Source organism: Malaclemys terrapin, chromosome 3 (assembly GCF_027887155.1).
Source record: "Malaclemys terrapin pileata isolate rMalTer1 chromosome 3, rMalTer1.hap1, whole genome shotgun sequence".
Classification (NCBI taxonomy): Eukaryota; Metazoa; Chordata; order Testudines; family Emydidae; genus Malaclemys; species Malaclemys terrapin.
In genome coordinates, this window is record NC_071507.1 from 62,682,360 (window position 1) to 62,824,755 (window position 142,396).

Below are 142,396 nucleotides of genomic sequence, written 5' to 3' on the forward strand. Positions count from 1 at the left end.
GGCCCCGAAGAGGCAGCCAGACTGGCTCCTTGTTCTTTCCATCTGCTGTGACAGGGTTTCCTTTGCAATGAAGAGTCTGGAGATCGGTAGAACCAGCTGGAGGCAAGGAGGCGCTAGCCCCAAGTGACCTGACAGCGCTCTGCAGAGCAGAGACTGGGACCTGCTGCTATAGAAGAGCGATAGTCTGTCCCGGGCACAGAGAGGGAATTGCAGCTCACCCAGACAGTGGGATCCCCACACCAGCTGATTTCTCCACTGAACACTCCATTGCTTTGCTGCAGCACGTCAGGCTCCCAACTGCTTTAGCCATGAGAGGCTGCTCCCCTGGGCACTGGCAGTGCTTGGAACTAGTGACGTGGTCTGGAAGTGCCAAGCGTTGCTGCTGGGAGCATGCAGTGGTGGGTCTGGGGGTCCTTTGGGCAGAGCAGGGAGGGGACGTGTCAGGGGATACAGCGAGAAGGTGAAACTGAAGAGCAGAGGGGATGGGTCGGGGGTGGTGTCTGATTCAAATATTCTTAGAGGTAAGGAAGCTTCAGCTGGGCCCTGCCTGCCAGGTGGAACTGTGTGTGGTGGGTTGGAAGTAGACCCACACCCCCTTGCCCTACACCTGGCATGTGCGTGCAGAAGCTGGGCTGGGTGCTGCCAAGCCTAAGGGGCAGCACAGGCACTGGGCAGGGGGCTAAGGGAGCACGGAAAAGCAACAATAGCCACCCTCCCTCTATAGCCAGAGAGGACACATTGGGCTGATGAGAGCACTCACAAAGAGTGGGTAACACAGACACCAGCCATGCACACCGCATTCCCCAGAGACCTCTGTTCCCTTCTGTCTCCCTACAGGAAAGGCCAAGATATTGGAGCCAGGCCGTAGGTAGCAGGGGAGGCCTAGGAGCTGAAGCTGGGAGGTGCCCCTGCACCACTGGTTATTGGACTGTTACCCCACCAGAAAGCCCTCCTAACTCAGGCAGAAAGAAAGGACCTCTCATCACGCTGCCACCAAGGGGCCCTCAGTACAGGCCCCACCTTGGGGCTGCTGAACCTTACAGGGGCTGCTTCCAGCCTCTGCCACCAGTGTGTGTGTGTGTGTGGGGGGGGCAAATGCCACCCCACACCTGTGCTCTCTCGGGCAAAAAGCCCTATGGGAGCTAACAGGCAGAGCGGGCTTAAGTGAAGCAGCAGGCAGCACCTCGGGCGAGGCGAGGCAGGGCAGGACTCAGTGTCTGGCAACCAGGAGCCCAGGCTGGGTTCTGGGCAGGTGAGTCCGAGTCTATCCTGGATGTAGAGAGGAAGATTGTTAGGGGGCCTGGAACATGATTGTTAGGGGACCAGGCCTCTCAGCACACTAACCAGGGGGAAAGGGTCATGTTCAAGGCTGGGCAGAGCCCCCCACCCCATAATGGTGCCCGAGGTCCGGCTCCCAGCTCTAGGCAGAGCTCCCCGCACATGGTACCCATGGCTTTGGGTGCCAGCCCCAGGCAGAGCCTGCCCCCCTTCCCCTGCCTGAGGCACTGGGTTCCGACTCCAGGCAGAAGTCCCCTCCCCACAGTACCTGAGGCTCTGCGGTTAGGCTCCAGGCAGGGCCCACCTCACACACAGTGCCCAAAGATCTGGGCAGTGCCCCCCACATGTGGTACCTGAAGTTCTGGGGTTAGGCTCCAGGCAGAACCCGCCACCACCGTGGCTCTGCATCCACCAGCTCGAACCCATTCAACACACAGAGGCTGGCAATCTGATAAGTTCCATTTTTTCTTTTTTACACAAATATATACAGGGTATTATACACAGCTCGACACAGACACGGTGCCAGTTAGAACACAGCTCCCCCCAGGCAGTGCCCAGGGACTGCGCCCAACAGCCACACATATAGAGCAACCGCAGCCTGTCCGCCACACCGGGGTGAAGGGGGTGCTGCAGATGGGAATAGGCAGCCAAGGGACCAGCATCCCCCCTGCTCCCTAGGCTGGACACAAGCACTTAGAGCCCTGTGCTTCATTTCTAGCCTGTCCTGGGGGAAATCAATCAAAATTAAACAATGTGCATTTCAACAGGGAGCTCTAGAGGGGAGGGGAAGTCTGCCTGAGGAACCCACCGGGCCCACCCTCTCCCAGCCACTACTACAGAAGAACATGCTCCAGCCATCAGCTAGCTGCTAAGAATGAGCCAGCGTCTGAGCCCTTCATCCCTTTGTTTTCCCACATCAAGGAGCAAGTCCTGCTATTGCCTCTGGCTCTGGCATTCCTATTAGAGGGGCAGGGTAAAGGAAGGACATCCAGTCTCTGTTCCAAACTGCCTTGGGCTTGCTGTGTGACCTTGGGCAAGTCTCTTCCCTGCTGTGCCTCAGTTTCCCCATCAGTACCATGGGGATGACAATGTTGACTGCCCTCCTGGGAGCAGAGATGGGGAAGGCTGAGGCTTAACTCTTTAGTGTCTATAAAGTGCTTTGAGCTCCTGGCTGGAAGTTGCTAGCAAAGGACCAAGGCAGATTATTACTGCCCTCCCCAGAGCCAGCTCCAACTGGCTCTGATACACGCACTGGGCTCCAAGCGCTGCTCCGGCTGCAGTTAATTGGAGCAGTGTCCACGTAGGGTGTGCAGTCAGGGCTGTGGCCGGCAGTGGCCAATGAACAGAGCAGCAGGGTGAGGGAGGCAAGGGAAAATAAATACAACTCACCAGCAGGGAGGTTTATTTTGTGTTCCTGCTGCTCACTCTGCCTGGCACGCAGCCCCCTGTGCAAATCCAGCCTAGCGTGGGTGTGGTGCTAAGGGTCGGAGGGAGGTTTTAGAAATACTCCCAGCAGGCAGTGATGTCCCGTGAAAGTCCCACAGCAGCATGTTACACTCACCCATGGGACCAAGTTCACAAGGGGGAGCCAACTCTCCCAGGGGCTGGGGGAGGCGGGATGGCAGAGGCTGCTTCTCACACTGCCTGAGCAATGGGGACAGGGAGCCGCAGCCCTACGCTGGCAGGAACCACATACACAGGAGGGGTCAGCCAGGGCTCTGTACCCGGGCCAGGGAATCAGGGTCAGCCCCAGCGCCTGTTGGTAGCTGGGTTCAGTGCCCAGCTCCACTCCACAGCAGTCAGGGAAAGCTGACCCCAGTCCTCCCCCTTGCTGGCCCCGCTGCGCAGACACAGGACAGCATGGGGGGCAGCGGCAGCTGGGTGTCAGTATTTTATTTTAAAGGGGGGGGGGGTAAAATGTACAAAATAACGCCAGTTAAAACAATGCCACATGCCCCAGGGCGAGCTCCCACCATGGCCCGACTGGGTTCCAGCTACCACAGACGTGAAAAGGCCATGCCAGGGGAGGGGCTCCCTCTTCTTGTATGGGACGGATAGGATACGCGCCCGTGCTAGCCCCTACGCTCCCCTCGCCCTGCGAGGGGTCCTCCCACTGTCCTCGCCACCCGGATGTGCTCTCCAGCCATCGCTGAGCCAGCGCGGTTTTCACTGGGCGACACCCGCTCCCCGCACTCGGCTGGGTGCTGCCCCTGGCACTGGGCTGCGTGGGGGGAAGAGCAGGAGGAGGTCCAGGTTGTTACACTTCCCCCAAACCGGACCGTGGCCCTCACGTGCCCACAGAGCCAAGGGCTGGGGAGGGGCACCCACACTCCGATGCACATGCGTGTGCGAGCCATAGCCCTGGGGCAAAGGGCAGCACAGCACAAGGGCACTGCTCCTCCTATGGCTAGGACCAGTGCTAGCTGCCGGGCTCCCAGCCACCCGTTACTAGCTGGGGTTACAATACCTTGAGTAAAGCTTTTTTTTTCTTTTAAATCTAATAAATTATTAGTGTTCAAGATTCCAGATGTGGGGGGCAGAGAGGCCACTGGAGACCGGAGATTCCCCCCAACATTTGCCACCTCAAAGCATCCAGGCTTCTGCTGTCCCTGGGTCCTCTTCCCCCCAGAATGGGAGCAGCAAGGGTCAAAGTCATCTTCCTCCTCCTCTTCCTTTCCCCTTCCTGGGGTCTCGTCGTCTCGGTAGGTGTTAGAGAAGGTAACTAGTAAGAGCAGGTCCCTTCTCACCCACCCAGACGGGAGTGAGAGGGAGCGGGCCGGGGGCGGAAGCAGGGAATGGAGAATTTGATGCACGGCCCCTTCCCACCCTTGGAATGAGCATTAGGGCAGCGGCCCAGGCAGGTGGGAGGGGGCAGGGGCTGGTGTCCTCCTTGCCACGCTCCCGGTTCCATTCGGTTCTCTCTCTGTTCACAGCGGCCGCCCCTGTTCCCAGGACTGCCCTGCCCCTCCTGCCCTCTGGGGTCACTACTGGTGGATCTCGTTCTCTATCAGGCTGTCCTCACACGACTGGAAATCCGTGTCGTTCATGCCGTCCGGGTTGATGAGCTCTTCGTCCTGGGACCCCTGCTCCTCGGACTCAGCCGCGTCACCCTCCGGAGAGGAATCCTGCAGCACTTGGGCGATGTACTTTTGCTGCGGAGGGGAGACAAGAGACCTGTTAGCGCTGTGCAGGCTGCTGGAAAGCCACAGCAGTGCAATAGGGCGGATAAGTGCCATGCAGACAGGAGGCTGAGTGCAGGGCATGCTGGGGCTGAAAGGAACTCCTACTGCATGGAATGCACAGGTTTCAGCACGAGACGGGGGCAGGGAGAGGAGCTGGATGATTTCAGGGACGCCGCTTGGATGGGAAATGCTAGCAACACGGCCTGGGGTGCAGCTCTTGACGTCCCATTACAGGTAACCCCCCATTTTCTAAAGACCTCGGGAAACCTCTGAACCCTCCAGAGAGCCAGGGGTGGGAGAATTGGGAGTAGTGGGGGTCAGGGCTTCTACAAGACTGGATGGCCTGATATTAAAGCGGTCCGATTTCTTCCCCCTGCCGGAAGACAGGTGCCCAGCACTTCCTGGCAATCAACCCCTCTAAGATGGCTCAAGGTGGGCACTCACATATTGAGGCCCTTTGGAAAGAAGCTTCCCCGCTGTGGGGATGGGGAGCAGCAGGGGATCTAACCTGGAGGGACAAAACCACCCCATCAGGTAGCTGGAGTTCAGTACAGGGCCTTGTTTACCTGTACGGACACCTATCTGGCTGCAGGGCCAATGGGAGGAGTCAGAACAGTTTGGGGAATTCTGCCCTTCCCCCCCCTTCCCCAATCTGCAGATCAGCCATGTCACCACAGAATTTTACCAAACAGGGCCCTTGGTAACTGGAGAGCGCATGGCAGCAGGACTGCGTGGGCTTGGGCAATGGTGACAAGGCCATGTTAGCCGCAGCGGCCTCTACACATGCATGCAGTCATTCCGATGAGGCCTCATCAGGCCTCCCCTGCCAGCCTCTCCCATACACTGGGATGAATCAGGAGTCAGTGGAGTCACACTGCTGGAGGGGAATCCAGCCCTTCCTTTACTAGTCACACACTGTTTGCTCTCAGGACAAATCTCGACATTGCAAAGGATTCACAGCCCCACTTCCTTGTCCCCTTTGTGCCACTCAGAGCACCCTGGCATGGGGAAGTCCCCAATGGGTACAGGACTGGTGTAGCCAGCTCCTGTAGGAGGCCCAGAGAGCCCTGGTATAGGAGATGAGGGAATGAAGGACATGGCTGGGATGTGTTGCAGTCCAGCTATCCCCAGCTGGCAAATGCCCTCTTGGAGATCACTGCCAGCTGTCACAGGTCAGAGCAGCCCCCAGGTGGCGCTAACTTACAGTGGAGATGAGGGCAGAGTCAGGCAGATGTAACCAGCTCCTTGAGGCTCCTCCCCCCACCCCTGGCAGATCTTAGCTGCAGCAGAGTATCTGGGCTTGGAAATAACTTGATTATACCAGAGCCGGTTTGCTCAGGAGAGATTTGAAGGGGCAGCTTCAGGGACTCCAGACCCCAGAGAGCTGGGCAGGAGGGGGAGGGGTTACCCCAAAGTGTTTTCATTCCATCATGTCAGATTGCAATGAAAACAGCTGGTGCTGGGATGTGGCGTTCCAGCCCTGCAACGTTTGCAGCGTGCACTGATGGGCGAGTGCCAGAAAGTGAAACAAAACGGGGAACTGACCAGTCTGGTTTCATTGTCCCAGCTGAGAGAGAGGCAAAAAGTGAACAAACAGCATCAGGGGCGCGAGGGGGGAGGGAGGAGACGGACAGTACAATTCCTCATCTCAGCTGGGCGAGGGACATGTGGAAGGGCATTCTCTTCTGAGCCCTGCCTGCACCCCACAGATGCCGGCTGGGCCAGGCCCAGAGTGAGGCCCTCAGACAGGAAGAGACGTGTGCAGCCCCCTTCCCCTGTCCCAAACCGAGAGACGCAGGGCAGCGGGAGAGCTGGCGACTCACAGCGGATTTGGGAGCTGGCGGCACGGCGGCAGGTTGCCCGTTCACTCTCCCGTCCACGGCGTCCACCTCCGTGTGGTCAATCTAGAGGTCAACAGAGTGAAATGGAGACACGGCGCGGAGGTGGCGGGGCAGCTGGTCCATTGACCCCATCGAGCCTTCCCTGGGAGCCTTATCTGACCAGGGACCCTGGGTGCACAAGCGATGGCTGGGCTGCGGGGGGCTGAGCGCCACGTTAGATTGAACTTGCTTAGGGGAGGGATAGCTCAGTGGTTTGAGCATTGGCTTGCTAAACCCAGGGTTGCAAGTTCAATCCTTGAGGGGGCCATTTAGGGAACTGGGATAAAAAAATCTGTCTGGGGATTGGTCCTGCTTTGAGCAGGGGGTTGGACTAGATGACCTCCTGAGGTCCCTTCCAACCCTGATATTCTGTGATTCTGGAGGCTGGAGAGGGAACAGGCTCATGCGCCAATGATGGGGCCTGGCAAGGGGGTGTGCGTCCCTCTAAGCTTTCCTGCCCCCCATGAGACCAGTGGTGGTGGCCCTGAGATGGGGGGAGAGCCCTGTCCCAACGACACCCAACTGCATGTGAGTGGGAAGGCAGGAGAGGTATTAGACCAGGGAGCCCATAATGAAGGGGAAAGGCCCTGTGAGGAGCTTCCCTATCAGCCCAACTTGAGGTAACCCCTCATCACCTCAGCCACGGTTCCCTCCAACCGGACACTCCCCACCCCCAGTGCCTCCTGGGGCCTCACCTTGTAGTTGTGAGCACTGAGGTATTTGAAATGTCCAAAGCAGACGTGACACAGGCAGATCACAATGGTGATCACGAGAACCACGAAGGTGAACATGGAGGTGGGGGCCAGGAACCCTGGGCAAGGCAAAGGGTCACAGTCAGGGCAGTCGCACACCCAGCATGCAGCTCCGCTGGCTTCACCACCCCCAGGGGCCTCTGCACTGGCCCTTTGCCCCGTACTGAGGGGGACAACCAGCACATGGTGCTGGGGGGACGTGGAGCCCAGCACTCCTCAGCCAGACTGAGTACGTGTTTATAGTTCGGCGCCCGCCACTCGCCCCGTTAGCTCCCTCCCCTTGCCCCATGCTTACCTGTGCGCATGGTGGAAAAGAAGAGGAGCCAGAAGAGGCAGAGAATGGGGGCTGCCACCACCTGGTTCACGGCCCCCGAATGGATCTTCTTGTCCAGCTTGGCTGGCAGGTAAGCGTAGTACAGGTTGTACCTGTCAACCAGGTGCTTGAGTAGCATGTACATCAGTCCTGAGAGAGACAGTGAGCGAGAGCAGTGAGGTGGCCGCTGGGCTCCAGGGTCAGCAGCAGGGGATAGTGGGAGATCTGGGAACGGCTCACAGGTGCCAGCATGCTCTCTCCGCAAGGCTGCTCAGGGCTGGACCTTAGGGAGACTACTCCGAACTCAAGGTGCTGGGACGCTGGAGTAAGTTAGCCAATACTCAGGTGAAGCCTCATAATTCTCCCTACCAGGGGCAGCTCTCTGTTTTTTGCCGCCCCAAGCACAGCAGTCAGGCAGCCTTCGGCGGCATGCCTGCGGGCGGTCCGCGGTGATGCGGATTTGGCGGCATTTCTGCGGGTGATCTGCCGGCCCTGCGCCTTCGGCGTACCTGCCGCCGAATTGCCGCCGAAACCGCGGGACCGGCGGACCTCCCGCAGGCACGCCGCCTGACTGCCGCCCTCACAGCGACCGGTAGGTGGCCCCCCGTGGCTTGCCACACCCGGCATATGCTTGCTGCGCAGGTGCCTGGAACCACCCATGCTCCCTACCACGCCTACTGGGAAGGCCCTTCTTCAGTGTCCACCTCACCGCTGAACAGAGGAGTCAGAGTGATGGGGGGAGTTTCACTCCATGCAGAGCCACACTTTCCAGAAAGGAAAGGATTCATTCAACGGGGCTAAGGGAGGACTTCCCAGCGTGATCTATTTCCAGCCTATTCCAAACCCCCAGTCCCCTCTCTGCCAGGCTGAGCAGCTGTGCCAGGCAGCTGAGCACCCGCAGTGACACATGTACTTGCTGTAACACCCCCCACCCTGGGGAACCCCTGCTCTGGGACGCAAGCAGATAGCTCTGCACCTGCTGGAGAGGGGGATCCTCAGGCCAGGTACGATACTCAGGGGGCTCATTTCCATATAATTATTTGTGCCCCTTAGTGCCAGCAGAAGCCGGTGCCATCTATGTATGGCAAAGCATTGAGTGCCACACCAAAAATTCAACCTCCTGGAACACCGGCATCAGGCATGGCATTAGCACTGACCACTGCAGCAAGTGTCGAGAGGGACGCACTTGCTTGGCTGAGAATCTCTGACCTGGCACACCCTTCTAGGCATGAGCTCTGCAAACATGGCCTCTCCAAGAAGAGGTTTCAGGGACCAGAAGACAAGGCCCACGATAATATTGGACAGAGAAGCTTCTCAACCAGCCAAGCATGGAGCAATATGTAGCTAGATCACTGCTCTCCACCCTCCTCTGGAGACTATGATCCGCCAGCAAACAGAGTGGTTCAGGGACTCCAGCATCAGCTGGACTGGGCAATAGGTCTGTTCGCTGCCATTCCCCCCCCCGCCCATGCACTTGTCACCCCGCAGGGACTGGGGACACACTGCCAATCAGGAAAGCGTTCTTTTGGGGCAAAAGGGATCTTTGGGCAAGAGGCAGAGCAGAAACAGCGGTTATGCAAAGACGACTGAGGCCCTTTCTCTTCCAGCTGGGAAATCTACAGCTCACTGCCCAGCCTGGCAGATGTTCTCACTGCAGTTACCAGGGGCAGCCATCCCCTGAAATGGGGGGGGAGCAGAGAGCCTCCTAGTAGGGAGCAGGGGGATCATCTCTCTTACCTGGTCTGTGCAATACATGGCCAGGTGAGAAACAGCAGCTGGCATGTGGGTGGAGCTTCCAGCTGGTAACTCACTTGTCCCTTCACTGGGAATGCTGGGCACCAAGGCGATGCAAGAGCCATTGTGCGTCTATGTACAAACTGGCTCTCTGAAGGGTCTCATTCACACATACACTCAAATACCGGACCCAGGTGACAGAAGCCATGCCACACTAGGGCTGTGGGGGTCACATCAACAACTAAATATCGAGGCCCTAAATCTAAGACACCCCTCAAAATGTATTCAGAGGGACATTTCTAATGACGTTTCTTTGTAATGGTTCACAAACAAAACTGGGCTTGGAATGTAAACCCCGGTTAAAGAAGATAAGAAATTGTGCCATGAAAGAATCATAGCCCTGCTTTCCAAACTCCCCTCCCCAAAACAGATTAAGGGATAACATCTACTGACTTAGAGCACTGAAATATAAGTATGAGGATGGCTAACTGGTCAAATTAAAAGCGTTGCTAGTTCTAGGTTAAGGATTTGTAACCCTGGACAGCCAATGAGCACAGATGAGGTAACACTTAGGCCAAGACCTTGGTGGCATAAGTGTGGTTTTGCCAATTCTTTTTTTACATAGAATTGCTGAGCTGCTTAAAACGATGTTACTGCTGACAGAACAAAGGTACGTATTGTGCTGGAAGTTTTGAGATAAAAAGAGACAAACCCGTGACAACAAAAAAATGTCTTCATGGGAAGACTCAGGACAGGATGACATAAAATGACATGACCCAGAAACTGCAAAACCGAACAGGAAAAATGCTGAAGTTGGGTAATTAAAGCTTGTGCAGAAGTAACGAACGGGTTATCCCAAACCCAAAGGGCTAATGTGTTAAAAGCCGACTGAATAAAGATTGAAGTGATCTGTAACATAGAAACGTACGAAAGACCTAAGAGAACATGGGCCCACACTGGAGAAACACTGTGGCAGAAACTAAAGGGGGGGAACTGAAGGACCCCACCAAGGGATCAGAGAAGGCAATGACTACCATGGAAGGTGGCAGGATTTCCCAGTGCCCCACAATGTAGTAACTTGGGCCCATTTACCAATTCTGTCTTGTCTGTTATTAGTTGTCTGGCATAAATGTATGTTGACACTATAAGTGACAATAACTGTCTGAAATTGTACAAAAAAGGTGAAAATTGATTAAGTCTAAATTGGGTGGACTCGTGACTCAGTTTCCCAACTTTTTACCCCCACCAGGGTAATGCCTCCAATCCCACCCTGCAGATGGGGCTCCCCCACTGGAGGCAATGAAAGACTTCACCTCCCTCTTGCCTTTGGCTGCAAGCCCTTCCATGTGCAGCAAGGCAGAGGGGCGCCGGGCCACCTACCAAAGGGGACGATGATGGGGCAGGTGATGCTGTAGGTCATGACCACGGTGAAGACGCACATCATCCAGGCATAGGCGGCTCCGAACTGGAACTCGTACGCTTGGTGCTGCGGGAGGAAGCGGAGAGCGCATCGGTATGGCGCACAGAGCTGCCCAGCACCCCGGGTAGCGGGAAGCGTGTGTGTATGCACAGGAGCGTGTGCACTGCTCTCTCCGTGTGCAACAATCTGTTCAGGCTCTCTGCGGATCGGCCTGTCTGTGAGTGCACACACGGCAGCACCGCATGGACTTGCCTTAGGGAGAGCTGTGGGAATGCCCCGCTCTCCCCAGGCTCTCTGGCTGCAGCTCTGATCTTCCTGACGCGATACCTGTTAGCAGGCTGTTTCCTTAAACACTAGTCAACGTACACCTACGCGTGAGCATGCGTCTGGATGTGCAGCTTGCACAGGTACAGACTCACAGGTGCACACTTGCACAAATCTATAACTACAGGAACACGCCCAGTTTGTTCACCAGGGGCCTGACGTGCATCGGGTGCTCGGGGCAGGTCTCCGAGTGCGGCAGCGAACGTGCCCAGGATCTGCTAGGGGAGATGGGGTCGGCTCCACCACGTACCCGCTTGACATTCCTCCGCTCAGCGGCTGAGCGGGCCAGGCAGAGGCGGATCATGTACATGAGCAGGCCGGGGATGCGCAGTAGGTCCATGGCATTCCCGATGAAGGCGGAGGCGATGACGTAGTTCACGAAGAAGGCCCCGTTATCAGGCAGGAAGACGCACCTGGGAAGGGGGGAGGGGAGTGAGACAGGCAAGTAATGCTTCTTAACCTGACCACAGACATGGAAGGGCATATGGGCAGAGAGGAAGCTGGCCAGGGTTGGCACTGCCATGCAACGGTCACTGTTCCGCCTCTTCCTCCTAACATTCTGCTTTCTAGGAAGCTGGTATGTTTGACCACAAACAGGCCAGTCGCACCACATTTCCCACCAGTAATAAATCTGGCTAGGAAGAACCAGCTCAACATCTCTAGAAGCAGCTTTGGCTTCGGAAGACCCCACAGGTGCTTAGGCCCCCTCTTCCAGCAGGAGGCACTGAACGGAACAGGGCAGGAGTACTGGCTGTGCGGGGAACTCCCCAGCTACGCCAGTCCCAGGCTTTCCCAGCAGGAGGCACTGGATGGAACGGGGCAGGAGCACAGGCTGTGGGGTGAGTTCCCCCCAAACTCCAGTCCCAGCAGGAGTCACAATTACAAAGACAGGTTTTCCCCGCCCCCTGGTTTCAGATACCACTTACTCAAATCGCACTGCGGCCTCAGCCAGGAATTTTTTGTCAAACAGCCAGCGGAAAAACACATCCAGACTAGGGAGAACAATTAAAAACAAAGAGTCTAGTGTGAGTATATAAATGTTTGGAGATCAAGGAGCACAAGCTGTACGCACACGTGGTCACGCCCCATCTCAGGAGCTGGAACAACAGCTGCTGCGAATACACAGTAATCTTGGAACACGGATGCACTCAGACACGTGTATATGTGAGAGAGTGCTGCCGTCCTCCCCTTTCTAGTCTTCAGGACAGTATGTATAGAGGAGGAAATCTTTAGTATATGGTGAGACTACTGGGAAAGAGGGCTCAGGCTGTGCTGGGCTGTCTGTCTCTGCCATCCATCCCATGCGCATCACTGTACCTGTACTTCCTCACTCAATTCTGCAGGGGAGTTAGCCGCAACATCTGCTGCAATTCTCTGCTGACCCTGGGGGGGAATTATGCTGGGGCCTTAAATGGTTGCTTTAAAGGAAAATTGCACTAAAAGAGGAAGTAGTTTCCACTCCCTTGAACCAATATAAAAAAATGACTAAAACATTTGACATTATATTATATATATATATATATATATAAAAATGAAAGATGAAATAAGGACGCAGTGATATTGTCAGTCTGAGGATTCATATCAAGACTGGAAGAGCAGAACGGTAGGGAACGGCAGACAATTTCTACAGCTCTTTTTAGTGCAAATATATACACACGCACACCCAGAAAAGAAAACATATAGAACTTGCCCTAACAAGAGCTGTGGGAATGTTTTGCTGTCTCTGGCTGCAGCTCTGATCTTCCTGCCTCCTGACACGTCAGTGGCTTGTGTGTCCTATGACCTTGAAATCTAATTAATTTAAAAAAATGGATTTAAAGTAGTTTCAGGCCCCCCGCCCCACTCCCTGCATCACAATTTACCTTCTTTTTTAAAACATTTTTCTCTCTGCTGGACGAAAGAGCCACACAACCAACCAACAGGTGAACCCCCCGATGCAAGGGAAACAGTGAAATTGACTAGCTCCAAAGGCCCAGATCCTAAAATCAGTGGAAGTTAGGTGCCTTAATCCCTCTGAGGATCTGAACCAACGTGCCCTCAAACACACACAGAATAAACAAGCAGAAAAAAATCCTTGTTCTCTCTTCTAATTCTATTAGGTTTAGGCCCAAATTTTGCAGCCTGCAGCCTTTTATGCACTTATTTGCGGAGCCAGTAAAAGATTCTCAGTCAGAAGCGTGAGTATTTTAACCGATGGGCTCCTTTTCAGGTGGGAGCCCCCTGGGGTCACACAGCTACTCAGCTCGTATCAGTGGAGGCTCAGATACAGCATCAGGTATTTTCAGATACTCCCAGAGAATTTCCTTTACTCTTGCAGCACTTGACACTCTCCCTCATTCCCTCTTCACATCAGTGCAGCCTGGGCTCTGAGGCCTCCAGCGCGGAGGACCTGTCCTAGCAGCAGACAGGTGGTAGGACACCATTAGGGGTGGCTTTGTGAGTGTTTCCCTGGAACATTGGCATGAGGATTTGAGAAGTGGGTTCAGGAGAAAGGCTGACCTTCATTGCAACATGTGGGGAGGCTGGCTGCATCCTGCCCCCACCTGGCTAAAATGGGGAATTGGCTGGTTTTGTACAAATGTGCTTATTTAATAGGGTTGTTGTAAGGGGCCAACTGAGCAGGATCTAAGCCCTGGGCAACCAGAGAGAAATTACCCATCTTGCACGGAGCCATAGCTCTCAGGCAACTGCCATCATCCCACGCTCCAGGGGAACAATTCCCAACGTGCAGAGGGAAGGAAATAGTTAGAGAAGAGCCAGATGGGTGTGAGGGCTGTCTCCCCAGTGAAACAGGACAATGCACTTGGCCAAGGGCATCCTCAGCCCAGTGCTTCATGTGGCGCTGGGTCTCCAGACCTGCCTTCGTTTCCTCCTCACCCACCTGCTCAGGCCCAGCGAAGGCAGCAGCAAGACCATGAAGATGAGGAAGGTGTAGCACTTGTGCATGGTAGTCCTGTTCTCTCCAGACCTGTGGGCACAGGGGAGGCTATTAGCAAGTGGACTGGGAGCCCCCCGGGGGGTGATTACACCCGTCTAGCGATTCATCTTAAGTACTTATAACGCACCCTCTAGGCCCCTTTGGTACTGATCTGTCCACTGTACTAGACTATTATTGTTGTTAATTATTTGTATTCTGGTAGCACCTAGGAGCCCATCAAGGACCAGCCCCTCGCTGTGCTAGGCATTGTACAAACACAAAAGAAAAAGACGGTCCCAGGACATGTGAAGGGCAAATGAGTACAACAGACAGATAAATGGGGGATTGCTGGAATATCTGAGGCCTCATAATATATGGAGATATACCTATACCTATCTCACAGAACTGGAAGGGACCCTGAAAGGTCATCAAGTCTAGCCCCCTGCCTTCACTAGCAGGACCAAGTACTGATTTTGCCCCAGATCCCTAAGTGGCCCCCTCAAGGACTGAGCTCACAACTCTGGGTTTAGCAGGCCAATGCTCAAACCACTGAGCTATCACTCCCCCTGTAATATCTTTATCCTCGGCAGTGCTGTTATCCCCATGCTACAGAGGGGGACAGACTTGCCCAAGGTCACACAGGAAATCTGTAACAGCGCAGGCAATTGACCACGGTCCCCTAAACCCCAGGCAGGCACTCTAACCACTGAATCATCCTTCCCCTCCCCTAGTATATCCCCTTCAGCCCCAGCATCCCCAACCCTCCAGGGGCTCCTCCTGACTCAGCCACAGGAGTGAATGCAGACAGCAACATGCCTGGTGCTTTACAGTCACTGAGGCCTAGTCTACACCAGAAAAAATTTGCTGGTGTAGTTGTAATGGTAAACCTCTCCCCTGTGGTAGACACATCTTATACTGGCTAAAAAGTGCTTTTGTTTGTATAGCTTATACCCGTTCACCTTATTTCACACTTTTGTCGGTATAGAACCATCACCCCTAGCCAACGCTGCACTACTGGCACACACTTTTAGTGTAGACCCGGGCCTAACTCACCATCACAGATCTCCAGCAGGGGACTGGGATCATTCTCCGATTTGGACCATTGAGGAAAGGGAGGCCCAGGGAAGGTCACACCGGGCTGGGATTAGAACTCTGAATTTCCAGGCTGCCAGCCCTATGCTCAGACCACTAGACACTGATTGCAGGACTGCAGCAATCTCAGCTCAGACAGGCTGAGCCATGTGACCTAACAACATGTGATCAGGGCAGCAGGGTCCGACACAGCAAATATCTTGGCTCATGAATACACAATGATAACAATCATACGCATACACACGCAACGCCTGCCAGCCATCTGGAGCCCATAGAGCTTAACAGACTGTGCATATTGCAATCAGTTCATCTGCTCACTGAAGTGCAGCCACCTCTGAGGTGGGGTCCAGCATTTGATTAACAGCTGCAAAGCACAGCACCCCCACAGTTTACGCCAGGAAAGGAAATTACAGGTGGATCTTAGGTGGAAGGAATGGGACAAGCAGGCCAAAGATGCCTGCTCTTGTGCAAGGTGTTGAGTGCACACAGCTGGCAGTAGTGCTCAGGCTGAGAGCAGGCGCTGGCTGTCCTTACCTGGTCCAGTGAGCTTCGAAGAAGGCGGAGTAATACACGATGGTTGGCAGCAGAGCAGAGAAGCACCACAGCAGCAGGGTGGGGAAGAACTGGGTGATGATGGGGTTCTGGGAAGGCAAAGAACACACCGTTCACTGCAGTCAGTGCAAATCTGGAGGCTGGGCAGCGGGCTAACCTGCTGCATCGCCAGTGGCAGAGGACAAGAGCGGCCAGCAGAGCTGAGTGTGACTCTGCTCCTTTGGGGGCTGTATCAATAGGGGCACTTTCCTCAACTTGGGAATCCTGGATGGGAACCTGCAGCACCTCTGCCTTATCCCCTGGTGAGAAGTGAGAGTCTGGGAGTTGTATAGGGCGGGGAAACGATGCACCAGCCCAGGCCCTGCCCTGGGACTCATTTGTCTCCCTGTAGGGATCAGCCAGGGTGCAGCTACTCCGATTGTCGGGCTGGGAGTTTTCCCCAGTGTAGAGGCAGCCTAATGCAGTCACTGTATCCCCTGTAGTTTTCCTTTGCTCTCGTAACGCTTTGGTCCCTTGGCATGTCAGCCGAGTGTTTTCTTGCTCTCCGTTATGGTAGGGAGAGCCAGGATTTCCTCCCACTTGCCATGCATGCAAAACTGAGCGCTGGCTGCCGGCCAAAGAGCCCGGCAGTCCCTAGGCAGAGTGGGGATTGCCTGTTTGCCCAGGTTCTGACAAGAGAGGGATTCCGAGGCCTCTCATAGTGTCCCAGGCAGAATCCTTGGCCGCTCACGTCTCCCCTGCAAATGCAGCCACCTCCAACGCTCTGGCTCCAACAACACGTGCTCCCCGTTCTACTCCAACAGGCTCTGCGGTGCTGCAGCTCAGGAGGTGGGACAGGGAGTCTGGCTGCTTTCTGCCCTCACGTAACAGAGCAGTGCCCACACTGCAGTGATGTATACAAGGCCCTCCCCTCCCCACACAGGAGCACTTGAGACCCGTAGGGACCTTGCTCAGCCTGATGGGGCCAGGCCTAGCCCATCTGGATATCTGAGGTGGAGGGACCAGTGCACATTCATGACCCACCCCCACCTCCCCAAGGCTGTTCCATTCTGTGCCACAGGATGGGACGGCTCCTCATTCCTGCGCCCGTCCCCCTGGCAGGCCTTACGTTCAGATATTCCACGGGCTTGGTGACGTTGAACTTATCCATGGTGGTGATGATGATGGCGGGAGTGGTGAGGAAGAAGAGGAGGAGGAAGAGGATGACGTTGATAACCAGGCAGCGGATCCACCAGATGAAACCCCGGATGGAGAGGTGTTCCCTGGAGGGAGACAGGGTGAAAAAGCCAGTCAGGAGAGGATCACGGGGGAGGCAGAGGGGAGCCAGACATTGGTCTGTGCTGGGCAGAGCCCAGGACGTTAACTCTTCAAGGGCCTGAACCCCCTTTAGAGGCACCCAGATCCCACTGTTCCCCATTCTGAGTCAGACCCATGGCCCAGCCAAGCTGTGACCCTACACCCAGGTGTTTCAGAGGAAGCTGACCCCTCCAGCCAGCTGTGTGGGCCTGTCAATGGGGATGCTCCCTCTTCTGAGCCCCCCAGCTGCCAAGGGCACTCCTGGGCTAGGCCCATGGCCCAGACGGTACCTTCCCTTTACCAGGCTGTCGGTGCCTCCCTAGCCCTGCTGCTCCCCAGACCTGCCTGGCAGGAGGTGTGGCCTGCTCACCAGTAAATGTTCTGTGGGTCGGGGGCATAGGTGACGGTCCAGTTGGAGATATGGAGGGACTCGCTGCAGGAGGAGGCCCGGGGCTCCCCGCGGCACGCGCAGCCCTGACACTTGCACACGTTGAAGTCTTTGAGGATTCTAGAGGCAACAGGAAGAGGGAGAGAGAGTGAGGCATCCCCAGAGGGGGAGATGAGGGAGGCTGAGCCCCAGGCTATCGGGAGGGGCACTGAGCATTGTTGCTAACCGCTCACACGCCTGCCTGGTAAGGACAGTGACTCTCCCTCCCATCCCCTCCCATGGCCCATGGCGGGCCCCTTGTGCTCACATGGCCGTAATGGTCTCGTTGTGGAAGGTGACGAAGGCCATCCCCAGAGGCTTCTCGTTCACCTTCTCCTTCTCCCGCTTGTAGTCATCCTTCAGCTTCTCCTCCAGCTTGGTGTAATACTCGATGGCCTCCACCTGGACACACGGACATGGATCAGAGCCGAGAGCCACGCAACCCCACCAGGCTGCTACCCTCTCGGGCCCCAGGCCGGGCACGCCCCCCAGAGGGCACGGTGACACTGCTCCTCCCCGGGCGCTACAGCCAGCGGCGGGGGGCACAACCGGGCTAATCCGGACCAACCGCTGGGTGCATCAACTCCACTTGGTATTAGGATTGCAAGAATCAGAGTTAACGAGGCAAATGGGTGGGAGCTGGGACAGGGGGCTGTTTAGCAAGGGGCAGCAGGGACAGTAACAACAACAACGGAGGAAAATGAGCTTCCTCTCCTTGGAGGGCCTCGGAGATGCTAAGGGCAGACAAGGGGACAGCAACACGCTGGTAAGCCAGGATTTGGGGGCCGAGCCCTCCTCTACCTGGGGGCTGGGAGCAGCATGGGGGCAGTCTCCCAGCACCCCCAAGCCACTCATGCTACTGCCTAGTGCCCTTCCAACCCCTGCCCCCGCACCTCCTCACAGCCCTTGATGATACAGCAGCACAGGTGGCCACAGGGCTTGGGGTTGATCATCGACGAGGCGTTCTCCTTGGTCTTCAGGTTGGTGAAATAGATTTTCCCACGTTCTGCTTTTTTCCTGCATGAGGAGGCGGCGGGAGAGGAAGCAGAGACTCAGACAGGCCCTTCCCCCTGCTGTGACCACCAGAGGGGCAGCCAGCAGGGACAGCGTGTGAGAATGCAGGGAGGGTGGTGGCAGAGAGCACAGGGGCTGTGGGGGAGGGATCAGACATGAGCGTGGGGGGCAGGGGTTCTCTCTGCGTATGTGAATCTCATATGTGTATTTTTTTAAGAAGGTTCCCACTCAGCTGAAACAGGGTCTGCTGGGATTTCATTACACCAGGGTGAGTAACCAGGGCCCCTAGGAGTGTGTAACTAACTCTCCCCCCTCGCCGGGTGGAAGCACAGCTGCACAGTCCAAAGGTGGGGTTACATCACTAATGACGTTATGGACACTTAAGGCACCAAACTGGGGCATGGGACAATCCCAGGCTCACTGTGTGACTGCAGCAAGTCAGTGCCCCTGGGCCTCAGTTCTGATCCTTCCCGGCCTCACAGGGGGACTGAGAGTCAAATCCGTTATGAGCAGTGGGGTTCAGACACGGTGGTTGTGGTGGGGGCCATAAAAGCAGATTGATAACCCCAGAGCAGCCCAGTAATTCAGCTCTGCCCTACCCCACTCTGCCATGCACCCAGTACCAATACTTAAGGTCTCCTCAAAGTCCTGGGCTCCCCACACACAGCTCTGCCCATACCCCCCTCGCCCTGACCTGCAGCGCCCCCCCACTCTCCACTATCCCAGCCCTGGGCTACCCACACACAGCTCTGCCCATGCCCCTCGCCCCTGACCTGCAGCCCCCCTGCTATCCCAGCCCTGGGCTACCCACACACAGCTCTGCCAGTGCCCCTCACCCCTGACCTGCAGCCCCCCAGCTATCCCAGCCCTGGGCTCCTCAAGCAGAGCCTATCACTTGAGTCAAATAGTCCCCAATTCCTTTGCTGTTTAGTGGTGCAGACAGGGCCTAGGTAAGGACTAGCCCAAGACCACCCCATGCATTTTTTTGGTGACCTGTTCTCTGTAACCCTCCTGTTGCTGAGTCTCAGCCTCTCACCCCAGATGCATCCCGTGTGCTCTCTGCAACACTCCTGGTCTAGGCCTGTTGGGGGGCCCTCATCCATACCCGCCCCAGACTTTACCTCTCTGTATCAAGGAACATCAGCCTGGCCACATTGTAGCAGGGCCGCGCCTCCAGCACAGTGCAATTGGAATACGCCTCTCTGTGGACAGGAAACAACCCCAGGCTCATTAGCGATGAGGTGGAAAGCAGCACCTCGAACAAATCCTCCAGCAGCCAGTGGGATTGCTGGGGGTGGGTGGGAACCCAGACTCCACTCTCAGGCCTAGTCCCAACCATCAGGGAATTCTGCTAAAGCTGTGCCGGGAGCGGGGGAGGAAACCGCCCATGCACTCTGCTCTTATAGGGGGAACAAGGTGGGGAGGAGAGTGCCTGCTTGTAAAGCAGTGCTCTTGGGCTCCTCTTCAGTCCTTTGCCCTAGAAGAACCAGGGTCTCATTGTGGGGCTTCTAAAAACAGGTGAGTCCTCTACTGTTGGAGAGGGTCTGGGTGTACCACGGCCACTGCCCCCCTTCTCCATCGTCTCCCCTGACATCCCTTGGCTTGGTTGTGCCCAGAGGGATCTCTGCAGGGACAGAGTTGGCACTGAAGGGTTCAGCATTCCCTCTCCCCTGAGGGCTGGGACTAGGGCTGCTTTCTATATTGATTTTTTGACAAAAACCCAAACATCTGAAAACCAAAACCACTCAATTCAGAAATGCCGCCATAGTGCCTCATGGGAGTTGTAGTTTTGGTGCCTTATGCCCACATTCTCCTCTATGAACCAGGCTCCCCTGTTGGGACTACATCACTCATGATGCACTGTGGCACTTGGTGCATCATGGAAGATGTAGTCCAGCCCACCTAATAGACTGTAGGCATGAGGCACTTGAATTACAACTCCCATGAAACAGAGTGGTGACAATACTTCTATAAACATTTATTACATTTTTTTCATTTTTTGCCCAAAAGTTGAAATTTTCTGCAGAGGAAAAATAGTAGCTCAAGCTGGGACCCAGCATCCACGCCCAGACTCACTCAAAATGCTTCTTGATCTTCTCCGACTCAGCATATTTTGAGATCCCGTTAATGAACAGAGTTCGCTTCACCTGGAAGAGACAAAGGGGCCAGGGGAGGGGAGGGCAGTATGGGAACCCAAACTAGGGCAGCACAGGACACCAGGCTGTGGCCAAGGGGTGAAGCCACGTCAGGGTTAATGTCAGGGCAGTGCCCAGGATTCCACATTTACCAGGTTGTCTCCCATCCCCCACTGGCTGGCATGGGGGCAACCCGACACGTAGCCAACATTTGCTCCAGTCCAGGTTCTGTCCTGGCGAGATGGTTATACAACAGCTGCTTGAGCAGAGATGGGGTGGGGGCATTAACCATGGGCGGCGAGGTGGCTTTCAGTGGGGGAACCTAGAACGTACCTAGCAGAGGCAGTGCCTAGTGGGAAGGGACAGGAGATTGCATACTCGCTGCTGCAGCTCAACTCACCCAGTGGGGGCCCTGGAGACCCTGGGACTGTTACAGTTGTATCAGGGGTGAGGTGCGGGCAAGAACCCTGCACGGGGAGTCACTCCCAGCATGAATGGGAGGCATGGCTGGGGCGGCAGAGAGAGGGAGGCTGGAAGTGCAGAGAACCCTAAGGGGAGGCCACACCTGCCTTACCAGGTCATCCTCTTTGTAGCGCATCTTGGAGGTGTGCCGACGCATGCTGTACACCGTCAGCAACAGGTACAGGAAGGCAAAGGACGTGTGCAACCACAGCAGGTTATTTCTGTCACCAGAGAGACACCACTCAGCTGAGGCCACCCGGTTGGTGCAGTGAACCCACCTCCATCTTGTGCCTGGCCAGTCAGCCAACGTGGGCTACCCTGCTCCCTCCGGGCCAGGCTGCCAGCCAAGGGCACTGCACCTGGGGACAGTCCAACTGGCTGGCATGGGGCATGCATGCTGAAAGGCTGCTACCCAGCGCAGGGCTCAGTGGTGGCATCCCAGAGGCTGCTCCCGGGTTTTTGGTCTGGAGACAGCGGCTGGGAGCTGGCTCTGCAGAGTGAATGAGCTGGGACAGCCTCCCGGGCCTTCCTGGGGCAGCCCCCCCCATGGCTCCACCTGACACACTCCAAGGGCCCCGCTCCGCCCCCTCCTCGACATACCCAGAACTCAGATTAGCGATCGTCGTTCTCCCAAAGCTGTAGGGGTTGTTCTCTGCGGAGAGAGCGACAGACAGACACCTTTAATGCAATCCAGAGGGCTGTGGTTGGGTGCCTGGGCTGGGGAGACATGTGGCAGGGCAGGGCTGCTCTGGGAATCATCCCTGCAATGCCTCTGAAAATAGAGTCACCCTGCAATCCCCGGGAAACGCTGAAGGGTCAAAGGTTAAGTTTCTGAGCTCCAGTTTTCCTGGCTGAGTTGCAAGGGGGTGAGGGCTCAGCAGAACCCCCGTCCCCACCAAGAGTGAAGCCATGCCCCTCCCCCCACAACAGCCTTCCTGACAGGAGGCGCTCCCAGCTGCCACTGCAGGGCCAGGGCAGGAAGCGATGCTCCCTCACCTTGAGAGCCCATGTCCTGACCGCCCCTGTGAGGACTCTTGCTAGGCTGCTGTGAGCAGGGCTGGCTAATTCCCTTCCAAAGGTGGGAACACAACAGGGTCAGCAAGAGCCGCCCCTCCCCTCACTCACCTAGCAGGTCCCCTGAGAAGTTCACGGGCAGCACAATGCCCACGGAGAGCACGCCCACGGCCACCAGCAGCCCTATGATGTGCCGCTGGAAGGAGAGATAATGGACTGCGTCGGCCCCGCACTTATCCCGGATCTCATCGTCTCTGGCAAGGACACAAAGGCAGTGAGGCATTGCCTAATAAGGGCACGGGCCAAATCCCAATAGCCCTCCAGTGCCCAGCACCAGGGGCATCCGCATGGGTTGCGCTCGGCACCTTAAGCACCTGGAGCACTAGCCCCTAACACCAGAGCTAAAGGAGTTCTAATGACACCATCGTTTAGAGGAGCTGCAGAGCCCTCAGTCCTAGCCAGGGCTGGTGCTACCATTAAGGCGAACTAGGCGGTTGCCCTAGGGCGCCATGATTTGGGGGCACCAAAAAGCGGTGCCCCCAATTTTTTTTACAGCGTTCCTACGCCCCCCTCCCCGAGCGCGCGGTCGCAGCTCCACTTCTCCCGCCTCCCAGGCTTGCGGCACCAATCAGCTGTTTGGCGCCGCAAACCTGGGAGGGGAGGAGAATTAGAGCGGGGGCGGCGTGCTCGGGGCGGAGGCGAAGCAGAAGTGAGCTGGGGTGGGGAGCTGCCGCAAGGCTTCCCGAGGGGGGGGAGCTGCAGCGGAGGGGGGGCACCTCAGGGCGGGGGGGGGCGCAAGGTGGAAGTTTCGCCTACGGCGCAAAACTTCCTTGCACCGGCCCTGGTCCTAGCCCAGGGAATGGCCAGTTAGGGACCTCAGAACATTGCAGTCTGGCCTTGCACACGAATCCACTAGCCAACATCCACCTGCTGCAACTGCACCCCGGTGCTCCCAACCCCTGCAGGATGGGGATGGGGGTGCGAGGCTCACTTGTGGCAACCTGCCAGGCAGCTGTGCCCATGCAATCCACTGTCACCTTAACCCCCGCGGGTTCCCTATCTGCCAGAGGCGGTAATGGTGCCGACTCCCCGGACTTTAAGAGCTAAGGGTGGAAAACACTAGAGAAGAGCTCAAGGGCCCCCTCTCCTTGAGGCCCTGGTAGGGTCTCCTGACCTTCACTGGCACTGGACCCCGCTTTGAGAGCAACGGGCACCGCAGTGACCAGAACGAAGCAAGAAAGGAATATCGCCTCCGAGCAGGAGCTTGGGGGACGGAGGGGAAGGGTTTGTGATCAGGCACCGGAATGGGACGGGGAGATTTGGGCTGAATTCCCTGCTGTGCCACAGGCTCACTGGGCAAGTCACTTAGGCCCATCGAGACAGCCGTTGGGTGGCGTAACCCCCCAGCGCTAGCTCGGCGCCAGCCAGAGTGTTAAAAAACAGCTGTGTGGCCGCAGTGGGCTAGCGGCATGTGTACGTTCCCAGGGGCCAGGTGGGCTTGCACTTGGGCGGCTGGCCCAAGCTGCTGCCTGGGCTGTTGCAGCCACACTGCTATTTTTAGGCACTAGCTCAAGCAGATCTCGTGCATCCATCTAGCCGCACTGGGAACCATGCCTGCATAGATGTCCTCTTAGTCTCTTTGTGTCCCAATTCCTCAGCTGTAAAACAGAACAGTCCTTCCTTTGTCTGCCTTTTCTAGCTGGCCTGTAAGCTCTGTGGGGTGGGGGCTGTCTCCTACTGCACGCTTGTACAGCACCTAGCGCAAGGGGGCTTTGAGCCCGGGTGAGGCTTCCAGATGTATGACAAGGAACAAACAACCACCCTAGAGCCCCACAGCACCAGGTCTCCACTGCCCCCACTGGTCTCTGGGCTCTGGCAGTGGCTAAGCTCTAGAACCAACACTTGGATTCAAGGGCCACTTACTTTATCCTGAAGATGGCTGTCAGCCAGGAGCAGAAGCCCTGTGTGGAGAGACAATGGGAGCCCCAGGTTACTGAGGGTTCTCTCAGCCCTACTCCCCCTTGGTAGGCCCCAAGGAGACCAGCCCTACTGCTCTCTTCTCCCCAGGCAATATAAGGCTCCTCTTCCCTGTTTTCCCCAGGCCCAGTGGTTCCCCCTGCCACGAAAGGGAAGCTGAAAGGGCACACAGACCACAAATGCCTAGGTATGTAGGACCCCATCACAGGTTCTCCCGACATATCAGTCGCTCGCCTGTGTATGACATGGGCCAGGCTCAACACCAGCACCAACTGGCTGGTCACCCTCCCAGTTGAGTCATGAGGTCAAAGCAGCAATTTTGCTAAATTACAGTGGGCGGTGGGGACCGTGCGGACCCCAAGGGCTGCCCATTAGCACAGGGTCTCTGTCAGGAAGTCAGCTGTCCCAGTGCAGGGTCACATCCCCAGGGGCCACCTCAGCCATCAAACAGGAGAGGAGGAACACACGATGGACTAAAGAGGCAGCAGGAACTAGGCCAGGGCTCCTCATGGTATGGCACACATCTGGACAGAGAGCATGTCTCCTGGGAACCACCCTCCTATTTCTTGGCCTACCCAGACCCATCCCATTTCACCAGAGCTGCTTCTGACAGGAAAAGGGGGCAGTAGGGAAACATTCAGTAGATGTCTAGCTTGTAATGGGGCTTAGTAGCTGAATGTGAAGAGAAGCCAGCACCATGTGACCAGCCACCTCTCCGTGGAACTACAGTTTGCTAGCTAGACATCTAATCACTGGTTGGAGGGATGTGGCTGGGAGCCTGGACTCCTGGGTTCCCTTCCCAGCTCTAGGAAGGGAGTATTGTCTAGGGGGTTAGAGAATGGGACTAGAAGCCAGGACTCCTGGGTTCTATTCCCTCACTCATTTACATGTGGCTTTGGGCAAATGGCTTCCCTTCTCCGTGCCTCAGTTTCCCTTCTGCAAAACAGGGATGATGACACCGCCCCATTTCTCCAGGGGCTGGGAGACTTGGCTAACGTGTGATGGGCTATGAGCTGCTCAGCTGGCAGGCACTGGATTAGTTTTTGCTGCTACTCACGTTGTCCCTCTGGTCGAAGTCCACGGAGCTGGAGACGGAGGTGAGGCGCTCATAGCGGTCGTGGCTGTCGGAGTGCAGAGCGGATGCCACGCTGAAATTACAGAGAGGGGACAATCAAAGGGTTAACGAAGGAGACGAGAGAAGCTCAGCCAGGAAGCAGCACCCAGGAGGTCAGAGGTTAATTCAGGTCAGTTTGCCCCAGGCGAGATGGAGAGAGAAGAGCCTCAGAAAGCAGAGAGGACAGCAGTTAGTAGAAAGCCCCTCCTCAGACAGCACAGTTCAGACTGGAGTACAGGGGGTGTGCTGCAGTGCACAGGGCCAGCCTCCCGGACACCCAGCTCTGCCGGCCTTCGCAGAGACAGACAGAAGGGGAGTAGGTGTGAGCAGCTTCCCTGTCCTTCCACTCTCCCTGCTAACCCCTCGCTCCCAGGCCTGGCTAGAGACACCCGCAGCAGCTCAGACACTTTCTCAGAGAACATGAGGAGTCTGTGCGCATGCGCAGGAGAGAGTAAGGACACAGTAGATTACAGCCATACCCACAAGTGAAGAGGGGCCTGCAGAGGCTGCCACAGGAGGAGAGGTTAGGACTGTTTAGTTTAGAGAGGTGATGAAGAAGAGGCGACCCAATAAAGGGTCACACAATAACCAATGGTAGGTCAGTAGCACGTAGGTCAGGTGGGAGCTCCCATTTTCCCCTTTATAACCCAACAGCAAGGAGCTGCCCCATGAAATTAAGAGGCAAACTTTAAAAATTATGAAAGGAAGAGATACCCCACACAATGTGAACAGTACCCTGTGGAACTCTCTGCCACAGGATATTATTGAGAACAAGAGCCAAGCAAGGTTAAAAGACAGTAAGAAAGAGACATTTATAGGAATAAATATAAATCACAGTTACTAGCTAGGATAGAAATGTTTGAGGGCTAGAAACACTTCAGCTGATCGTCAATTGCCAGGGCTTCCTATACAGGGAGGTTATTCTAAAATTATCCCCTAGAGGGGTTCTTGGACCTTCTTCTGAAGCCCTTGGCGTTAGTGAACAATGTCAGAGATAGGATCCTGGAAAAGATGGACCACTGGGATGGTTCAATTCCTATGTCCTTCTGGATGAATAAGTGGGTTGGTGGGAGAGTGAATTAACATACAGACTTTTTTTTTTTTTAAACACACACACAGTGTAGCAAATATATTAATGCAAAATATTATAAAATATTTCACTTTCCATTCCAAATGGCAGATGAAATTCAATGTTGATAAGGGCAAAGTAACATTCATTAGGAAAAAAATCCCAACTATGCATATACCGTGATGGGGTCTAAGTTACCTGTTACTCCCCCAGAAAAAGATCTTGGAGTAACCGTGGAGAGTTCTCTGAAAACCACGGCTCAGTGCGCAGCAGCACTCAAGAAGGCTAACAGTATGTTAGGAACTATTAGGAAAGGGACAGATGAGAAGACAGAAAATACCATAGTGCCACGGGACGCCCACACCTTGAATACTGTGTTCAGTTCTGGTTGCCCCATCTCAAAAAGCTCATAGCGGAACTGGAAAAGGTTCGGAGAAAGGCACTGAGGTCCCTAACTGGCCACTCTCGGGGCTACCCTACACCTCTACGAGAAGCTGGGAATGGAAGACTGCATGCATCACTCCATGATTTCCCCAACTCCTCAGCCTGAGCGTCTCTTCCCTTGTTCTCGGATCCTGCCTGCACGCCTCCATCATAACTCCCTCTCATGCTCTGCAAGCTGGTTCAAGATCAGGGGGGCTTGTGCACAGTGGGAGGAGCAGCTTGCCCCCCATTCAAACTGGAAACCCTAGAGCTGAGAAACACAGGGCAGGTGAAAGGAGAGGTCTGGCTGCGGTTCCTTCCCTGCTCCTCAAAGCCAGGCCCGGCAGGGCTTGCTTTAGCCTCAGCTGGGTCCGTACTGCTGAGTCTGGCTGGAAGTCCCTTCTCAAAGGGATAGGTTAATAAGAACATAAGAGTGGCAATACCAGGTCAGACCAATGGTCCATCTAGTCCAGTATCCTATCTCTGACAATGGTCCTTGCCAGATACTTCTTGCAGTTGGAGGTTTAGGGACACCCAGGGCGTGGAGGAGTGTCCCTAACCATCTTTGGCTAATAGCCATTGATGGACCTACACTCCATGAACTTATCTAATTCTTTTTTGAACCAGTTATAGGTTTGGCCTTCACAACATCCCCTGGCAAGGAGTTCCACAGGTTGACTGCATGCTGTGTGAAGAAATACTTCCTTTTGTTTGTTTTAAACCTGCTATTAATTTCATTGGGTGATTCCTTGTTCTCATGTTATGCGAAGGGGTAAAAAGAACACTTCTTTAGTCACTTTCCCCACACCAGTCATGATTTTATAGACCTCTATCATATCCCCCCATAGTCGTCTCTTTTCTAAGCTGAAGCGTGCAAGTCTTTTTAATCTCTCCTCATGTGGAAGCTGTTCTATACCCCTAATTGTTTTTGTTGCCCTTCTCAGTACCATTTTGAATTCTAATGTATCTTTTTTGAGATGGGGTGACCAGACCTGCATGCAGTATTCAAGATGTGGGTGTACCATGGATTTATATAGTGGCATTATGATATTTTCTGTCTTATTATCCATCTCTTTCCTAATGGTTCCTAACATTGTTAACTTTTTTTGACTCAGCTGCACATTGAATAGATGTTTTCAGAGAACTATCCACAAGGACTCCAAGGTCTCTTTCTTGAGTGGTAACAGCTAATTTAGACCCCATCATTTTATATGTATATTGGGATTATGTTTTCCAATGTGCATCACTTTGCATTTAGCAACACTGAATTTCATTTGCTATTTCCCACCCCCCCTTTACCTCCCAGTTTAGTGAGATTGCTTTGGCATTTTGCAGTCAGCTTTGGACTAAACTATCTTGAGTAATTTTGTACAGTCGGCAAATGTTGCCACCTCTCTGTTCACCCCTTTTCCACACCAATTATCTGGATTAAGCAAATTGTTCAGGGAGCAATAGAAGGGGAGGAGGTAATTTCTGCCCAGAGGAGGTGGTGATGAAGAAGGTCAGGATCCTGGAACGCTTTGCATTAGTAGCATCACAGCTGAGAAGGAAACGAGGCCAGAGAACATAGTGGGGGACCTGAACATGCACTTGGAGCTTGAGAAAGTGAGAGTTAGGCTGCTGAGGAAGCAAAGGTGGAGCGTGTGATTACCTGAGGTGGGAGTTATAAACAGCAGGACACTCAGAGAATTCTAGCAGTGAAGAGGGGAGGCCTGGAGATGGCTAAGCCCTGAAAGCCTCCAGCACGGGCCCTGAACCACATAGCAGTTGGCTATGGCAGATTCTGGGGCAGCTTGCTGCTGAAGCGTTCAAGGCTGGCTGATGTGGGACATGCAGAAGGCCTCTCTTTATGAGCAAAGACCAAGATGGCTGTCCACAGATAGGCCACAAGCTGGTTGCTGTTCTGGACAACGTTGGAGCTGTGGGGCAAAGGAGCAGCTGAAGTCACCGAGACGAGAAACAGTGGGAGAGTCCCAGCAGGCTAAAACCCTGGAAGGGGAAAGGAGGGATGAATTGAAGGAAGTGGGAAAACCTGTCAGCAATAGGAACAGAGGGAAACATGGAGCCATTCAAACTGGACCCTCCGAACAGGCACTACCAGTCAGAGGATCAGATGGAGAAGAGCCCAAGGGAGGTCAGGGGCCCAGCAAGTGAGCAAGAGGCAAATGGTCCTCATTAGTGATTTCCTGGTAAGGCCTATGGCCAGAGACACCTATGACCCAGCTAAAGGAATCAGGAGGATACGTGTTGCCTGCCAAGTGTCCTGAGAGGAGACTGGAGAAGAGCAGAGCAGCTCTGGAAGAACTTGGCTCTCCCTCCATCCCAGCTGCCACCTACATAGGAATTAATGCCATGAGCGAAGGTTGATTAGAAAGGCTTCAAGGGGTGTGGGAAGAAATGAGAGTGAAGAGCTTATGAGACAGATGCTTGCAGGTCTGAGGCTGCATATGCAGACACAGCCCTCCACAGGGGAGAGCCATTCTCTGCACTGCCCTGGGAGACTTAAATTGGGATCCCCTACTCAGCTCTGGGCCCCTCAGTTCCACATGCCTTATGGCTCAGAGCAGGGAGGGGCTAGCTCCTCTCTCTGGCTCCATAGCTGGGTGACTGTGTTCTGTTCTGGGCTCCTCGGTACCAGAAAGACAACAAACTGAGGGTGTGCAGAGAAGGGCAGCGAGGGACTAATTTAGAGAAAAGAATGAGGAGGGTTAAATCTGACAAGCTTGGCTCGGCAATGAGAGCGTGAATTGAATGGGAGGAGGAGGAGAGGGTCTGTTTGGGGAGATGCAGGGGGGCATAACTAGGAGTAATGCCGCAACATTAACAAAAGGATTATTCTGAATGACACTCGGGAGACACTTCCTGACAGTGAGATACCCTGGGCTCCCACGGGGTGCTGGCAGCCCCGGCAACTAGGACGTTTAACGCCAGGCTGGGCAAAGCTCTAGCAAAACTTGCTGTAGGGCCTGATCCTGCCTGGTCCCCAAGAGCCGGTTGAGATGGGACCGGGCAGGCCTTCCCCCCATCTGCATCGTCTAGGATTTGATTTCTACGCAGCTATGACTCACTGGAGGAGTTAATAATCCTGCGCACAGGGAAATGAACACATACAGCACCCACCAGGGGGAGCCAGTGAGCAACGTGTTGCCAGGCAGATGACGGGGAAGGTTTGCAGTGGTGTGATGCCGATGTGATGCAGGCAGCCGCGTGGGTGGGGAGCCCTGCAGGGCTGAGCGCTCCCCACTCCTACCTGAGAGATGTGGGCTGGTCTCCTCCTTAGGGCATGCAGCCGGCCTTCTCCTTCGCTTCAGCTGACACCGGCTGGCTGACTCACTGATTGCGGGGGGACTCCCCGGGGGCCAGATAATTGAGGCCCAGGGCCGAAGCAGACAGACAGGTGTGCGCAGGGACAGACTGACACAAAAACACACCGCATGAAGCTGCCAGATATTTGCTAGCAAGGAGCAACGTTACAGCGGGAACCTACCAGGCTCACTGTGGCTGGCGTTGCTTCTCCCTGGGTGCGGTATCCCAGCCCATCACGGAGATCCAGATTATAACTGGGGGAGGGGAGCTGCTGTCAGCCATGGAGGAGGAGGGGTCTGGCCAGGGTTTCCTCCCTCAGCTCCATGACTTGGAGGTGAGCCTCACATCAAGGTTCAAACGGCAGGTTGGGGAGACCCCCGCCGTAGATCACCCGCAAGGCCTGTGCCTGTTGCTGGCTGAGAAAGAGGGAGGAAGAACTGGAAGAGGTGGGAGAAGCCACGGAGTCTCTCTGGACATGTTTGCTCTAGGCCCCGGTGGTAGCGGGTGGTGTGAAAGGCAGGGCCGGCTCCAGGGTTTTGGCCGTCCCAAGCAGCCAAAACAAAACAAAAAAAAAAGCCGCGATCGCGATCTGCAGAGGCAATTTGGCGGGAGGTCCTTCACTCCCAGGCGGAGTGAGGGACTGTCCGCCGAATTGCCGATGAATACCTGGACGTGCCGCCCCTCTCCGGAGCGGCCGCCCCAAGCACCTGCTTGAGAAGCTGGTGTCTGGAGCCGGCCCTGGTGAAAGGTCTGTCCCATCTCTGCTGCCTTGCTCACACTGAGTGGACCTGCTTGCATCTCCCGGGGCAACACCCACAGCTGGATTTGTGCCTCCCCCAGCAGCACCATGGCCAGGAGAGATGGGGCCTCTCTCTAGGTGGGGCCCAGCACCCACATTGTTAGCAAAAAGGCAGATAAGTTAGTCTGGGAACAGTTCACCCCACAGCCTCACCAAGTGCAAGATTCAAACACAAGAAAATCTGCAGGATTTGGGACAAGCACAAGTTGCCCTCTCCCTGCATAGGCGCACACGGCTACAGGCAGCAGCCCTCCTCCTGTGGTCCCCACACTGGCAGCATGGCATTAGCCTGAGTCCCACCAGCCAGCCCGGGCACACGTGGAGGAGGATGAGTGACTGGGCACTGGTGCTTCCTGCATCATCCCAAGTGAGCCAGACACACAGAATGAGGGCCAGACGCTTTCTCAAACCAAAGGCTGCAGACCGTGGCTCTGCACAAAGTACCAAGAGTGCCAGAGTGGGGGAAAATGGCAGGATGGCCCTCTGCTACCTCCCGTGCTCTGCCCACAGCCCCTACCACCTGGCTTCAGTGCCAAGCAGGGCAGCAATGGGAACTTGACAAGCACAGAGCACTCCTGAGATGTTGTCAGTTTCTGTTGCTGCCCTGCTCACCCCTGGCGCTGAGCAGAACTTAGAAGACAGGCACCAGTTTGCGGTGTACTGCCTCCCACCCTGGTCCTGCGTGAGGGTGAGAGCCAATCACCCCCCATCCAGGCTAGACAGTGTAGCCAGTTAAAGCAGCACAAGAAAGACTTGGGGATCAGACCTAAGCCTCTGACTGCCAGGTGCTGGGACTGGACGACAGGGGATGGATCACTTGATGATTGTCTGTTCTATTCATTCCCTCTGAAGCAACTGCTACCAGCTGCTGTCAGAAGACAGGATACTGGGCTAGATGGACCTTGGGTCTGACCCAGTGTAGCCGTTCTTATGTTCTAGACTGTGGGAGATGGAGCATTTTTAAGAAGAAGTCAAAATGCAAAGGGACATCCCCAGTGGGGAAACAAGAAGAATGTGTGGCTGCACAAGGGGCTATTCAGAGTCTGTCTGACCAGCCCACATACTGACTGCTGGGGTTTACAATGGGCAGGGCCAAGCCAAGGTACCAGATGGTGCTGGTAATGGTTCTGTAATAGGAAGCCCATGTCTGGATTACTGGCTGAGCTGGAGGGAGGGATTGGGACAGTGCACCAGTGCATTATTCACACCTGCTTATTCTTCGGGTGTGGTAGCTGAATTCTGGCTCCCCTAGGGCTTATATGATCAAAGCCTAGCTCTGAACAGGGGGTGAGAGAAACCCCTTTCCCTATTCACCCCAATAAAACAGCAGTAATGACAGGTAGTCTGTATCCAGGGTTCCCAAGTATCCCTGTTGCCTCACTATCCGTACACACACAGGGGAAGGGTGGAGGAAAAGATCTAGGGGTAAGTAGTGTGGGGACCCAGCCAGCCTTTGGAAACGGGCATGATTTGGTCCCTGTCCCAGTTCCAGCACACACATGAATTTGTGGTGAAGCAGGGTGAGTGCTGTGGTACCCTCCCAGGATCACAGTGGCATTGCTGTTGTTTGACAGGGACCAGAAAGAGCCCCGTCCCTTCCCAGCTGTGATGTATGGCTGAAAAATCTGCATTGATCAGGAGACATTAATCCCAGCCCTGAACCCCTAGCCATTTCCAAAGGAAAAAAACAGGAGAGAGAGGGAAGGAAAAATACCCTGAAAAAACAACAACATACTATTCCCGCTCCGTTCGCTCTGTCTGCCAGTGCCGCCGCCTGGGGGCAGAGAAACAAAAAGGGAGGGTTACAACAATGGGAACTTTGCAGCACCCACAGGGAGCCTCCTCGGCCCCAGTAGACACAGCCTCGGGCTGCCTCTCACCATCTGGGGGAGAAACCTGTCAACATTTAGATCAGAGAGAGAAAATAAAGGAAAAACTTCCTTGCAGCACTCAGTTTCCCAGCACACTGCAGGCTCCTCAGGGCAGGGCCCTATCATGTTTGTCTGGAAATCTCATGCACACCTCTTATCATAAATATAGAGGGAAGGGTAACAATCTTTATGTATGCAGTAGCATAAAATCCCTCCTTGGCAGCTGTACTGAATCGCCTTACCTGTAAAGGGTTAAGCAGTTCAAATAACCTAGTTGGCACCTGACCAGAAGGACCAAGGAGGAAAGAAGATGCTTTCAAATCTGAGGGAGGAAGGATTTGTTTGTTGTTCTCTTTGTTTGTTCCCTCTCTGGACGGAGAGAGAAGCCAAGCAGGTACAACATCTCCTGAAAATAAACCTGGAATAATCCATCTAAAACCACAGAAATTGTAAGTAGGATAAGGAAATGCGTTAGGTTATCTTTTGTTTTAGCTTGTGAATTTCTCCTATGATACAGAGGTAGTTTTATTCCTGTTTTTGTAACTGTAAAGCTGAGCCCAGAGGGGAGTCCTTTGTGTTTTAAATTTTTTTACTACCCTGTAAAGTTACCTTCCATCCTGATTTTGCAGGTGTGATTCTTTTTTCTTTATAATAAAATTCTTCTTTTAAAAACTTGATTGATTTCTGTGTCCTGAAGACAAAGGGTCTGGTCTGTGCTCACATTGCTAACCAATTAGTTGGTATATTATTCTCAAGCCTCCCCAGGAAAGGGGGTGAAGGGACTTGGGGGGATATTTTGGGGGAAATAGGGATTCCAAGTGACCCTTCCCTGAATTTTTGTGTAAATCACTTGGTGGTGGCAGCAATACCATCCAAGGACGAGGAAAGGAATTTGTGCCTTGGGGAAGTTTTAACCTAAGCTGGTAGACTATAAGCTTAGGGGGTCTTTCATGCGGGTCCCCACATCTGTACCCCAGAGTTCAGAGTGGGGGGGAATCCTGACACCTCTGGTGCTGGCTCCGTCTGTAACACACATCGACGAGATCTGCACTGCACTACCACCAGTAGCGACAGTCACAAGAAGGGTCTTTAGTTTGGAGTGGGAGACTCTAGGATGCGCTGGGCTCTGGGAACTTCTCAGATTCTACTTGGGTTTGCATCTACATCTGGGATTTTGCAGAACATTTGCACCATCACTTAAACTATTGCTTCCCCAAACGGAATGAAACAAACGTTGTTTTTCCATCCTGAGCCACTGCAAATAGTGTCTTCAAGGATAGATTAGCTTGCCCGGCCTCAGGGAATTAAATAAGGAAATACACAGCAGCCCAGAACTCAGGGAACCCCCAAAACTCCAGGTTTTGTCCCAAATCTAGAACCAACAATATACAAGTGGCTCCTAAATCTGGTGAAATGAGCTCTCCACTCTAGGGCAAAACAAGTGTAAGGCCCAGGGAACTCATGCGTACCAATAATGCACAGCTCTTTACAAACATGCGGAGTAATCTGTCCTGCCATTCCAGCAGAGGGGGCCACTCCAACCAGGTGGGACCCTCCTATGACAGCTACAAAAGAAAGGGAAAACACCAGCTGATCTTCAGGAACTGCCCTCCCTGGGAATGTCAGCCCAACTCCAGACCAGACAGGGCCAGCTGCTGAAGAATTGAACCTGGTGAGCTTAGAGAACTGCACTGACTGGGGCCACTGATCTGGTGCAGCTGTTCCAGGCTAGGCCAAGATCCCTGCAGGGCTAAGTCAGAGGAACCCGCTGGTTCAGCTTCCCTTCCCATCTCTCTTTTGTTCCTTCTCTTGAGCGGTTCTTGCGCATGGAGGCCTCTCCCTACAGCGCTGTCCAGCCAGCCCAGACTGACAGAGAGGGAAGGAGGCCCTGTGTGAGGAGAGGGGACAGTTTAGGACAAGCAGCTCCACCTTTCCTAGAGGCAAAGCCCCACTGACTCCCAGGGAAGCAGGATTTGACCCGTGTTCCACTGTCTGGTGCATCCCGAATGGGCTGCATGAAAGTGTCATACCACAGAACTCCCTCCCCCCTGGCAGGGACCAAAGAGTCAGCAGTGACATGAGGGAAGACCAGGAGCGCTGGCGCCAGGGAAGCGCCTATCAGATCGAGGGTGCTGCCCTCTGGCCCTGGTCCTCAATGCAGCCTTCCCTCCCACACACTTATGCAGCTGACCCAGCAGTAGTGGAGACAAATCAGGGCCACCCACGCACAGTGTGCAAGGCGCAGCCTATAGGATGGTTTAGATCAGGGGTAGGCAACCTATGGCACGCGTGCCAAAGTCGGCACACGAGCTGATTTTCAGTGGCACTCACACTGCCCGGGTCCTGGCCATCAGTCCGGGGGGGCTCTGCATTTTAATTTAATTTTAAATGAAGCTTCTTAAACATTTTAAAAACCTTATTTACTTACATAGAACAACAGTTTAGTTATATATTATAGAGTTATAGAATGAGACCTTCTAAAAACGTTAAAATGTATTACTGGCATGCAAAACCTTAAATTAGAGCGAATAAATGAAGACTCGGCACACCACTTCTGAAAGGTTGCCGACCCCTGGTTTAGATTAAGAAATTAGTGGTAGTTACATTTAGGGCCTAAGTGTAGAGGAGTCAGGGGAATGGAGGTTGCGAGTTAGAGAGAAGCTGGAGACCGTAAGATGGGAAAATTGCATTTAGCAAGGATGTGAGCCAGGGTTATGGTGCAGTTATGTTTTGGTTATAACTGCTTCAAGCAGGGTTTCTAATGAGTGTTTTTGAGAATTGTGAATGTTTTTTTATAATTCTGTCTGTATTGATAGTATGGGAAGGACATTGGGTCAGATGTTCATTTACATAATCATAGAATATCAGGGTTGGAAGGGACCTCAGGAGATCATCTAGTCCAACCTGCTCAAAGCAGGACCAATCCCCAGACAGATTTTTGCCCCAGATCCCTAAATGGCCCCCTCAAGGATTGAACTCACAATCCTGGGTTTAGCAGACCAATGCTCAAACCACTGAGCTATGTAAAGAGCCAATAAGGAATTGGAGGAAATATAATTACGGTAAGGGGCAGTGTAATGTTAAGTAGTACAATAATAGATTATAAAAGGAGTTGATTTGTAAATTTGGAAGGAGCTCCAATAAACGTCCAAAGGGTCCCGTTAGGTTCCAGGATCATCAGACTGTTGTCAGTGGACTGATCGCTCATTGATTAAGTAGTAATTGCATCCCTGTTTGCTTAGCGATGCATTTTGCTTCTGAATAAAGTTTGGTTTTATCATTTTAAGTGATGCCTAATGGTCCTCTACTAAATGCATTTTCTGTATTCCACCTAGAGGCTCACATTTGAAGACTATGTTGGGCTTTGTTGCACCCTTATCTTTAACCGCTCCATGTTAACTGGAAACATTTCAACCTACGGCTCCCAAGGATCCAGTTGCAGAGATCTCCCATCCCCACTCCTGCCGCTAGACAGATTGGCCCTATGGGTCCATTTACTGATGGGGCAGAGCAATTCGTTGTGGTGCAACAAGACTCTGGCTGCCTCCTCTCAGCCCCAGATTCCTTCTTTGACCTGGGGGATATAATCTCATCCCATCCGTGTCAGCAGCAAACACAGGACCTGAAAGAATGGCCTCGGCCTCTGAACCAGCTCCCCACTATTATCTGCACAGGACTGGAAGAGGCATTCTCACCATCTCCCTGCCCGAGTCAGGAACGGGAGGTGGCTAGAAAAACCTTCACACAGACATTTTTAAAAAGCAACAGAGGGTCCTGTGGCACCTTTAAGACTAACAGAAGTGTTGGCGCATAAGCTTTCGTGGGTGAATGCCCACTTCATCAGACGCAAGCGTCAGCTCCAATACTTCTGTTAGTCTTAAAGGTGCTACAGGACCCTCTGTTGCTTTTTACAGATTCACACTAACACGACAACCCCTCTGATACAGATATTTTTGTTGTTCCAGCTCCTATCTGTTCTGCATGGAGTGTGTCCCTGCCGCAGGTTACCCGAGGGGCAAAAGGTTTGTCTGTCTAATTGAGACTGCAGGCCCCCTGGGGCAAGTGCTGTGTCTCCGTACATGGGTTGTACATCAGTGCACAGACACAGAGTGCGTTTGGGCTCTGGCCAGCTGTCACCTTTAGGATCCCATGGGGGCTGTGTTTCTTGTTCCAACCCAAAACTAGCAGCACTTGGGCACCACATTTCATGGGAAAATCCAAAGTGTTCCCTAGGGAAGCAGCATTCCAGTCGCCTTTGCCCTGCTGCCCGCCCGGGGATGGATAGGAGAACCTGCTTGTCTGCTAGAAGCCTAGCGTGAAGCAGCTGGAACCTGGCACAGTTCTCAAACTAGTGCCTCTCTCAACTACCCCACGGGGATCATGGCTTCCTGCAAACTCTCCCACGTAGCCCTTCCCTGCCAGGTCACACCAGCCCCCACAAGTGGCCATGCTATTGAGGCTAAAAGCACACCGATGGGGATGCTCTGCTGCCAATACCTGCTCCTGTCTCAGCGACTCTCCTCTGGGCCTCCTAGGGCCCCAGCTTGCCAGCTGGGCATTATTTGTTCCATGTTAGCTGCAGCTCTCCTTCCAGTTGGCAGCACCCAGACATAATGCGATTACTCACAGATAGGTGCTAGCAAGGGCAGCAGGCCGTCTAAGCACAGGGCGAGGATCCACCTGCTAGCCAAGCTGTGCCAGTGTAACCCCAACAGATCCCGGTCATCGGCGGGCGGGATCGAACCTGGGACCTCTGAAGCTTAATGCAGGAGCTAAAAGCCACATGCCTCTTAGCTGAGGCTGCAGCAGACTCATTAATTTCTAAGAGTTCTAGGTGTCACTAGAGGGGGACAGAGCACCACGCCCAGCAGGCATGGGTTGCACCAGGATTTAATAGAACCTCACCTAGCATGCGAGGTGGGGCCCATCCCACATAGGAGGCAGCTCTGAGGGTTCCGGAGGGCACCGATATCCCCAGGTCTGAGGGAGCCATGTTTGGAGGAAAAGTGTGTTGGTGGGAGGAGAGGACCAGGCAGGGAGATTTGAGGTTTGCACAGTTCTCAAAGGGACTGAGCAAGTCAACAGAGAAAAAATGTCCCCCTGGGGAAGGGGATGTGGCCTAAAGCTGAAGAACAAATGCGGAACCCGGGCAGAGCCACCCCTCAAAGGGGAAGAGCAGTCCGGGCCAGTTACAAGGGCAGGCAGTTGGCACTGGGTGTACGAAACAGGCAGCATGGCCCAGGCTAGTCTCTCTCACCCTTTTCAGGCTGGTGACCCCTTCTTCCTTGTTAAAAAATGTCATGACCCCCCCCCTGTATAAAAAGGAAGAGTAGGAGATGTATCAATGCAAACAGCGCAAAGCCTGGATAGTTCATTTGTGGGAGTGGCCGGCCAGGGTGGTAGAGAACACTGGACCTTGAAGTGTAAGGGCATGTGAGATGTCATTTGCTTTACAGTGTAATAACTCTTCCAACTCCTTGCCATGACCCCGACTGCCTTTGGTGCCCCCCCAGGGGTTGTGAGCCACTGGTTGAGAAACGCTGGTCTAGAGGCCTGAGCTTGGCACTGGGAGCCAGAAGCCCTGAGGCATGGAGGCAGCTTGAAGTGAAGCTACTTGCCAAAAGCGCAGCGCCCGTCACGTTCTCCCCGGGGACGGTATCCCCTCCCTGCTCCAAAACAATGCCTCTTACCCTGCCACCCATGCTGCCCTGGCCTCACTGCAGCCACATCACATGGCAGGCTCGGTAATTAGTTGCGTATTCTCACCCTGGGACTCACACACCATTGCTGCTGACCAGGTTCCTCCGTCCCATTGAGATCTAGTCGTGGATTACTTTCCCCACAAGGGATCAGCTACGTTTCCTCAAATGGCTACCTCCTGCCTGCTTTTCCCCATCTCTCTGGGTCCCCTGGTGCTGTTTTCTCTAGCCTCAGCAGCGTTCACAGCTCCGCCTAAGTAAGGAGGAGACAGAGTAGCTCTGGAGATATAGCGGATTAATTTATTCAAATAAAGGTCCTTGTTCAGTGTTAGAAGAAAGCGACTCTGCCATTCTTTCCCTTGTCATGTAACAAGAGGTGCAAACCAGACTAATTTGAATGCTTAACACACAGAACAATGACGCAAAGGTCAGCCTGGTAGCTTTTGCAATGGAAAGTGAAACTGAAAATATGTAGAACTCCTTTGCCTCCACTATGGCAGGCGGTGCGAATACCTGGGATTCGGTTCTTCCGAGATTCTCTGAGTGCTTCGTTCCACAATGGAATTAATGTTCCTGGGTACAATGACCCAGAGAGCATGGAACCCTTTCTAAAGGCCCTCTCTGCCGGAGCTGAGCAGCGTCTGAACATGAGATCATCTAGCAGTTGGGATTTGAAAGAAGGAACGTCATGGAATAAGGAGAACAGTGCAGCCCCTGAACCTACTCTACCTCTTGTTGCTTCACTGTTGAGCTGGCGTCCTGCGACAGACTCATTAATATTCACATACTCTTCTTCCATTTCAGTAAAGAGGTCATACCCAGCAGGGATCTTTAGACACTTCTTCCAGCTGGTACACTGCATTTCTTCATCAGAACCCTTGGCTCAGTCCTTCAGCCAGTTTTCAGTCCACGTGGCAGTGTCTTAGCCTAGCCACGTCCAATTATATTTTAAGACTAAGATTCCATTAGCAGTTAGGGGAAAAGCTTTCCCTTCGGCCACTAACACAGCCATCAAGAACTTCACTTGGATCCCTTCTCCAGACTCACTTCGTTCCCGCTTCCAGCTCAGAGCCCTGCTTCTGAGCCACCCATGCTCGGCTACTTTTGCTTCCTCAGATTTAGTGCCATGACCTGTACAGTTAAGAGCTACAGTACCTGAAAACCCAGCCCGTGACTCCCAATCTACTTAAAAAGAAATCAGTACAGAAAAGAAAAAGTACAATCCCCTCCAGCTGTGTTGCTAACAAAGCAGTTATTGTGTCAGACCTTGCCCTCCCATAACCTCTTCCCCATCCCACCCTCTTCCTTGCCGGGCCATTGCTGTTCCCACAAGGCAGGGAGCTGTCTGTGCTGTAGAGCAAATCGTGCACACTGTTGCTGTAGGAATCATAAGTCATACATTACAATCCCATCTCCAGAGCCACCCGAGGTTTGCTCCTGCACAGGGATGAAGTTGGAATGACAAAGGGCATGTTGGGCTGCAGGGACTTTCCCCGTTCCTGGGATTTATGGGGTTAGACCAACCTGAGCACTACTCCTTCCCCACCACCCTGCCATCTGGGCACACAGCAGAGCGTTTAACCCTGTACCCAGTTTTCTTCGAGCCCACTCCCATCCTGACCTTACCTGTCAGCATCAGTCACCAGGGCCAGACGTCCATAGTCCCAGGCTACTTTACGCAAGATCGAAAAGACAAACAACAGTGCCTGCAAAAGTGCCAAGAGAAGCTATGAGACAAGGCCCCCCTGGCTGGGGAAGCAGCCCGCCCTGACACCCCCTCCCCCCGCCCGGCCATCTGTCTGGCATGGAGAGAACAATGACAGGGGACAGAGGAAGCAGCTGGATCTCTGCTTGGCTTGCTCGTGTGGCATAAGGAATTGGACCCTTGTCACTCAGGTGTGGCAGCATGGCCTGGGAAGAGAGGAGCTCATGGGGAAGTGGGATCCAACAGCACAAGCACAAGATCTCCCCAGTGACCACGTTCGCGCTATCACAGCTTGACCTGCTGTCAGAGGTGGCAGCACTACAGAGCGGGCGTCAGGCTCTGCTTGGGTGGCTCAGCTACTGCAGCTGAATGAATGAATGGCAGCATACGATAGGAGAGCAAAAGCTTCCCTGAGGCCTGCTCTTGGTGGGGGTGGGGAAAAGATACAGCATGAAGTGGGGGTGGCCACAGCTCGACCTGCAGAGCGGATCTCCCATCTGGTGGGCAGAGGGGTGGCCCACAGGAAGTACAGTCCCCGCATGCAATGTGCTATGACCTGAGTGAGTGGGTCGCACTGGGTACTGGGCCTGGAGTCTGTGTGTGGCACCATCCCTGAATCAGAGAGGAGAGGGGTGCACTGCAGAACTCCTGGACTCCAAGGGGGCTGCAACCTGCTCTGTTCTGTCTGTGCTGGGTGCAGCCCTGCAGTTCCTGGCAAGGCACCAACATGGCCCTTGTTTGGGCACCCAGGCCCAGAAAACGGGACTCTGGGATGCAGAATAGCTCACATCTGTTCCCTGGAGTGAGTCTGTAGCATTCTCCCACCAGAGCCCAGAGCTCCAGTACCTGCCCCAGCTGCCATCCTACTGCAAGAGTGGCTGGGAACTTCACTGCTTGCATATTACAGCTCCTTCCTCTGAAAGCACCCCACAATAGGGCTTGGCAGCATTCGCCCGCAGCTGATCCTGTCCCAGCCCAGAAACACATCCGAACAGGACAGGGGCTGTGAGGAGACAAGTGAGCCATGAGCAGCGTGTGCCCACAGCTTACAACAGACGCCGGCCACACCAGAGAGGTGGATCCAACACAGAGACCCCAGGTGAAGGAGCTCTGTGAATTTGGGGGGGGGGGCGGGCGGGGCATTGTTAGCTTCGAGGCCTAGCCCTGGCTGGAGGCCCCACAGGAGGGGCTGCTGGCTAATGCACAGGCAGAGCGGAAGCTTGCTGGGTCATCCATCCTGCCAGCCATGCACACAGATCAAGGCTGTGTTTGTCCAACACCTAGCACATGACTCGGGCTCCTAGGCACTATGGTAATACAAACCAATAATAATAAATAATAATAATAGGTGGCAACCTGGCCTGTTCTCCAGAGCACAAACAGATGACACCTTGCCGCCTCCCAAGCCCTCATATCACTAGCGGAGATCGAGCCATCTGTTCTCAGACTATGCAGGAAGCAGCAGAAGAATCAGAGTGGAGCTTGGGGCTGGCAAGGCAGGAAAGCCCAGTGCCTTGGCATTAGGTTGGCCTGAGTCACATACATAGCCCTAGTGGCCACCCCAAACCTCCACGTTCCCAGCCCCAACCCTCTCCCCATCCCTGTCTTCCTGCCTGTCAAGTTCAGGCTGCTCCTTAGCGACGTGAGCTAGGGCTGGAGGGAACGCGGCACGAAGCTGGGCACGTCCCAGCTGGCCCTAACTGGCCCTCTCATCGGCAGCCCAGCCAGAGAAGCCAAAGGACTGAATGGACCACAGAGAGTGAGCTCCCTGGCGCTGTTCCTTCCAGCAGGGCTGCAGGACAAGCTCGCCCTGCCCGCACTGCGCCGTGCCGCGCCATTTCAGCGGGGACACAGTCACGGCATTTTTTTCTTAAAGCCATTGAAAAAAAACCATTGTGCTTTGATGACCGAGAGCCGGGGTTCCCCAGCTGGCCAGCCTACCGCTGCCAGGGGAGGGGGCTGTGTTAGAGCAGCACACGGGTGGGTAAGGAGATGCAGGAAGAACAATATTGTGCTTTTCTAGAGACTGGGTTGTCAAAGTGCTTGGCAGGGGCTAATTCCTTGAGCTTCAGAACCACACTGCCTCTGGGAGGTCAGTGTCAGAATCCTTATCTCACTGAGGGGAAACCGAGGTACAGAGCGGTCAAGTGACCTGCCCAAGATCACAGAGGAGCCAATAGCAAAAGCTGAGAGGAGAATTCAGGAGTCCTAGCTCTAACCACTCTCTATCCTGAGCTGGCAACCAGGGCTAGGAGTCCTGACTCCCATGCGTCCCAGCGCCAAATCAGTAGATTACACTCCTCCTCCCACATCTGGGGATAGAACCCAGGAGTCCTGACTAGTTACGTCCATCCTTCATCCTCACAGCCATGCACCACCCCAGGCAAACGGCAGCAGCACAATGGTGCGGGAGACTTACCAGAAAGCACATGAAGTCGAGGGCTAGGACGGTGGGCACGCCCCCAAAGGGCAAGCCCTGCAGCACAGTGCTGCGGATGCGGGCACTGTAGCAGTAATCCTTGGTGCTGCTGTTACAGCCGGGGAGCCTGCAGTTGGCTCCTGCCGAGCCCAGGGTGGCAAACAGGAAGGGAAGCATCTCTACTGCCTCATCGTCTTACCTGGAGGAGGGGGGAAAAGGTACAGTTAGAAACACACCCGACCAACTAGTCAGCAGCCCGTTTAACAGGAGGTAGCAGCGGGTGAGGAGATCCCAGGGCCAGCTCACCCATTGCCATCTTCCACAACCTCTATCCAGCCTCCTCTGCGCAGCAGCCTCTTGCATTACAGTCTCAAAGGGAGCTGGCTAATGAAGATACTAACTGGCCAGCGATCACGTGTGGGAAGTCCTGGAGAACCAGGGAGGTACCAAAGGACTGGGGAAGAGGAGACCTACTTTGCTTCAGTCTTCTCTCAAAAAATAACATAACATGTGACCAGACGACTAGCGAAGTTACCACAGATAATAGAGGGGAAGGGATTCAGCTCGGGATAAGTAAAGAACACATCAGAGATCTTCTGACCAATTTGAATGAATTCAAATCAGCAGGGCCTGATGCTATTCACCCCAGGGTGCTGAAGGAATTAGCTGAAGAAACTCGGAGCCATTGGCAACAATATTTGCAAACTCATGGATGAGAGGAGAGGTCCTGGAAGACTGGAGAAGGGCTAATGTAGTGCCCATCTTTTAAAAGGGGGAAAAAGAGGAGCTGGGGAGCTATAGACCAGTCAGCCGGACATTGATACCTGTGAAACCACTAGAGCAATGTAAAAAACATTCAATTTGTGAATACCTGAAGGATGAAGGGGTAATCACAAGCAACCAGCATGGATCACCAAGAACAAATCATGTCAAACCTGCTTGATTTCCTTCTTTGACAGGGTAACTGGTTTGGTGGACAGCGGGAATGCAGTGGACATATTATACCTGGGCTTCAGCAAGGCTTTTGACACGGTCCCACATGACATTTTGATAAGTGTGCTGGAGAAATGCGGGCTTGGCAGATCTACCATTAAGTGGATACACAATTGGTTAAACAACCGCAACAAAGAATAGCTATAAATGGAATGATGTCAGATTGGAGAGAGGTCTCAAGTGGGGTTCCACAGGGATCTGTTCTGGGTCCCGTGTTGTTTAACATCTTTATTAATAACCTGGATGTAGGAATAGAGAGCATACTGATCAAATTAGCAGGTGACACAAAAACTGATGGGGGGTTGCCAATACTTTGGGGGACAGAGCTAAAATTTAGAGAGATCTTGATAAATTGGAGAACTGGACTATAGACAACAAAATGAAATTCAACAAAGACACATATAAGGTGCTATACATAGGGAAGAAAAAACAAATGCACGAATACAAAATGGGGGATAACTGGCTTGGCAGCAGCACTGCAGAGAAGGATCTGGGAGTTGTGGTGGATCACAACCTCAACATGAGTCAGCAATGCAATGCTGCTGCAAAAAAAGCAAACGCAATGTGGGCTGCATTAACAGAGGCATAGCATGCCAGTCACGGGAGGGGATAGCACTGCTCTACTCGGCGCTGGTTATGCCTCAGCTGGAGAACTGTGTCCAGTTTTAGTCACCAATGTATTAAAAGGATGTAGAGAGACTGAAAAGGATCCAGAGGTGAGCAACAAAGATGATCAAAGGGATTGAACACAAGCCATATGTGCAAAGGCTGAAGGAACTGGGTATGTTTAGTTTGGAGAAGAGATTGAGGGGGGACATGATACTTGAAAGGCTGCCATAAAAAAGATGGAGAAAAGTTGTTCTCTCTTGCCACACGGGGCGGAACAAGAGGCAATGGGATCAAACTACAGCGTAGCAGATTTAGATTAAATCTCAGAAAAAACTTCCTAGCTACGAGAACAGATGGAGAATGGAAGAAACTGCCTAGGGAGGCTGTGGACGCTCACTGGAGGTTTTCAAAAGGAGGCTGGATAGCCATCTGTGTAGAATGGTTTAGATACAGCCAGGAGTGCTGCCAGCTTTTTTGCCGCCCTAGGCGGCGGAAGGTCCAGCCCCCAAAATGCCGACTATGACTGGGGTGGCTGAAGATCTGGCCGCCGCAGTCCCCGCCCCCCAAATGTTAGCGCCCTAGGCGACCACCTAGGTTGCCTAATGGGTTGCGCCGGCCCTGGACACAGCAAATCCTGCATCTTGGCAGGGGGTAGCCTAGATGACCTTTGTGGTCCCTTCTAACCCTGTGATTCTATGATGTGACACTGGGAGCAGAGCAATCCTGGCAATTGCTGCCCTGTGAGCCCAAGCTTGTAACCCTACAGAAACAACAGAACTGCAGCAGGGGCCCTTGAATGCAACAATGCAGCACTTCAGAGCCTCTCCCTCGCGCTTGGACTCCTCCCTCTCCCAGTGTAATCACCAGCAATCTGGTAACTTCAGTGCCCTTCCCTATGGCAGCTAGAGCACCCAGTTAGGGGATAAACTCCTACTAAGCGTGGTTAGAAGATGAAAATGAACTCACTTTAATGCCACAGGGGCAGCTGCCGCGTTATGGTTCCCTATTCTGTATCTGGGCTCTATTTCCTCTCCCTGGTGGCAGGTGTTCACATTTATTAGACTGAATCCCCCTCCCTCCTGTTACATGCCTTTCCTCTCCTCAGCTTCGATCTCGCCAGGCCCTTTTCTGGGTTGGCTCCATTTTCCTGGGAGTTTTCTTCCTGCCTCCAATTCTGTGGTTATCTGTAACACTGATCACAGTCATATTTATACCAAAGAAACAGCCAACCAAGGAACACCTGACACACCCATACAGGAGACCAAGGAGCAGAAAGGGGCTTGGGATTTTTAGTTCAGTTGGTCAGAAACGGAAACCCCCAAGAGTGTCCTGGACTGTGCGACAGTCAGCAGGAGACAGACAGACACTTCTCCACTGGCATGGAAGCAGCTCTGTGGACCATGTGGAAATGTGGAGTGGATCACAGTTTCAGAAGAACAGATGAGAACAGAAGCAGCATTAGGGTGGTTTATAAAGGACCTAGCACCACCCTGGGATGTTGGCTCATTACTGACCAAGAGGAAAAAGAGTACCCCTTGCTGAATGGCCAACACTACTTCCTCGAACACTCGGGTTTTTTTCGTGAACATCTCCCATCCAAGTCCTGAGCCAGCCCCATCCTGTTTAGCTTGAGAGTTCAAACATCATCACACAGCACAAGGCTGTCTGGATGCTGGTCCATGGGAAGAGAGATTTGCTGCTGTGTCCCAGGAGATCTTTCTTGAAAAATTAATCCCCCATTGGCTCAGCTGAGGAATAGTCACATGGATTGGAGCTGGCGGAAGAACTGTAAACAAAAGGCCATGACAAACAGCAGCGTATTGATTGGCTAGTGGTGTCCAGTGGGAATTGGGAGGAGGCTGGGATTTTATTTAAGAGTATCACTAATGATCTGAAAAAGAAGCCAAACATCACCTTAAATTAAATTCACAGGTGAGAATAAGAGAGAGGGGTGCTGACATCATCAGAGAGGAGAGGGAGAAGGAGGACAGCAGGGGCAAGCTGCGACGAAGTGATCAGGGACTAATAACATGAGAGCCAGCCAGCTTTATTCATCCTGGCAAAATGAATGAGAAACAAATACTCTGTGGGAGGGAGTAAAGCAGGCAGCAAATGACACAGGAGCCTGCAATGGAGCCGAGCAGCAAAATTAAATAAGGACCCCTGCAATTTTGGGCTGTGTGCAGATCAGAGAGCGGAGGCCCTGTCTGATATAGCACTGGAGAAACCCCACTTCAAATACTGCAGCCGGCTCTGAGTAAGACCTTCACAACAGGGTATCAACAAACCTGGAAGGCCTAGAGGACCCGATCAACAGCTATTGGAGTCAATGGGAATCTTTCCACCAACTTCAATGGGCTCTAAAGAGCACCCTTACGGATCATCTAAAAATGGTAAGAGACTGGAGGGAAATATGAAAATGACAATTAAAGGGGAAAATGGTAACAACCTGCTAGAAATCAGAGCTATGAACATCAGGAGGGGGAAAGTGACCGGAGGGGGAGTCAAGGAGAAGCGATAAAGTGAAATGGCAGAAGAGGAGTATCAAAAACCTTCTTGGCTGAGGAGGCTGTGGGGCAGTGTCCCAAGGGAGGGGCTAAAACTCCATCGGTTGGGATGTTCACAACTAGACTGTATAAAGGACTGGAGGGAGCAGTGCACAAGTGAGTGTCAGCCACTCCAGGGGATCGGGAATGGGCAGAGATTAGTAATTTATAGACCCAAGTCAAAAGAGAGAAAGAATAGCCCCATCACCCTCACACAAAACACCACCACTGGCAGCAGGAACTAGCGCAATTAGCATCAATTAGCCCTCTTGTAGGTAGTTTCAGTCTAACGCAGAGGTGGGCAAACTATGGACTGCGGGACCCTCCTGCCTGGCCCCTGAGCTCCTGGCCCGGGAGACTAGCCCCTGGCCCCTCCCCCACTGTTCCCCCTTCCCTGCAGCCTCAGCTCACTGCGTCGCTGGTGCAATGCTCTGGGCAGTGGGGCTGCGAACTCCTGGGGCAGCACAGCCTGACCACCAGTGCTCTGTGCTGCGCGGTGGCGTGGCTGGCTCCAGTCACCGGTGCTCCAGGGAGCGCGGTAAGGGGGTAGGGGGGGTTGGGAACAGGTTGAATGGGGGTAGGAGTCCCAGTGGGGCAGTCAGGAAGGAGAGGGGGGAGTTGGATGGGGGAGGAGGGGGGTGGGGTGGATGAGGCAGGGGTCCCGGGGGGGCCCGTCAGGGAACAAGAGGGGTTGGATGGGGAAGGAGTCCGGGGAGGGTTGTCAGGGGGCAAAAAGCAGGGGGGGGGGGTCAGACGGGGGCAGGGCTGGGCCATGCCTGACTGTTTGGGGAGGCACAGGCTCCCCTAACTGGCCCTCCATATAATTTCTGAAACCCGATGTGGCCCTCAGGCCAAAAAGTTTGCCCGCCCGTGGTCTAAGGACTGCATGGGCAATGGAGATCCATCTCCTCTCTAGAGGTAGGTCCCTCCAGGGAAGGGCCTGGGGGAAGCTTGCTTTGTCCAATGGCTGCCCAGGCTCTGTGTATCAGATTCTCCAGCTGTGTCCATCAGATCCATGCATGGGCAGAGGTAAGGATGGGAGCAGTGCCTGGTCAGAAGGGGGCAGGGAGGGGTAGAGGGAGGGACCCTGAGGAGCTGTAAGGGCTAAATCCTTAAAAAGCAAACCCAGGTCAGGCTCCAGAGCTGGCTAGCTTGAAAGAGCCTTGCTCTGAGGATCTAGGTGGGTAAACCAGACTGCTCAGGGATCAGCCATTATCCTGCAGAGACAGGGCCTAAGCTCAGAGCATGGTTTCCCCCGAGACTCACTCCCCACCTCTCATGCAATATCCGCAGCTGCACAGTAATTAGCCTTGCTTAGCTCAGCCACAGTAACAGGGCTGAACGGCTGTCATTACAGCCCATTAGATACAGCTCAGACAAGAAAGGACCATGACAGCAAGAAGGAAGAGGAGCTTGGGGCACCTGGCAGCCAGGTGTATGTGAATGTCTGGGCCAGGGGAGCCCTGGATGCGCCACCTGTGCATCCTTGCCTCCCAAGGGTCAGCTCCACGTGGCCCAGCAGCCCTTCACTCAGTTTGGTTCTGCCTGCAGCTCCCAAGGACAGACAGGGGCAATCACAAAGGCACCTGGGTGCTCATGCTAGAGACCAATTAGAGTGGCACTGGCAAAGCCATGGGCCAGCAGACTCGCTCAGCTGCACCATGCTGCTCTCAGGAACTGGAGCGTGCAGACCATCTGAATCCCCAGGAAACCATTCACAGGATTTCCAAGGAGAAATGTACTGAGGTGGGAAGGGGACTTCAGGCAAAGCTGCCTCAACCCAGGAGCCAAACACAGGCTTAGAAGGTGGAGGAGAGGTCAGAAGCTGGCTCTGGGGATCTTGCAGTGAGAGTGGGAGCCTTAACCTCCGAGACTCCAGTTTCCTCCTTGCCCCAGGTTGCAAATGATCGACAACAGCAGGATGGCTGTTCAACGGCCCCTGCGTGAGACGAGTTGGGAACATTGGAACAGACCCACAAGAGGTATTTAGGCTCCTAACTTCCATGGAATTCAATTGTCATTTGCAGTGAAGAAGAGCTCTCTTAAGCTTGTCTCTTCCACCAACAGAGGTTGGTCCAATAAAAGATATTACCTCCCCCACCACGTGTCTCTCATTGAATTCAATGGAAGTTAGGAGCCAAAATACCTTTGTGGATCTGGACCACAGCAATTGCCATTCTGGATCAGCCCAGAGGTCCATCTAGCCCTGTATCCTCTCTGTGACCGGACCAGATGCTTCAGAGGAAAGTGTAATGATCCCTGTAGTGGGCAATTGTGGAAAAATCCATCTATAGAGAAGTGTCTTCCTAGCCTTGTCGGGTGAAGGCTGGCACATGCCCTGAAACAGGAGGGTTTCGGTCCTCTCCAATGTAACTCTGGATAGCCTCATTAACAACAGAAAGGCCCAAACTTTGTTTGAATCCTGCTACGTTCTTGGCCTCAATGACTTCTTGTGACAGTGAGTTCCGCAGATTAATTATGCCAAATCAGACCATATTATTTTATCCATATTAAAATCTATTCCCTTTCAATTTTCCTTTCACTTGTGTTATAAGAAAGAGTAAATGAGGCTATGTCTACACTAGAGACCTTACAGCAGCACCGCTTTACTGATGCAGACGTATGCTTACGGGAGAGAGCTCTCCCATCGTCATAATTAAACCACCCCAATGAGCAGCAGTAGCTATGTCGGTGGGAGAGCATCTGCTGATGACATAGGGCTGTCCACACCGGTGCTTCCGTCACTGTAACTTATGTCAATGGGGGGGGAGGGGGGGTTTCATACCCCGACCGACAAAAGTGCTAGTGTAGACATAGCCTAAGAGCATCCATTCTCCCTTCCCTAGACCATTCTTTGTTATATACACACCATTATGTCCACATATATGTGCCTCCTCTCTGAACTAAAAACAGTCCCAGTTATTTTGATCTCCCTTCATGCAAAGTTTTTCCCAGCCTCTTCTCATTCTTCTTGCCCATCTCTGAATACTTCCTCGGCCTGCAAGGACTTTTCTGACCTACCAGATGAGGCTGTGCCATTGATTTACATAATGGAATCATAATATTTTCAGTACTTTTCTCTATCCTATTCCTCATGCATCTGAGGATCATGAGCAGAAGTTGTTAATGAACCATCCCAGTCTTTCCCCTGAGTATTACAGTTAATTTAGAACCTGAGATGACGGAACAATATACAAATTATTCCTTTCAATGTGCATTCCCTTGCCTTTCTCAATATTGAGTTTCATCTACCATTATTTTGCCCATTCACTTAGCTGTATGTCATGCACCCTGCTTTCAACCTTTTGCCATGTTGAAAATTTGACCATTTATTCCAATTTGTTGTTACTGGTCACTTAGCCAGTTTCTGATCCATGACAGTACACCTCCTCCCATCACTAGTTTCCTTAATAGCCTTTTGTGAGAGACTTTATTGGAGGCTTTTTGACCGTTTCAGTAAATTAGGATGACCAGATCTCCATTCCCACTATTTTACTGACATGTTCAAAGAATCCCAATTGATTAATGAGACATGATTTTCCTTTGTGGAAGCTACACTGGTTAGTCCATAGCTAAGTGTTTTAGAATACCATTTTTAAATTATTCCAACCAGCTAGGCTCACTGGTCTGTGGTTCCCAGGGTCACCCCAGCGCCTTTAAAAAAAACCAACAACCTACCATGCACAGCTCTTGCTTGCTTGGACTCCTCTGATATAGAAGCTGATTGAATTAGTGCAGAGCATTAGTATTAATTGGCAGCACATTTTGAAAGCATTTATTGCTTAAAGACACAGCCCTAGTTCTGGTGCGTGGCTGGAAGCAGAAGCCTCCAGCTCTCACAAGGGATAAATTTAGGCGTTCTTTGGTGCCAGCACTGCAAGTTCGGACAGGCTTTGCTTGGACGCGCTGAGTTTTTCTTGCATAATCGCTAGATACCAGCGTGGAAAGGTACTGGCCAAGGAAAGAAGTAAAACTGCCACGTCAGGTATGCCCTGTTGTGGTTCATGTCAGCTACAAAGACAGACAAGCGTGCAGAAGGGAAGCGCTGGTTCAGACACCAGAGGGCTTTCAGCTGCCTAAGTGGTCTGGAGAGTCTGCAATGACTCCAAAAAGGACTTCTCCCCTCCTTTCCACCTCCAAGCTCTCTGCCTCCTAATGGGGACGTCTCAGGTGGTACACAGACCAGAAATGATGGACCCCAACACAGTGGCAACACTCAGTACCCACCTAGTGCTTTGCAGCTTCAGAACCTTTCACCACTACCTGATTAGCTCAGCCGGTCACCACCTGGTCTTGTGGCTTGAAACGAGGTCTGGGAACCAGGAGGGGCCGGGTTGTAGCCTCGTGACTCACGGGGCATTAACAACTGGGAAATCAGGTAACCTCAGGGAGCTCAGTGACTAAGTAATGCTGAGTCTGCTCTGAGTTTCCTGAGGGGCAGAGGAGAGGAGAGCCCAAGAAGCCGCAAACTCCCAGTGCCTTGTCAGCAGTGGGACACATCAGGCACGTATGGCCTGGGTGTTAAATAGCTAGTTCAAGGGAGGAAGCTCTGGCTGGGTTCTCGGAGAGATGGGAGAGGTTTATCGCTGGTCCTTTCTCATCCATCCCTGGGCTGCAGCGTAGAATTATTCACTATTATTTCGTTGTACTGGTACACCTGTCTCTAGTGACAATTCCCGTCTCCTTCACTGACACCAGCGGATGCTACCATGTCCATTGTCAGCGTTCTCCCAGGCTGGCAGAGGTGGGGGATTTCCTCGCCCCCTCTCTCTGATGCAACTCTTGAAAAGTGTGGTGTGTGGTCAAGGAGGACAGAAGGGGAGCTGCCCTCAAGCCTAAGCCACTGGGAAGGATGGAAGATAGACAGGGCAACTGTTCAGTTAAAAGCTGTCCCCAGCCCCAGCCCAGCTGTGGCACTGGAGTGCCAGGCGCAGCATAGTCAGTGCTGACGCAGCAGGAGGGCCCAGCCCTGGCACAGCAATGGGCAGTGACATTTACTCCCGGCCAATGAACAGGGATGAGAGAAGAATCCCAAGAATGGCCTTTATGGCTGGGCGGGAGCGAGGTCCCTCAGTCTGTGAATGCCCGTGGAACCAGGAGGGGAAGCACTGTGCCCATTCTGGGCATTGCTCATGGGGGAGGATTCCCTGTGCCTCCTGGAATAGACTCTGGGTACAGGCCTGGGGATCGGCTGGAGAAATGCCACTCACCATTTCTCTCCCAGCGCCACCCACATCAGCCTTTTGCTTGGAAGGTGAAAGCCAGGTCTTAGGCTGGATCGACAGTTTCACGCAACCTGCCCGAGCAGACAGCTTAACATACACTCACTGTCCAGTCTGCTGCTGGATACAGCCTCAACTGCTGGCTAGCCAGAGCATTAGCCGTGGGCATGGCTCTCCCAGACAGCTGAACCGACAGGAATTGCACCAGCTGGCTACGCTCCCTCTGGGCACCAGACATCTCACGCTGTTCCTTCTGGAGACGGGACCACAGGAAAACACACCTCTGCTCCAGTAGGGTGTGCGGGCAAAGACATCTGTCTTCCTCACAGCTCTGGTGGGGGTGCTCAGTAACCAGTGTCATTTCCCAGAAAGTGCCCAAACCCATAAATGTCCAGTCAGCAGGACCAGAGAACCATAATTAATCCACCAGCACCAACCACCAGGGCCGGCTCCAGGCACCAGCTTCTCAAGCAGGTGCTTGGGGTGGCCGCTCCAGAGAGGGGCGGCATGTCCAGGTATTTGGCGGCAATTCGGCAGACGGTCCCTCACTCCGCCTGGGATTGCCGCCGCAATTTTGGGGTGGCCAAAACTCTGGAGCCGGCCCTGCCAACCACATGCCGGCAGCTACAGATCGGCCTCCCTGAGGGGTTCTCCTCCATATAAGGGAGACTTGGGAGTCTCAGGTCAGGAGGCTAATGGGCAAATTAGATCCTACTTCTCTACCCAGCTCCGTGACTGTAGATTATTCAGCTTCTCCCAAGGTACACTGGGTATAACACTGCTCTCTCACAAACACACCCACCACCGGACTTGCACCGCCTGGGTCGGAACTGGACTATGTGGCTGGGATTGTGCCTCATGCGTCTGTTGAGCAGGTGCTCGGGAGTTTTAAATGCCCATCCCGCCAGAGGAAGGGTCTCCTCACCTCTCCCAGGCTTGCCCAGAGTTTCATGATTCAGCGTGTAAAAGGATAAAGGAATGAGGAAGAAAGGCAAAGAGAAAGGGAGGGAGTGCAGGCTTTCTGGATGGGAATCAGGGTCAAACATAGCATGACATTCCTGGCAATCAGCTGCCATGACAGAGAGACGTTCCACAGACATGATGAGCTGCCCCACTAACCGGGATACAGACCCTACCCCAAACAGACCAGTTCTACCAGTTTTGGGCAGCTCTCCTAACACTGCTGCTACCTGTCTCCTCCCTACTGTGCTTGGCTATTGCAGAGCACATGCTACTGGCCTGGGACTGTGCAGCTGACAGATCATCATACACAGCAGCTCCAGGGACACCAGGAACAACAATGTGGCCTGTGATGCTTCACAGCTGCTTCTGGGTGCCCTCCCTACTCATCAGCATGCTGAGGACAGTGTCAGTCACAAGGGCATTGGTTAGGGCTTAATGCACACCACATGCCTCCAGAGGGGGACCCATAGATCAGATGGACTCTTTCAGGCTAGGCAAAGGTGCCAGTATGAGTAAACATGGGGGGCTTGTCGGGGGTGCCACCCTGGGGCTTGGGGGCATGGCTCCTACTATGAAAAATAAAACACCCCATGTTGCAATAAGAGAGGCCCATCCCTGCTCCCAGACTCCCCACCCCCAATGTCTGACTCTTCCCCAAGGTGCAGCTCTGCCCTGGAACACAGAACCATTGGACAAGGAACTCCCCTCTCAGCCCCACCTCCCGCCCCAGGCTGCCAGCCACAGCCCAGGAAGTACATATGGCCATAGCAACACAGCGCAGGGGAAAGCGCCCAGCATCACACGCTGCAGCCTGGCATCGAGCCCACTGAGGCCTGTGCATGTCTGGAGGGGCAGGGCCCAGCACGTGGAGGGAAAAGGGCCAGGACGGGGCAGTGAAGTGGCAACAGTAAGGATGAGACTGCTCAGTGCTGCACAGGCATTAATGGCACAATTCAGCCATCTGTGTCACAATTCGCAGTTTGTGCCGTTACCCAGAGTATATTTCACCCTCCCACCTAGTGGGGGATGATGATCCAGCCTCTAGAAATTCCCTGTAGAAACCTCACTGGAAACTCCAGGGGCGGGGAGAGACTCACTCCCCTATCTAGATTTTATAACCTGGAATAGCTGCCTGGCCAGGGGCTCTTCTAGCCACAGTTCAGCCACTTCCAGGGAAAACCTCCTGGGTTCTTATTGCTTGTAGGTAAGCATGGAGCTCAGACAAGGGGGGGGAGGAAGGTGTTACTATGGGCATCAGGCTCCGCCAGGAAAGGAGAGGGAAGGTGGGAGGAGAAGGTAATGTGCACGTTAGCATACCCTCGTTGTTGGAGTGGGGGCCCAACTCCACCCACCCTGGGTCACTGCAACCGGTTAAATTTCTGTAGTCACAGAACACTCAGGAGCCAGCTGAAGGGCAGAGGGAGGGGCTGCTGGTGCCAGCACCTTACAATCACTCCTCCTCCAGCCCCAGACACCAAAGCACTGCCTAGACAATGAATTTAGCTTTCCAGCAGGGCGTGTAGGGCAGCATCATTCCCCCCATTTCACAGAACAGAAAACTGAGGAATTTGTGACTGAGCCAGGAATCGAACCAAGTTCTCCCAAATCTCCATCCTGCGCTCCGGCCTCAGGACCATCCTGCTCCTTCTGCACTCACTATATGACTCTCTCATATAGACTTGTATACAGCTTTAATAGCCCCTTACACGCCAAGTGGATTGTCAAATACATATAATCCAGTCATCAAAACACATCCTTTCATAATGAAGAACACTGCCCCCACGCCAGGCACAAAAGGGCCCTGAGGTAGCATTGCAGAGAGGGCATCTAACTGTCTCATATTCCACAGTAGTTCATGGCTTGAGTTCCCCCAGACCAGCACCCTCGGTTAGAAGTCTCTCTGTATTGGGAATGCATCCTCACTGGAGACTTTAACACAGGGGTCGGCAACCTTTCAGAAGTGGTGTGCCGAGTCTTCATTTATTCACTCTAATTTAAGGTTTCGCGTGCCAGTCATACATTTTAACATTTTTAGAAGGTCTCTTTCTATAAGTCTATAACATATAATGAAACGATTGTTGTATGTAAAGTAAATAAAGTTTTTAAAATGTTTAAGAAGCTTCATTTAAAATTAAATTAAATTCAGAGCCCCCTGGACCGGTGGCCAGGACCCAGGCAGTATGAGTGCCACTGAAAATCAGTTCGCGTGCCGCCTTCGGCACCCGTACCATAGGTTGCCTATCCCTGCTTTAACACTTTCACACCTCCCCAGGCATCCATCTGCAGGCATCAAGAACAGAGAGTGAATCCCAGAGCCAGATCCATTCCCAGATCTCAGGCCAAGCCACTAAGCTACAGTGCTCCAGAACATACCCAGATCTAACAGTGCAGCTCTAACGCCAACCCTAAGCTGCAGAAATTAACCACCACAGGTCTCCTCCACCCAGAGCATCAAATAGTTTCTAGCATCACTGGCTATGCTCTATAGACTCCATCTGAGCACTGAGCAGCTCTACAAAGCCAAGATGAATGGGGGTGGGGAGGGAGAAGGAGAGGTTGGAGAGGATTGGGTGAAATTCCTCAGCCCAGTACCTCCCGGACTGAGACACAGTGGCAAAAGAGGCTGAATCCCATTCAGTCATCAAGTCATTGGCATTCCGGGCAGCAGGGGCTGACACCAGACAGGCCCTGGCAGGGCAGCTGACAATGAGCTACTTGTTGAGGAGACAGTCTACCCTGGGACTGAACTCCACTGGGGCGGAGAGCAACCCTGACGCACAATAAAAATAGCAGCCCCGGCCCTCCAGACTCGAGCGCCTTGCAGATCTGCTTTGCTCCTCAGCTGACCTTAGAATCCTGGTCCTTGCTCCTGCTGGGATTCTGTGAGCGAGACAGACAGACACGCGCTTTGGAAAGTGTGGGGCTCAGGCACTTTGGAGCAGCAGCCACGACAGCCTTCATCCTAACATCTCTGCGAGGCAGGCCCTGCTGAGGTGCCCGAGCGCTGGACTAGCAAGTCCAGAAGATACGGCACGGTCAGCCAGCCAGCTGGGGAGCTGCAGGAGCAGGTGGGGAACTCTCTCTCCCGCTACCCAGCGGTCCTACGGTCGCACTGGCTCATCTACTGAGCTGAGCAGCGCACGTCCTGACCACAGCGCTTCTCGACACTGAAACCATCTGTGAGTTTGGAGAGGCCACAGCCTCAGCCAAGGCACTGGAGGCAAAAAGGAAATGAAACCCCAACCCTGTCCTCCCCCACGGGCCTGGGCCTGACTTCGCTAGGGAGCCAGTGACTGAGGGACACCCACACTGGGATCACAGGACCCGGCCCCAGGTGAGAGCAGCAAAGAGAGGTTTATTCTATATGTGAGAAGATGCTGCTGCTGACAGGGCAAGGCCTATGGCACCAAGGTCTCCTCTGCCTCTCTGCGGGCTTCCCGGTGGGCCCCACAGCCCAGGCTCCCTCTCAATAACACTGCTGTTCTGTCGGCACGGAACAATTAAGCATGGAAGGTCTTGCACGCATGATCAGCAGCAGCCTCCCATCCTAGCTACTCCTGCACCATTATGCAACACCCGCCAGGAGCTTCACCGTGCTGTTCCCAGTCCGAGACCAGGCGCTCAGCAAGCAACGACAACCCAGCCCATCCTGCTGGTGGTAGCCACTAGAGTACGCAACTTCCCATGGCACACTAGGTACACTAATGCTCAGGCCATGTCGACACTGCAATTAACAACCCGTGGCTGGCCCGTGCCAGCTGACTCAGGCCTGCAGGGCTCAGGCTAGGGGGTTGTTTAACTGCAGTGTAGACATTTGAGCTTGGGCTGAAGCCTGGGGTCTAGGATGCTGGGAGGGTCCCAGAGCTCGGGCTGCAACCTGAGCCCAAACATCTACACCCCAATTAAACGGCCCTGCAGCCCGAGCCCCATGGGCCAGCTGCAGGGGTCTAATTGCAGTGCAGAGGTACCTAGAGAGCACTGAACTGCTGCACAGCTGCGGCAATGGAGCTGATGATGATCGGTACATTTTGGGAGCCTTTTCACTCTGTTAGCAGGGAGCCTGGGGAACTCGCTCAATGGAACTTTGTACAGAACGTGTAATCTGCAAGTCACACAGAGCAGAAAGATACTGCCATTAAGAACAATCCTTGGGGAGAACAGTATGGCTCTGTGAGCAGCTGGTTCGGAGGCTTGCAAATGGCTGAGCTTGCTAATTAGCCAGGAGCCTCTAATGCAAGACAGCAGCAAGAAGAAAGAGCAAGTATCATTTTGGCTGCACGCAAGGAGGCAGGAGCTGCCCATACAATATGACTTAGCTGTGACCAGACCCCAAGCCCAGCATTCACTGCTGGGCAATTCAGTGCTAGAGAAGTATCGACAAGCTGGCGGGAGCAGGGAGAAATGCAGTCTGCTAGGCTGAGGAGTCATCTGCTAAGGGGAGCAGCAGAAACCCCATCATCACTTGGGATATTTAAAACTAGATTGGACAAAGCACTGGACAGTATACAGAGGGAACAACCCTATGGTGGCTGGAAAGGGGGTAGGGCTAGGCAGAACCTAGTAAAGCACCATCTAAGAGCTAAGCATTACTTCCATTGGAATATCTCCATGGACTTAGTGGGCTCCGGATCAGGCCCCAGATGTCTCACTCCCAGCACAGCTACAAGTCCTGGGCGGGCTTGTACAGCCCAGTGGTGCTGTGGCTTTGCTGCTATAGACAGACAGCTAGATCCAAGCTAGCTCAGGAATGTTTACACAGGCTGCAGCCACACCTCGCATTGCAGTCTGTAGACATAGTCACAGACACGGAGAAGAGCTTTTAGAAATCTAACCTGTCACTGGTGCCCAGTACAGGACTCTGCCCTAGAGTACAAGGTCTAGAGCTCCGGCCAGAGCAGTCTGAAGGATGCCAAGCAATGGGCTTCTCTCCCCTGCCTTTGGGAGATTATTTCCCAGCCTGAGAGATTTCACGGTCAGGAAAGGTTTTTTTTTTTGAGATTCAGCCTAAAATAACAATTTCCTTTTCTTAATTTCATCCCAGTTCCTCCAAGTTAAATCCCCTTGTGCCAGACTAATTCCTCTCCCTCCTTCGTGTCTGCACAGTTCAGCCAAGATTTTCACAAGCGACTCGTGATTTGGGGTGCTCAGCTTGAGACCCCTAAAGGGGCCAGGTTGCTAGAGGCAGGTGTTCAACTCATTGTGAAATCAAGTTGGGCACCCAAAATCACGAGTCGCTTGTGAAAATCGTGAGCTTCATATAATTAGTACAACATTTCATTCCTTCGTCTCTCTCTTATAATTGTTGCCTAGCTGAGCTACATATTTTTAGCTCTTTTCAGGTCCTCCAGAACACTAGTCATTCTAATTCCTCTTTGCAGAGCTCCTGCCAATCTCTCAATAGCTTTCTACTAAAGGTTCCCAGAATGCAATGTAGGATTCCAGGTGTGGGTGAATCCAAGCCATACTGTGCATACATGCATACATACATGCATGCAGAGGTCTTCTTCTCGGCCATCTCTCATTGTAGACGCCTATCGATCTGCTGTCAGCCTGAAGTCTTTCAGCCATTACTGTTCTGGATTGTTCTCAGATGTATTAGGGCCATTTCCTCTACATGATCAATCTCAGTTATTTCCTGCCTATTTTTCAGTTTTCTCCAAGTCCTTTGGATTTCCTGTCCTCGCTGGCATTCTCAGCTCCTCCCAGTTTAACAGCCCTTATGAATGTCATTCATGTGTTGTTTACTCCTCCCTCTAGATCATGAGTGAAGATATTAACCATGACCAGAAATAACACTGCTCCCTTCAGTCTTCAGCGATATCTCCCGCTTCAGCTATGTCTTCACAGCCAGAAAGATGGGGTTCTTTACAGCGAGATAACTAATGTGAGATTCTCTTGCTGTTAAATCTTAGTGGACACAAAGGCACTTGTAGCTTTTACCACATTGTAGCTTGGCAAGATCAACACTATTCTCTGGGCCATGGTTGACCTCATCTAGTTTACCGTACAGTAAAAGCTACAGGTGCCTTGTCTCTACTAGGATTTTACTGCAGGATAGCTAATGTGGATTAGTTATCCCTCAGTAAAAATACCTCTTTTTTTTTTAAAGCAGTGAAGGCAAGGCCTTGCCATCCAACTGCTTCCTTTGGTTTGTGATCTTCAGCTACTTTTCAGTCCACACCACAGCGTCATAGCTGGGCTGATTTGCATTAAATCTGGAGCGTTTGGTTTCATGAGTCACTGAATCAAACACTTTACTCAATTCCAAATACATCCACCTGTCGCTTTCCCATCAGCCATGCCGTCTGCCATTCTGCCAGAAAGCCACCAAGTTCATCTGACTCGCTGCGCTTTATCACATCCCCCCTTGCAAATACTGTGAATTGCCCAGGTTCCCATTACCCTGTAAGGTGCTCAATGATTTTTTCTTCTAAAGCCAGTAGGGTTCTAGAACAAAGAAGTCAGACTTAAGGGGCAGTAATTGTACTTCAATTGTAAACTCTTTGGGGCAGGGTTTGTCTTTCCTCCCCTGTGTTTATACAGCACCTAGCACAAAGGAGTCGTGGTCCATGACTGGGGCTCCCAGGTGCTATGGAAATGCAATCAATAAAGTAAATAAATAAATAAATACATAGTTGTTTGTGTAACTTTTTTCCTGCTTTACAAAGATTGCTACTAGGCACATTTTACTTCAGCTTTCCAGGAATCCATTTACAGTCCAGATCTGTGAGCTTCTCCTCTCTCCCCCCCACCCCGTTCCATCTCTAAATCAGATTTTTTTATCTTGTCCATCAAGGTCACGTTGGCTGCTTGTTCTTCCTTGCATCTTCGGAAGAACCCTGGCCTATTGCACCTTAGGCCTTGTCCATACTGGGATTTCAGCTGCCAGCATAGTTGCCTCACTGCTAACTCCTCCAGTAGACCCAATTTGTGCTGCTGCAGTGCGATTTGCATTGCACACCAAGGTAAGCTGTATGAATGCAAATCCTGAGGCACTGGCTGATGAAATCCCAGTGTGGGCAACGTCTTCATTCGGGTGCTTTTTAGGATCACAGAGCCCTCTGCGATATGCACGGGGCTTAAAACTTCATCTCATCGGGCCTTATTCACCAGATGCCTTCGTTTCTCAGAGTTTGCTTTTCTGAAATCTCACCTCCCTGGGTGCTGGTGAATTATGAGGGTCCCCAGTTCCTCACTGGGCTGGGTTCAAGTAGATTGGAGTTCATTAGTACTGAGTTCCTCTATGATCATCACATCTTCAGCAGGAAGAAAGATCCCAGATGGCTTCTCTCTGCCTTTTCACATCATACTCATTGGTGCGGGATCTCAGCTGGAGTTTCCACTCTCAGAATCATACGGGCATCTTCTGCATAACACAGTAGAATTTCTTTGATGATGCCCTTTTGGCTGTCGCTGTCACCCCACAGATATCCAGGGAGCAGGAAACCCCACATGAGCCTGGTGTCTTGTGGTTTGAGGAGTAGCTCTCTTAACAAAGCACTCCATTAATATTATGATTTGTATTTCCAGAGCGCCTATGGGCTCCAGTCTTGGCCAGGACCCCGTTAGGTGCTGTGCAAACACAGAACAAAAAGGCAATCCCTTCCCCAGGGGATTACAGTCTTTCTTCATTTAACTGAAAAGCTGCACTTGGCAATTCCGAACACAAGAAGCTGGGGCTTGGTTTCCAGGATTGTAGCCAGAAAATATTTAACATCGTCCACAAATCGGTGTGCAGTGCTTTACTGTTCCCAGTTATCCCCTCATGCCCCTGAACTGTTCAGTCCTCCAGCTGGAAAATTGAAGAGGTAAAGGAAAAAGGAAGGGGAAATAAAATATTTCCTGAACAGGCTGGAGGCAGATGGTTTCTAGCAGCTAATGCAGGCAGCAGTTTGGAGCAGAGTCCAGGATACTGCATTGCCTCCAGCTCTAGCTATTTCTCAGGTCTGCTGGCAGGGACCTGGTACCCGATTCCGTACGGATGCTTTTTAGTTTCTGCGGTTAAAGAGGCCGTTTGCAGACTGCAGACCTTTTTATCCACTTCATTAGAAACCAAAAGAAATACCAGACACAGCACGCTGTAGTTCAAAGTGTTTGCAGGCGGGAGATGGCCATGCCCCTTTCCCCCATCCCTGCTACTCCTGGGAGGCGCTTCCTCAGGGACTTTCACCTGCAGGGAACTGTCTGGTAGGTCGCAGTGGCTCAAGAGAGGAATGCAGAGGAGTGAGGTCAGGCAAGGTCGCAGAGTCAGGACTAACTATGTAGCCAGTGTCAGAGACTAGCTTGCGAAGCCAAACAACGGGAACCAGTCAGTAGATGAAGCCATTGCACGGGGCGGTGCAGAGGAAAGGCGAACACAGCCACTGCCCAACAGCGGGTAGAATCCGGCTCCCCCAGCAACCCCTCCATGAAAAGAGATCTGGCAGCTAAAGCACAGGAAGGAATGAGATCAAGAGCTCCTGACTGACAGCCGACATCAGCAAAGGGCCCTTGGTGCCAGAGACCACCCAGCAGGCCAGGATGATTACAGGGCAACAGGAGAGCAGCTCGGGACAATCGTGCCACGTCAGCTGAGGAAGATTAACAGGAGCCAGAGTATCCAATATGCCCCTCAGCTACCTCCACGACTCAGACAGACAGACAGTCCAAGAGAGACTGACAGCAATGACAGCCCGACCCAGCCTGGGGCAGAGTGTAAAGAAAAGCATGCAGGCAAGGCATAGGTCCCCAGGTACGTCCGGGACCAGGAGTGGAATCTAAACCCTGCCACTGGACAAGGATCTCTGAGGTAACAAAGATCACAGTGAAGGGATGTATCAGCGCGGCATGCAGGCTCCGTCCCTACCCCTTCAGTTCAGGTACAGCCAGCCCAGCTGCTGCCACAGATCTAACCACCATGACGTTATCCAGTGGCTGGAGAGGCTCACCTGCCATCTGGAGTGAGTTAGGGGGTCTCAGGCCAGATAATACTCACCCCAATCAGCACTAACCCCAGGGCCCCCTGGGCTGCCAGTGTCAGCAGTGACAGGAACACAGAGCGTGAATGCCCTGAGGGAAGATGCTGCCAGGGCAGGGGTGAGGGTGGTAGGAGGAAGCTTGCCCTGATGCTGTACCTGCTCCAGGGGTAGCCAGAGAACTGTAGCCCAACCCCTTTTGCTGGCTGTGAGGAAAGTGGGAGAGAGCTGTACCTGCCAGCTGGTGTCATGGTGGGACTCTGCCATGTGGTGTGAAGGAGTCAGTCGCATGTCCCAGGAAAGCAGTTCAATGGCTTCAGAAAGCCACCAACACTTAGAAGACAATGACTGGTCCATGCTGGTCTCCCTCCACACCGGTGTGCTCACCAGAGCCGTTTGGCAAGGGGAAGGGCCCCCAGCTTGGGGACAACAGAGAACAAAGGGGCCTGCCTGGTTGTAAAAAGACACCCCCTGAAGCTCAGTGGGAGACCGGGGAGTGGGGACTCAGAGGCGGCATGTTCAGGGAAGCAGCCTGAACCCCGTTCCCCAGCAGGCCTAAGCTTTGAGGGAATGCTAAGCTTTAGGCAAGACCCAAGGGTGCTGGCGGATGGTTGTGTTAACCCTTTGTTCCCTGAGTGCTATGGTCATATGGATCACTGAATGACACTTTGTTTTGAAGAGGCTGTTCCGTGTCTCTCATTGAATGACAGGTTACGGCTCCCAAAGGGAAGTCTCTTGCAGGTGCCACACCCAGCTGGTGCTGCTGAGGACTCCGGGTTGGTACACAGAGGTGTGTAGCCTGGAGATCCAATCGAAAAGTAGGGTGAATGGCAGGATTCCACCCCGAGAGACGTGCAGGCCCCGGGCCTGTCACTCGAAAGGGTGCCCATGGAAAGACAGAAAGAGGTCAAAGGTGCAGTTGGACTTGACCCAAACTTCGAACTATGCTCATTGGAAGGAGAAGCTTTGCCCCCCTGCCAACGAGCGACACTAACATGGAGAGAACACCAGGGACCAGGCTCCAAGGCCTCGACAGGTGAGGTTAGGGGGCCACTTGCTCCTCAACCCCAAAGGGGGCATAACAGTGCAGTGCATCATGAAACTTTGGCGCCTTTCTCTGATGCACCCAGCACTGGTCCGTCAGAGCCAGGATACCAGACAGGCGGAAGAACTCCTGCCTCCAAACACAGGCCCTTTCCATTGGCCTGCAGGGAGGGGTCTCGCCCTCAGAGATCACCAACCCACTACAAGGCAGGCTGGGCACCAAGAGGCTGCTGCCCATGGATGGCTCTGCTCCCAGCAGTATATACCTCAAGCCTGAGCTGGGGATCATGTACAAAGGAACCTCAGAGCTCCCTCCTCTTGCTCTGCCAGGCTTGTTCCTTAAGCATGGAATATGAAGTACCTGCTCAATGGGCCCATGGGTGCCCAGCCCTCAGGGAGAGCAGGTAATGAGCACAGGGTGACCTCTCCCTTGTAGCCAGGTCACGCTGGATTTCTGTGCCAGCGCCATGTGTCACTCAAAGGGTTCCTTTCCCTCAGAGCTCCCTGCAACTCTTCCCTGCACCCACTACACCTCACACAAGTACAGTGATGGCCTGCATGCAAACACCCTGCCTTGGGGCAGAGCTCAGACCCCGCTTTGCCTCTCTTCCCTCGTGCCCAGCGCTGGGCTTGCTCACCACATTAGAGAAAGCAGTACAGTTTGACAGTCTGGTGAGAAAGTCACTCTCTCCTCGTAATCCTACTCACCTCTGCCAGGCTTCCTAACACAGCCCTACTGGGTCTTACGTTACCCGTGGTGGGGAAAAGGGATCTCCTGGCAACCTGGGCATTTTATGGCACCATAAAACACCAAGGGCTGCATATCCTATCCATTCCTCCCTAAAGCGCTGAATGGAGCAATGCAGCCTGGCCTCTAGAGCAGGGAGGCAAGAGATGCCAAATGTCGCTCAGGAACTGGCAGAAGGATCAGTACAACTGGTCAAAACAAGAGCCAACAGCCCCCCAAAAGACAGCAGCCAGGCCTAGTGACAGGCAGCGAATCTCCTGGGAATGGAGACAAATCTACTCCTTGTGCATGCACACGGGAGTTTCAGATGCCACATCCTTGCTCTGAGATTTCATCCACAGCCAAACGTGAAGCTTGATCAGAAGACGCGCAACGCATATTATAGGAAATAACTGTGTGAGAAAGTGAGAGACCGGCCTTTCTAGCCTAAGACATCACTGTCTAGTACAATGCCTCCTGTGGTATCACTACTGAAATGACGTTCACCAAGACATATGTTAACGGAAGCTGCACCCAAGGAAGCCATCGCTGGCTTGTAGCATGCCGAGAGATTAATTACTGCCGAGAAATAAAGCATACGCGATTACTGCTTATTACAGGAGATTCCACCTATTAGCTCTCTCGGTGAGCAGCAAAATGTTGCCATTATCCAACAGTTGCCAATGAGCAAAAGGCAGTTTTGCAGGACTGCAGCCAGGGAAGGAAGTGCTGGGACGTGCCGAGACCCAACCATAGGTGGGTTCACAAGGCTGCAGCCCTGTTAGGAAGAGCTGGGGCAGCACAGTACCTCTCCCAGTGTTCTCTGGGCTGTGTCCTGCCCTGGCATATCCCAGTACCCTTGCTCCCCATGGAAAGCCCCGGCCATGATGCTAAGGCAGGACACAGCCTGGAGAGCACAGGGAGAGGCACCGTACAGCCCCGCGGCCCCCTAGGCCACCTGCTTCCTGTGGAAAGCCTTGTCATCTGGGCAGCACCTCCCACCCCAAGGTCCCAAATCAAGGAAAGCATCCCCATCCAGGAATGCTCTTAAGTACATGCTTAACCTTAAGCATGGCCCATTCAAGTGACTGGGACTTAAGCACATGCTTAAAGTTAAATGCTCACCTGATTCAAGATGGACTCGAGCATGTGCTCAAGTGCTTTCCTGAACTGGGGCCCTACCTTTTGTGAGATCATTAACTAAGCAGCACTATACACACCTGGGATGCTGGGAACAAAACAAGTCCTACTCAGGCAAGGATTGGCTAGATCACCCAGGTCTTCCTGCCAATGCAGGATTGGTCCTTATGGGATTTTCTGTAGTGGCTAGTTTAAACAAAATCCCAGTCCATGACGCGGTCATCCCTTCTCCAGGCTGGTTCTACCACCTCTTAGAACAGGAAATGTCTCCCAACCACCTACATTTTCCTTTTCTTAATTTCATCCCATTACTGCTAGTTCTAGCCCCATGTCCCATACTTAAATAATGCTTTCCCCACCCTTCCAACAGCTGTAGATTTATCCCATCCCCCTTTGCTGTCCCCAAGCCAAGCTGCACACATTTAGCTTTTCTTAGGCTAGGTCTACACTACCCGCCTGAATCGGCGGGTAGAAATCGACCTCTCGGGGATAGATTTATTGCGTCCTGTCAGGACGCGACAATCAATCCCCGAATCAACGCTCTTACTCCACCAGCGGAGGTGGGAGTAAGCGCCGTCGACAGGAAGCCGCAGAGGTCGATTTTGCCGCCGTCCCTACAGTGGGGTAAGTCGGCTGCGATACGTCGAATTCCGCTACGCTATTCATGTAGCTGAATTTGCGTATCTTAAATCGACCCCCCCTGTAGCGTAGATGTAGCCTAACTTTTCTGGTAAGCAAGTCCCTCCAGCCCCCTTATCATTTTCACTGCCCTTCTCTGAACTCCTTCCAGTACGTCAATATCTTTATGGTAAGGAGGTGCCTAGAATAAATACAATATCCCAGAGCCATACAGAGATTGACTGTCACCTCCCTGATATGGGACATGGCAGCTTTACACTCAGGGCTCAAAATGTCATAGGTTTTTTTTCATTCAGATCACATTGCAAATATCAGTCTAATTTCCCATCCACTATCACATCTAGGTCTCTTTAAGCACTGGAGCCTCCCTGATCTCTCTGGCTTGTCCAACCTAGGAAAAAAGTAGGGCTATCAAGCGATTACAAAAATTAATTGCGCAATTGATTTTCAAATATATTGATTTTAATTATAACACAGAATACAAAGTGTACAATGCTCACTTTATATTTTTGATTACAAATACTTGCACTGTAAAAAAAAACAAAAACAAAACACACTAGTACTTTTTAATTCACCTAATACAAGTACTGTAGTGCAACCTCTTTATCGTGAAAGTTGAACTAACAAATGTAGAATTATGTACAAAAAAATAACTGCATTCAAAAATAACAATGTAAAACTTTAGAGCCTACAAGTCCACTCAGTTTTAACTTCAGCCAATCAGACAAATAAGTTTGGTTACAATTTGCAGGCGATAATGCCGCCCGCTTCTTGTTTACAATGTCACCTGAAAATGAGAACAGGCGTTCGCATGGCACTGTTGTAGTCGGCGTTGCAAGATATTTACGTGCCAGATGCACTAAAGATTCGTATGTCCCTTCATGCTTCAACCACCATTCCAGAGGACATACGTCCATGCTGATGACAGGTTCTGCTCGATAACGATCCAAAGCAGTGCAGACTGATGCATGTTTATTTTCATCATCTGAGTCAGATGCCACCAGCAGAAGGTTGATTTTCTTTTTTGGTGGTTCAGGTTCTGTAGTTTCCGCATCTGAGAATTGCTCTTTTTAAGACTTCTGAAATCATGCTCCACATCCCATCCCTCTCAGAGTTTGGACGGCACTTCAGATTCTTAAACTTTGGCTCGATGCTGTAGCTATTTTTAGAAATCTCACATTGGTACCTTCTTTGAGTTTTGTCAAATCTGCTGTGAAAATGTTCTTAAAACAAACATGTGCTGGGTCATCATCCGAGACTGCTAGAACATGAAATATATGGCAGAATGTGGGTAAAACAGAACAGGAGACATACAATTCTCCCCCCAAGGAGTTCAGTCACAAATTTAATTAAGGCATTATTTTTTTAAATGAGCATCATCAGCATGGAAGCATGTCCTCTGGAATGGTGGCTGAAGCATGAAGGGGCATACGAATGTTTAGCATATCTGGCACGTAAATACCTTGCAATGCTGCTACAAAGTGCCATGCGAATGTCTGTTCTCACTTTCAGGTGACATTGTAAATAACAAGCAGGCAGCATGGTCTCCTGTAAATGTGAATAAACTTGTTTGTCTTAGGGATTGGCTGAACAAGAAGTAGGACTGAGTGGACTTTTGTAGGCTCTAAAGATTTACATTGTTTGGTTTTGAGTGCAATTATGTAACAAAAAAACCCTGCATTTGTAAGTTACACTTTCACGATAGAGATTGCACTACAGTACTTGTATGAGGTGAATTGAAAAATACTATTTCTTTTATCATTTTTACAGTGCAAATATTTGTAATGAAAATAATGTAAAGTGAGCACTGTACACTTTGTATTCTGTGTTGTAATAGAAATCAATATATTTGAAAAGGTAGAAACACATCCAAAAATATTTAATAAATTTCAATTGGTATTCTATTGTTTAACAGTGCAATTAATCATGATTTTTTAAATCACGATTAATATTTTAAATTGCGATTAATTTTTGTGAGTTAATCGCAAGTTAACTGCGATTAATCGACAGCCCTAGAAAAAAGGTGTTTCTTTAAAACATAATAGCTTAACACATTAGTTGTTACATGATGAACTACGCCTTGTCCTGGCTACGCTAGGATTGTTTGCAATGTTGTAGCCGTGTTGGTCCCAGAACATGAGAGACGAGGTGTGTGGAGTAATATCTTTTATTGGATCAACATCAATTCGTGAAAGAGACAAGCTTTAGAGTGCCACAGAGCCTGAAGAAGAGCTCTCTGGTGCTTGAAAGCTTGTCTCATTCACTAGCAGAAACTGGGTCAATAAAAGATATTACCTTAGCCACCTTGTCTCCCTGCACTAGGAGTGTTAGCTACCACAATTTTAAACAAAACAACCATTTGCCCCTAGTATGGACAAGCCCCCACTGAGTACTCTGTTTCAGCTCTCAAACATTATCTGCGTAATACATCAGATCCCCAGAGATGATATCCCACATCAAACAGGTGCTTTGCTTTCTATGCAATTGTTACTGGGTGTTCTGAAAGGAAGTAACTCCAAAGTCTAAATAAATCTCCCTGCCCTGAAGCTTTGAGAGCGAGGGTCAAAGGGTCCCATGGCGCTTTGATCTGTGTCTGATCATTTCACCCAACAGCTGCAACAATCAGAAAAGCTGTCTGCATTCTCTCTAGAAGAGGATACCTGCAGATACTGAGCGTCAACGAGAACTTCATTACTATGCAACAGAAAAGCTGCTTCCTGACATCTTTATCTGGGTTTCCAATAACAGGGCAGAAAAATATACCCTGCAAGCAAGAGATAAGCCGAGAATCTTTTATGAAGGTGCTTGGTCTTTTACTGCTGGTGGGGGAGGGTGAAGGAATGGGGAAGAGCTGGCAGGGCAGTGTCCCCTGCACTCACTCACGTCAGTCCAGTCTTCTCCAAACAGAGTTTCTGCTGCTCAGCTTTTCCTCTGCGTCTTGCCCTCAGCTTGTAGGAACCAATCAAATTTCTCACACACCGAACACTCCCTGCTGTCTGTCCAGGAGCGGGATGATTCAGTGCCAGGGCTCCTTGGCTTCAGGAGCTTTCGGACAATGAATCCTGTTAGAAAGCCACTGCCGGACTCCAAAAAGCTGTTAAAACTACTACCTAGCCGGGTCCACACCCCACAGGAGTTTCCAGCTGGCTACCTGCCTTTCCTAGCATGGCCCACACCTGAGCCTGCATGTGCCAACAGAACAAATGCTGTTTCTCTCTAGCACGTCCTCTCTCCGAGTGTCTCGCGGGGCCCTCCGACCCTTAGTGAAGCATCACCCCCCTCACCATGTGGCAGTACCTCTCCCCCCCCCCTTTACAGATGAAGAGTCTCAGGCACAGCAAAGGCATCTCAGATATCTTGTGTCAGCCTCCTGTGCTAAGTGCTATTCCAAGGGGTTATTTTCCATAGCATGAGCTGCTATTCCATACCAAGACGACACCCAGGCTAAGTAAGATCTAGCGGAGATCTCCTTCCCATGTGGTAATAAGGAAAGGGAAGCGGGGGAAGCTTGCAGCCCCCAGGCTGAGAACCCATGTGCTAGGCCATGCCCCAAGCTCTCTCCTTTCTGCTCCTGTCTGATTCATTCCGCGGCATCATTCAGCTCCTTCACCTCGCCCGTGAGGGACGGTGACCTCTCTCGATGGCTCAAGGAGCAAAAGGAACTGATGACACAGGGGAGTGCCTGAGCACTTGCACACCAGGGTGACCAGCAGTAACGGGGCAGGAAATGCTGCACTGGTCCAGGCCGCATAACATGGGGTTTGGATGGACATCACTGAAACGTTGGAGGGAACATGCCTTCGATTGCAATGAGATCACTGCTGCTGTTCCCTGGCCACATTAAGCCAAGGGAGTAGGGAGCTGTACGCCCCAAACAGGCCAGCTTGCGAGAGAGACAAGCCCAGATATCAGCAGGGCCAGAGCCCACAAGGCGAGACCATCCCCCTCCAACCAGCTCCTGGGTTATATATAGTCTGCCACAGTCTGAAATGGAGAAGTACAAGGATCCAGGGGGGAGGGGAAAACCACCTCCAGCCTGGTGGCTTGTTTACCCTCTATTCCTGTCACTTTAATCTTGCCACAGACCTGTGAACAAGAGGCGGGATGGAATTTCATCCCGGCACCCTGCCCTTTCTTACGTCATCACACCGGCATCCCGAGGAATCCCAGAGCACAGAAACAAAGCTGTGCTCCACCAGCCCTCCAAAGACCAGTGGGCACAGCAGCGAGTAGCTGGCTGCCACCCCTGGATGGCAGGGGGCAGAGCATTCCAGCCCAGTTGGTGAACGCCTTGAGCCAGGCGCAGGCCTGGTGTGAGTAAATCCACTGGAGCACGACTTCACTGAATTCAAGTGGGACAAACTACAGTAAGCCAGATCCAGCCCTGGTATCTGCATCATGAGAAGTACGGTATGTGGATGTGAGGGGTAGAATTACAGATCCAGATAAAACACCTGTTCGGTCCGTCTAGCAAATACCCCTAGGCCCAGGGAAGGAGGGCTACCTATAGTCTATTCCCCCATTCAGTTTGTTTGTTAAAACTGAAGGATTTCCACCCTTTCCCTGCTCAGATTGCTACACAGCTGCAGAGATGTCAGCATTAGGAATACTACAGACATCCAGCCTACACTTCCTTCTGCTAGGTTTTATTCCATTACCCTTAGTTCTACCTTCCTGGGCCTCTAAACAAACCTGCTGCCCCTTGGGCACAGCAGGCATTGAGCCAAGCTGTTTGCCCTCAGTTCTTTCCTCCCGAGGAGCAGAACCTTTATCACCCATCTTCTAACTCCCTCTCATGTTCTGTACCTGGCAGTTTTCTAGCTCTAGGGGCCCAGAAATGATTCCACGCCTGATCTCACTAGGGCTGTACAGAGAGAAGCTAGCGCCTCTCCAGCCTGGGATAACACTAAGCGCAGTATCCCACGGGTGCCTGCACCAGAACCACAAAGAGATTGGGCATCACCTCCAGGCATTACTAGCCAAGCTGCAGCTCTGTGCATTGGGGCATGCAGCTCTCTACCCCATTACACAATTGTGTCCATCATCCGCAGTGTTCCAAGCGCCTCCTAATTTAGCATCAGCTGCCCCTTTAATAGACATGTACTGCCTCCCAGATCTCTAGCTTGAAAGAAAAGCACAGTGGCCTCCAGATCAAGGCACAGCACTGGGAGCCAGGAACTGCTGAATTCTTCTGCTACTGAAGCACTGTGGCACCTTGGGCAAGTCACCTGATTTTTCAGAGGTGCTAATCACCTGCAGCTCCCATCGAGCTCATCTGGAGCTGTGGGTGCTCAGCACTTCTGAAAGCCAGACCCTTAATCTCTTTGTTGATCAGTTTCCCGACCTCTAAGAGCGAGAGAATAACACTTATTCCTGCCTCTCAGGAGGCGGCTAGCATTCAGATTGGTGCATACAGTGCTTAGGAGATGAAAAGTGTTACATGAAACGTTAAATAAGAACAGACTCAACATTGAACTCTGCGGCCCCCACGAGACACCTCCCCACAGCTCAGTTTGGGGACTGACTTTGGCTTCTAGGGGTACATCTACACTTCAATTAAACAGCAGTGGCTGGCCCACGTCAGCGGGGCCATGCCATCTTCTCAATGGGGGAGGGTCCCAGAGCCCAGGCTCCCGCCCAAGCCTGAATGTCTACACTGCAAATGTACAGCCCCGCAGCCTGAGCTCGGCAAGCCCAAGCCAGCCGATGTGGGTCAGCTGCAGGTGTTTTATTGCAGTGTAGACATACCCTCAGGGTCCTGAGCTTGGCACCATGCTGGATGCTTGGAAGTGGTCCCTCGTGTTTCAGAGCACACAATGCTTTTGAACTGGATGCCTAGATCACAGCCTCAAAGGCCATCCAGGTGAACTCATCAATGCCTACGCCTGGCTCTTCCCAGAAGCCCATCTGCTCACACTCCCTTGGATATCCGAGTCCCATCGTCCGATCATGCTGGGCCCATCTTTAGGACCCTGCACTTAGCTGTCCCTCTTAGTGAAAGCTAATGCCCTCCTGCTTGACAACAGCCAGAAATGTTCCACTCAGTTATTATCCTGTAATGGATCCCCTGGCTCCGTTCCCCCTCTGTGCTTCCTGGAGTCACTCCTCCCCCCCCCCTCACCATGTTGTTTGGCTGCTGGCTCAGAACCCTTGCAAGAAAAAGGATGTTCTCCTAAGGGGGAGGTCAAATCAATTTCTGGGCCTCAGACCTCTTCCTGCAGGCACCACGACAGTGGGGCGAGCAACTCCATTAGAAGGCCTTGTACGTGGGTTGGAAGTTTGCTCAGGGCTGAGCTTGCAGCACAGGGCCCTGGCTGAGGAGCCCACATTAAAGATATACATTCTTGTACCAAACGACTCCAGTCTGCTCACAACAAGGGTTAGAGGATGGCACCGGGGAGGACACAGTGAAGGGAGAACACAGCATATACAAAGGACCTGGCTGGATTTTCTGCCCCCAAATAACCTTCACCTCCCTCCATGCTGTGCGAACAACAAGCAGAGCAGAGCAGAGCACACATCTTGGGAGAACAGGAGCAAGCTCCAAGCCGAGAGGCTGCCTCTACAAATTGATCCCCAGCTCTCCACATTGAGCCCAATGTTCTCTCTTACCTTGGGGAGCGGGAAGAACCTCACTGCCCCTGGAGGAGTTCAAGCCCTCGCAGAGCGGCCCTCCATTTAGTCCTCGCTCCCAGTAAGCTTCCCCAGGGTTTCACTTTGCAGCTCTTCTGGATGAAAGACGTCCTGACTGTTTTCATACATGTCCTTCCCCTCTGCCCCACCCACCCCCTGCAGCCGAGTCATTCCCCCACCCCCTCATTCACGTGCTCATCCACTCACCTCCTCCCACCCTCAGAAATCCTAAAATGCTAAGTCATGGATGTTTGCAGAGCTACCGAATGTGACAGTCAAGTAACCCACAAGCCCCACACAATTCTGGGTATCGCTTTGCAGAAATTCCCCATTCATCAGAGAAACTCATGGCTATTTATTCACCAGCTACAAAAGCCTCTGTTCCTGCAACAGCTCAGGCTCGCAGTGGAAGTGACAGAGGTATCTCTAGGGCTTAGATCACATAGGTTTAGAGTTCAGTGGGTAAACAGCATGGGTTTGTGGCAAATGAATTCAGGAGAGTCAGTGGTTCTATTTCTAATCCTGCCACTGACTCATTGTGTGACCTTGGGCAAGTCACTGCCCCCTCTCTGTTCCTCAGTTTCCCCTCTGTCAAATAGCCCTCCTCCCCAGGGTGTTATGAGGTTAACATGTTAGTAGAACACCCTGTGATTCTCAGATGGAAGGTGCTAAATAAGGATAATAGCAGGTTTCATCGGCAGATCTCAAAGTGCTTGCCAATCTTTTAATGTATTTATCCTCATACCATCCCCGTGAGATAGGGCAGTGCTATTATCCCCATTATACAGATGGGGAGCTGAGGCACAGAGACACAGTGAAGTGACATCCCCAAGGTCACACAGGAAGTCTGCGGCGGAGCAGGGAGTTGATCCCTGGTCTCCAAGACCTACGCTAGTGCCCTAGCCCCCGAGCCATCCTTTTGCTAAAGGCAGACAAAGGGTTATTATTTCAGACGGTGGTAAACCAGGGCGTGACAAATCACTAGGAACCTGCCCTACGGTGTCCTGACAGCTCTGCAAGTGGTGGGGGTGAGGCTTGTGCCTGCGGCTCTGCTGACCTTCCTCCTGCCCAGGCTCCCAGATGCCGTGAGTGGGGATTCTCGGAGAGTCGAAGGGTGCGTCTACACTACAGTGGCTACGGCAGCACAGCTACAGTGTGGCAGCTCTTGCTGCAGAAAGCGTCTATGCTACAGCATCGACGGAAGGGGTTTTTCCATTGCTGTAGCTAACCCACCTCGCTGAGAGACGGTAGCGAGGCTGATGGAAGAATTCTTCCCTGGATCTAGCTGCATCTACAGTGAGGGGGTTAGATCGCCTGAACTATATTGTACAGGCTGTGCAAATGTTCACAACCCTGAGCAATGTAACTAGGTCGATCTAATTTGCAGGTGTAGACCAGGCCCTACCCTCTCCCAGCCTCCACACTTTTGGATCCTCCTCTGTTATGAATAGCACCTGCCTCTGCTGCTGCTCAGAGCTTGTCAAGCTGCAGGATTACAAGGAACTTGGTTCTGATCAGTTTCACAGCGGCCTGCAAGATTCTGAATGGCTGCCATGAAACTGACCAGAGTGCACTTCCTGCTCTTGCTGCATAGGTTTAGCTCTGACAGCAGGGAGACTCTGGAATGACCTGTCTGCAGGCAACGTGGCACCTTTGGAACGTTTTCTTTGTAAACTTGAGGATTGAAAGGTTAATTTTTTGAAAAGACAAAAGCTTAGCGTCTTCAGAAATTGATAGCTTAGGTACTCTCCACCCAGACTTTAACTCGTTAGGGGAAGTTGGCAAGTGGCGTTTTCAAGCCCTGAGGTAAGCCGTACTCCCCACTGATACTACGGCTATACTACATCTTAGGTCGATATAACTTATGTCACTCAGGGGTGCAAATAAGCCATCCCCCGAGCGATGTAGGTTACACTGACCTAAGCACCAGTGTGGACACTGCTGTGTTGGAGGGAGAGCATCTGCACTAGAAGCACTACAGTGGCACAGCTGCATCGGTGCTGCTGTGTAGCCATAGCCTAAGTGAATTTAAGTGGTAGTTTGAATGAGCTGGCGCACATGTACACACCACACACACGTATGTGGGAGGCTGGCTTGACTGTTTAGCGCTGCAAGGAATATTTACAGTCCCCAAATGTGGCCAAGAAGCAGCTCTCACTCAAAAGCAACCAAGTCCTGCCCTACACATGTGATAGCTTGGGGAAAATGAAACTTTACTGTACACGCTGAGCTACAGTATATACCCCCCAGATATTCCTATAGCCTTCCTAATAGGTCAGCTTCTACTAGAATGGCAGGTGTCACCCACTTGTAGCAAGACAGCTACAGTGCTGCAGGAAGTGACTTTGCCTAATAGGAATTTGCTTCAGATGGCCAATTAAGAATCACTATCAGTCTGCACCCTGACACCACCTCCTCTTCTCTCCTGCTGCTGCCTGACCCCTCTTTCTCTCTCCCCCACACACCTAGTTAAGAGGAGACAGACAGGAGGTCACAGAGGGGCTCCCCATTCAGCTCTAAGAGTTCCACTGGCTGCATTATTCACTTATGAGACCCAAGCAGATCCACCCAGAATGACAATGCACCAACTTCATAAACTATTTGATTGGCTTTGTGGAAAGGGAGGATGTGGGAAGTACCTTCACAGTGCAATCAGGGCAAAGAACTGGCAGCTGGCTGAGGATACATGAATGATAGGGATACTTCTTCCATAACGTAGGGCGCATGGGCATATTTCTCCCCTCATGTAGAGGGAAGAACTACTCATGTGAGTAGAACTCAGACACATTATGAGCCCAAACCAAAAGCCACTAAAGTCAATGGGAGCTATACGTCCATGCCCTACGCTTCATATTTCATTCTTCTCTAGGACTATATCTGATGTTTAACAGTTAATTCAAATAAGTAAGGTGCAAAGTACGCTTAGAATCAGGAAAGCAACTGATACACCTCATGGAAGTGCTACCTTTGTTATTTCTCAGCAACATCTCCTCCATCTTGCTGACACATCTTGCTGCTGTTTTACCAGGCAAAAAAGAGTCAGGCCTGCTCTCCCATAGCTGTATTGGCTCCCCAGGAGTAAAACCTGTTTGTGTCAGCAAAGCAAGCGGCTGTGACTCAAAGGCAAGTGAGGTGCAGAGATGTTGAGTAAGAAGGGGCCAACTGCTTCTCTTGCCACAAATGCCAACAGCAATTCTTAGTGGAGGGGTCTCAGGCCTGGGGTTCTCTCCTGCTGGGATTACTCGGGGTGGGAGGAATTTTGCAGAACAAATGCTGACAGCAGATAGCTCTGAAATGCCATTTGTAAGGGAGGGGGACATACCAAGCAAAACTTCCCAAACTCACTTCAAACCCAACCAGCAGTTTATTCAGAGTGGATAAGATTCACCCCATGTAGAGGCTCAGCACTGTACAACCAAGTGATGCATAGATTTTGTGGTGGCCCTCTGCACGGGGTACATCTCATGTACTAAGAATTGCTTCTTGCCATGGGAACTCACAGGGCCTTGTTCCAAGCCCATGGGGGCAGCAGTTTTGTGATCATACAAAGGTGGAGGATAACAATGCAGGTGTATGCAAGCTGTACACGTGTGTAGGTGCCTCTAGGGGAGGCGAACATCAGGTACAGGGCAAGTGCACATGTGTTGGAGTGGGTGGTGGAGAACTGCAGTGAATCTACCCCAAAACTAAATCAAATCCTTACTTGTCCCACTATAAAGGGTTAATAAGAGATTACTTCTGGATTTAAGCTGGTACAGCTCCCCAGGGGAAAAAAAAATGGAGCTTTTATAGAACAGGTAGGCAGGGAGAAGTCATCAGGAGCAATCTGCACTCTGTAAATAATCCATGAATAACAGCTAGGGAGGTACAAGGTCAGGTTGCTCTGAAACACTAGGGCTGTGTGGGAGGTAATTAGAGGCTGTTTGGGGACTATTGATGCGGACAGGAGGGGGTTAATCCCCTCCCCAAGTGGTGGTAGACAGAAGAATCCTTCTGTCGACCTAGCGCTAGCTACACCAAAAGTTAAGGTGCTGGAACTATGAGCAGTGTGGATTTTTGAGCTGGATCAACTTAACTGTTATAGTTTAGACCTGGCCCAAGTCTGGGTGTTTCCAGCACATTCATCCAGGCCAACATTCCTTTTCTTTGTTATTAGATCATCATCACTGGTTTTATAGATGGGTATAAAACCAACCCAGTTAATTCCCCTATCCCTTTCCCCAACTGCAACACTGCATATGAAACATGCACAGCATTTTATAGAACACAGAAAAGATACTGAGCTGCCTATAATCGTATTACTTCTCCATCAATAACAGTCCTTCTTTTAGATCTATGGAGCAGCCTTTCCTATTAGGGTGACCAGACAGCAAGTGTGAAAAATCAGGACAGGGGTGTTGGGGGGGGGGGTCGTAATAGGAGCCTATATAAGAAAAAGACCCAAAAATCAGGACTGTCCCTATAAAATTGGGACATCTGGTCACCCTATTTCCTATAGATCTTTAAAATGGGCTCCATAGAACTGCACATATCCTACATTTTTGTTAACCCATCTTTACCAACCCCCGTCTGGCTTATGCACTGCTAAACAATCTACTGAATGTGATCATCCTATTTGTATAAATGTATCACTCTTATATTTCATATTTCTAGTTTCAGATACAACTCTGAGGGCCTATTGTAACTATGCAAAGTGTGGGCCATTAATGGTGGTTTGGAATCTTGATGACTCCCATTAACCAGGACCATTGTCTGCAGAGGGCTCTGTTTTACCTGTGAGTGTGTGTGCTAGCAAGTGGCTAATGAAGTCTTGCAGTGACATGTGATCATGTCACCTGAACTGGAATCCATCTTTAACCTGGTGCTTTTCCAGTTGGGGGTGGTGGTGGTGGGGGGGAGAACCCAGAGGGACAAAGGGTTCCCGCCTTATGCAAAAATATATATAAAGGGGTGGAAGAAAACAAAGAGAGAGAGGAGCCATCATGAAGAATCCCCTAGCTATCACCTAAGCTGGAACAAGAGCTGTACCGGGGAAAGAATTGTGCCCAGCCCTGGAAGCTGTCCAGTCTGAGGAAAAAAAAACTTACTGAAGCATCTCTAAGGGTGAAATTATCTGTATTTAGTTCAATTAGACATAGATTTGCGCATTTTATTTTATTTTACTTGGTGACTTACTTTGTTCTGTCTGTTACTACTTGGAACCACTTAAATCCTACTTTCTGTATTTAATAAAATCACTTTTTAATTATTAATTAACAGAGTATGTATTAATACCTGGGGGAGCAAACAACTGTGCATATCTCTCTATCAGTGTTATAGAGGGTGAACAATTTATGAGTTTGCCCTGCATAAGCTTTATGCAGGGTAAAACGGATTTATTTGGGTTTAGACCCCATTGGGAGTTGGGCATCTGAGTGCTAAAGACAAGCACACTTCTGTGAGCTGTTTTCAGGTAAACCTGCAGCTTTGGGGCAAGTAATTCAGACCCTGGGTCTGTGTTGGAGCAGACGGGAGTGTCTGGCTCAGCAAAACAGAGTGCTGAAGTCCTGAGCTGGCAGGGAAAACAGGAGCAGAGGTAGTCTTGGTACACTAGGTAGCAGCTCCCAAGGGAGCTTCTGTAATCCAACCCGTCACAGCCTCTAGACACAACCTAATTTAAATGTCAGAGAACACATAACGCGTTACACTGAGCAAGGTACACATATGGCAGTAAGAAGAGGTTCTATACATACAATAGGAGCACGAGAAAGACGAAGGAAAGTGTAGGTCCGCTACTTAGTGGGGAAGGGGAGCTAACAACAGATGACATGAAGAAGGCTGAAGCGTTCAATGCACATTTTGCTTCAGTTAACTCTTCACTAAAAAAGTTAATTGTGTTTAAGCATCTGGTCACAATTAACATTAACAAGCGGGGGAAGCAACACAAGCCAGAATAGGGGAAGAACAGGTTAAAGAATATTTGGATAAGTTAAATGTATTCAAGTCAGCAGGGCCTAATGAAGGTCACCCTAAGGTACTTAAGGGGAACTAGCTGAAGCAATCTCTGAACCATTATCGATTATGGGAACACAGAGGATCCGGGGAATTATAAACCAGTCAGCCTAACTTTAATACCTGGAAAGATGCTGGAACAAATTATTAAACAATCAATTTGTAAGCATCTAAAGGATAATAGGGTAATAAGTACTGGCCAACATGGATTTGTCAAAAACAAATTGTGCCAAACCAACCTAATCTATTTCTCAGCATTACTGACCTAGTGGACAGAGAGGAGAAGCAGTACATGTGAATGAACTTGATGTTAGTACGTTTTTTTGACACATTCTCATAAGCAAACTAGGGAAATCTTGTCTAGATGAAAGTACTATAAGGTTGGTCCACAACTGGTTGAAAGGCCATACTCAAAGAGTAGTTATCAGTGGTTTGCTGTCAAACTGGAGAGATGTATCTAGTGGGGTCCTGCAGGTCTATTCTGGGTCTGTACTATACAATATTTTCATTAATGAGTAAAGTAATGGAGTGGGGAGTATGCTTATAAAATTTGTATGGCACTCCAAGCTAGGCGAGGTTGCAAGTACTTTGGAGGACAGGATTAGAATTCAAAATGACCTGAACAAATTTGAGAACTGATCTGAAATCAACAAGATGAAATTCAATAAAGACAAGTGCAAAGTAATTAGGAAGGAAAAAAATCAAATGCAAAAAATACAAAATGGAGAAAAACTGGTTAGGAGGTAGTGCTGCTAAAGAGATATGGGGGTTATAGTGGATCACAAATTGAATATATGAGTCAGTGTGATGCAGTTGCAAAAAAAGCTAATATTCTGGGATGGATTAACGGAAAGGTCACTTGTAAGACATGGGAGATAACTGTTCTGCTCTACTCAGCACTGGTGAGGCTTCAGCTGAAATATTGTGCCCAGTTCTGGGCACCACACTTCAAGAAAGATGTGGACAAATTGGAGAGAATCCAGGGGAGAGCAGCAAAAATGATAAAAGGTTTAGAAAACTTGATCTATAAGGAAAAGCTAAAAAGAAACTCGGCATGTTTAGTCTTGAGACGAGACATCTGAGGGGGGACCCAAGAACAACCTTCAAATAAGTTAAGGGCTATTATAAAGAGGACAGGAATCAATTGTCCTCCATGCCCACTGAAGGTAGAACAAGAAGTAATGGGCTTAATCTGCAGCAAGGGAGATGTAGGTTAGATATTAGGAGAAACCTTCTAACTAAAAGGTTAGTTAGGCACTGGTCTAGGTTATTAAGGGAGCAGGGCTGGCTCCAACTTTTTTGCCGCCCCAAGCAGCAAAAAAAAAAGTGCCGCCCCATTGTAACCCCGCCCCAGCGCCACCCCGCCCTGCCGAACCCCCCCCCCACTGAGTGCTGCGCCGCCGAAACCCCCCCCGCTGAGCACCGCGCCGCCAAACAGCCCCTGCCCCCTGTCGCGCTGCCGAACACCCCCCCACCGAGCTGCTGAACTGCCGAACACCCCGCCCCTGCGGAGCGCAGCACTGCTGAAGCCCCCCGCGCGGAGCACCACCAAAACCCCCGCAGAGCGCCACGCTGCTGAACAGCCCTCGCACGGAGCGCTGCCAAACCCCTCCCCATGGAGCGCCGCGCTGCTGAACACCCCCGCCGAGCTGCTGAACCCCCACTGAACACCCCCCTCCCCCGTGGAGCGCCACACTGCTGAAGCCCCCCGCGTGGCACGCTGCCAAAACCCCTGCGGAGCACCATGCTGCTGAACACCCCCGCCGAGCTGTGAACCCCCGCCGAGCACCGCGCCGCTCCCCCCTCCCCCGTGACCCCAAGATTGGCCGCCCCTTACCAGGTGCCGCCCCAAGCACGAGCTTGGTTGGCTGGTGCCTGGAGCCCGCCCTGTAAGGGAGGTTGCAGAATCCCCATCTTTGGAAGTTTTAAAGAACAGGTTAGCAAACACCTATCAGGAACGGTCTAGGATTTAGGTATAGTTGATCCTGCCTCAGCATGTGATGGGGATAAGGGGGTGTCTGTGTGGACTAAATGACCTCTCAAGGTCCCTTCCTTTCTAGGATTCTATTCTTATATCTTCTGAGTTGCAAAGCTGCTTCAAGGACACTCCTGCTTTATCCTGACATGATCATAGGATTAATTTGTTATCACTGTGCTCGGAGAGATCCACATTGCTATTTCACAAGACACTCCCTTTGGACATACTCACTCTACCCCCGACAATTACATCTGATACCTCCTGGAATACTGATCTTCCAAAAAGGACACAAGAATGTTTTTTGCAGTTACTGCCCATAAGTCAAAATTTTATTTCCACTAAAATAATGGAACAAAGATTCAAAGGAAAAAAATAAATAATTAACCACTGGGGGAAGGGAGGGCCGGAGTTTCAGAAATATAAATAAGCACCCAACTCCTACTGACTTTCAAAACAGGAGTCAAGAGTCTAATTGGACTTTGTAAATCCCCTCCCTTCCCACAGAGGATAATGAAATATGCCTTGATACTAAAGCGCACCATGAGCAATAGGCAGCATGGATTTATCTATGATAAATCTTGCCAGTCAAACGGGATCACATTTTATTTTGAATAGTATTAAAGTGTTAGTGGACAAAGGGAAAGTTGCACCTGTAATATAGCTGGAGTTTAATAGAGCATTTGCGGCAACATTTCAACAGATTTCACTCTCAATATTAATTCAAACAGGCTTGAGTAGGAACTCTGTTGCGTACACTGCAAACTAGACCCTAAACAAAGGGGAGCTATAAATGACGAGATACTGAATTGAGGATTGTGGTCTAGCGGGGGTTGCAGGGATCCACGTTCAGTTTGGTTTCATCTGACTTCACTAGCGATCTAGAAGACTAGCTTGGTGTGTGTTGGGAAGGTGGTACGTGCAGTACTGGGACCTGTGTTGGCTGCTCTCACAGATGCCATGGAGATGGGCACACTACAGAAACCTAGAGAGCTGGAATGTAGGTGGGTAGGACTGCAAACACCGCGAGGTATGGAGAAGGTGTGTGTGTAAAAGGAGTGAACATTGCAGAACAATCCTGGATGGACAGAGAGCAGAGCTGCCTGGATTGAAGGAGCCACCATGCCTGTACCTCCCATCTGATGACTCAACAGTAACAATGGGCAAGGGAATTTGGCTGAGAGGGAAGCAGACAGTGAGGCAGTTGCCTCAGGAAGAGAGGAGGGACTCTTGCTGGAGCTGGAGGGACTTCCTGACCAATTACTTCCCCCTCTTCCTGCTGTGTGTTCCTGTGAGAACAAGGAGGTTCAATGGGTAGCAGAGAGGGGAATTACAGGACATTCTCCCTCCGCCTGCTAGCCTAGGAGCTAAGTCACGTGCCCCAGTACATTGGGCTCAGCAGGGAGGTGTCCAGCAGATTACAGAAACCAGGCTACATTCTGGATGGTGAGGTGACACTTCCTGTGCAGGACCAACCAGCCCTGATGCAGAAGGGCTCAGCATGGGGAAGCAAACCCTCCCCCCAGCCTTTGTTCCCACAGGCTTCATTTTCTTATACATACACACACAAAGCTGTTAGGGGTATAGAAAGGAAAGTAACTCAGTCCTGGCCCCTTGGCATGTGAGTCTCACCAGCTTACTTCCCTTTGACTCACGGACAGTGTGTTAATTACATGTCAGTAAGTGGGTCTTAGAGCTCGTCTACACGAGCCAGTCACTTATTTCACCTAAGGTGTGAATTTACACCAATATAGTTAAAGCAGTGCAATCCCCTGTGTGGACACACTCATTTTGGTTTTAGAATGGCTTTTTTGGGACTAAGCAAACTCTAAATAAACCAGTCTTAATCTGAAATAAGAATGTCCACACAGGGGATTGCACCAGTTTAACTAAACCAATGCAAGTCTGTGTGTCACCGAGGCCATAGTCTTAGGGAGTCCAAAAGCTCCTCAACAAGCATAAGTTACACACGTGGGGGGGGGGGGGGGAGGGGAAGGGATGTTAGTTACACTAATTTCAGCTCACCTTTGTATCTCCATAGCCCACCAGTTTTGCATGGAAGGAGACAGTCTCAGATAAAGGGATGCCTAGATATTGTGGACAGAGGCAGAGGCAGCAGAGCCCTTTGGGATCTGAAAATACCTGCACCTTTGGTGAAATAGCCTGAGATGGTAGCAGGAGGATTGCCAAAGCCAGATATAGTAACATTTCCATGGGAGTTTCCATCAGGTTCTAGCCCCAGCCAGTGAATACAATACCTTGGTGACTATTTCACAGTGCAATAAACATCGGCCTGTTGCCATCTGAGTTTCCCCTCTGCAAGGGAGTCCAGTGGTGAGCCCAGAGTTCCGATTTTGCTCACTGACTTTGAGAGGCTGCTGGGGTGATTCAGGGACAGTGACCATTCAAGATGGACCAGCACATGATCCTCTCTTCTGTTGGCACTGGAGTTTTCAAACTTCACCCAACCTAGAGCTGCAGCAGGAGAGGAGCAAATTGGAGCTGCCTTCCTTCTCAACACATAGTTGGTCACCAGAGACTACAGAGAGCAGCATGCAATGCTCTCTCTTGATCCAAGCAGCCTGGCCGTATTGCATGTTGGGACACATGGTCTTCAGAGATCACATCTCAGACGGGCAACCATGTGCCGCCACATTGCTTGAGAGTCACACTCCACCCTCTGCTGGCACAGCCAGCAAACCTGCAACTGGGACGGCAGGTGAACGCAGCTATTCACGGATCCCTTGCAATCATGGCAGGGCTGCTTTGTTCAGCAGGAGCCAGAACCGTGGCTGATAAAGAGTCTGTAGGTTCCCAGCTCCTCCACCTCCAAGAAAGGATCCCTGGAGATCCTCACATCTGCAGACTCCTTTCAGGGAAGAGGAGGGGCTCACAACTGGCGAACACATCACAGAGAATCAGGGAGAAAAGAAGAGGCTGAAACGTAACCAACAGAGCACATCCAATACGAGAGCATGTGGGGCTAGCCTGGGGAGGGTGGTTGTTTCAGGGAGAGATCAGATCAGTAGCACTGAGGTTGAACAGACAGAGAACAGGAATCTCGCTATCCAAGGGTTCAATGCAGGAGCAGAGAGGTCCACACAGGTCACTTCTCGGGGGGGGGGGGGCTAGAGGGGAGGGGAGTAGGAAGAAGAGACTTGATTGAGATCATTGTACTGAATGATCATAGAGCAGCTGCTCTGTACCTGGAGCTTTCAGAAATAAACACTGGCTGCAGCTCTACTGTCCTCTGGTGCTGATGCAACAAGCCTTTGGGATCATGGCCATGCACAATGCCCAAGGAAGAGCATCCCCTTCCCCTAAGGTAGTGACACTAGCACTTCCCAGAACAGACCTCACAAGTGGGGCTCCTCTAAACTCATTCATACCTGAGTAAGAGGCTGGTGGGGGGAAAATGAGGGAGGAGGAAGGCAGGGGTATCTCTGTGGATCTGGGGAAGAGCAGGAATAAATCTTCAAGCACCGCCTGCTAGGTTTGTGGGAGGCGGTATGATGGGGTGCATGTAAAGAGGAATTATGGAGCAGAGAGGAATTAACATGGTATGTTACAGGATGGAGAACAAAATTCTGCACTTTACACTGTGGGTCATGGGTTCCCTGCTGCTAATTTGCATTGAAACAGGTAGCTGATGCCCAGACTAACTCTGGGACAAGAACAAGTTGAGAAGGGGGCTCCAGGCTGGAGCAGGGGGTTGGGGTCCAAGGGGATGAGGACTCCGGCTGGGGGTATGGGCTCTGGGGTGGGGATGGGGATGAGGGACTCAGGGTGCAGGAGAGGGCTCAGGGCTGAGGCAGGGTGTTGGGTGAGGTGTGGTGTCCCGGCAGTGCTTACCGCAGCTCCCAGGAAGCGGCTCCCAGGTCCCTGCAGCACCTAGGTACATGGGCAGCCAGGGAGGCTCCGTGCACTGCCCTCCTGCCCGCAGGCACCACCCCTGCAGCTCCCATTGGTCGCAGCGTGTGGAGCCTCCCTGGCAGCCCATGCACTTAAGGGACCTGATGGCTGCTTCTGGGAGCAGTGCGGAGCCAGGGCAGGCAGGGAGCCTGCCTTAGCCTCAGGCCCCCACCGTGGTGCTGACCAGACTTTTAACAGCCCCGACCGGCGCCGCCAGGGTCCCTTTTCGACCGGAATGAATACCTGGCAATCCTAAGCTTAATTGACTCAGTAACTCCTGTTCTTTTGGGGGGGGGGGGGGGAGGGGGGAAAGGATGCTTCCATGGGGTAACTTTAGCACCTTGTCCCCAGTAAAGCCCTCTATACCGCATTTGCACTTCTACTCATGCTCAGCGCTGCACTGCTGGGAAGTTTCAGGTCCCCTTTCTGCAAGTGTACACAAGCCTGAAAGGGAAAGCTTTTCTTGAAGCCACACCATCAACCAGTCCAATTCCCTGAGCTGCAGTATCTCCATTGTCTCAGATCAGAGCTCTGAATGTACGGTCCCCACCCACTGAGGTGGGGATGGGTGGGCCCATTCAGCCGGGGCACTGAAATGCATTCCTCCTGCCGCCCAGCCCATCCACAAGCCTTTCAGGTACAGCAGAAGGCAGGAGATTCAGCTCTGCACTGACCAGACCTGCTCAGTTTCATGTGGCATCTCAGAGAAAGTGCAGTTGCACCATTAAGAACTGCCACCATCCCGCCCCTGCCCCCCAGCCTCCGAGTCCATCTGGGACTCTGCAGAGCTAGTTCAGGGGTAGAAATCCTGTCCTTTTAATTCCAGCTTTACACAGGCCTTCAGTTTCCTTCCTGTGTCAGCAGATCCTATGTAAAATGCAGAGCAGAAAATATGCATCAAGAATCGGATCCTATTTGTGCTTTTCTCTCCTTGCCCTGGCTATGCCAGCCAGCAGATCACAGGACTGGGCCGAGGGCAAGGAGACCTCCTGCATGGCACACTTTGTGAGCACCAGCCTCCTGCCTCCTCCTAGGCATCCCCAGAAATTCCAGCTGCCATCTGCTCTAACAGCTTCCTGGGAACAGCCTGACCGAATTTTAGATCAGAAACTGGCCAAGGATTTCCCCATCATTTAGTTCCCCACTCCTGATCAGAGTTTCCAGTTCCCTTTAGAAGCTCAACACTGGAGTTTGCTTCCTTAGCAAAGCTTTTTAGGACAGACGCTGCCTGGATTTGTATGCACCATGCAGTACTGAGCAAACAAGGAAATAACAAACCATCCTTCACAAAATGGGCTTGGCTGCAGACCAGTTTGTTATAGGGTCTACTTGTGAGCATGGAGCCAAGCAGGATCGTTTGGGACAACTTGGCGCTGGGGGAGGTGAGGGGTGTCCTCATTGCTGTCAGGACAGCACAGGGGTCCAGGGCTGTGTTTGCTGGCTTGTAACCATAGGGACAGAGATGCCGGCTTGCATGGTTAGCACACATTTTAAAACAAAACATCCAAACTCTTGGGCTGAAACTAGAACAAGGTTACACAGGCCCAGAGGGAAAAGTAGGGCAGATTCTGACCTCTGTCCAGCCAGTTTATTGATTATTTGTCTAATGCCAAGTTGCCCAAGGCACTTCACAGGCAGGAATATGCAAGGCCTTGAAGGGCTAGCATTCAAATGACACAGCTTCCAGATGAGTTAGGGGAAAGGGCTGCAGCAGGATCCCAGGGAGCGACTCTTCCTGCTTAAAGGGGTCCGTCGCACCAAGGGCTTGTGTTTAGATTTGCTCTCATCTGTTTTGTTCCCATGCTTTGGAAGGCAGCTCTACAGTGGATAGGCTTTGACAATACATTTATTAAAGGCCACAGATGCAGTTCAGGGGGTTGTGCTCTCCCAGGACTGCTAACCAGAAAAGGCTGGGGGCAGATTTACCCCAAACTCCAGCAAGCTATGTTGTGGGAGGGGAGGCATCAGATTCCAGAGCTCACTGATCCTTTGATATGCAAACTGGCTTTTGGAGCCGCAATCACTGCTTGCTTGCAATTAATTCAGTGGGGGGAAGGGGCTCCCAAACGGAGGCTGGTAACTAAACAGGGATTGGAAAATAAACAGAAGCCCCAGGGCTGGACATAGTTACATCCAACAGAGCAGATCCCAGTTGTCTTTAGCCGTAACGTGGAGGTGCCACAGACGCTAAAGGCTCACGGTAGGGTTACCATACGTCCGGATTTTCCCAGACATGTCCGGCTTTTTGGGACTCAAATCCCCGTCCGGGGGGGAAATCCCAAAAAGCCGAACATGTCCGGGAAAATCCGGCGCCGCTGGGCCGGGGGCTGGCCCGGGGCCGGCGGTGCTGGGCGGCCGTGGGGTGCGCCGGGCCACCGGGGACCAGCAGTGCCGGGCGGTGCGCCGGGGGCCGTTGGTGCTGGGCCGCCGGGGGGTGTGCCGGGCCGCCGGGGACCGGCGGTGCTGGGCAGACCGGGGGTGCTGGGCGGGCCGGGGGTGCTGGGCGGGCCGGGGGCCCGGGGGCCGGCAGTGCTGGGCGGGCCGGGGGTGGTCGGCCGGGGCCGGCACCGCAGGGCCCGAGCCGACCCAGCCTGGGCCGCGCCTCCTCCCCCCACATCCCCCTTACCTGCTTCAGGCTTCCCGCGAATCAAATGTTCGCGGGAAGCAGGGGAGGGGGCGGAGTTGGGGCGGGGGCAGGGCTGGGGCCCCGTGGAGTGTCCTCCATTTGGAGGCACAAAATATGGTAACCCTAGCTCACGGGGCTCAGGCTGTGGGGCTATAAAACTGCAGTGTAGATGTTTGGGCTCAGGCTGGGTTCTGGGATCCTTCCCCCTCGCAGGGTTCCAGAGACCAGCCTCCAGCCCCAAGCCTCAATGTCCACACTGCCATTTTACAGCCCCAGAGCCCCATGAGCCCAAGTCAGCTGTCAAAGGGCCAACTGTGGGTGTGAATTTCATTGCAATGTAGACATACCGTATGGGCCCCAGCATGCAATGTGCCATCTGGACTGTTTGGATGAAGACAGAGCACTGCATGCTGGGATGTGCACTCTTCCCAGGCTATATTAAAGGTGAAGGTAGCAATATGGTCTGTGGGATGCACTCTATGCATCCGAAGAAGTGAGGTTTTTACTCACGAAAGCTTATGCCCAAATAAATCTGTTAGTCTTTAAGGTGCCACCAGACTCTTTGTTGTTTTTATGGTCTGTGGGAGAATTCCATGAGGCTACCCGCAGCCTGAGGCACTTCAACCTGGCTCCATGAAAGCATAATTAGCACTGGACAAAACTCAGTGCCGCCAATGTTAGGGCTTAATCACAAATCTCACGATATTTGGTGTTTTTCTTAAAGCCCCAGCTCCTGGAGGCAAGTGTTAAGGGGGGAATCTCAGCTCTCTCTTTTTGTAAAAGTCGTCTAGCCTCATGGCTGCAGAGAAAAGCTGGGAAAACGTAAACTGAGGGCACCATGAGGGCTCAGAACCCAACTTTTTAAAAAATTCCATGATTTTTGTACCCGATTCATGATTTTTAGATGATTGAGGTTGGCAATATTGTGTCAAAAGGGAAGAGGTACCAGCATGCAAAGCCCCAGGAGAGATCTCCTGACTACAGAGCTAACAGCCAAAATACTCAGAAAATCCTGTAGTCTCAGTTCTTTCCAAGGTTACTTATTACAACAACAAAACACAGAACATTGTGTAACACAATCTACTCACCAGCCCCCACTGGAGTCTCTCCCCTACCCTCTTCAATGCCTCATTTCCACATAACTTCCACCAGTGCTAACTGGAAGGCTAAGGAAGAATAGACTCCCTCCCTCAGTGACAAGAGAATATTCTTCAGGTTAAAAGGTTCTAGAGGAAAAGGCATTTTCTAGGTAAGACACGAGCTAATTGCAGTCATTAGAGGTAATAGCCTTAATGCTTTGCTATTTCTGGTTTGCATGGAGTCCTCCTGGAGTTACTTACTAGCTGAGTGGCTTGCTCTCTGCATGGATTCTGAAACGTTAGAGAAGGATAAAAAGCTATTAAAGCCCATCTAGTCTAGCCACAGGTCACAAGTTGGGGTTTATCCCTGCAATGTATTCTCAAATGTTTTCTCCAGTCACGGGGTGAGGCATCTGCAGAAGAAGTCAGGATACATTGTCCTAAAGGGGACCAGAACTAACACAAACCACTTGGTCACTATGAGTTACTACTGGAAATGGACATTCCTCCAAACAGTCAATGACCATCCCCACAGATTAAGGTGTGGAACAGACTGCTCCCTGAACCAGAACAGGCAGAGGTGTGTGTGTGTGGGGGGGGTTTCCTGGTACAGCATGTACTGTACATCTAGATCAGTGTTTCCCGGGCACAGACATTCATATCAGCGTTGGGCTTCAGGTCTGTGTAACGGGCACCCTAAGCTCCTCTCCCCCCCCCCCCCCATACACGACTCCAGTGCATTCCTCACAACTTGTCCTCCATTCAGTTGGGAGCTCTGTAACCAGCAATGGACCTTGGGCTGCCCACAGTCCTGTCCCAGATTCTCTGTGTGGCATTTACATCCCTCAGTGGACACGCTTTTGGGTAGGAAGAAGCAACAGGGTCTAGTGCAGTGACACAGCAGCTTGTCCTCCCTGGAGTTGACACCTCCTCATCAATTGTTGGGAGTGAACTACATCCACCCTGATTGTATTGGCCCTGTGAACACTGGTTCTCCACTTGTGAGGTACTCCCTTCTCTTCATGTGTCAGTATACTAATGCCTGCATCTGTAATTCTCACTCTATGCATCTGAAGAATTGGGTTTTTTTACCCACGAAAGCTTATGCCCAAATAAATCTGTTAGTCTTTAAGGTGCCACCGGACTCCTTGTTGTTTTTACTCAGACCTTAGTGGGTCACGAGCCAAATTAGCAATCAATATTACCCATAAGAGCCACGGTGGTGTGAATTTATTGTTTCATTTACTATAATACTGTATATTCGTATTTAAATAGTATGACGGGAAATATTTTTGTTATATATATTATTCTCACAGCAAAATGACTGAGCACGTATTAATATTTTAACAACTACCATTGGTTAATAACATAGTAAAAGTATCCTGTTCGGTTAATAATTAAATCACACCGTGTTTTAATATCATGCTGCAAAGAGCCGCAGGAGACACATTAAAGAGCCACTTGCCGCTCGCGAGCCTCAGTCTGAGTTTCACTGGCCTAGTGGCTGGAGAAGGGGACTGAAGGACAGCAGAGCGAGTCCTAGCCCTAGCTCTGTCTTGATGTACAACTGTGGGCAAGTCCTTTACCCCCCGTGCCTCAGTCTCCCCACTTGCAAGACAGGGATAATATTTAACTACCTTGCAAAGTGCTTCAAGACTCTTGGAGGCTCTAGAAGTGTTATTATCCTCCCCCTAACCTCTACATATCTGCCTGACACTCCTATCTGCCTGCATGCCCCCAATCTTGGCTGACTCCCAAGTTGGCTGTCAGTCTTCACAATGGTGCATTGGGGGAAGAGAGGCAGGTCTCCTAGGTGGCCATGATCCATTCCACACACAAGCTTTATAGAGTAATATCAACATCTCAAATTGCACTTGGAATGGAAGAGGAAGCCACTGGTGTAATGTCCCCTCTGGCTAATACAGCTACATTCTGTGCCAGCCGGTCCTTTCAAGGCCAGCCCCATGCACAGCACAGTAGAACAGTCTCATCCAGAAAGTCAGAGGCAAGGATAAATAAACTAGGGAAATACAGCCCAGATGGAGCTACTATAGCTTCCATGACTGGTTGGAAAAACATTCCCAGAGAGTAGTAACCAGTGGTTCACAGTCAAGCTGGAAGGGCATATCAAGTGGGGGTCCCACAGGGATCAGTTCTGGATCCGTTTCTGTTAAACATCTTCATCAATGATTTAGATAATGGCATAGAGAGTACACCTATAAAGTCTGAGGATGATACCAAGCTGGGAGTGCTCTGGAGGATAGGATTAAAATTCAAAATGATCTGGACAAACTGAAGAAATGGTTTGAAGTAAACAGAATGAAATTCAATAAGGACAAATGCAAAGTACGCCACTTAGGAAAGAACAATCAGTTGCACACATACAAAATGGGGAATGACTGCCTAAGGAGGAGCACTGCGGAAAGGGATCTGGGAGTCATAGTGGATCACAAGCTAAATAGGAGTCAACAGTGTAACACTGTTGCAAAAAAAGCAAGTATCATTCTGGGATGTATTAGCAGGAGTGTTGCAAGCAAGACACAAGAAGTAATTCTTCCACTCTACTCTGCACTGACACAGCCTCAACTGGAGTATTGTGTCCAGTCTGGGCGCCACATTTCAGGAAAGATGTGGACAAACTGCAGAAAGTCCAGGGAAGAGCAACAAAAATGATTAAAGGTCTAGAAACATGACCTATGAGGGAAGATTGAAAAATTGGGTTTGTTTAGTCTGGAGAAGAGAAGATTGAGGGGGGACATGATAACAATTTTCAAGTACATAAAAGGTTGTTACAAGGAGGAGGGAGAAAAATTGTTCTCCTTAACGTCTAAGGACAGGACAAGAAGAAATGGGCTTAAGTTGCAGCAAGTGCGGTTTAGGTTGGACATTAGGAAAAACTTCCTAGTTGTCAGGGTGGTTAAGCACTGAAACAAATTGCTGAGGGAGGTTGTGGAATCTCTATCATTGGAATTTTTTTAAGAGCAGGTTAGACAATCACCTGTCATGGATGGTCTAGATAATATTTAGTCCTGCCATGAGTACAGGGGACTAGACTAGATGACCTCTCAAGGTCCCTTTCAGTCCTACGATGCTATAACTGTGGTGAGTACTCAACAGAGAGACAGATGCCTTACCAGAGATAAATGAAAAAAGGTTCTTTCATTCTGCAGCCATGGTGGTCAGTCAGGGATCCAAAAGCACCCACAGATTGAAAACCTCCCTCAGTGAAGGGGCAAGAGCTACCTCCACACTACTGACACTACCATCATCTGTCCTACCTGGGCTGAGCTTCAGCCCACTCACTTTCATCCAAGTCCAGGGGCTGAGACAGGAAGGACAGTGCATTGTACAGGCCTTTTGCCTGTCACTAGGAGGAGGTCACCAGCCAATGAGACCAAGCCTAACAGCTGTTCCTTCAAGGGAAGGAGACACCTTGCCCTCCTGCAGGGAAATGTCAACTATCACAACCAACAAATGGTCCAACACGCCTCTTTTTCATTTTACTAGCTGTCAGGGGCATAGGTACATCATCACATCATTAGACTCCCACTAGTCACAACCGGGTTTGGTCCCTCCAAGTGATATGGAGATGCTATGACCGTCACTTTTGCAATTTATCATCGAGGGGGGTCCTATGGTATAGCTATAGGCATCAGCTTTCATCAGGAATATGGTTTCTTATGTTACAATATTTCTGCAACTAAAAAAGTAAGGTTCCACTGATTACATACATAAATATTTATGCATTCTAACCCCACTACATATAGTCCTGAAACTGTAACCCAAGTCATGCAGGTGCAAGGGTATCCCCATTTGGATCTGACTAGAACGAGGGCCTTAAATTATAAGCTCTTTGAGGCCAAGGTTGTGTTTATTATTTTCTGTTTAAATGGAGCTGGATTAATTAGTTAATTAACTAGTTAATAATACATACTTGACAGTTAGAATCTCCACACAGAAAGGACTGGTACTTAGATAAATGGGGATACCATGTGATTTACATTTTTAAATGTTGATGGCAATAAAATCAAAGAGGCAATTTAAGCCAAAGCCCCAACACTTCTTGTACAGTTCAGCCTGTTAGTAGGACGGAGACACACTGTTGTTAAGAAGGCACTAACTTCAGAACCAATGCCATCAGTACCAAAACTGACAGCCAATCACATTAAAGTTCCAAGAGCCCCACAAGGCTCTTGGATGCTCCATTCATGCCCCTCCCAGTCTTCAACAGCTCCCCTTTTCCCATCCACACCTCCCCGTTATCTTTCAAAAGACCATACACATGTAGGTTATGTTATACTCCAGCGTCAAAAATTTTGTTTTAAAAATATTAAGCCATTTTCCAATACTGTGTGGCCAGAAGGGCCATGAGATGACCCCTAAATACTTTTTTTTATTGCTCACTACAAATTCAAGTTTTTTAGTATTTTGTTTACAATGTCAAAGGAATAAATTGCATCCAGAATGACAAATCTGAACAAAGCTGGGTTTCAACTCCACGCCATTTAATAATACATAATACTGTGCACATATCTGGTAGCGTACATGGCTTAACATTAGCTCATTCATCCCGGGGGGGGGGGGGGGAGGGAGCAGGTCAACACCATGAGATGATGACCCGCATTAGCACACCATGACTTGGAATAAAATTAGATAATGTTGCTGTCATTAATGGAAGGAGGGAGGTTAAAATGCACAATTCTCAAGTCACAACAAACAGGAATGGCAGCAGCTCAGGATTCACACCCCAGCTCTCCTGGTTGCCTCCTTTGCTTTTAAGCCAACTTTTTATTTATAGCAGAGCAGCAGGAGAAACACACCCTGGAAGAAAGTGAGGAGGAGGTGGTGGTGGTGGAGCACTAGTGAAAGGAGAGAAGAGAAAAGGGGTGGGGAGAAGAAGTAAGCAAGTAAATAGCTGAGATCAGTATGCAGCAGATAAAGGGTTTAGCAGGTGTAATCTAGCTTAACTGTACAATAATTTCCTTGCACCCTTGCTTGGGCTGAGAAGAATAGTTGCCCTATAGAGACCAAACCAGACAGAGGAAAGCATCTCTCTGGTGCCTCTGAGTCAGGTCTCTGACAGAGATCTCAGCTGTTTGTTAGCTGCACTCACATTGCCTCAGAGCCTTTTCAGTCCGGCACCATTAAAAGGATCAGGCTGATTGACAGACAACGAGCTACTGGACAGAAGCAAGGAAGCTCTTTAGCTCCCTGAAGATGCAGGGTGGATTCAACTTTGACTGAGGAGGATGATGGTGGATTTTGCCTCCAAAGCCTTGGATCTTCCAGGCCTCTTGGAATACTGTTGCAGTTTGAAGGGCTGCTGCAGAGCCATCTACAAAGAAGAGCCGCTCTGGAGTGGGATTGTAGCATGAAGTAACTCCCCTCAACTACACCTTTCGTCAGGGAGAAGGAGACTGCAGCACCATGAACCAACATCACATCACGCTACCCCACCCCACCCCACCCAAAGGGGAGAACAACAAAGAAGCACTCAGCCTCCTCTTGCCATCTTGATTCTCTCACACACACACAACCTGACAGTGAAACCTGGATCAATCCTAACATCCAGCGTCAATAGCATGAAAATACAACGTTTCCTCCTTGGCGATTTGCTTCTGACATTGGGGGAGAGTCAGGGAACTGCAGAGAGACAGAGCTAGGCCAGGTAAAACAAGAAAAAAAAATCGCTACAAAAATGGTGAATGAGTCATTGTGTTTATTGCGATGAGGCTAGTGTGTGTCAGCGGGCAGCCCTGGATACCCCTGTATTCCCTGCTGGGCTCCGTAAAGGGGAGTGTGTGTGTGTGTGTGTGGGGGGGGGAAATCACACAAGAGGTAAATGGGGCATTTGCAGGAGCCACCTCCCTAGCAATCCCGCTTCCATTGTTCCAGAGGCAGGCAGACTAAGCGACACACACCCCCACACATCTATTGGAAACCGATACTGGAGCGGGGAAGGAGAGAGCCGTTCCCACGGGCAGGAGAGATACACACACACACACACACAGAGGGAGACATTCACATTTCCAGGCTGCCTTGGAGACAGGTCCTTGTAGCTGCTGCTGCAAAGGGGAGAAAGGCGGGGGGCGGAGGGAACGAGCCATTGCAATGCAATGTATGCCAGTCTGCTCACTTACCCCAGTGTCAGACACGGACCGGCTCCCCACTCCTTCTGCTGGACTCCCCAAGGGCTCCAGCTGGCCCCTCCGAAGCAGGGAGGACAGCACCGCACTCCCACACGGAAGGCACCCCTGCCCCACACCAACTAAGTCTCCAGCCACTGCCTGGCTCAGCTGGAAGAACAAGGAACAGGAGGAGGAGGAGACAAGGAGCGCGGGGGGTGTGGCCTCTCCCTGCACAGGTGGTAGTGGGAGGGGCTATTCCAGTGCTGCTCTCCAGAGGCTGATGCGCATGCGAGCCCTCCCCCCTCGGGCGATCGGATCGTTCACCTCGCTCCCCTTTTGCGCATGCGTGCTGGGGATCGAGCCGGGGCGTGGGGAGCTTGCGGCCTGTGAGTGACTGGGGGAGCGGGGCGCGCGCTGGCCCCCCACCATGCGCGGAGGGAGGGTGGATGGGTGGAGACCCGGACTCCTGGGTTCCTCGAGTGGCCTTTGGCCAGCGCCCTCTGTCTGCCCCGGCGGTGGCGGATCCGCCCGGGTCTCCCCCGCGGGCTTGGCGCTGCCTGGCCCCGGGAGGGGCCCGTTCCCTGCGCCGTGCGGGGCAGCCAGAGCCGCGCGCCCCGGCCGGGACCCCGCTGCGGGGCGCCCTGCCGGGCAGGGCCGGGGAACCCAGCGAGTGCGGGGCGCTGCGGTGTCGGGGGCGCTGCCCGGCCGCGTGTGGCCCGGGGCAGCCCGGCGTGCCTAGCTGTAGGCAGCCCTGACGTGGGCCATGGCCTGCTGCTGCTGCTACACCCGGGTGCTGCCGGCTTGGTGCACAACGGGGGGCTTCGAGGGGCAGATGGTCCTCACCAGATGTCCTAAAACCTTACTAGTTTCCCAGCCTAGGCCACCCCAGAGTCTTGCTGCATCTTCCTCTGCACACCGCCCTATATCCTTGTTTACTGTAGTTGCAGGGTCGCTGTAGAGCGGGGGAGTCCATTATTTTTTGTCAGGGTCCAAATTTCCAGACTCCAGGGAAAAAAATAAGTAAAAGAAAAGAGTTCAGGGTCTGTTCAAAAGTGTCTGGTGGTCGGGATTTCCACCTATTGACTGTCCCTGCATGGTTTTGTAGCCTGTCCCCTGTAAGCACAGCATCTCTGTTTTTCTTTCCTGTCTCAAGAGTACATTCACAAAAGTAAACTACTAAACTCTGCAGCCTCTCTGTTACACCTGGCATGGCCGGTCCTTGTAACCTTTCTGGCGCTCAAGGGACACTTAACTCAGGTTTATATAGGGCTTGGTGAGGCCATCCTGGTAATTCTTTTCTATTATACTAGTGCCAGCAGTCCCCAACCAAAACCGGGGGCCATTATTTTAGTACTATACAGACATAGTAATAGACAGTCCCTGCCTCAGTAAGCTTACAGTATAACTAGAAAAGTCAGACAATGGGTATGTCTATGCCAGACTCTTTCAGAAGGCTGGCTCCGATACGCCACATGAGTATTATAACTTACAAAATTTATTCTTGAGAACGGCCATACTGGGTCAGACCAGTGGTCCATCTAGCCGAGTATCCTGTCTTCTGACAGTGGCCAATGCCAGATGTTTCAGAGGGAATGAACAGAAGAGGGAATCATCAAGTGATCCATCCCTGGTCACCCATTCCCAGCTTCTGGCAAACAGAAGCTAGGAACTCTACTCTTAAGGATCAACAAAGGGCAACATTTCTCAACTGGTGTGACCATCGGGAAAATTATTGAAAATATTATTGCAGTCTAATGCAAAGAAAATCTTGTTCCCCCACTCCTGGCACATCTTTCAGGGTCCAGTTAATAAATAAACATTTATGTTTAGTCTTCTTAGCATTTTTACTCTTATTATTAATTTACTGTAAGGGTTGTAAACACCCCCCTCCCCCCAAAATAAGGGGCGACTAGCCTGAAAGGGTGAGAAACACTGGCCTCAGGTAATTCATAGAATCATCGGACTGGGTCTAGACCATCCCTGACAGGTGTTTGTTTAACCTACTCTTAAAAATTGCCAATGATGGAGGTTCCACAACCTCCCTAGGCAATTTATTCCTGTGCTTAACCACCCTGACAGGAAGTTTTTCCTAATCATAGAATGTTAGGGTTGGAAGAGACCTCAGGAGGTCATCTAGTGCAATCCCCCGCTCAAAACAGGACCAACACCAACTAAATCATCCCAGCCAAGGCTTTGTCAAGCCGGACCTTAAAAACTTCTAAGGATGGAGATTCCACCACCTCCCTAGGTAACCTATTCCAGTGCTTCACCACCCTCCTAGTGAAATAGTGTTTCCTAATTTCCAACCTAGACCTCCCACACTGCAACTTGAGACCATTGCTCCTTGTTCTGTCGTCTGCCACCACTGAGAACAGCTGAGCTCCATCCTCTTTAGAACCCCCCTTCAGGTAGTTGAAGGCTGCTATCAAATCCCCCCTCACTCTTCTCTTCTGCAGACTAATTAATCCCAGTTCCTTCAGCCTCTCCTCCTAAGTCATGTGCCGCAGTCCCCTAATCATTTTCGTTGCCCTCCACTGGACTCTCTCCAATTTGTCCACATCCCTTCTGTAGTGGGGGGGACCAGAACTGGATGCAATACTCCAGGTGTGGCCTCACCAGTGCTGAAGAGAGGGGAATAATCACTTCCCTCAATCTACTGGCAATGCTCCTGCTAATACAGCCCAATATGCCATTGGCCTTCTTGGCAACGAGGGAACACTGCTGACTCATATCCAGCTTCTCGTCCAACCTAAACCACTCTTGCTGCAATTTAAGTCCATTGCTTTTTGTCCTGGCCTCACAAGTTAAGAAGAACAATTTTTCTTCCTCCTCCTTGCAACCTTTGGGATATGCAGAGTTAATTAAGTTGATTAGCACCCTGGTTAGCTTAACCTGGGTGTGAGCAACCACAGTGCAAAGCCATACCCAAGTTACTGTGCCCTCCCTACTGCTGCACTCACCTGGGTGTATCACTAGGACTTCTGGGGCCATGCCACATGGTTCTTTATGCTGTAGTATGCTGAGCCTGTCTGATTCTGTCCCAGTGGATTGTGGGAGAATTTGTCTGCCCTTTGGAGGGAATTGTGGGAAGGCATCAGAGGACTGTCAGCGCTCAAATGAGTTAGTCCTCCCTGCAAAGTGGGTGAGCTACCAGCCTGAATGAAAACAGAACCCAGATTCTTATTCATACTTCCAGCTGTGCCAGCTAGCCTGGATTGAAAGCACCGCCAAACTCTGGGAGGCAGGATTCTGTATGTTGTTAGGAGGGGATTGGGCAGCACCCATGTAAATGCGTGGCCCAACTGCAGTGAAGACATACCCACAGGCAGTTAATGCAAGGTGGTAAATGTCTGGTGAAGACAAGCACAAAGAGTCTAAGAGTCACAGAGGTGGGCTAACTACAGCCCGCGGGACTGTCCTGCCTGGCTCCTGAGCGCCCGGCCCCTCCCCTGCTGTCCCTCCCCCGCAGAGCCATGCTGCCTCACGGGTAGCTTCTGTCATGCAGAGTGGCAGCGTGTCTGGCTCCGGCCAGCGCAGCAGCTAGACATGCTGCTCTGCTCGGCATGGTAAGTGGGCTGGGGCTGGAGTGTTGTATAAGGGGGGGGACAGGGAGCAAGGGGCGGTTGAATGGGGTGGAGGTGTGGGAGGGGGCAGGGGACAGGGAGCAAGGGGCGGTTGAATGGGGTGGAGGTGTGGGAGGGGGCAGGGAATGGGGGGTTGGATAGGCATGGGGTCCCAGGATGCCTGTCAGGGGGCAGGGGTGTGGATGGAGTCAGGGCAGTCAGGGGACTGGGAGCAGGGGGGTTGGATAGGGGGTTTGGTCCCAGGGGGTAGTTAGGAGTGGGGGTCCTGGGAGGGGCAGTTAGGGGACAAGGAGCAGGGGGGTTGTTGGATGGGTCGGGGGTTCTGAGGGGGGTGGATAGGGGGCGGGGGCTAGGCTGTTTGGGAAGACACAGCCTTCCCTACCTGGCCCTCCATCCAGTTTTGCCATCCCAATGTGGCCATCTTAACTCTGAAACCCATCTTAAGTGGTTTTTTACCTACAAAATCTTATGCCCAAATAAATTTGTTAGTCTTTAAGGTGCCACTGGTCTCCTTGTTGTTTCTGTGTATACAGACTAACATGGCTACCCCCTGATACTGGACAAAGACAGTTTTACATCAAGATAGCTATTTCTCAGTAAAATCCCAGTGGAGACAAAGCACAGATAACTTTTACCTTGATGTAGCCAGTAGAGGTCTGCCCTATGCCCTGACCTGGGATTGACCTCAACTAGTTACTTTAGGGTAAAAACTAGCCTGGTCTACACCAAGATTTTATATTGAGACAGCTGACTCAGTTAGCTATCTCAGAGTAAACACCTCCACCCTTTTTTTTGTTGTTGTTGCTGTGAAGACAGCCATGGTTGGATAACAGGTTAGTGGTAGAACTGGGAATAGACCCAGTCTTCTGACTTCCTGTTTATTGTCCTGTCCACTAGACCAAACTAATCTTTAAAAGAGAGAAGTTTGTTTTGAGATTTAAGGTGCATATATGTGCATGTGCACACTCTGTGGGAACTAGAAAGCAAAATCCAGTTATGCAAGTTAATGTTTGGATTAGTTTGCAACCCCAAAAGATTTGAGTGGGGAATTTTACTATGAACAGGTTTTCAGGCATCTATAGCACTAAAAAGAAAGTCCTGAATCTCAATTTGGAACACTATTTCTTTATTTTTTTTTTCCTGGTTAATTATGATCCTGACAACCAATTCCGAATTCTTGTGATTCACTTGGAAACGATGCAAAAGTAGAATTGTTCCTTCTCAAAACGGTATAATGAGTTTCTATTATTGCCTTGAACCAATAAATACCCTGGTTAATAACCAGTCCTATTCATAAAACTTGAATTCTAGAAGAATTAAGTCCCTCTGTGTGAGTTTTGGCCTCTATAGTCTGTCATTAATGTAAAACCAATTATGCCTTTGTAATGAATATCTCCTGTGTTTTTAACACATACAAGCTCTTAATCACATCTCTTTCTTTCTGAAGAAAACTCTGAATCGGTTGAGCTCCTGTAGCTCACAGTTGGCTCTTGTAGAGCATGTTGGCAGACATTCTATAAATAAACCCATACACTGCTGCTGCAGGTTCAGACATTTGCATTGTGCATATCATCTTGAGTTCATTGCCTTCATTTTAATGATGAACAAAGAACTCATTTCAAATCTGTACGTCCTAGTGCCCAGACTTTGACTTTTTTTTCTGTCTCAGTTTGAAAGAAGGGTCAGGCTAGACCCTGCTAAACTGACTATTAACATAAGATTACTACATTTGAGAGTGAGTAAAGATGTTTTTCCCTGTTTTTTCTGTTTTGTGCATTTAACAGCAATTTTGTGCTTAGTTGGTTTCAGTGTTTGCCCTTTCACCTAGCAACAGGGGACAGGAAAAAAAAGTTATAAATAAGAAAATGTGACTGTGAAACTACAGACATTCCCAGGGGTCTTGGAAGCAGGTGGTTAACTCATTGTGTCCCTTAAAAGTGGATGTTCTGTCCTTGTGTTTTAAAATTTCTTTTAATCCCATAGTGACCTAATGTGCCATTAGGAAACACTTTTGCAGAGTGCTTTCCAATCTGTATCTGAGTGCTTCTATCACTTGAATTGAGCTATAGAAATGTATGTAGTAATAATGGTTACTGTCTAGACAGAGTACCCCTGCAATGGGCATTAAGGTTTTATCACACAAAATGGAGTTGGGGGGAGGTGGTCTTGCAACTTGTCGCTAAAGTGGAAAAAAAAAAAAAGCCACCTTTCCTATTGGCAGACTCACAAATGAAATTCAGAGAATTTGAAGACTCAAGTATTGTTTCCCATGTGGTTTGAGTCCTGAAGAAGGTACTCAGCAACTTGTGGATTGTTTGGCTCCCTATGGGAGTAAGCGCACATGGTCACTGCTATTTTAGTGGTAAGACATCCTCAGATCATATTAGTTAAATGAGGCAGCCCATGTGTGTTAGATAAAATATTCTGGGTTGGCCACTTTCTGTTCAGTGGAGTGGAATATTCCAGAACTGCAGTGTATTTGCTTCTGTTGGAAAACACTTACATTTGCAAGATTAATAAAACACATCTTTATTCCCTAGTGGAGAGGGGGTAAGGTAAGCTGGGAGTTTTAATACAGCACTTGGAAATGGTACAGTGCATAAATAGCCTTCAGTGGTTTGTGACCAATGAACGGTTCCTCTTCCTGTGCAGTATTTGAGCTTTGTGTATGTCTGCTGAAGGCCTGTTGAAGTGGGGAGAATGCTGCAATACACTTGAGAATGGAATGTTTACTGCAGTGGGTTATTGCACATTCAGACTTAATCAGTAGACTAGGATTTGGTCACTCTGGTGAGCGAATATTTGATTAACTTTTTTTTTTTTTTCTTTCTAAAACTTACTCCGAACAAAAATTGCATTTGGGTCTACAGCATACCTGGTCAGGTTGGGGGCAAATGGGTAAAAGAGCTTCAAGGTCTTGGATTTACAGAGTTGGAGCCTCTCAATATTTGAAATAAAAGTAATTGCTAGAGTTTAGCTGCAGCTGTGTGACCTAAATTAGAAAGGACGGCTTTAACATGTAGTTGTCGTTTAAGTGCGCTAGACATGTTGCTGTGTTGCAGTGCGGTGATCATTTCTGTGACTAGAAGCACCTCTTGTCCTATAAACTCTATACTGTATGAAATTGGCTTTTGGCTTGGTGGCTATCTAGAGTCTTAGTTTTGGGCAGTGGCCATGATGAAGATGGTACAAATGTTAGCCTACATGAAAACTGGCCTCTTCTGTACTAGCATGAATGCGTCAACAATCAGAAGACTGTTAATATTTAAATATTAAACAGTAATAATCTCTTGTCTTTCTCAGATATTATAAAGCACCCTCATGTGCTGATTGGGCAATAGCAACTACAGGTGAGTGGCTGTTGGAAGTGCCCAAAGGAACAATGATTGCATTGCATAAGGCTTGAGAGAGGCTGGGAAGAGCCTCTTACAAACACACCACAAAGCACCGAAACATGGACAGAAATGACACTGGAAAGCAAACTTAAGAAGAAAACTAAGTTAATTTGTTATTCACAAGTAACGTTTGCGGTTACTTCTCAAATAGAATGCGCCAAATACTGTCTCCTCCTCTCTGGTCCACTTTGAAGATTTGCCAGCATGTGGTAACAGCTCTCTGGAATGTTGAAGTGTTCTGTGCTGCAACTGGTGGGATGGATTTTAGTGCTTTATAATGACTGCTAAACCAGCATTAAACCAGGCTTTTAATACTTAGCATTCACATACTGCCATACAGACAGTAAAAAATTAATCTGCCCCTTGGAGTTAAGATGGAGACACTAAGGCAGAGAGGATAAATGACTTCTTAAAGGCTACCCAGAGTATATTGGAGCTGGGTCTAAACTCGGGAGTGTCTGGCACCCAGTACCGTAGACCAAACAACGGCTTACCTTTTGGGCTCTTGCTGCCAGTGGTCTACATTTTCATTTCCTTGGGAAGTTTGGAAATACTGATGTTAGTTAAACAAATTGAAGATCTGCTTTACAGTTCATACAGTATTAAGTGTAAAGTGTGTTTCACTGCATGAGCTGAATTACGGGGGGCATTTCAGCTCAAAGGGAAAGTTAAGACTAGCGGAATGTGTTGGGGAAGAGGGGATGGAAGAGTTTCTCATCATTGCTATAAAGATGGAATACTGATCACACACAGTTCTTGAACACTATCCACTTTAACAGGCAGAGGCTGTCTTGGATCAGTGGCTGTGTAATCTCATGCCACACAGAGGATTCGGGGTTAGAAACATCCAAGGGCTTTTTATGAGCCAGTGGGATAGCCAGTGAAATGCTCAGTGTTCTCCAGGAGTTCACCACCGATGACAATTTGTCGGAGAAGGGGGCCAATTTATGCTGGGGCAGGCTGGTGGAGCACCTTAGTCTTCCCAATGTTGAGGGAAAGTCCCAGGCTATGATAGGCACCTGAGAAAAGATCTAGGGTGGATTGCAAATCAGCCTCAGTGTGCACGAGGATAGCACGGTCGTCAGCATACTGTGGGTTGGTAATAAGAGTCCTGGTGACCTTAGTTTTAGGATGAAGACTCGGCAGGCTGAAGAGCTAGTTGTCCATGCAGTACTCAATCCCAATTCCAGAAGAAAGGTCATGAATAAGAATTGAGATCACGGCAAGATAGATGGAAAAAAGCTTTGGGGCAATAACACAGCCCTGCTTAACGCCAGTCATGGTAAGAGGACCTACAGAGGAAACGCTACAAGGACACCCTGAAAGTATATCTTAAGAAGGGAGGCATTGACCCCACGAATTGGGAAGAGCTGGCTGCCAATAGACTGCTATGGCATCGCATCATACATCAAGCCTCAGCCTGTTTTGAAGAGAATCGCTTTGCTCAAGAGGCCGAGAAACGGCAGAGGAGGAAGGAAAGGGTACAGCATGCTGGCCAGCAGTTGTGCTGTCTCCAAGCAACCACCTGCCATATATATGGAAAAACCGGTAGAGTCTGAAGTCTCCTCAATGACTTTTTTTCCCCTTGGCAGACATCATTCTTGTATGGAAGGATAGCTGTTGGTGACGGATAGCAAATTTAAAGTTTAAGTAGACAGTATGGTACAGGAAAGGGGCAGACAGGTACTAGTATTTCTCATTGATGCCTTCTGTTGGAAAGATCCATGGCTTGCCTTAGACACAGGCTCTGGAAGTAGTGAGAGTAACATGCAAACACTCAGGTATGTGCTTAGTTTTGCTTCCATTTGTAAAATTAAGCATATATAGGAGTGTTAGCAAAACTAGGGACAAAGTCTCTCTCTTCACTGCCAGGAAAGTTGTGTGTGTTTAGGGTGAGGTATCTTGCTCTAAAATCCTAATGGAGTCAAAGCATAGGTAGTCTTACCCTTCATGTAGCTAGGCAAAGTTACTATATCTCCCTGCCATAGTTGAGCTTGCCTGGCTACATCAAAGTAAAACCTACAGAGTCTTGTTTCTGCTAGTATTTCACAGTGAGATAGCTAATGTGTGTTAGCTCTCTTGCTTTGAAAACACAGCTTTTTGGGCAGTGAAGATGATTGCCTTAGGAATAGTGGAGGGGAACTCAGGCAGATTTTCAAGAAATATTGCTAATTTATGCCAGGTTCTGTTACCTCCACCCCCGAGGTTTTGTTTTGTTTTTTTCTTTGCCACAAAAAATACCACACTTCCAATGTGGTAAGCCTCTTATTCAAAACCTGCCCATGTGATGTGTGAGGCCACTTGCAGCACAGTTAAAAATACATGCTATATTGCGTGTGTGTTGGTGCAGAAGTGCTGCGGCAGAATTTTTCAGACGGCCCTTAAAATGTGCCAGTATACAGAACGTGGCCCCAAGGTTATCAGAACTGGCTAAAAGACAAGTGGCAACTGTATTTTAAGGGTTACTTCAGGAAGGAGAGAGGCAGAAGGGAGCCTTGTTTGAAAGGGTCCAGTTATTCTGTATGGTCATAGATACAAAGAAATAGAAGCACCTAAAATATAGGCCTGGGAGAAAGTCAGGGAATCTAGTTTTGATAACATTTTTGGTATCTGATAAATTCCTGCCCAAGTCTTTACAAAAGGCTATAATGAGGTTGGAATGCTGCAAGAACTTAAGAATAGCAATACTACTCAAAGCTGTGGCTCCTGAAAGAACTTCTTACGTTACAGGCGATTATTTCCTGTGGGCACTGCAGGTGGGAAATATTGTCTGAAATAGTATTGGAGTCTAGAAACAAGCTGAGGAATGCCCGCTGCTTGCTAACATTTGGAACACCATCAGTGGCTGTTGGAACTTCATTCCTTTCATGTTCTGTAGTGACTTGCCTCCTGCAATCTACAGACCCACAGATTTTATATCGAAACCCACGTTAAAGGAATCAGAATTTTTTGGGGCCTTTTTTTTTAGAGAGAATTTTAGTAGCTGTTAATGGTCGAAGAAAGTCTCTTACATAGTGACTATGTTCTCTCCAGGCATGCCCTCAATTCCCAAAATAACGATTACATGGCTTGCATTAAGAGGGAAAAGGCACTAAAATGATATATTTCCCCTTAAGTAGAAAACTGCACTGCAGTGATATTGAACATACTGCCTATGCATTATATCTGAGTTGTACTGACTGTCAGATTCAAATAAGGACGGTTGCGCTGGTTTGTACAATGCTGAGGATGCTGTCAGCACTCAAGTAATGTATGCCCAGCAGTGCAATGTACTATACATCCCAAATGTGTCTTTTAGATTCCAGCCTATGATTTACCTTTTTAAAAAAAAACTGAAATCAGCACTATCCAATTTCCAGAATCCATAATTCTCTTGTTTCTCGTGCAGGGCTTGTTACCAGAATCTCAATGGCTTTCTTGAATAGGCGACTGGGCTTGCTGTTAACCCAAGTAAACAGAGCAGTCGAGCAGCGGCACTTCAGGTACTTTTCAAATACTGCGAGCCGGTTGTTGTTTTTTTTAAACTGAGTGTTTTTCGTATTTAAAGGGACATTAAGTAGCTCAAATACAAAATGTCATGATTCTAGTTTCATAAAACCAGTGTAAAAGAAAAAATGTCATTACAGTCCATGAAAAGCCATTCAAAAGATTGCCTAAGCAATCCCAAACACAACAGCGTATGCTGCTGCCTGACAATCAAGACGTGATATTGGCTATGGCCCTGATCCGGTGAGCAGATCTTGTGCCTGTGTGCTGAGTAGGGCTCACAGTCTTCCTGTGCCCGTCTGATTGCAAGATCAGGGCTTGGGAGCAGAAGGTAAAGCTGCTTTGTTACTGTTGCCAGCTGAGTGAAATGCAGAAAAGGTAACAAAATGCCCCATGTGGTGAAAAGTCAGTTACATGCTTAGAATTCTTCTAGTGTTAATTGTCTGGTATTTAGACCAAAAATAATTTAAAAAATTCTTTTGTTGTATCTTGACAGTGTCCCTTACGTTGTTTTCTTTTCATTTAAAGTGCCTGTCCCTGCCTCTAGGTATTTATTCATTAACTTCACATACTGCAATGCATTGACTAGCCTTTAAGACCTTGATCCTGCAATATGCTCTGTGTGGGTATGTGGAGCCACCAACACAGGTCTCATTGAAGGACTGATTAGAGTCTTAGTTTGCAGGGGGGATTAGTGTTTTAAATTGACTCACTTATTAGTCATTTAGGTCACACCCATCACTGTAGTATCTGGGCTCAATATCTGAGGCAAATAAGGACAATTTCCATATAAAAGGAGCTTAGCACCTCACCTCTTTAGTACCATGGGCTACTTTTATAAGGACATCCGGAATGAGGACCACTGACTACCACTTACACTGGGGTAAATGTGGTCAGAATTTGTCCCCGAGACTTTTAAAAGGATAGTGGCAAAGAAGGTGTTGATGGTAGATAACTGGGAAACTGGGAGGCTCTGGAGCCATGTGGTGCTAACAATGAGGCTGTACCCATTATATGGGGACTAGCTTCTTGTTCGGTGTTTGTGCAGCACCGGGGCATAAACCCCTGCCTCCTGGCACTCTTTAAAATGCTCATTTCGCAAATGTGTGCTGCACTTGATGAGCCAGGAAGTTTGTGTGCCACTGTTTGTGGGAGCCTGGAGGGGGGCAAAGTTGTGTGCATGTACTCCCCATCTTCAAGAGGGAACGAGGGATCTAGATGTTGTGATTTAGTTACTGTATAGTGTATGCTCTATAAAACTAGAAAGAACCTGAGTGGATATGCTGGCCTTTCATCCTGAAGTGGTCATTGTGTAATTTGAGTGGTCATTGTGTAATTCAGAAACAAACTTCTGGGTTGATGTCTACCAGCAATCAGATCAGTATGGGCTTAAGGGGCCTGCCTGGTCAAGTGGATTTGAACAGGGCCTTTGTTTGTAGCGGTGAGAGGCTTTCCTAGACTTTGGGCAGGTGTCTTCTTTGAATGGGGCCAATAAACCACTTCGAATTTGATATTTTAAAAACTAATTAAAAAAAAAACAAATGTATTTTAAGGTGAGGTTCTACTCTGAAAAGTGAACATGTAAAAATGACCCCTTACTGTGCAGATCTGCCCTGCCTGCCCCGAGTGTGTTCAGAATCAGATCTGCTGATTTAACAAACACATTTGTACTTCTTTTTATTCTTGTTAGTCCCGTGGAGCCAATATAGCTAAGAGACTCCAGCTCACGCTCTGTTCCTTCTTTTGAATCATGAAGAGAATTTTCTACTAAGTGACACCTGTGCACATTCGCGGAAGGCAGTGGGACTTCACAGGTGTCACTGAAGGGAGAATTTATTCTGCAGAACCTTTATTACTAATGAGAACATGCAAGAAACAAAGAGCCCAGCTTGATTCTCAGATCCCTGGTGCTGTTTGTGGCACTGATAAAAACCCCCAAATCCTTTCACTTGTAAACTGAACGCGTTGCATCTGGAGGTTCTAAAGGGTGCAATAAACAGGATGCTCTACAAGGTCATGTTTTAAAGGCACATTTCAGAGTAGAGTGGCCCTTTTGACTCCCTGTTAGCATGAATAATTTGTTTACATTTAGCAAATTGTATGTGAAGCCCAAAGTAGCACCTGACTTTCAAAGAACACTTTGCACGCAGTAGATGTGTCATCAGTATGGTATGTATTTCTCACTGATTCCTTATCGCTGGCTCGTGTAACAGATTGATTCTGTGCTGGGCTTTGCCCTTGATCCCCAAGGATTGTTTGAGAAGCTCTATCTAGCATTCTTACTTCTCTTTTGCCAGCATCACTGGAGCATGCAGTGCGATACAGAAACTGACCCGCGTGCGAGTGGTGGACAACAGTGCCTTGGGGAACACACCATACCATCGGCCGCCCAAATGCATCCATGTGTATAACAAGACGGGAGTTGGTAAAGTGGGGGATAAAATTCTCCTGGCTATCAAAGGAGAAAAGAAAAAGGCTTTAATTGTAGGTCACAGGATGCCTGGCCCTTGCATGACACCTAGATTTGATTCCAACAATGTGGTGCTCATCGAAGACAATGGAAACCCAACCGGGACTAGAATAAAAATCCCAATACCCTTGATCCTGCGGAAGCGCGAAGGACAGTTCTCTAAAGTGTTGGCCATTGCCCAGCACTTAGTGTGAAGACTATGAAAGGTCTCAGGCTGTCCTGCTGCATGATCTTTGAAAGAGTAAGTGTTCCATATGGTTCCACTTAACCTAGAAGAGGCTCCAAGGAGAACTGAGGTTCAGCGGGAGACTGGTCGTCGTCTTGTGAATTAAAATCTACAGCTGAATAAAAGATTTTTAAGACACTTGAGTATTTTTTTTTTAGATTGATATTCTAACTGCATCACATCCTTTTAGATAGTTTTGCCAAAGCAAACTATTTTAGATGAACCCTTCCCTGCCTGTGGTGTTAACCTGACCCAAGATCATTAACACGTAATATGTTAAAACTCTAACTTGCTTTGCCCATTTATGCTGTTTTTTTTTTTTTTACTCTTTTTCATTTTTCAGTTCTGGCAACTTACGTGTTGAGAATGTGTTTTCTGATGTGTAACCACACATAAGTGCAGTTCCTACCCCCAAGATCTTGCAAGGCTAAATGACCCAGATAAGACACGGGGGGAGACCCAGAGAAAAGTATCTGATTGAAATGAAATGTTAGAGTACCACGGGCAGTTGAGTGATGGGCTAGTCTCTGTGGACCTTGCAGAAAAAAGCAGATCTTCAGGAGGGGTTGTAGTGAGGACGACGTTAGGGGACTGCTCACATTGGTAGTGAAGAGTTGCTCCATGTTTGTGGGCACCCCAGAATAAGGTGAAGAGGTGAGAACTGGAGAGGAAACAAATGGGGGCATGAGGCAAAGTGATAAGATCTGAGATGCAAGCCAGGACTCAGGTGAGTAGGATCTTGTAGGGAAGAACAAGAAATGTATGTGTGAGCCAGAGGAAGGCTTTGGAAATAACTGGTCAGTTTCATTTTCTGGTTCTCTTCACTATCAGAAAACTTCCCTTTAAATCCTTTCAAGTTTCTTTTTGCACCTCCACACTTTCTGCTTTCCAGGTCCTCAGCCTTGTGGCGAACAGAAGAGAAGGCTCTAGCTTAAACTGAGGGCAGTTTCTCCAGCTCATTTGATAGCAATCTCCTTCCAAACAAACCCCTCCCTGCTTTGAGGGGACATTAATGTCATTTTTCTATGCAAGTCCTGTTGTGTCTTTGATAGAGGGAAAGGCCTCTTTTCTAACTCTAAGGACAGTTAAGCTCTGGAGTAGGCTTCCACGGGAGGTTGTGGAATCCATGTTGTTGGAGGTTTTTAAGACCAGGTTGGACAACCACCTGTCAGTGATGGTCTAGTTATACTTGGTTCCCCTCAGTGCAGAGGGCTGGACTAGATGACCTCTCAAGGTCCCTTCCAGTTCTACATTTTTGTGATTCTATGGTCAATGGGAACTCCACTTCTGATTGTTTACTGTGATAAATGCAGCTAGATTAGATGCCTGAACCTGCTTTTGCTGTCGTTCCACCATAATGTAGGGAGTTGCAAACATGTAGGCATTGAATAAAGTCCTTTTTGGTTGAGTGTGGGCCCAGAACTACATGGGATACTTTTAGGGAGTCTCAGCTGCTGTGAATGTTATTCTAAAAGCAGCATTGAAATGTTCCACAGAGAGTCATAGGCATCTGCTACCATGGGAAGCAAACACCTGTCCTATGATGTTGCATCAAGGCTTAGGAAGTGCAGGCTAAGGACTGGGGGAGATTGCATAAAACTGATGCAATACAGTTAGGGCTCTGGTTTGAAAAAGAGGTGGCTACATGAAAATCCCATGAGTTAAGTTAAGTCACATCTGTAACCCTTTTAAAATGCTCCACCTAGAGGAGTAGCAGTGGGTGTTTATTTGTTATAACAATACTACTGATCTGTTTTAGCCATGAGCAGAGGAAATGACCCAATTGGTTCCTAAAAAGAATCACAAGATTCTACTTAAAGGGAGTGAAGACTGAAGCATTCACTATTTCTGCTCTCCTGGTGCCCTCTAGTGGCTCCCTACCGCCTGAATGAGTCTTGCAGCTGGGGTTTTGTAATGCTGAAAGCCATCTTCTTTCATCTGAATTACCTATTTATAAACCATATGTGGAGGCAGTCCAGACATTCAGCATTGCTTCTCTTGTTGGGGTGGGGCAAGCTTTGCCATCTTTAGCAGTTACTTGCTGTGCTTGTTGCAGGTTTGTTCATGCTGTCAACTGAAGTTAAATATGCTAAAGTTGGAGAGGGAAAAGTAACCCAAAATTACTGAATTCCACTGGCCCAAACCAAAAGGCAGGTCCAGCTGCCCAGTAGTAGTAAAAACCAAAGGCACCTAGAAGGTGCATTTGTTTAAAATACTAGCTTTTCATCATAGGTGATTATGAGCTGAAACTTGCCTATGTGTCTCTATCCCAATCCTATTTTACTGCATCCGTGCATTGCAAAGTCTTGTTTTACTACTAAGCATTTGATGCTTTGTATGAAGGCCATTCTTGAAAAATAAACTTGAACAATGATCTGCTGCCTGTTTAACTCAGATTCCATTCCCTGAAATTAAATGTTACTCAACTCAAAGCGAGCCATGAACTAAAATGCATTGTTCAGCGTGTAACTTGTGTGGTGGTTGTCACTGATTTACAGAAGTAACTTTAAAGGATTACTGCCAAATGGTTCTAAGACAAACTTTTTCCTGTTTTAAAGTTGTTTAGAATCCCAGGAGATCCTTACACAGATCATAAATATGTTAGAATCTGCATACTTAGTTTAGGATCTTTGAGCAAAGATCTACCTGGAAAAATAGAATTCTTGGTTTGTGAAGGATTTCAGCACTGAGGGGTTGAATGTTTATCAGAGGAACCTTGCTAATCCACCTGGTTCAGGGAGCGTCAGGCTTGCAGGGCTGAATCCCTGCTCCTATACAGCTTCTGCCACTGCAGTTACAGTTAAAATGACCTGAGTTAAACCAACCAAGGTTTAGAAAAATCAGCACACCATGGTATAGTTTGCTACTAGATTGTTAAAGTGCTTTCGGGTACAACTGTCTGAGTGCTCATCATAACCGTGTGCTACTGACTAAAGCCTTTCAAGTAAAAGCTCACCGAATGAGTATATGTATTGCTAAATATTCTGCCATGCTACCTTTAGGAAACCTTCCTTTGACCTCAACAGCCACCCTCATCTCCAGGAAGCTGTATTTCCTATCAAGGCCCATCAGCTCAGTTGTCCTATCCATCCTTCCTGAAGACATGGAGAAGTCAGACTTCCTCCTAATGTAAATACCGTTTGAAAGGGAGACTGAAGTAGGGGGAAATGAGGCATGTGCATTGGAAAATTGCTTTCAGTGGGTCCAGAACTTGCAAGGGGGAAAATATGTTTCCAAAGTGTGTCCCTTGCCACTGCTTTAAGCTTCTGCAAGGAGTCCATCCTTACCATCATGATTATGAGTATAAGATCCACTATGGGCAGGAACTTGGGACAGCCAAGTTCTTATTACTTTGTAAATCATTTAAACATCCATTTTATTATATGTGTTTCTTGCATAAGCAACCACTCAGGTCTTGCAATCATCTTAGAAAGGGTTGGAGTCTCTAACAGTTTGCAAACATCCTCCAGTTTTTAACCTTTGAACATCAGGCTTATGCATTTCTTTTGGGATAAGTGGACCCTGCTGTTAGGATATTAAATATTTCACAGGGGAGTCTCAAAACTCTCCAGCGTTTTGCCGTGGGGAGGGGGAAGTGGACAAGACAATGGAATGTATTTAGGATTAAACAGTGAAGAGACATTTTTATTTGCAAGCAAATAAATACATGGAACTAAATCCTTTACTGATGAGATTAGTAAGCAGACATGCCAGAAACTAAGCTAATATCCTGTATAGAACCTACTGCCGTTCTTGTCCCAGCAAGGAATGAGTTGCCGGAGAGTGGCCCACCAGAAATAAATGTGGCCCTGGTGTTATGCGCTTTGGCTCCAGTCCCTTTGCTTGTAGTGATTTCTTGCCAGGTAACAGTTCTTGCATCTGGACTGGTACAGGGGGAAAAAGAACTGTGTGGCTTGCAGAGAAGTTATCAAGTAATTTCTTTGTGTCCTACAAAATTCTCTTCTGCTCATGGCTGGGAGAGGCACATGTCACAACAAGCCCAATGCTAGTGTGAATTATAGGATCCCCAATGACTGTGGGTTGGGATAGCTATAGAATTAATGTATTGAGATAGACAGGCTGCTTCCCCCTGTTTTCTGCTGGCTCCTCCCTTGATCAGTCCAAAATTTCTATCTCCTTTGTTGCTGGTTTTCGTTCATGGCAATATGGGCTTCTTGTTTTACATTTTCTTCCTCCATCTTCACTTTTTCTTCCAACGTTCTTCTCTTGCCACCTATGCTCTCTCTACGCGTGTTTGCCTCTGCAGTGTGCAGGGGAGCCTAGTGGGAGTCCTTCAGATGGAGACAGAGACTACCAACAATTTAGTAGATAACCACAGTGGGGAACTCAAGGCCTTGTGTCTAGTTCAGGGCTGCCTGTTAACTTTGCAACAAGCATCCTCCACTAGTTATACTTCGGGGGGAAAGTCACCTGTTTGGGACATGCCTTTTTTAGTGTCCTGTCTCAAGCAGCTGCCCAGTAGGAAATGCAACCAGGGGCCCCAGAGGCAGAGACAGAACTGTCCAAACTAGAGTTTGCCTACTGTGCATCTGCAGTGCTCATGGCTTAGTCCTGCCTCCTCCCCTACAACCAGTCTCTCAAATCCTTTCCCTGCTAAGGTGTCTGTCATCTGATGGAACAATGGATCAGAAAAATACAGCTCTGTCTCTTTCCTCCATCCCCCGTTCATGTTCATACCTAAATAGCTAAGTGATGTACATACTAAACAGAAAATCTGCCCAGTGTGGGTGGAGTCCTGCCCAGTCCTGTGAAGCTGGCTTGGAGCCTGCTTTTCCCAAAGGCATTCTCCACATTGTCTCTCCCAAGCAGTCACTCCTGGAGCCCTGCCACTGAGCGCCTGTGCAAAGGGAGGGGGGGGCGGAGTTACAAGAAGACCAAACAGTGCCCCAGTCCTAGTGACTAGTAATAGATGTTCTCTTTGCACCCCAAGCCATGGTTGTGGGGCGTGCTGCCTCTGAGGCGGTCTGAAGTCCCACTTGCCTGCGGATTGCCAAATAAACCTGTTTTCTCACAGTGAAAGGCCAGAGCACCGGGGTGGCCCGTGTAAGGTTTGTTATCAGATGATGTGCTGGGATGTGGAGCTTGCATAGGATTAAAAGGCCCAAACATTGAACTACTGGCATAGGGTGGGCTGGTCCTTTAAAGGGAGTTGGGGCTCTGCTCTGGTGGTGGGTTTGGGGTTCAGGTACCCAGATATAATGTGATGACACAGTGGGGTGAAACGTTCCTAGAAGAGACAGCGTGCCTGGCTAGAGGGGGAGAGACTTCTAGGAGATGCTTGGCTAGGAAAGATATGGGGGAGGTCTCTCCTAAGGCCCAGGTTATGCTCCCTTACCCCAAGGAGACTGGGAGCAGAGAGAGAGCCAGGACCTGGAGTTCTGCTACAAGGGGACTAGGAGTATCTGAAGAAAGAAGTAGCCTGGACAGGATAGTGCTGAGGGATGCTGAAGGGAGTTGACGCTCACCCTTGCTTAGGAGTCAAGGCTGGTACTTCCAGTAAGAGTGGGAGGCAGTCCCCATTCTGTGACCCGGCTGAGCCCAGGAAGGGAACTGTAGCCTAATGTGTCTGAGGGTGCACCTGGATCAAATGGGAAGACCCAGCGTGAGGTTGCTGGACATCTGTTTTGTTGGATTTAAATTCCTTCCCCACCCAGAGGGGGGGCAGGGACTCTATGATGTGGCTGGAGGGCTAAGTCACTAAGAAGCATGAGAACTGGTGCATCAAAGAGTGGGAGAGTGAAGGGCCAGGAGACAGAGGACCACTGGGGGAAGCATGAGCGTTGACCAGAGCAGGGAAACTGAGGCAGCGATGGGGGGTCTGATGCTGAATGAGGTAAGACCCTGTTATGATATCATGTAGCAAAGCCCAGCCTGAGCCCCTACCATCAGCACCACAAAAGCAAGAGACTGAAAGGCGAGACTGTTGCTGTCCTTATCTCTACCAGCTGTGTCCAAATAGTGCATCTCCCGTTGTCTATTAGGGAGAGCGTTACCAGAACGTACAGGTTAGTGACGTTAGAGCAGATCTCTGCACAAAGACCCTCTTTTGGCCACTAGAGGGCGGCAGGGGTTTGAAAATGCAGCCCAGGAGTCTGTGAAGATGAGCTTCCAGGGACTGTGCAATCTCTAAGCCTGATTGACATGAAATAGCTGAAATCTCTCTCCGTCAGCGCGTTCCCAAGCCACAGGCAACCGCAGCAGGACAAAGGAGTGGCAGCCTGTGGGGAGGCAGCTTGGCCTCATTCGGGGAGGCCTCCCCTGCCTTGGGGGAATTTGCTCTGGTGAGTTTGAGGGCTGTGGGCTAGGTTGCACTGGCAAACTGGCCTGGTCCCAGCCAGGGGGAAAAGTTCCACCTGCGAAGTATGTGCTGGGCAAGAGCCCACTTCAGCCTGGGCCCACCTAAGGAACAGGGCGGGGTAGCTGTAATCACGGTGGCTCAGGGATCCCTCCTATGGCGTGGGCATCTGTGTGTCCCTGTACTAACCCCCTCCCCATGCTAGGCTGTGCCATGTCCCTGTAGCTGAGAGGTGCTGGCACAGGCAAAGCCAGGGCCATGCTCTGGGCCTGTGAAGTCTGTAGCCACTGGCTTCTCCTAGTATTTTGAGGCTTAAGTGTCAAAGCTAATCTCTGCTTCCATTGAAAATAAGACACAGTCTGGCCTTTTTCACTGCAGAGGGCCTGTGAAATGGTAACCGAGCCCTAGGCTGAAAGCTTTTCCTGGTGATTCCCTGGTTTCCCCCCACACCCACCCTACAGCTGGGCATAAATACACAACATGGACACCACCGTGATGATGGGGAGTTGATGGGAGAACCCCTGCACAAATGGTGGCTAGCGGGGACTACTGCTGAGAGCACTCGGGTTGCCACAAGCTGCTTCCCTGCTGTTAACTGAGCCAGCAGCTTTACTGAGCAGGACAGGCTGCCTGCTGGAGTGGAGTGAGCACAGGACTGATGGCAAGGATCTCCTGCCTCTGCCCTCGCCTCCGCAGCTTTGAGAGGACACAGAATTTCTCAGTGCTTCTAGATTGCAACCCTGTGGTTTTGGGCCTCTCAGTGCTGCTGTTTCCCCGTCAGATACGACAACGAGGGGCACTCTAAAATAACGGAGCCAGTGGGATGGACAGAACCGGGACAACAATATGGACCTACCATGCAGCAAGGTGGCTGTGGATAGTCTGTAGTACAGAGACGAGGGGTGGCACAGGAGAAAGATGTGGTGGGGGAAATCGAGAATGACCGGGGAGGAGCAAGGTGGGGGAAATCGGGAATGACAGGGAAGAAGCAGCAGCTTAATGCTGCAGAGGATGGAGAGGTGAGGGTGGGATGAACAGGTGGGTGTATGGAAGAGAGGAAATAGAAATGAGAGGGAGAAAATGAGCTGGTGACGAAGAGAGAAAAGTAGTGGGTGGATTGGAGGGAAACCTGCAAAAAGATCCCCCCCCCCCCCCCCCCAACACACACACCCGGTTTTGATGGTAGGGCACTGAATTTCTTTGTGCTCTTAGATTTCTGCCTGGAGCAGGAGGGTGAGGGGGGGGCCACAGGAGCACTTCTCTTATACGAATGGTACTGGCTACCCTGGATCCCAGACCTGAGGTAAGAACCTCCTCTTGCCCAGAATGCTCCCCACACCCTGCAGTGGCTGGGGCCCAAAGTGTCCGCTAGCTCCCCATCTGCAGGATCCCAAGCCTGTGGCTGTCCATAGTGGTGATCGCAGGGCACAGGGATTAGGTTTGGGGGGCAGTCACAAATGGTTTCCCTGGGCCCAGTGGGAGAGGCTGAGGCCAGTTGTGTCTCGGGAAGCCCCAAGCTGGAGCAAATCTCCCTATGTGAAATGTCTCATTGAAAAATCCTTACTGGCAAGAGCCTTGAAAAATGGGCTGATGCTTAATCCCATTGAGTGAGGCTTGGCAGGTCTGATGAAAGGACGATTTGCAGTCTGAGTAGCATCTTTACACCCAATCACTTCACTTTGCAGCAAGAGGAGGCAATTCCACCTAGCTGAATCCACTGCTGGGGCGAGGAGTCCATGTGGCAGGCGGAGGGCTAATGGAGCTGCCATAAATGTGACTCTATTGGGCAGGCAGTGGATAATGCATCCCTACCAACTAACGGGAAAGGGATCTTTGAAACACTCCTCCTTCCTGCCTCCAGATGGCTACTTGACAGCTCATCAGCTACCACCTTCTCTCTCCCCCTATGCTTTCTGTCCCCCCATCCCTAGCAGGGACATGGTAGGGCCAGGAGGAGGGAAAAGCTGGTAGTGGAGTGGCAATGGGGTGTGACCAGGAAGTCCCTGAATCCCCTCCCACCCAAGGCCATTCAATCATGGCCCCCTCACTACCTCTTCAAAAAAAAGGGAAATTCACTGACCCAAAACGTCCCCAACACAGAGGGAAGGTTGCCTGGCATTGCCATGTGCTCTCCCAGAACGGGGAGGGTGGTTGGTGACACCAGGCAAGACTGAGTTAAGGTAACATCCCACACCCAGCCTACCTTTGTCTGTCTCTTCCCACCACCACCCCGGTCACAGAGCTGGCTATGCACAAACCAAACCTGACCCATCCCTCACGATGGCTGGGGGCACGTATCGCAGTGCTCCACAAGGCTGAGTCAGGGCTGACTGAAGCCAGTTCTCTAGATGGAGTCTTTGGGAGAAGGACGAACAAGTGTTACCATTGGTCAAGTCTTCCGGGGTTTGTCGGGAGCAGGTGGAGTGCTGGAGTGTAGTTTGAGTTCAGCGAGCTCATGCTGGCTAAGACTAACCTTAATCCTATCCAAGACAAGAGATAATTCCCCCCTGCCTCTCATTACTCTCTGGCACTTTAGTGGGGAAGGATACCATCCAATGATCTGACAGGGCCATTGCTCAAAGGGGGCAGAGTTAAGGTTGTACTGGGTGTGGTATAGGGGATGCTAACTCTTTATTTCCTGGTATTCAGAGGTTTAAGTTTAGTGACCCTCCAGGTTCAGGGAGGGCATGAGGCAGCACTAGGCCACCTTCACTCTGTTTAATGAAGGTGTGGGGACGTTAACAGTGTTAAGTGTGTGGCTTACATAGGGTCCTCCTCTGGCAGGTCGCCGTGAACTGCCTGTCTGTGCCATAGTATTGCTGCATGGAAGAGAGGGTCATATCCCCTGCAATCCCCAACTACAGTGGGGTGAGTTAAGGACTCTTTCCTTTGGGGGTTTGCTGTCAATGTATTGGTTCTTGGGCGATCCAAGCCCCGACCCTCCTGTGCAATTTAAATGTAGAGTTGTTTGGTTTAGGCTAGGTCTATGCTACGGGGATTTCAGCAACACAGCTCCGGCACAGTAGCTGTGCTGGCATAGTGTAGTGTAGTGTAGCTGCAGACTACAGGAAACGGAAGGGGCTTTTCCGTTGCTGTAGGACCTCCACCTCCCAGAGTGGCAGTAGCCAGGGTAGGTCAGCATTGTTACGGCACTCAGGCGGGTGGATTTTTCACACCTCGGAGTGTCGTTGCTATGTCGCCCCATGTTTTAAGTGTAGACCAGGCCTTGCTTTCATTTGGTGGGGGCCAGAAAGGAAAGGAGCCACTTCTCTTCTGGGTGTGTGTGGGGGTGAGACTGGCTGTTTAATGAGCCCCAAATGGTTGTATCTATGCTTTAATTGGACTCTGGTGTCAGGTTATTATGGGCCCTGCTGCCTGTGATTGTCTTTAGAGAATTCTAACAGCGTGCCCCATCCACCTAGCAGGCTGGTTGCTAATAACCTCACCTGCTCCTGTCCTGTTACCCAAACTTGGATTCAGGTTCTCTTCAGAGGTCCTCTGCGGGGGTTCTCAGGGCGTGATGACTCCCTGTACTGGAGAAGCCTGATATCCAATGTGTGGGAGCGAGCCCTGTGCTGGACAATTTAGCTGTGGCCAGTAATGTTCCCTTTCTGAAGGCTGAGTCTGTTGGCCAAGTGTCTGTGATGTCAGGTGCCTGCCCTGCTGTGTTATCAGAGCTAGATTCTCTGAGGTCAGCAGGGGCTTGCGTGAGAAACTCAGCCCTGGCCCAGAGCCGAACAGCCTGCCCTGAGCCTTTATACAGAACTAATCATTGCAACTCACGTTTTCATGGTGCCTTTGTCTCAAAGCACAGCACAGACTGCATTGACAGGAATTGCTTCCCCCCCCCCCCCTTGAAATGCAGCCACCTCTGGGGTGGAATGAGCAGGAGTGCCATTTAGGTAGGGCGGTAGGGAGGGGCAGTTGCCCCCCTTATACTTCATACCATGAGCAATACATATATTGTGTCGTGATACCACCCAGGCTAGAGCTCAGTGCCGCCCCTGGTGGGGAGCGCGGGGGTGGGGGGTGGGAGAGGGCTGGGACCCAGTGGCCTGGGGAAGAGGGGGAGGAAGATGGGAGCTCATGGATACTGCAGAGAGGGACTGGGTACTGCAGCCCCTTGAGGAGGAGGTTGATAGGGGAGGGGCTGGGACCCCAGCAGTCCCTGAGGCACCTCCGCTCTGCATGAACACGCCTCTCCCTCAGTCACCTGAGTCTGCAACAATGCATGCTCACCCACTACCACCGCCGACCTGCCCTGGGACACGCCATCCGCAAGCCGCCCACAACATAAACCCTAGCATTGCCCCAGAATGGCTGGGGTCAGTGCAGGCCCCTGGTTAACACCTTTTCCATTCCCTGCCAGCGTGCCTCAGCCCCGAGCATGGGTGCTGGAAGTAGGGATACTGGGAGTGCTGCTGCACCCCCTGGCTTGAAGCGGTTTCCATCCTATTCAGGGTTTGCAGTTTGGTTCCATGGCTCTCAGCACCCCCCACTATACAAATTGTTCCAGCACCCTCGGCCCTGAGGGGGGCTGTCAGATTCACAGGCCCCCTCGCAGTGCGGTGCTCCCTAGCACGGTGCTGGAGCAGTGAGGGCAGCATGGGCCATGATGGGAGAGTGCCCCCTACAGACTCACCCATCCTGCTCCCTGGAGTGTAAAGAACATGACACCCCCCCACCCCCGTCCCCAGCCGGGAACAAGCTCTTCCCTTGTGCCCTGTTAATTGGAATGCCTGCTTAAGTAAAACATTTTCTCTCCAGGTGGGTGTTCGAATGAGTGTTTCTCTTAGTTAGCAAGCACTGATGAGACCAGGGTGCAATGGGGTACAGCTGCACCGACAGGCACCATAGCAGAGCTGAAAGCCTTAGGTGCTGCTGAGAAGGGTTAACAGTCTGGCCTCCACTCTCTCCAGTGTGCTTGGGGAAGCTTTGTTCATTGGAGTATTAAATTCCACAGCTGTAAATAATCTGCCGCGGGAGAGATTATCAAGGCCTTGGGAAGAAGCAGCTTTTATTAATAAGATCAGGTCTGCCTGAGAAGGATCACGTAGCCTCTCCCTACCCTTTCCTAGCTGTTCTGTTCCTGCCGTCCCCATGCCATCTCCTGGCCGTGCTCCTCTCGGGGATCTTTCAGACTTGGCCTATTTGCAGCGGATCCCCGTGTGGCCAGGAGACCTCCTCCTTGCCTAGCATGCGGTCCCAGCAGCTGAATCCTGGTCTCGGATTCTTCTGGTTCCCGCAAGGCGGAGCGAGTCTTGCTGGCGCTGGTCAGCAAATGCAGCTCATTGTGATTGGCCGTGCAGCCCAGTAACCTCTGGCTGCCAACATTCCACAGGCGTCTCTCCACCTTGTCTGAAAAGTCACCGTGGTTTAACATGGCTGGCTCCCATGAACAGGGACGGGGAATGGACTCTCCACCAGCACCTGTCTGAATCCAGCCCAACTAGGGGGCTGTTCATTAAACTAGGAATGAGACACCAAAGGCTTCACTGCTAAGACTGCTGGTTTTCCTGAGCTTGCCCAGGCAGCTGTCCTCATCTGCTGGCTTTTCAGTGGTCCTGTGTAGCATGAGATGTTGGTCTCCGTCCAGGGCTGTGGATTTCTGGTTCTCATCTATCCAATTATTTCTGTGTCGGAAATAGTGGTGACTGGCAATAGTGCAAAGACTCCATGGGACCCAATTCTCCCCTGCCCACGGGGACTTACGCCTATGAAAAGGGTGGGGCAAGAGCTCCCAAATCAGAATTGTCCGCTCACTCAAACCAGTAATGGCCTTTTCTCCCCACTTTGCACCCGTGAGAATTGCACAATGCAGAGAGGGTGAAACTGGCCCAACTTGCTGATCTTCATGGATAACACAGAGAGTGGAAAATAGGGATTCCGGGTGTGGAAGCAGAGACACCGGGAACAGGTGAAGGCATTTCTGGCAATTCAAAGCCAGACAGTGTCTGTGTTCAGGGGGGATTTCCCGCGAATTGTCATAGGGAATCAAGGTTGATATAGGAGAATCACAGTGATTTGAGATTGGATTTGGCGACCCATCCAGCCTATACCCTAGGGACCAATGCAGAATTGGTTCTTATCATACATTCACTAGTGTTTGGTCCTGTTCAGTTTTAAGTTTCCCATGTCCTGGGGCTCCTCACCTCATCTCTGTGGAGAAAATTCTACAGCCTAATTCCATCTTCCGGTGAGGACATTTCTCTTCAGCCTATCTTCTCCTTTGTTCATTTTCACTCTGTTCCTTCTCGCCCACCCCCATGAATAACTGAAGACAAGAACAACCTATACAAATTTGGAGCCGAAGGCACAGGTTTGAAGGAATGTCCCACAGGTGTAGGACCTCCTTAGCTTTTGGTCTGACTTTCCTCTCGTTCATCGTTCATTCCATTTAGATGGCGCATAGGCTTGCTGCTGCCCCTTCGCCATAGGGGTGAATTTCACCGCACAAACAGAAGTTTCTCCTGCTCTTGAGGTTTGTTCCTGCTGGTTTTCTATACAAGAGTCCCATAGCCGTGATTTTGGGGGAACTACATCAGAATATTAGATGGTTCCCTAATCTCAATTTGGTAGCTTTCCCAGCTTGGACTTTAGACTTTTGGACACGCTTCCTAGCAATCTGGCTCTGTGCCATCCAGTTGTCCAACCCCTCTGGGAGTTCATTTTTTCCCTCAGACGTTGTTACAAATATAACAACTTCTTCTCCCCCAGCATCCCTAAACAAGCCCCCACACTGCCGACTGCAACACATGTTAATTTGAATGGTCCCACCACCGTGTGCTGCTCGAACGGCTCATGATCTCCCTTGTTGGGCTTGGGACAGAGAGACTGGGGCTGAACAATCTGAGATCTCTCTGAACTCCAGCCAGTTCCAAGCAGGGAAAGCTGTTTAAACTGTCCAGTACCTTTACCAATTACTTCTAGAGATGGGGGCAAACCCTGCCCAAGGCTCTGGGAAGCCAGGGCCCACTGGATGCTTGGTGGTAGTGATTGTTATTGCCCCTGCACAGGCCTGAGCTCCGGGGAGCATCTGAGAAAGTCCTGAGCAGGATGGCAGAGTTACGACCCCTCCAGGGACACCTGGTGTGCCGGGCGGCAAGAACAGGCCCAGCCCTGGAAGGTAACCGCAGTGGCAGCTGAGTGTTTGGAACCTCGTGGGAGAGAGTTTGTAGACGTCCTTAGAGAGAAGGGGGAAGTCATGTGAAAGGAGCAACGGTGTCCGAGGGGATCGTCAGCCCCCCGGGGGGGCACCTTTGTAAATGGAGACAAACATCTCCCTGCGCTCAGAGGCGTCTGGAGTCCCCCTGGTGTGTCTCAGGAGGGGATTCCAGGACAAAGACCTCTCCTGTCTCATCCCATCCCCAGATGTCAATGCCTTCTGATGTTCCTGGGGTGAATGGCTCACGAAGCATGAACTGCTTTGCAAGAAACAGCTCTCTTTGTGGGCCACCCAGCCCCAGAACCCTCCGGTGCTCTGGTCGCAGAATGGTGCCATCCTGCAGGAATGGGGCTCTGGGCTCCATGCATGAGAGCTATTGACCTAGATGGCACAAAGTGCGTGTTACAGCACCCCCAAGTGGGGATGAAAAGGTCCCCATGGTGTTCTGAAGGGCGGAAAAGGGCAACTTTCCATGAGTTTTTCTAGGGAAGGGAGGCGTTCCTCTCAGTGGGAAGCAGTTCTGTGAAGAGGAGCACTCCTTTATAGGTCAGTGATTCCTGACTCAGTGTTGTTCTCCCGGGCAAGGGGAGCAGTTATGGAGTTCCTCTCCAGGGGAGTGTTTGGAGAAACCCTGGATGATTCCTAAGCAGATGGATGGTACTGCAGGAGGATTGTCCATGTGTTTGGGGGAGGGCAGGGGGCTGTATGCTCAGCTGTTGCTGAATTTCCTTCTAGCTCTAGTGTTTCTGAGGGTGGAACCTCATAATGGCAAGTGACAAAGGGGTGTGGAGGGTTAACAGAAATCTCATGGGTCTGATGTGTACATTCTGGTATACCAAAGAATGTTATGTGAGGCCTCAAATGAAAGCCAGGGTCACACTAGTCATCAGTAGCATTGTGAGATGTGTGTACAGATACTACATAAGGAGATAAGTATGTACACTGAAAATATGGTTTTAAAGTCTGTATCATGGTATCAGTCACAAGCAAAGGTGAAAAACAGGTTTTCGTCCAGACAGGAGATAAGAAATTCTCTCTCTCTCTCTCTGTCAGATGTAAGCATTGTAAGCTAACACAAGAGATGCCCATTTGCATAGGGCAAATGGTAACAAAGAGATGTGAAGCCAACAGGAATGGAGCACACAGGACAAAACAAGCCACAAAAAGGCAGGGGTGGGTGGGGGGGATGGTTATCCTGGCTAGGAGCAATGGCAATCAACTCTGGGGGGGGGGGGGGTATTTCTAGAAGGCAAAGAAAACGCCCCAGTTCCTGCACCTAGGAAATAAACAGCCAGTACACGTGCATTCATGAAAGTGGGGTCTCAGCCAGCCGTGGTTGAAAACACTGCAGAGGATGTTGGGCGAGAGAAATGCCTTTCGACAGGAGGATAACCTGTTAGTTAAGTTTAGTCTCTAGAAAGTGTGTTATGATTTTGTTTCCTATGTAACCATTTGTTTCTAGCATCATTTCCCCATCACTTGAATCTCTGTTCTTTGATAATAAACTCATTCATGTTGTCACTATAAATATATCTCAGTGCTGTGGTGTTTGGACCTGAGCTGAATCTTTCAAGCTGGCCTGGACTGTTCCTTTTGGGACAGCAGGCCTGGTAAGTCTGGGAGCGTTCAGTGGCTAAGGGGCTGGCTGCTGTGGGGAACACTCGGAGAAGGCTCAGGGGTTGGTGTGTGCCATTCGCTAACCTGCACAGTGGTAGCGAGGCCTGCGGAGGCCTGGAAGGTGCTTGTGCTGCCTGAAGCTGGTGGTTTCAGGGCGCTGTCACAGCAGGCAGAGCCCAGGCTAAGGGCAGGTGCTGATGAGATGCCGCACAATCCTGGGTACCCCTTAGGAGCATCTCAGGGGAGGATAGTCCATATGCTTGCGGGAGGGTAAGGAGCTGTGCTCTCAGCTGCTGCTGAATTTCCTTCTTGCTCTAGTGCAGGGGTGGCCAACCTGTGGCTCTGGAGCCACATGCGGCTCTTCAGAAGTTAATATGCGGCTCCTTGTATAGGCACCGACTCTGGGGCTGGAGCTACAGGCCAATGTGCCGGAGAAGGGAGGGGCTCACTGCTCAACCCCTGGCTTTGCCACAGGCCCTGCCCCCACTCCACCCCTTCCCGCCCCCTCCCCTGAGCCTGCCATGTCCTCGCTCCTCCCCCCTCCTGCCCAGAGCCTCCTGCATGCCACGGAACAGCTGATCAGGAGGTGTGGGAAGGGAGGGGGAAGCGCTGATCGGCGGGGCTGCCGGTGGGAGGTAGGCACTGGGAGCGGGTGTGTGTGTGTGTGGAGTTGATGGGGGGGCTGCTGATGTATTACTGTGGCTCTTTGGCAATGTATATTGGTCAATTCTAGCTCCTTCTCAGGCTCAGGTTGGCTACCCCTGCTCTAGTATTTCTGAGTTAAACAACCCCTGCTCAGCCATACTTGGCACACTAAACCTGCCACAGGGGTTTCGACACCAAGCAATGGGTTTTTCTGGCTGCTTTAAGTCTCACTGGAAACAGCCTCCCAGTCCCAACCTGGAGCTGGTGTTTGCATTGCTAGGGATTGGCTGGCAGAGGGTGCTTTACCCCCATCATAGGCAGAAGTAGCAACTGGAGACTCCTCTGGGCTCCATTGCACCTTGCAGAGCTGAGCAGAGGGAAGACTTGGGTTCCATACCTGCATTGTTGTGAATGGCTGAAAAGCTCCACCTAGCACATCCTCAGCCACCCAACTCAGCACTTTGAATTGCAAGTCAGTGTCTTCCCCATTCAAGCTCTGGCCGGGTGCCTCAGAAAAGCAGGGGTGAAAGCTTCAGAGATCACAAGTGACATGGTCCTGGCTCTGATGGGTTTCTCTCTGCTCCCCAGTGAACTTTGGCTCATGGCACAAGACCACCACACACCGCGGAATGATGGTTCTTCTCAGGAGCAGAACAGAAGGGGGCGCAGATCAGGAGTGAGGGGCGTGCGGAGCTGTGGAAGGGGAGGTTGCACAGAGCCTCTCAGAACTTCCTGTCCCATGCTTTCAAGAGAAGTAGCTCACTCCTGACCTGCAGCCTCCTGCTATTCCAGCCTTGCCCCCCGCCCCACCTGCCAGTGCCCTCTCACCCCTGCTATCCCAGCCCTGGGCTCCCCACACACAGCTCTGTTGGTGCCCCCTCCTCACCCCTGACCTGCAGCCTCCCCCTTTAGTGTAAGAATCTGACCCATTTTTCATGCTTTCTGTCTCTCACCTCCTGTCCCACACATATGACATATGCAGCCTGAGTTCTCTCTGGCTGGTAAAGTTCACCAGGAAGCAGGGACCTGACGAGGCCCCAGCATGAGAGATTCAGGATGTAGAAATTCAGCTTTGTGCCAGGGAGAAGGCCAACTTATATAACTGGCAGAAATCTCCAAGGGAGAGTGCTTGCAGCACGATTGGTTGTGTGTGAACGCTGCACTTTTGCTCACACTTGCCTCACACGTTACTTGTGTGCTCACAGCAGTCTCTGCATGCAGCCCCATGCTTACTGTGCGTGTGTAAGAGAACATGACATCAGTTAACATTAACTGAAATTCTTTTGCTTCCAGTCATGCATTGGCACCTGCAGGAAGTGCCTGGACACACACACGCTGCTTTATTAAAGCATTTGTTATTTTTTCCCTGGCTGATGGGCAGCAGGACTGCCAGCCACGTGCTCTGTGCTCAGGCCCAGTTTGTGGCTCCATCCCATGAGTGTTAGTTTTGCTCTGCTAATGTGCTAATAGTCGGTTTGCATGAAGGGCTGGCCTGCTCCTTCCCATCCCATCCTCCCAGATGGCTCCACTCTGACTCAATCCCTGTGCAGAAGGCTCTGGGCATCTTCTGTGATGGGCACAGCCTCAGGTCTCCAGTGCTGGTGTGCGATTCGGGGACTTGGCTCATATGTCGGCACCGTTCAGTCTGGGCTTGGAGACCAACACCAGCTTTCTCACACAAAGACAGATTCCTTCTGGGCTGCAGGTTTAGCCCCCAATTGATACCCAGGAGCACAAACTGAATTGAACTAAGGAGGGGGCCCAGGTTACCTGCCAGCTGCTTCAAATTTGAGTAGCATTGTGACCCCGTGCACCAGGTTGCAACACCACTCATTGGGCTTTGACTCAGGCGTCCATCCATCATAGCAGCAGTGAAGGGGCTCTACCATTACGCTCCCCGGCTCTGGTCAGGGCTGAAGGGGGCTGGGCCTCCTGGCCTTCCCCATTGTATCCCTGCTGATACCCAATTCTCCCTTCTTACAGTGGCAGTGCTAGAACTTGGAGATCAGACAACTCTTCCTGTTGTCTGACTTATCTCCATCTGGGTTTTTATACCACGCCCATCACCGTGGCATCTGAGCACCTTCCAGAGATCATTGCCCCAAGCAGTCAGTGGGCTAAGTCCCTCCCTCCTTTCCTCAAGGCAGTCAGCTCCACGTAATATCCTGCAGCTCACTTTGTCCACACTTGAGCCCAAATTTGCTGCTCTGTGGGGGATACGGGTCACTTCCTGGGGGGCCAGGCTGGAGATGTCATCTGGGCACCATGTGTGGGAAGGGTGGGTTGTGTTCTGCACCTCTTGGAAAGCGATGGCTCTGCCTCAGGGTGGGATCACAGAACAGACATAGCTCAGCTCACAGGATTTGCAGAAGCACCAGGCAGAGGGCGCATGGACCTCTCCCATCAACTGAATTCTTCACTATTTACTGTCCATCCCACTCGGGTTCTGACCCAGCAGCCAGTTATTGTGATGATAGTGAAGCAGAGGAGCAATGCAGGATAAATGGTATATTTCAGGAAACAGATTAAAGCAGGGGAGGGGGGCGGAATCCTCGAAACATCAGCAAGGAGGGAAAGTGTGTGTGTCTGCAGAGAAGCCTGCAAAACAGACAATGGCCACACGGTGTCACTCAGGGGCTGGGATCCTTGTGGAGGCAGCACTGAAACAGGCAAGAGGCAGAGATGAAGTGATGAGGCTGGGTGAGACAGAAATGGGAAGGGAAGGGAGAGGGTGGGTGAGAGAAATGGGAAGGGAAGGGAGAGGCTGGGACTGGTGTGAGGAGCAGAAGCTATTGATCTGTCCCCCAGGATCAGTCTTGGATTGGAAAATTCTGCTGCCTCCAGTTACCCTCCTGGGGCCCTGATTCTGGCCAGCCTCCCTCTAATGTTTAATGTGCTTGGCCTAAGCGAGTGGCCAGCAGCCTCCTTTTACTGTGCTAGTGCTGCATGACACTGTGATCTTCCTGGGACCCCGGCTCCACACCGACAGCTGCTGACCTTTATTACAAGGCAAGAGCTATGGGGCAGCCACAGGTGTCTAGTAAAAGCGGCACTTTGACAGCGTTCTCCATGTGCGGGATTCCCAGCGTGCACGTGGGCCTCGACATCTGGTGTCACTCGGCAGGGCTGGTGGGGAGTGAAGGTGTTTAGGAACCACAGTGTAATGAAAGGAAGTGGACCTGAGGTGGGGCCATTTGAAATGACACCTCATTGGCTACTATTTGGGTACGTATTGCTGTAGGGCCTACACAACTCTTCCTGCGGGAATGGGGTGGGGCGCTTCTGTGCCCCTTTCGATGGGATGGAGGGATGTGTAGTGTGCCAGATATCCCGTGGGTAAGTGACATGAGTCCTATTAGGTCTTTCTCAGCTGCAAGGCTAGGGTCCTGCCTGGGTCACACGTGTGGAATGAGTTCTGCTTGGCCTCAGCCTCTCTGAGTAACAGGCTGGCATGAGAACAAAGAGGTTTCAGCACAGTGATGCAGACGGAAAAAAATCAGCCGGGTGTGTTGGCGCCAAGTCTGCTCTTCCTCAGGGGAAAGCCAGTGAAGGGGGCGGAAGCAACTGTGAGTACAGAGCAGGAAAACGGGTTAGCAGGCAAGTGTAATAGATTGAATATCCCTGCCCACAGAGCCTGGCATCAGACAGCCTCTAAAACAAGCCCCATTGTGCTCTCTGCCTGCCATCTCCTTTGTGTCCAGCACTGGGTGTTAGGGACCCATTTAGCATTGCATTCTCCTGGAGGAAGTGGAGGGGGGCACGGATGCACAGGGACAGCTGGCTGGCTGGCGCGGATGCATCAGAAAATGATGTCTCCATTATGATGCTGAAGTGAGCAGCGCCCGTGCCTACCTCAGGTGCAGCTCTCCGTGCTCTGCCTCACGTACAGAGACGCTGTCTATCCTCCAGCTATTTACTGTTAGCTCATTCTGCACACACTGCACTCGCAAGTGGGTGGTTTCTGTTCCCTGGAGAAAGTCAGGCAGTGTGTTCCATTCAGCTTTATTAACCAGCAGACCGCAGACCTGCACATGCTTCAGACACTCATATGCACACACTGACATGCGTGTGCATGCACAAGGAGTTCTGCTCCACAAGCACACAGGCTGGCCAAGATTTACCACCCACCCCCAATTCCTGCTTTGCTATGATAGTGGGTCTGCTGGCTGAGTGGACCTAGCCGGCATGGAAGAGGTCTAGGGAACAGACAACTTGCAAGAAGGGAGAGGCCTGAGCTGATAAGCTTCTGTCGTCTTGGCTCAGACCACTAGACCTTGCTGCTCTGAACACAGGCCTGGGAACTCTTGGGCTCTATTCCTGACTCTGGCATTGAATCGCTGTATGACCTTGGGCAAGTAACTCCCCTCCACTGTGCCTCAATTTCATGCTCCGTTCCATGGGGCAATGATCCGGAGAGAGGGTATTATAATGAAGAACTTGGAAATCCAAGGGGTAATAAACAGAAGAGTGAGGACTGCTCTGCTGCCATGGAGAAGCAGCTGGATGATAGGAATCAAGGGGTTTTGGTTTGTTTCTTCCCACCCATTGAGATGGGCTGTTGGCTTTGCAATGCTGATAGGTCTCTAACTTTACCCATCCTGGTCAGCTCAGGGAGATGAGGCTTGTAACTGAACCAAGTTTACTGCAAAAAGACTGCAAGGGCTCCAAACCAAATGGCCCACAAGCCACTGTCTCCTGCGCCTCATGGAAAGGAGCATCTGCCCTGGTGCATACCAACGTGGGAGCACAGAACTGTGTGTTTTCCCCATGCCAGAGAGAAAGTGAGAGCCTGGTGAGATGGGAAAGGGCCCTGGAACTGTCACCATTGTCCACTTGTCAGTGGAAAAAGTGCTGAGTTTGTATCTGCCCCCTCCACCCTTCCCTGCAAAAATGCTCCTTGGCTGTGTGTAGCATTCGATGGAGCACGGGGAACATGCCAGGCTGCTGCATGGGGCTTGGGAGGCAAAGAACTGAAGTGTTGCCAGCTCACAATTTTATTGCGAGTCACCTGCTGATTGGTGTTCTTTGTAAAGGCCCAGTTCCTGGAGTCATGTGATAGGGGAGAATCTCAGCTGTCACTTAAAAATAAAAAGTGTCTAGCCCACATGGTTGCAGAGAAACACTTGAAACCGTAACCTGGGGTGCCCTGGAGGCCCAGAAGCCAAAGAAAGAAGATCCCAATTTTTGTTTTTTAAACTCTCATGATTTTTAAGCCAGTCTCATGATTTGTGAACACCCCAAGGAAGGCAGTACTAGGTCACCTGGCCCATCCAACAAGTGCTTTTGCTGGCCTGAAGTGAGTCACTTTTGGAGGGCAATTCCAGGAGAAAGGCTATGAAACCCCAGGCGAGGGTTGGCGCCTGGCCACGGAGTGGGGCTCCCTGATGTCATTGGGAGTCTGGGTCCCTGCTCCTAGGAACTGAAAAGCAGCCCCAGACTATGCAGCTCAAACACAAAGCAGGGGACAAAGACTCTGCCTAGCTCAGCCCTGGGAGACCTGGAACCAGAGGAGGAGGCTGGGGCCCGGGGGGCGTGTGTGTGGTGGAGGGAGAGGGAGAGGGGGAGCGCTAAGGGGGTGTGTGTGGAGGGGTGAAGGGCAGGGGGAAGGGGCGCTGGGGGGGCCAGGGTGTTTGATTGTCTGGTGGGGTGGCATAGCACCCCCGCAGCAGGCAGGTCCCTGGAGGTGGGGGGGTCCCTGTGCGTGGAGGAAGCAACCTCCCCGCGGAAGGGGGCCGGCCGGGAGGCGAGTTCGCGTTTGCAAACTAGGGGGCAGTGGCCGCCCGATTTTATGAATGGAGACGCCGCTGGAGGCGGGAGGGAGCTGGCGGAGCCCGCGGCTCTTCCCTCCCCCGCGTATTAGCATAGGCCAGCCCGCAGTTTACATGTCAGGCTGCACGTTGCAGCTCAATGATCCAACAGTCACCAGCCCTGGCGGCCGCCCAGCGAGTCAGCTGCTTCCGAGCGGCGCGGGAGACAGGGCACGGGGCAAGCGCCGCTTTAAGGTGCCCTAGCGCAGTTCCCAGCCTCGGGTGCTGGGCACAGATTTTGCCCCCTGTTGCCCAGGTAAGGGCAGAAAGGGCTCAAATTGCCCTGCAGGGGAGTAGAGCTGCAGGGAGAGCCAGATTGGGAGCCAGGACTCCTGGGGTCTATTCCAGGCTCTGCCAGGGGCATATGTCCTAGTGGTTAGAGTAGGGGGGCAGGGAGCTAAAACGTCTGGGTTCTATTCCTGACTTTGGGCCCAAGTCCCTTAGCCTGTTGGAGTCACAGTTTCCCCCTCCAAAAATTGGAGAGCAGGCTGCTGAACCACTTTTGTCAAGTGCTTTGAATGTGCTATACTAACCTAGAGGACAAGACAGTCTCTGCCCTGTGGACCTTCCAGCTGAGTTTTGGGCCTGGGCCACTTTGACTGTCAGGTCTGATTGTGTGTGTTTTTTTGTGAGATTTTAAGAGATTTGGGACACAGTGTGCATGGCTGCCATTTTCCTCTGATGTAAGAAGGTAAAAACACCTAGTTTGCTCCCCCACTTCTATGCTTCCCCCGGATTGTATCAGAACCCCCAGAAACCTACTCCTGGCTGCCGTTGGGGAGCTCCCAGGAGTTACAAATCACCCTTTGGGTTGAAAATGGAGAGAAAAAGGAGAACAAACTCCCAGCATTTTGCTGTGGGTGGAGTTGGGGACACAGAATAAATAGTTCAGCACTTTGGAATAACTTTGGAGATTCCAGATTCTGTCATCACATGGGGCAGATATGTGACAGTGGCTTCCAGTTACTGACGGGATTTTGGGTGGGACGGGGGTGTTAAATTCAACATTAGCAGTCCCACAAGAGAAAAGGTTGTGTGAGTTATGGAAGGGGTTTTATGCCTGATTCAAAGCTCATTGAAGTCAGTGGGAAGCTTTGGATTGATTTCACTGTGGTTTGGATCAGGCCCACAGTCCTGTCAGAATCAGTCTCTCTTTTCCCGGCAGGAAGAAAACCTACAGTCACCGGTTTTCCCCCACTTGATTCACGGTGTCATGTGTGAGTGTGGGGGGGATTTTAATAACATTTCTCAGGAGGCAGTTGGCTGAGTTGGCAGTTTGAGTTTATGAGGCGTCGTTTGCTGTGTCTGGGAGGTCCTGGGGCAAAGAGGCTCTGAGGGGGACTTTCAAGAAGACCCCCAAGACCAAGACTCTTTGCAGGAGGAAGAGCCTTTTATTTTCCATAAGACCCTTTGTTCTAATTCTTGGACTGCAGCCAGATCACCTTGTGCTGGGATCATGTCAGATAGCATGAGACAAGGCCGAGGAGGTGGAGTCAATGGCACAGATGGGAGACTGCCTTGGAGTAACCCAGGGTGCTATGAATAGTGGTGGTTAGGTTGCACAAACTGTCAGCAGCAGGTGATTTTTGTAGTGGAGCCAAAGCACCTGTTCTGAGCACTGAACCGATTTCCCAGCATGGTAGCAGTAGGGGTGGTGGTGTGCCGCAGAAAGTGGTGTTTGTGCCTCAGCTGGTATTCTGCCCATTGCCTCTGAGTGAGGACCCATCACAATGGCCCAGTATGGGTGTTGGTGGGGAAGGAATTGTCTCAGATGAAACATAAAACTCAGCCCCTGACCATTTGTGGTAATTAAAGGTCCCATTGTACCTTTAGTACAATTTGGACACTATTCTGGGCTTCTGGTTTTAGTCCAATCTGGGTAATTCTAGCTGCATGACCTAAATTCCACCTGAAGAAGACCTGAAGAAGAGCTCTGTGTAAGCTTGAAAGCTTGTGTCTCTCACCAACCGAAATAAGTCTAATAAAAGATACCACTTCACCCACCTTGTCTCTCTAAATTCCACTGAAGTTTCAACGGAAGCAGGTGTGGAGCGTTACCACGGGGCGTTAAGCAGCTGCTGCATCCCACCCTAGAGGTGGCTGCACTTCAGGGGTGACTTTAGTGATTTTTATGTCTGGTTTCTAAAATGCTTTGGGATCCTTCAGTCAGAGCAGTGCTTGAGCAAAGCAAAGTGGCATTATTTTTAACAGTGATGTGCCATATACCTGAAGGATGAGAGAGGAAAAGCAGAACAAGACCCAATAGTGCCGGAGTTGCCTCGATAATCCCCTTATTGCACTACACTACCAGCTTGGTGGGGCACATGTCTGGCTAACACCTTCGCCTGGCCTATCAGCAATGAAATCCTGACTGGCAAGTTAAAATGAGCTTTTCACTGCTACTGCGCATAAATAATACAAAGTTCTGGAGAGCGCATGGAACAATCCTGGCTGGTCTGGTGGGCCGTTGCCACCTCTAGTTTGTGTTACTCTCTTCTCAGAATGGAAGCACCAGTTATTTGGGAGGATTATTATGATTGATTTGTGATAGTGCCTCCTTATATGCTATGTGCTTTCCAAACACGTGGCTGGCCCCTATTCTGAGGAGGAGCTGAAGCTATTTGGTCTCCATGGATCAGCTCCGGGCACCAATACTGGGAAAGTGACTCCAAAATACACAGCTCATTGCCAGACATGTCGCTGCTCCCTGCAATGCCGTTCCACCTGGGCCAGCCGGTGCTGAAGGGAATATGCTCATGGTGTGACTCTGAGCTGTCGAATGGCACGCATGCTGCGGCTCTGGCCCTGCCTGGCGGGGTTTATGGGAAAAGGGTCACTGCGTAGTGCTGACACTCAGGGAATTTGGCAGGGCCATGCTAATGATCAGTAGCTTTGTTCAAATATGCCCACAGCTTTTGGCTTCTCTTCAGAAAATTCTGAGAAATGAATGAATAATAATAAAACCCAGGGGAGCAGAAACTGGCGGGAGAGGGCCCAAAATATTTCTGCCCATTTGTCAAGCCATACAAATACTTCAGGCTGCAAACATCCCAGTTCTCTTGTACCTCAAACTGGGTGTCCGTAGGTAACAGAGCCTACTGAGGAGGCCTGTATGGCTCATGTATACTGTGCTATGCTACGCTATGCCATAAGTGACAGATGAATGGCCAGCAGCATTTCCAAGCCATGGGGTAAGGAAATCAGTCTGGGCTTCTTAGCCGTGTTATTGGAATCTTGATCATCTGCTAAAGGTCATGAATTTGGTGAGTGCAAATTGTACACTTTACGTCCCCTCAAAAACTCAGAGGCCCAGGACCAACGAAACCAGTGGGAGAGCATGGAAGCAGGACATTCTGAGTAGAGGACCCTCTACACTGGACTTTGTTTTCCAAAGGGTCCCATAGAGCCTGAGTTTGTTGGCCTTCAGGCATCGCCTAGCATCTCTTCCACCCGCCCCCATTTTGGGTAGCAGATGACAGGGATGGAATGCCCAGACCTGCACGTAGGACAACCCAGTGTAATAATTATGAGCGCCCAGCCTTTCTAATGCAATGAACTAATTAGGAGTTGGCTGTCACCGCGGCTGGATTCACCTGGCTTAAATTTTGCCATCGGGTGCTTCTTGTTTCATGTGACAAAAACCTTCAGCTTCCCCAGAGCCTAGGAATAGCAGTGAGGGATCACATGGCTGCCTTGTGTGCCCTCTCATTGCAATGTAAGTCCCTTGGCAGCCACAGACACACTGCGTCATGAAACGGATTCAGCGTTTTGGGAGGCAGCTGAGGGAGTGGATCTCTATGGACAGACAGGTGATTCAGTCTCATGATGTGGCAGCAGCAGAGATGCGCTTGGATAAGAACTGTGGCAGTGACTTCAGGCCCCTCTAAGGATGATATGACCCCCTCCAGGGAAATAGGAGCTGAACTAAAATATCAGGGAGTTTGGCTTCCACCCAGTGATCTGCTCTGTCACCACACTGAATGGGGAGGTTGGGGTGATTCCCTCGCCTCTAATAGAGTCCCCCTCACTCACCCCTCAGATTTTGCTAAAGCCTCCCTGTCAGAGAGGATTAATCTCTGGGGCAAATACTTCCAAAGCCCCAGTGTCTTGTCTTTGGAATAGACCAAGTGTTTTCTAAGATTTTTCTGGAGGACAGTCCCACCGAGTGGTCTTCACTCCTAACCCACCCCCATTTCAGATGGCACAAGCTGGCCACTGGGCTGTGCCCCTGGTCACCTTGATCGATCAGTCCATCAGCCCTCACAGAGAGAGCACCCATCACAACACATTGTTGTTCTAGCCATTCCATCAGCCACCCGCTGGCCAGGCTGTCAGTGGCACCGGACACTCGATTGGCATAGTGCACAGCAGCCCAGAACCCCAGAGCTCAAGCGATCCGCCAGCCTCCGCCTCCCAAGTAGCTGGGATTACAGGTGCATGCCACCGTGCCTGGTTGTGCCACCAGTACAGGAACAAACTCCAGTGTCCCTAGGATCAGTTGGTTTGCTCTCTGGTGCTGCCTCCCTCCTTGGTTAATTGTTCTGTGGAAGCACTTTTATTCCAATAGGAAAACCAAATGAATGGAGGCCCCCATCTCTCCTCGCTGCAGCACCTGCATCCTGGGGCGGAGGCTTCACACAGGCTATGGGGAAAAGTTGTTGTGGCAGCATCGTGTAAAAATGTTCCCACAGCACAAGGCAGCTTCATCCCATCCCATTCACTGGGCACAGAGTTTAATGCTAAGTGGGCTGCTAAGAACCATGCCATGGATTTGGTGACAAGAGTGGAGGAGATGGTGACTCAGGGCTGTCTGTGAGGACGGGGATGTGGCTGTAGTGTATTCCCAGTGTGCCCTCGGTGGCGGAGGATCCTGGGGGAGGTTACGCTCAGGGAGAAAACCCTCTGCAGGAGATTGCGATGACCCTGTCATGGCCGTGGTGACCAGGAGGGTAGGAGAAGATCTGAGCACAGAGATGAGGGCAACAGGCCACAGCGGCTGTGAAAGCGTCTAAGAGAAACTGTGCAGCCCACGGGAAAGGAATTAGTGCTCATGTTTACAGAGCATTCGTTTAGATTAAACAATATGGCTAATAGCTCCTCAGCTGCGTGGCGCTGGTCACCATGGTATTAACTGCCTTTCTAGGGTACTGCTCACGGAACCAGTGCAGCTGCTGGGTTGGTGTGGGAAGACCTGGCACCAGAAGGGAGGAGGGTGCAGCTGGACCGAGCAGAGGTGCTTGTGGAAAGACCTTCTGTACATCAGACACATTCCAAATAGTTCCTCCTCCTCTCCGGCTTTGCCCATTGCTAATTATGCGCACACAAACTAGGGCAGAGCTCCCAGCCCTCTATGTACATTTAGGATGGCCAGTTGCAATGAGATACTAGGATGTTTCCCATTCGGACATTATTAGGAGAGCTGGCGTGGGGCTAGGTGGCTCAGGAATGGGATAAAGAGCTTTTCCCTTTCTATTTGCTGGTTCAGATTTGGCTGAGGTTCGTAGTGACTCAGTTCCCAGCTGAGGGCTCTTCCATGGCCTTGGTCTGAAAAGAGTTGGCCAGGTCTCAGTCCCCTGTGTCTGCATCCCCAAATCTGCCATCACCACCACCGGCCAAATGGGTCTGCGGCTGATCCACAGAGTATAGCTGCCTGCCACTGTTCCTAGCTAATGGGTGCTGCCCTCTAGCTCAACTGGTGCTTTGGAGCTAAAATTTGTGGATTTAGCCAAGGGATTGTTACAACTGGCTCTGTACGATTGCCTCCTCCGTTGGCAGGATCAACTGGGAAGCAAATCATGTAGTGGTGCCTATATATATTTTTTTAAAAAAACATTACTGACCAATCCTTGCTGTGTGCAACTGGCAAATATGCTTCCTGACCAGCTTCGGCACACAGCTTTGCCTTGTCAGGAAGGCCATGTATAAATTACAGCTGACATATGAGAAAATGTATGTATTTATTTCCATGAGGCCTATATAAATTGGAACCATCTTCCGACAAGAAGTGCTGAGTTCAGCTTCCTGATGCAAAGTGGCAGTTACAAGAAAAAAGGACTGGACCACCCACCATCTACAGAGAGACTGATCCAATCCTCAGAGGCTGGGGTGCTCCAGCAGGGAATAACCAGGAACTCGGGGTCCCTTCAGGAGGGAAGTTTGCCCAATGCAACAGCCAAAAAAAAAAAAAAAAAGAGAGAACCCAGGGAGCCACCTTAAGAGCTATCACTCCCTATGACAAATAGGATACATGAGGCGGTTCATATACCATATTCTATAGCCAAGAAAACCTTAACAAAGAGCCACACGCTCTCACGTTTCGCTTCAGGCTTCTTCCTGCTGCAGCTGGAGCTGAGTTTTTAAAAATCTTTGTGTCATTATTTCATCCCTCTTTTGAGTCAGCCACAGAGGCGAGGTGATGCCAAGCCAAAAGAATGGGTGTTTAAACAGAACTCGAGATTGACGAGGCAGCGTGTGTGCTGAACAACAAGGCTTTTTACATTTCATATGATCTTATACATGGCTCCATTCAGTATATTTCCCCTCTGTTTTATTTGGATGTACAGAATTAGCCATTCACATCCCCTGGAATTACGTCTCTTAACATTTCCATTCTGAATTCCCTCCATATTTGTTTAGCGTGGGGCTTATTAACTCAGCTATGAAAGCACAGGCTGGGGTCAGGTTTTGTGTTGCAGGCTGGAAATGGTCTTTTTATTAATTCTTTGTGAGTGCAAAATTTGATTCTGCCGATTATTGTCCGAAGAAATTATCTCTCTATCGATCGATATAGATATAAAATTGTTTCAGGTGGGGGTAATTTTTGGTAAGCCTAGTGAAAAAAGGATTTTTTTTAGTGGAAAAGTGGCAGGGCTTTAGCCTTAACCTGTGACTAGTTTGTGTGTGTGTTTGTGTGTCTCTATGTGTACACATGTCCAGGGCCGGCTCCAGGCACCAGCTGAGCAAGCTGGTGCTTGGGGCGGCAGATTGTTTGAGGCGGCATTCTGCCCAATCCTAGGGCGGCACGGAGGCTTTTTTTTTTTTCTGTTCCGCTCCAGCCGCTCTGTAGGGGGAGGTGGTGCGGAGGACCGGAGTGCCCTGCAGGGCAGTCCTCTTCCTTCCCTCCTTGCCGACCGGAGCGGAGCCCTCGCGGCAGGCGGCAGGAGGCAGCGCAGCCAGAGGGGCCGCGTGGCAGCGCCCCCGCTGTAGCCCTGTCCACCCCCTTCTCTCTCTCTCCCACCCACTCTCTCCCCCTTCCTCCCCAGCTGGTCCCCCTGCTCCGTTTTTTTTTTTTTTTGCTTTGCCGTTCTGGCTGCCCCGTTTTTTTGTTTGTTTGTTTGTTTGCTTGGGGCGGCCAAAAAGCCAGAGCCGGCCCTGCACATGTCTGTGTGAGACACAGCACGTCTCTTGCGTGTATCCTCGCTGTCTTTTTGTCATGGGCTTAGTGGAAATAAATATTTACTGTATTATTTTCTAAAGCACCCTAGGCATTTGTGCAAAGTTAGAAAACGAACTAAATCAAAACTAGCCTGGAAAAAACAGACAGACAATACTGGACAAAAAGGGAAAGAAATCCGGATAAAGTAACTTCCTCAGAAATCATGAGGCAACATCAGCCATCCTGAGCAAACATGGGAACTTCTTGGCCCAAGTTCCAAGTCTAGATGGGTGTTGCTACCATGACAGTTGGCATGCACTAGGAAATGATTACGTGTAATAGCCCTGGAGCTCCCTAGAGATACTATACATGACACCATTTCCCTTGGGGCCCGGGGTGGCTGTGATGGAAACACTTGGTGGATGGATTTCTCTTGTATGTGTCTTCGTCACCGGCCCTACTGCCTCCTGAAACAATCAATCAACCATAACAGTCAAAACTGCCCTACTTCACCCCTGCCTAGTGTTGATTGGCAGACACACATTAAGCAGCAAGGGATTTGTGAGTGACGATAATTCATATGGAGAGCTCTTCACCCACATGGGTGGTAAAACAGGGCCCTGCAGCATCTCCTGCGGTGCTTAGCAACACCTCCATATTGGAGAGGTATCTTGGGATGCTTTGTTGCCCTTGAAGAACTCCATAGGCCTTGGGGAGCATTCTCTTGGGACAGGAATCTTTTTAAACGCAATAAAGAACAAGAGGGACAAGAGAAACCAGTGTCTTGTCCCTTACTCGCTCTTGTGTCAGAATCTTCTGTTTGTGACATCTCAGCTGGTTGTCTTGGAAATGAGGACAAGGTCACCCTCAGATGGAGAGCAAGGGTGGGTGAGACTCTGAAGGAGCAATTCTTTGCTTTTTTCCTTCTAAGGATGCAGACCTCCCTTCTATGGAAGGAGCACAGGCTTGGGAGTCAGGGGATGCTGTTGTTTTGCCGTGTGACCTTGGTTGGGCTAGTTGCTTCATGGCACTGTGAAGTTCTCATTACACCATGCCTAGTATGGCAGCTCATCTGGCCTACAGTCAGACCCTGTTCTCCAACTCATGAAACAGTGACACACAATCGAGCAGCAGACTTCACTGGAGATGCCTTCAATCACAGCCCCCAGTGTTAACTTATTGTGCTTGTTTATACCTTTTTCTCTGTGTGTCTATTTAATTATAGGAGAATCTAGCAATGCTACTGTGCTTAAGGGTCTGTTGGCATTTCCATTAGGAACCCAGACTGGAGGGGATTATGTAGCTGGAGTGTTTGCAATGAGCCTCAGACGGAGACTTGGCATAGAGTTTCAGAGCAAATACTTCAAATGGCTAATGGTAGTTTTGAAAAAGGGAACATTTTTCACATGCTTACTCCCTTCCGTGGGCTTAAGCTGCCTTCCTCTGCTTTAACAGCAGCAAAAAAATGGAACAATTCACCCGAGCTATAGCGATGACCCACGATAATTGTACAGTGATGGTACCACAAACTAAGGCGTGTCCTTTTGCCTTAAGTGAAGTCATGGTCAGAAACGTGACTAGGTAAAACAGCCCCCTTCACTCACCAGGTCTGCGCCTTCTGGGCTTTAGAGTCATATCTGTGACTTTACTTACACTATGACTGTATATTAGATAAACCCAGGATCCCATTATGGTCGATGTTGTAAGAGACAATCCTTGTCCCGAGTAGCTTCCAGGGCAGGGGAAAGGAAGGGTTATTATTCTGTTTTACAGCTGGGGAACTCGGCTGCAGAGAGATTAAGTGACTTTCCTAAGGTCACACAGCAAGGTGAGCGGCAGAGCTGGGAAGGTGTTCTGAATGCCAGTGCAGTGCCTCAATCACAAGACCCTCTTGACACAAACAAGTTCACACAATAAGCAAGTTGAGGAGCAGGGGAATATCAAGCAGGAGTATGGAGGTGGTATTACCACCGTATACAGTACAAGTGAGATCATTATTGGAATACTGTGTCCATAGGGATGTTGATAGATTGGAGAGAGTTCAAAAAAGAGTGATTCAAGAATGATTCAAGGTCTGGAAAACCCGCCTTATAGTGAGTTGTTGTGCCGCTGACAACAGGATTCTCACTCCTCAGGCACTCAGGGAGTGGGGCCTGGGGCTGGAGAGGTGCTGTGGTCCATCCCCGGGGAGAGGGTGAGCCTCACATAACTTAGCACTGACCCATCCATGCAGCTGAAGTAGAAATGCTGATGGATCCTGTGGTGGGTTCTGGGTGGATGATGTAGCCAAGGTGTGAGGCTCTGCCAGGAGTGGGGTGACCAGATGTCCCGATTTTATAGGGACAGTCCCGATTTTTGGGTCTTTTTCTTATATAGGCTCCTATTACCCCCCACCCCCTCTCCCAATTTTTCACATTTGCTGTCTGGTCACCCTAGCCAGGAGGGGAGAGAATAAGATGGAAGGAGCCTTGGCGCTTGGTCTACTTTGGCCCCGGAGAGACCCTGCAGGTGAAGAACAAATAACTAACCATTCAGTGCGTCTCAGTGTGCCTGCTGCATGTTGCACTGTCCTTAATCAGCACAGATCCCCTGCTTGGGGTGGCAGAAATGCTAGAGCCGGCCCTGGCAGCACTGCACCAGGAAATAACCACTGGGCAAACCCAGCACTGCACCAGGAAATAACCACTGGCAAACCGAGGGATAGTCCAATACACAGCCAAAATGGCTTCTCACTGCCATGAATCAGCGGGCATGAGGGAGAGTGAATTATAACAGCCAGGCTCCCTGCTCCCTCCCATGTCACTTCCCATCAGGGGTCCTAGACTAGCCTCTCTTATTCAGTAATAGCCAGAAAGGAAAGAGCTGGACTACCCCAGCCAGACCAGTTCTGCATCCTTCTCCTAGCCACAGAGCTGGGCAATGCCAGTCCAGCCAATACTGTTTAGAAAGGGAAGAGTTTTCCTCCTAACACTTCTCTCAGATGTCATAAGGAGAGGCCTCGCTATTCGATGCACTGACCAAGACTAATGACCTTATCCCGGCATGGTCTCAGGCAGGTACCACAACAGAAACCAGCTCACCACTCGGCACGGCCAACTCTGTAAATTCCGAGATGAGGAGAATGGTGAGAGAACTGCCAGCAGAAACATGCCCACTGATTCATGGGAGTGAGAAGCCATTTTGCCTGTGTATTTGGGACTATCCCTGGGTTTGCCCAGTGGTTATTTCCTGGTGCAGTGCTGCCAAAGCTGATGGTGATCTGGTAGTATCTCATGTCAAAACGCCCTCAGCACCCAAGCCCTGTCCCTGGGAGTTGAACCTCTTCCTCATCTCCAATACTCCTGCTTTGTTGTTTTCTTGGATTGCCAGAATCCAGCTGCCCTCCCATTAAGGTGACCATTAGAACACTCTACTCTGTGACTTGGAGATGGAGGGAGAATGTGCACCTTGCCTGTCTCACCCCTTTTGTTTCTGCCATGATATATGGCTCTCCACACAGTCCTTCCTAAAGAAGAGTAGAGCTGATCAGAAAACAGGTTTTTTACACCTGCAGAAAATGTCAGGTTTTAGGCAAAAAATTGAAGCCTAAATATTTTGATTCTGTGATGCCTCATGGGAGTTGTAGTTCAGGTTTTTTGGGCTCTGATTCTCCAGGCCAGGCTCCCTGTCTCCCATGATGCACCTTGGTCTTGCTCTTGCTGATGACAGCTGTTGCCTGACTGCAGCACATGATAGAAAATGAAAAAGTCCAGTTGGGGAGCCCAGCCCATAGAGGAGAATGGGAGCACAAAGCCCCTGAACCATAACTCCTATGTGGTATCGCAGTGGCATTTTGGACTCAAGGTATTTTGGTTGTCAGATGAAATGTGATTTTTGTTTTCAGGCATTCAGTTTTTCAACAAAATATCAACATTTTCCACAGAAAGGTACTGTTCGTGAAAAATGTAATTTAATAAAAAAAATGTAATTTTCTGGTGCAAAACAGTTTTAATGGAAATTTTTTGACCTGACCTAGAGAGGTGGCATTTAATAAAGAAAATAGTTATAAATACAGCTGGTGAAAAGGAAAGAAAAGAAAAGAAAAGAAAAGAAAAGAAAAGAAAAGCTTCCCCACAATTCAAGTTCCAGCTTTGTCTGCTTTGTTTGCCAGGGTCTAACTCTATACCCTCTCTGGAATGCTGTGCACAGAGACATCTAGTGGCTGAGTGAGGTACTACAAATAAACATATCCGCAGTTCCCATTCTTTTCGCAGTTCTGAGTCTTTTATTTCCTTTGGAGAGGAGTCACACTCTGGCGCACTGGCTGAAAGACGGGTCACTAGCCTTGGTGTGGCAGACAGCACTAGACCGTGAACTTTCTGCTCTCACAGTTTGTTATTTTTGCCAAAAAAATGCTGCAAAGCTTTGCGCCATGCTTCATTTGTGGCTCGTGTTGAAAAGTGGAGATGTATTGCCACTTAATGACTTTGAGTCATTTCCAGAAAACAAGGGGAAAAAAGTTGCCTCAGGGGAAAAAATGGAAGTAGGAGGTAGAGCCCAGCCTAGCGGTGCTGGCTGCTCATCAGCAGAGAGTATGAGCCCCACAAAGGGCTAACTAACTTCTTTGAAAGACTGTTTTCATTGATGCCTAGAGCTAAAGTGGCAGGATCATGAGGGAGACTCTTGGTGCTACTGCAAAGAAAGACTCACAAGGTTCAAATATTTGTCTGAACTTTCTCCAAACCCTCTGCACTTCAATAGCCTGGAAATGGGGCTGGAGTCCTCACAGCTGGTGATATTTCAGTGCTTCTGCTTCCAAGCAAAACCAGGACATCACATTGAAAATAAGGACCTCCCTCCCATCTCCCCACCAATAAACAAAACTACCAAGCTCTTTTGAAGCTCAAAAACATTTCAGGGGTTTGGTCTTACTGTATCTGGCAAGGTTTCTCCCCCCTCGCTTGGCAGTGATACTTTGATTTACTGTTTGATTACTTTCTGATGAATATGTTCATGTCTGTACACAACTTTGGACATACATATATGCCTTATGCTAAGCTGGAGTCCATGGAGCTGCCCTGATATACACCAGCTGGGGATCTGACCCTTAATCTATATTACAAACACATGCATACACACAAAACTACATTCAGAAAACATTATTAAAGTTGCAAAGTCAAGTACTCAAAAATAGGAATGCCAGAGTGAAGGTTGTCTGGGCAATCTTAAATCACCCCCCTTGCGTATATGCATTATGATACGGCCTTTAATTACATGATCACCTACTTTTTCCACAGGACCCCTCCTGCCTCATTGAGTGCACTGGCTGGACCTGCTCTGGGGATGGATCAGGATTGGGTAGTGCAGGAAGCTGTTGCTTAGGACCCTCTTAGTTGGATGCAGAAGTTGGAGGGTGTGGAGTGAATAAGGCACGGAATTGCCATTTCCCTGCTCCCCCAGCTCCTCATCTGATTTGTCTCTTTCCTATCATGGCCTCCATTACCTCTCCTCCCCCCACATTCCCATGCCCACTGGCTCCCAGTTCATCTCTGGCTCATTGACCCAATAGCTTTGCCCAGCCAGTCCCAGTTCTCCCCCTGTACCTGGGCTCCTCATCAGATTTGTCTCTCTTCCCCTTGCCCTACTGGTTCTTAGTCACTGTCTCCTTGCCTGGCCAGTCCCAGTCTCCCCTAATCCAAACCCTCATCTTATCTCCGTCTTCCCCCATCTACTGGCTCCCAGTCCCCTTGCCCTGTTTCACCCCAGCTCCCAGTCTCCTTGCCCAGTCAGTCCCAGTCTCCCCTGAACCCAAATCCTAGTGCCTTTCCTTATCTCTTCCCTGCTAACCTCCAGTCCCAGTCTCCCTCACAGATTCCTCGTCCCAGTCTATTCCCTCCCCTTGCAGCTCCAGCTCTGGTCCCATTGGCATTTGAATCAGCCAGCTTCCTTCTCCACACTTCCTGGGACCAGCAAGGAGGTCACTGAAAGCACAGGAGACACAATCTCCCTGCTCTCAGGCCAGGTGCCCGGACTCAGATCCAACACAGCCCAGAGCTGCAATTGCAGGGAAATCCTGCTCAACCCCAGGCTGGAGCATGCCCAATGTGGAGGGAATCTTCAGGGAATTTAGGTGCTAAAAAAAGCCTTTACTGAGCATGTACAAACTGTGATTTTTCAAGGATGTATGATTTGGCCAAATTCGGACAAATTCTCTACACATCCCTGACACAAAGACCCGCCTGCCAAATGTCAAGTCTCTGCTCCAAAGCACTGGGGGGGGGGCGCATCAGAGCTGTTCAAAGAAAAGGTCACCAGAATTTTTTAACCTGGGTAAAACAAATGTATTTTTCCCTACCCTCAGTCTCAGGAGAGACCCTAGCTATTTTGCTGGCTGGGATGGAAAATATTTTTGGTGCCCTCCCTGAATGGCTGAAGAAAAAAACCCTGAAGTTGGCAGCTCAGGTCTGCTTGCCCGCCCTAGAACTGCCCTTCTTATTTTCAGAAACGGCTAAACTGTTTTGGCTGAAATTTTCCAAAAAAATTCTGCCTCGGGCAGATACCCCGCCTGGAAAATTTCTGCTCAAACAGTTAAAGTCTGGAAAATTATAAGCAACTGAGACCATGTCTGAGATTGGGAAGTGATGGGCCAGCCCAACCTATAAAAGCTATTAATGGTGTCCACTGGTAAAGTGGTGGTCATGTTTTGCCGAAGATAAGAAGGAGAAAAGTCTTCACATCACTTTCTTTCTTCGCTTCCCTCCTTCCCTGAATCTCAAGTAATTAATTGGAAACACACTCACCCACCCAGCTTACCAGCTGCAATGGAGATCAGGGGAACAAGGGTAGCCTATCCCATGTGGTTCAGTGCCAGTGCTCAGATCCTTACAATAGCTTCTAACCATTTTTCACAACTTAATGAAACAGTAATTCCACTGCCTTTTTCTCTCTAATTCCTATTGTGTCTGGGTTCCATCAT

The 142,396-nt window shown here is 50.8% G+C and overlaps 2 protein-coding genes across 5 annotated transcripts; one reads left to right on the top strand and one right to left on the bottom strand.

Annotated features, from left to right (window-relative positions):
- Positions 1 to 1,725: 1,725 nt before the first annotated feature.
- TMEM63B (transmembrane protein 63B) lies at positions 1,726 to 93,540 on the bottom strand. Of its 3 annotated transcripts, none has more exons than XM_054021933.1 (24): positions 93,368 to 93,540; positions 42,175 to 42,373; positions 39,677 to 39,756; positions 32,216 to 32,254; positions 24,827 to 24,917; positions 23,716 to 23,753; positions 21,904 to 22,046; positions 21,379 to 21,430; positions 20,891 to 20,999; positions 20,258 to 20,328; positions 19,303 to 19,383; positions 18,061 to 18,184; positions 17,436 to 17,569; positions 17,111 to 17,248; positions 16,553 to 16,706; positions 15,427 to 15,533; positions 13,765 to 13,851; positions 11,810 to 11,875; positions 11,134 to 11,296; positions 10,520 to 10,625; positions 7,388 to 7,555; positions 7,036 to 7,151; positions 6,284 to 6,364; positions 1,726 to 4,430 (listed from the first exon to the last, which is right to left on the bottom strand). In XM_054021933.1, exons 2-24 carry the CDS (start codon positions 42,349 to 42,351, stop codon positions 4,263 to 4,265), a joined length of 2,493 nt encoding a protein of 830 aa, XP_053877908.1. In that variant the 5' UTR covers positions 42,352 to 42,373; positions 93,368 to 93,540; the 3' UTR covers positions 1,726 to 4,262. The 3 variants fall into 3 exon arrangements, with proteins under 3 accessions (XP_053877908.1, XP_053877910.1, XP_053877911.1); XM_054021935.1 differs by lacking the exon at positions 93,368 to 93,540 and adding an exon at positions 71,624 to 71,740; XM_054021936.1 differs by lacking the exon at positions 32,216 to 32,254.
- Positions 93,541 to 93,661: 121 nt separating this feature from the next.
- On the top strand, positions 93,662 to 106,654 carry MRPL14 (mitochondrial ribosomal protein L14). Of its 2 annotated transcripts, XM_054023428.1 has the most exons (4): positions 93,662 to 93,741; positions 100,243 to 100,289; positions 103,723 to 103,816; positions 106,118 to 106,654. In XM_054023428.1, the coding sequence occupies exons 1-4, from the start codon at positions 93,698 to 93,700 to the stop codon at positions 106,482 to 106,484; spliced, it is 552 nt and encodes a 183-aa protein (XP_053879403.1). In that variant the 5' UTR covers positions 93,662 to 93,697; the 3' UTR covers positions 106,485 to 106,654. The 2 variants fall into 2 exon arrangements, with proteins under 2 accessions (XP_053879403.1, XP_053879404.1); XM_054023429.1 differs by lacking the exon at positions 100,243 to 100,289 and having other exon boundaries at positions 93,672 to 93,741.
- Positions 106,655 to 142,396: the final 35,742 nt, after the last annotated feature.

Coding starts and splice junctions, on each gene's coding strand:
- MRPL14 (XM_054023428.1), top strand. CDS start 93,698: ATGCGTGCTGGGGATCGAGCCGGGGCGTGGGGAGCTTGCGGCCT. Junction 93,742..100,242: donor GCGTGGGGAGCTTGCGGCCT/GTGAGTGACTGG, acceptor TGTCTTTCTCAG/ATATTATAAAGCACCCTCAT. Junction 103,817..106,117: donor GTCGAGCAGCGGCACTTCAG/GTACTTTTCAAA, acceptor CTCTTTTGCCAG/CATCACTGGAGCATGCAGTG.
- TMEM63B (XM_054021933.1), bottom strand. CDS start 42,351: ATGCTTCCCTTCCTGTTTGCCACCCTGGGCTCGGCAGGAGCCAACTGC. Junction 23,754..24,826: donor ACTTCGACCAGAGGGACAAC/GTGAGTAGCAGC, acceptor CTCTCCACACAG/GGCTTCTGCTCCTGGCTGAC. Junction 10,626..11,133: donor AGCGGAGGAATGTCAAGCGG/GTACGTGGTGGA, acceptor TTCCTCCCGCAG/CACCAAGCGTACGAGTTCCA.